Below are 124,822 nucleotides of genomic sequence, written 5' to 3'. Positions count from 1 at the left end.
ATCTACTGCACAGCAACAGAACGTTATTCTGACATTCTGTCTCCTGAAGAGACAGTCTTGGTTTTTTTTTTTTTATATCACTCTTTTTTTTTTATATCACTCTTGGTTTTTTTTTTTATACTTTAAGTTCTAAGGTACATGTGCACTCTTGGTTTTATAAATAACGTCATGGGCTGGATGCGGTGGCTCGCTCCTGTAATCCCAGCACTTTGGGAGGCTGAGGCCGGTGGATCATGAGGTCAGGAGTTTGAGACAGCCTGGCCAACATGGTGAAACCCCATCTCTACTAAAAATACAAAAATTAGCCGGGGGTGGTGGCAAGCGCCTGTAGTCCCAGCTGCTTGGAAGGCTGAAGCAGAGAATCGCTTGAACCCGAGAGGGGGAGGTTGCAGTGAGCCAAGATCGCGCCACTGCACTCCAGCCTGGGCGACAGAGCAAGACTCTGTCTCAGAAAAAAAAAAAAAAAAGGAAGCTACTACTGTCTTAAGATAAGATCTGGTCCTGTAAGATGCATAGAGTTATTTTCTATTGTCAGTTCTATTAGTTAAGAAGTTACAAAGCCCAGATACAAGGAGATAAGACATAGACTTCAGCTCTCCAGAAAAGAATGTCAGAAAGTGTGGGGACATGTTTTAATACCATCTCAGGCACCAAACACACTTAGCATAAGAGGTTTGTTAGAAACAAAGATGACAATATTATCTAAGGGCATAATTCCATTGGTGTCCAGTGAACTGGCAAGAAAGATCATACGTACGAGCCACTGAACATGACCTTTTAGGCATCAAGTCTGGGCTGCCATTCCCACAGAGCCCGGGTTCTAAGCTCTGATTCCTATATCCCATTCTTTCCAAGTGGACCACCTACGCCATATTTCCAGCCAATTCACATACTGAACACCACTATTTCAAGGCATGGCAAGTTTGCTGAGAAACAATTCCTCTTAAATGATTGGCAAAGGAGGAAGTGATATTTGTGTTTTGTGATTCAGTTCCACATGTTGGTCAAAGAATGGTGTTTTCTTCTTTTCTTGAAATAAGGGTTTCCTCTTCTATGACAGTTGATAAGAAAGCTAGAATAAGCAGAATCAGGACCAAAGTGTGTATTAATTGGTGACATGGGGAGAAACAGCTGCCCACTCAAATGAGTTAAATGAGGAGGGTTTAATGAAAGGACTGTTTATTTAGGTGAGGGTAGGGCTAAGGGAAATCAACAGAGGATGGTGGGGCACCCTGGGATTAGCAATGTGGGTAATCCAGTGGGATTGTGGGTGCCATTGCTAATGGCACCCTGGGATTAGCAATGTGGGAAGCCAACCACTCGCTGGCTTGAAGGCATGAAGGCAGGGAGCATTTATAAGAACCTGGAAAGGGCTTTAGCCTACAGCAGAAAAACCCAACCTCTGTCCAAATGTGCAATGCTTGCGGGGAAGAGGAAGCTAGAGAAGTAAACACCCCATCTCTAGCTGCATCAGCTGTCTTTTCTTCTTCCAGGGCTAACCCCGGTCAAATCCAGCTTCACAGCAGAGCACACAAGTGCCTCATGATCCAGAACGTACAGGGAAACCTCTCAATGCACAGGGCCAGTTGCAGAAGGATGGAGAACAGGTGTTTTTCACAATTGCCCAAAGTGAATTGTTAAATGCTTGTTAAAGTTTGGGAAATGACCAGACCATAGCAAACATTCCTAGACCGAACATTTGCTCCCTGGGTTTTGAAATGGGCTGGTTTCTGTGACGGTGACAGTGTACTGTACTGCTGTACCGAGGCAAGGTGAGATACCCAACGTAGAGATTGGAGAGGAAGGTCATCAACAGATTCTCCTATCCAACAGCTTTTGCTTTTGTTGTTTCTTAATTTGTTCATTGAGGCTCATGAGTCACGCTGCTGTCTGTATCCCTTTCTGGGACTTATTCAGATCCCTCAAGAGAGACACAGGCTGAATGGATTGGTCAGTCAATATTCAATATACAGAACTGTTTGAAGGTACACTTATCTTCTTGGCCATCTTATAAGTTGTTGTTTGCCATATGGACCAATCCATGTTCCAATCAGCTGTGGTTGGGAGGTAGAGTTAAATAATACCATGTCTGACAACAAGAGTGCAAATAACCTATTCCAGGACACCTTGGGAAGTGTCTCAGTTGGCCTTGGGTGTACAACAAACCATCCTCTCCCCATTGAATTTTTTTTTTCTTAAAATAACAACTATTTCATTTAATTCATGATTCTGTGGTCATTCTTCAGATCTGGGCTGGCTTGTTGGTTCCATTCATACGTGTTTATCAGTTGGTGGGTATGCTGGTTGAATAGATGATCTGACACGGCCTTACCCACACATGTGGTGATTGGCAGATTGGCAACCAAAGTGATGAATTATTGGCTATCAAGCCTTGGTTTCTTCAACGTGGCCTCATACACTCCAGCAGGCTAGCGGTTTTTTTTTTTTTTGCATCCTGTTAGCTGTTGTTTCATTGGCCAAAGCCAGTCACATGGCCAAGATTAGAGCCAGAGACTACACTTAAAGATAAGAGAATTCTTCCATCCCATGGTGCAATCTTTCGCGTGCAGAATTGGGCTATGAGCACACAGAATGCTCAGAATTTCAGGGACTTCCTTTGGGTTTAGGCATTTCAGTTTTACATGCAGACAATTTTGTCTTCAGTACAGCAGACAATTTTGTCTTCAGTACAGCTGACAATGGCAGGCTTAATCCGTCTTTCATTTGTCATTTAAAAGGTGATGCAGCAGGCTGGGCGCGGTGGCTCACGTCTGTAATCCCAACACTTTGGGAGGCCGATGCGGGCAGATCACCTAAGGTTAGGAGTTCGAGACCAGCTTGGCCAACATGGAGGAAATCCCGTCTCTACTAAAAACACAAAAATTAGCTGGGCGTGGTGGTGTGTGCCTGTAATCCCCGCTACTGGGGAGGCTAAGGCAGGAGAATCACTTGAACCCGGGAGGCAGAGGTTGCAGTGAGCCAAGATTGTGCTATTGCACTCCAGCCTGGGTGACAAGAGCAGAAGAAACTCCATCTCAAAAAAAAAAAAAAAAAAGATGATGCAGCAAACATTTTGAGTGGTACATGGAGGAGGTGATTACCAGCCCAGCTATCCATCCATATCTATGTTATTATTTGCATAATTTACTGCATTTACTCTTACGAATTTATAAAAATAAATGGAAAACAGAAAGATGAAGGTGTTAACATTAGGGATAATAAGACCACATTTCATGTATGTAATGAAATCAAGACAAGGAGTAAATTGCTTGATGTGTATTTGGACTTGCCAAATTAGGGCATATTTGCTATATTCATGCTGGATCTTACGAAGATTCTTCTTCTTTTTTTTTTTTTTTTGAGATAGAATCTCGCTCTGTCGCCCAGGCTAGAGTGCAGTGGTGCAATCTCCGCTCACTGCAAGCTCCGCTGCCTCCCGGGTTCACGCCATTCTCCTGCCTCAGCCTCCTGAGTAGCTGGGACTACAGGCGCCCGCCACCACGCCCGGCTAATTTTTTGTATTTTTAGTAGAGATGGGGTTTCACCGTGTTAGCCAGGATGGTCTCGATCTCCTGACCTCGTGATCTGCCCGCCTCGGCCTCCCAAAGTGCTGGGATTACAGGCGTGAGTCACCGCACCCGGCCACGAAGATTCTTCTAATACAAATGAGACAACAATTTCAGAATACCACCCTAATGAAACCATTGAAAATCTTATCAGCCAAGTCTATCAGTGTAATTCTCTTCAATGGTACCATCCCAAAAACCAAGAATATGGATGAGTCATTTTCCCAAGTTGGTCAACTGGAATAGGAAATGAAGCAATACAAAGATATGCTGACTCCTTTCCACACTCTGGCCTTCAACTCTGGTAGTGAAAATTAAATTAAAAGGACCTCTTTGAAGTTGAACCCATATCCTTGGAAGTTGGCTTCACTCTCCATTATCCCTCTCCATTTCCCACTGATCACCATCACCATTTCCCCGTTCATTTTCTGAGGCACTTTGATATGGTCCACCATGATAATGTACCACTTAAACTATGGCAATAGAAAGAGAACTAATAGACCCTGCATTATGCAAACTCCCCAAACAACAACGCAGCCTCCGTGTCCACCCACAAGACTCCTTGAGAAACCGGAGTTCAAGATAAAGAGCGACGTACTTCCTCTTCTGTCAGTTCTGAAAAGCTACCAGACTCAGTGAGAGCCAAGGACTTTTCATCTTTAGGGTAAGTAGTATCTTCCTATAGAAAATAGGAAATATTTTACTTGTGATCATGAATCTAGGAAAAATATTCTGGTTCTGGAAACATTTTCAAGGAGGCCTCATTACACGTCCGGTTACTTTATTTCTTGAAAGCTGCTATGTCGGCTTCTATCTCGCATTCATTTTTCCACTTCTGCTTGGGCAAGGAGTGTGTGTGTTGTTATGTGATAGTCTGAAACCTGCTGGGATGCCTTATCACGCACAAAGAAGGGGGCAATGGTGCATAAAGGGGCTTAAGGTGAACTAGAATGATCAAGATTCAAGAAGAGTCTAAGATGAACATAGCTTATAACGAACGTGTTATGATAAACAAGGAAAACAAGATCTAAAAAGATGAGCGAGTTTCCTAAGTCTGTACGGTGAATTAACAGCTTTTCCATACACCTGACACCCATAATATACACATCAGCACATGTGTTTAAATGCCAGCCTCACAGTCATCATCATTATCATGGTGGAAGGGTTTTGTCCTTTATTCCTGACCAAAGCAGAGAGATTTACATGTCAACTTTTTCAACCGGCTGTTTATGATCCACAGGAGGAGGCTGGTCCTCTTTAGTGGGTAACGACCACCATGGCACCACCTTGGTGGGTAACAACCACCAAGGCAACAAGCAGAAATGAAAACAACTATAATTATAAAATATCAGTTGCTGCAAATAGTGAGTTTCTTTGTGTGTGATCCTTGGCTCAGTTCTCTGTTTCTGCCTCTCTTTCTCTCTGATGTGAAATTCTTTTCTCACAATTGGTTATGGCCGAAAGTCCCCTACAAATCAGCATCCCTAGAGGCCTCGGCTGTTGTGAAAAATCTTACCACCTTTTTCCTTTCAAAATACTCACTTTAGTTAAACTTGTTTCAAATCAGGCCTCAGCAAAGAAATGCCCTTACCTGGACAGGGGTTCTTTTCATTGAGAATTTTCCAGTTATATTTTAGAGTGGACTTTTTGAAGGGTGGAGCAACATGACTCTAAAAAGAAGACAAATTTTGAAAGAGGAAAGGTATCCAGAAAGTAATCAAGCATAACTCCACCAATGGGACACAAGATTCCCACAACAGAAATAGATTTCAGTGAAGTAGTATTGTCTACTGCAGACATTGAAAGTGGTTGGTCTCCTGGTTCTGTACTTAAGGAAAAAGTGGCTGTGGGTGTCTCTAGATAGCCTTTGGTCTCCAGTTCCCCACAGTCCTTATTACATCCCACCAATGGCCTTATGTATTTATGTCGCATGTCTAGATCTTGGTAGACATTGGAGTTTATGACCTTGGTGAGGTGGTTGTGCATGGGCTTTGGACTCAAGCTGACATTGTCCAAATCTTAGCTTTGTATTTTCCTAGCAGCACAATCTTAAGCAAATGATATCATTGTTTTGAACCTCAATTTCCTCATCTGAAGACTTAGGAGATAATTATAAGACCTACATCATGGCCGGGAGCGGTGCCTCACACGTGTAATCCCAGCACTTTGGGAGACCAAGGTGGGTGGATCACCTGAGGTTAGGAGTTCCAGACCAGCCTGGCCAACATGGTGAAACCCTGTCTCTACTAAAAATACAAAAATTAGCCAGGCATGGTGGTACACACCTGTAGTCCCAGCTACTCGGGAGGCTGAGGCAGGAGAATTGCTTGAACCCGGGAGGCAGAGGTTGCAGTGAGCTGAGCTCGCACCACTGGGTGACAGAGAGAGACTCCGTTTCAAAAAAAAACCTACATCACAAGATGGTTGTAGCTTTCAATAAGATAATAGCCACAAAGTTCTTAAGGCACTTGGCCCATAGTAGAAGTTCCGTAAGTGATTTTAGGAGGCAGTAATGGAAGGGGTGAGAGAAGCATCTGCAGCAAAATTTGATTTGCAAGAGGATTCCAATGCATGATGTGCAGCTGCCTGCTTGGGAATAGGGGGTTCCATGGGATGGGTCTTCTTAGGTCACTACTGTGTTCCTGTGGGGACGTCACAGGACCCTTGTTAATTCTCATTACCACTGGATAAAAGGTCAGTCCTTAGCATACAAAGTTGTGATTACAATTGGCACCAGGGAAGGGACATGAGAGATCTCCATGACCGCTTTCATCACCATCATCACCATCAGCATTACTGTCACTTCCACCATCCTTGCCACCATCACCACAACCATGCAGTCCCTCTTCGCTATTACCATCACTGCCATCACCACCACTATCATCACTGTCACTATCAGCACCACCATCACTATCGTCATCATCACCACCATCACCATTACTACCACCGGCATCACCACCACCAAGACCATCATCATCACCACCATTACCATCACCACCATCATTACCACCATCACCACCACCAGTATCGCCATCACCACCATCACCACCACCACCATCACCACCACCACCATCACCACCACCACCATTACTATCACCACTATCATTACCACCATCATCACCACCACCATTACCGTCACCACCATCATTACCACCATCACCACCACCACTGTTACCACCACCACCATCGCCATCACCACCATCACCACCACCACCATTACCATCACCACCATCATTACCACCATCATCATCACCACCACCATCACCATTTCCACCATCCCCATCACTACCATCACCATCATTACCACCACCACCATCACCATCGCCACTATCACCATTACTACCACCATCACCATCACCATTGCCACCATTCCTATCACTACCATCACCATTATTACCACCATCACCATCACCATTGACACCATCACCACCATCACCCTGATTACCACCATCACCCTTGCCACCATCACTATCACCACCATCACCATCACCACCATCACTATCACCACCACCACCACTTTTGCCACCATTACTATCACCATTACTATCATGTCCACCATCATAACCACTGTCAGTACCATCACCACCATCACCATTATTACCACCTCCACCATCACCATCACCACCATCACCATTATTACCACCACCACCATCACCATCATCACCATCACCATCACCACCATCACCATCACCACCATCATTATCTCCACACCACTATTATTACCACCATCACCATCACCACCATCACTATCACCACCATCACTGTCACCACCATCACCATCACCACCATCACCATCACCACCATCACTGTCACCACCATCACCATCACCACCACTTTTGCCACCATCACTATCACCATTACTATCATGTCCACCATCATAACCACTGTCAGTACCATCACCACCACTGCCACCTTCATCACTACCTCCACCATCATTATGATCTCCACTCCCATCACCACCATCACCATCATGACCACTGCTATCACACCCACCACGACCACCACCACCACTACCACCATCATCATCCTTCCCACTTCTCTTCACAGGTAGCTTTATTCAGGACTTACCGTGTGCCAGCAGGTCTGAAGGGTCATCTCACTGAATCAGCATGAAACTGTAAAATATGTGCTCTTTCTTAGCTACGTTTTGCAGACGAGAGGCTTGGAGGTAAAGTCACAACCTCAGGGCCACTTAACTAGTAGTTGTAGATTTGGGATTCAAACCCAGGTTTGCCTGTGCACCAAATTCTAAAGCCATCTGACAGTGTATGGCCAGCAAGTAACTGTGCGTGAAGCATGGAGGGAGAACTGTCACATAAACACACAGGCAGCCCCAACAGATTCCAAACTCAGAGATCAAAGCAGCATGAATATATCAAAGCAGGAGTATAGACCTCCCAAGAAGAGTTTTTAAAGTAATTTTGTGGCCGGGCGCGGTGGCTCACGTCTGTAATCCCAACACTTTGGGATAACGAGGTGGGTGGATCACTTGAGGTCAGGAGTTCGAGACCTGCCTGGCCAACATGGTGAAACCCCTTCTCTACTAAAAATACAAAAATTAGCTGGGTGTGATGGTAAGTGCCTGTAATCCCAGCTGCTTGGGAGGCTGAGGCAGGAGAATCACTTGAACCTGGGAGGTGGAGGTTGCGGTGAGCCAAGATTGCACCACTGTACTCCAGCCTGGGCGACAGAGTGAGACCCTGGCTCAAATAATAATGATAATAATAATAATAATAATAATAATAATAATAATAATTTTGTTTCCTCTTTTATTAAAACGCTTCATTATATTATTTTTATTGCTAAGGCAATGTACATAATTTAGAATTACAGCTGAAAAAAGAGAAATTTAAAATCATTCATACTGACATTCTTCTATTAACATTTAAAATTCTCTTACATGTGATATACTTTCTTTATAACCTACATTTTGTATTGATGCATAATAGTGGCACATATTTATGAGTTACATATGATATATTTTAATACATGCATACAATGTGTAATGACAGAATCATATAACCTCCTTTTGCTCCTAATGCTACGTCATAATCACTTTCTATGGTTGTTTATTTATTTATTTATTTATTTTGAGACAGAGTCTCGCTCTGTCACCCAGGCTGGAATGCAGTGGTTTGATCTCAGCTCACTGCAGCCTCCACCTCCTAGGTTCAAGTGATTCTCATGTCTGAGCCCCCCAAGTAGCTGGGATTACAGGCACTCACCACATTGCCCGGATAATTTTGTGTTTTTAATAGAGACGGTGTTTCGCCATGTTGGTCAGGCTGGTCTCAAACTCCTGACCTCAAGTGATCTGCCCGCCTCTGCCCTCCAAAGTGCTGGGATTATAGGTGTGACCCACCGCGCCCGGCCCTATGTTGTTCTAATAGCCTCCTACAACATTATTTTTGCATGTGATATCAGATTGTTTGCATTGCACATAACTGTTGTTTTCCTTTCTGCTTACATTTTGTGAAACTTTTCTGCAAACTACTTAAAGCATCTTCTCCATCAGTGCCTCCCTCATCATTGGCAGAGCCTTTGAAAGGCTTCACAGATCTGCAGAGCACAATATCTTTGCTAATGTGCACTGGAGGTTTTATCTTAAACCCCAATTGGCCACCGACATTACCTTAGGAGAGTGCTTTCTGCATTTTAAATTGATATCCATAGGCCAACGCTTACTAAAATGATCCTTAAAGTCTTCTTTGAAAGACTCATTTAGGCCTGGCTTGGTGGCTCACGCCTATAATCCCAGCACTTTGGGAGGCCCAGGTGGGTGGATCACCTGAGGTCGGGAGTTCGAGACAAGCCTGACCAACACGGTGAAACCCTGTCTCTACTTAAAAAATACAAAAATTAGCCAGGCGTAGTGGCGGGAGCCTGTAATCCCAGCTACTCGAGAGGCTGAGACAGGAGAATTGCTTGAACACAGGAGGCGGAGGTTGCAGTGAGAAGAGATCACGCCATTGCACTCCAGCCTGGGCGACACGGTAAGAAAGGCTCATTTATAGTAATGTCTGGTACTTCCACTATTTTCTCTGTTAGAAATGATTTATGTTTTGAACAGAAAAGATCTTCACTTGGCTCAAAATTCAAAAGATAGAAGAGGGTAAACTGAAAAGTCTCCTTGCCTCGGCTTCCCAGCCACTTGCTTTCTTTCTCTCTTTTTAAAATATCGTATTTTATTTTCGGCTGAGCGCAGTGGCTCACGCCTGTAATCCCAGCATTTTGGGAGGCTGAGGAGGGCCAGCCTGGCCAACATGGCGAAACCCTGTCTCTACTAAAAACACAAAAAATTAGCCAGGCGTGGTGGCAGGTGCCTGTTATCCCAGCTACTGGGGAGGCTGAGGTAGGAGAACCGCTTGAACCCGGGAGGCGGAGGTTGCAGTGAGCCGAGATAGGGCCATTGCACTCCAGCCTGGGCGACAGAGTGAGACTCCGTCTCAAAATAAATAAATAAATAAATAAATAAATAAATAAATAAATAAATAAATAAATTTTACTTTATTTTAAGTTCCAAGATATATGTGCAGGACGTGCGAGTTTGTTACATAGGTAAACATGTGCCATGGTGGTTTGCTGCACCTATCAATCCATCACCTAGGTATTAAGCCTCGCATACATTTGTTTTCAAAAGCAACCGATGCTATGAGTTTCTTAGGTACCTTCCAGGAATATTTTATGCAAATACAAAATTATCATACATATATACATGCATTTGATGCATTTATATGTTTGTACATTTGTATGTATGATTTTGTATATACACATATAAATACACATACATGCGTATACAGATAATTGTATATAGAATGCTAACATTTTCCTAAAACAGATAGTAACCTTTTATATAATTATATTTAATATATATTTAATATTTATTAATATATTAATATATTAATGTATTATATTAATATATCAATGTATTATATTGATTTATTATATTAATATATTGATGTATTATATTAACATATTATATTAATATATTAATTTTATTATATATTATATTATATATTATAATATATAATATATTAAATATATATTTATATTTATATATATTTACGTTTATATAAATATATGTGTACATACTTCTTTCTTTTATTTTTTATTTTTTGAGATGGAGTCTTGCTCTGTCACCCAGGCTGGAGTGCGGTGGCACGGTCTCAGCTCACTGCAACTTCTACCTCCCAGGTTCAAGTGATTCTCCTGCCTCAGCCTCCCCAGTAGCTGAGATTACAGGCACTTGCCACCACACCCGGCTAATTTTTGTATTTTTAGTAGAGACAGGGTTTCACCATGTTGACCAAGCTGGTCTTTAACTCCTGACCTCAGGTGATCCGCCCACCTCGTTCTCCCAAAGTGCTGGGATTAAAGGTGTAAGCCACTGTTCCCGGCCTATATTGTGTATTTCAAAATGGCTAAAAGAGTAGATTTTAAAAGTTCTCATACCGAAAAATGATAGGTATGTGAGGTGATACATACGTTAATTGTCTTGATTTAATCATTCCACAATGTCAGCCGGGTGCGGTGGCTCACGCCTGTAATCCCAGCACTTTGGAAGGCCGAGGCGGGCGGATCACGAGGTCAGGAGATCGAGACCATCCTGGCTAACATGGTGAAACTCTGTCTCTACTAAAAATACAAAAAATTAGCCGCGCGTGGTGGCGGGTGCTTGTAGTCCCAGCTACTCGGGAGGCTGAGGCAGGAGAATGGCGTGAACCTGGTAGGCAGAGCTTGCAGTGAGCCGAGATCGCGCCACTGCCCTCCAGCGTGGGCGACAGAGCAAGACTCAATCTCAAAAAAAAAAAAAAAAAAAAAAAAAAAATTCATTCCACAATGTCAAAACATATTATAGCCCATAAGCATATATAATTATTTATGAATTTAAAAATTAAATATAAACAAATCAAAGACAGCAATGTAAAAAAAAAAAAAAGAAAGAAAGAAAGAAAAAGTGAGTAGTTTGTCCTGTGGAGTTTTCCAGTCTTGATCTTGCCGATTGCGATAGAACAGGATTTTAAATTCCAGCCTTATATTTCATCAGATGCATCCGTTTTTTAGCATTTGTTGGGTGATAAACTTGTTCCCTATAACCAAATACGCTAAGATCATCCTCGCAGGGTCTTTTCCTTGAGAGAGTTACCCAGAGGCAGAATTATTGGGTCAAACGAGAGGGAGAGATGAAAGGGTTTTTTTGTTTGTTGGTTGGTTTGTTGGTTTGTTGGTTTCGAGACGGAGTCTTGCTCTGTTGCCCAGGCTGGAGTGCAGTGATGCGATCTCGGCTCACTGCTACTTCTGCCTCCTGGTTTCAAGCAATTCTCCTGCCTCAGCCTTACATTTTGATAAGCACTGGCCACGGGGCTTCTGAAATTGGGACCATCAGAAATTGGATTTCATGAAGTTTATTCGTTCCAGGCATTCTGACCACGTCCTGCTTCAGAGAGATTGTTCCCGGCGTCTCAGTGCTATGGGGAGCAGGTGCCTCCTGGTCCTGCTCTCAGGTAAGTGGAACAAAGAACTCCCTTTCCTTCTCCTCATGCCCCTGGTGTCCTCGCTTGATTTGCTTCCTCAAATTTGGCATTTTCTCCAGCAATAACTGCCTGTGCCTGTCCTAGTAGAAACTCTCCTCTTGAGTCAGTTAGGCTGGGCTGCCCCAAAGCAGAACGGAAACAAGGACTCAGGTGTGTAAATAGTTTTTTTGGGAGGGGATCCCAGGAAAGGAGGGTGTGGGGAGGCCACACAAGAAAGGGTGAAGAGCACTTTAGGAGGCCAAGACGGGTGAATCACTTAAGGTCAGGAGTTTGAAACCAGCCTGGCCAACATGGTGAAACCCCGTCTCTACTAAAAATAAAAAAATTAGCCGGGCGTGGTGGCGGACGCCCATAATCCTAGCTACTCTGGAGGCTGAGGCAGGAGAATCACTTGAACCTGGAAGGCAGAGGTTGCAGTGCGCCGAGATTCCGCCACTGCACTCCAGCCCTGGATGACAGAGTGAGACTCTGTCACAAAAAAAAAAAAAAAAAAAAAAAAAAAAACGAAAAAGAAAGTCATCTGCATTCATAGGAACCCTCTCTGGGGTAGGCTAAAGGGTCACTTCGAGTATCTGCTACATGGATTGACACCAAGTGGGTCCGCGCTTGGAGCATCATAGCTCAGTAAGTTACAACCTAGACCTTCCCACCCCGTCCTCTGGGCTTTAGGGTCATAGAGATGAGAAAAAGAAATCTCCATAGGAGGCATCAGATGCAGTTTAAGGATGGAAGGTTTGTTAAGAGACCTTACAGGTAAGTGATGTTCCATACTCTATGTAAGGGGCAAGCATATTTTTTCTGTAAAGGGACAGGTAATTTGAATTTCAGCTGTGGGCCATATGGTCTCTGTCTTAACTACTCAACTCAGCTATTCCAGCCCTAAAGCATCCATAGACCTCATGTAAATGAATGGATGTGGCTGCGTGTCAGTAAAACTTTATTTACAGACATAGGCAGCTAAAATTCACATCATTTTCATGGCCATTAAGTATTATTCTTCTTTTGTTTTTTTTCCAACCATTTAAAATGTTTTATGTAAAAAATATAAAAGTCACCTCAACTCATAAGTCCAGTTTGCTGACCCCTACCCTATGGGAATCCAGTGATATTTCTCTCTGAAAAAAAATTATTCACAGGAAAATTGGTGTTGAGTGTTTTAGCTCATAAAAATGTCCATGTCAGCCAGGCGTGGTGGCTCACAGCTGTAATCCCAGCACTTTGGGAGGCCGAGGTGGGCGGATCACAAGGTCGGGAGTTTGAGACCAGCCTGGCCAACATGGTGAAACCCCATCTCTACTAAAAATACAAAAAGTAGCCGGTCATGGTGGTGGGTGCCTGTAATCCCAGCTACTTGGGAGGCTGAAGTGGGAGAATTGCTTGAACCCAGGAGGCGGAGGTTACAGTGAGCTGAGATCGTGCCACTGCACTGCAGCCTGGGCTACAGAGCAAAACTCTGTCTCAAAAGACAAAAAATTGTCGGTAATGGAAAATTTAAAAGGACCTATGGGGTTTCCATTATATTTTTCTTGGACAGTGTGTGGTTCAAGGTCTGGACTGATATTAAAATAAACTGTTGAATATAGAAAGGAGATTGCCAACTTGGTCTTTTGGTGCTAGGACATAGAGAAGAAGCTGAATTTGCTGCTGAATTTTCTGAAATTGGGAAACACAGCTGCAATCAGATGCACTTCTCATACTTCAGAAGGATATGATGTCCAAATCTGTGACTCTTGCATTTATAACCTGCCTGGAAGATGCTATGGTGAAGCTTGCACGTGTGACTGGGCAAAGAGTTAGGGTTAGTTGCCCCTAACTCACCTAGCCTTCAGCCAAGCAGAGTCCAGGGGATCCTCGTCTGAATGATCCCCTCCTCTCTCTGTTCCAGGTCTCACTGTCCTACTGGCTCTGCCAGGGTCAGAAGCCAAGAATTCTGGAGGTGAGTCTATTCATAGCCAAAGGCCAGGGGAAAGGAAATTGGGATCTGGAAGCTTCCTTCGGAGGAGGGAAGGAGCTTTTTTCAAGAGACAGAGTATGGAGTCTCTGGCACTTTCTTCTGACTCTTTGGAGGTCCCAAGAGCTGTTTTCCCATCTCCATCATCACCATCATCTGCATTTACATAGCAAAGCACATCACACGTGCCATCTCAGTTAATCCCCACAACAATCCTACAAACTCAGCATGGGCATGATCCCCACTTGATCAAGGGTCCTCCAGAGAAGTGGCTGGCTCAAGGTCACATGGCTGGTGGATGCTAGACTCTCCTCTTTCTTTCCCCAAACCTGTGTCTTGAGTCATTCCAGGAAATACTTTGCCTTCAGCACAAGTCATTGCTTGGGTTCCCCCAGAAGCAGACCCTGAGAGCAACTCGTTGTTCTGGGAGGGAATCCTAGGAGGCACCAGCTGGGAGTGGGCAGTGGCATAGGAAGGGGAGGAGCTCATATAGGATCTTTATCAAGCAAGTTACATGTGGGCAGCTGGAGTTTAATCCCTGGAGGCAGCTGTTGGGTATGGCATGGAGCAGGCACCTCAGATTTGTACCCCTCAATGGGTAAGGAAGCTATTGATTATGACTATGTTCTAAATTGTGGTAAAATGTACACAACGTAAAATGTAGCTTTTTAACCATTGTCAAGGGTACAGGTCAATGCCATTCAACATTTGCACTGTTATGCAACCATCACTACCATCCCCCCACAGTGTTCTTTCTAGTTGCAGAACTGAAACTCTGTCTCTATGAAACATGAACTCCCCATTCCTCCTCCCCAAGGCCCTGGCACCCACCATTCTACTTTCTGTCTCTATGAATCCAGCAACTCTGGGTATCTCATAGGACTGGAATCATACCTTATTTGACGCTTTGTCCTGGCTTATTTCATGGAGCATAATGTCCTCAAGGTTCGTTTATGGTGTAGCATGTGTCAGAGAATTTCATTCCTTTTTTTTTTTTTTTTTTTTTGAGACTGAGTTTCACTCTTGTTGCCCAGGCTGGAGTGCAATGGTGCAATCTCGGCTCACTGCAACCTCCACCTCCCGGGTTCAAGCGATTCTCCTGCCTCAGCCTTCCAAGTAGCTGGGATTATAGGCATGCACCACCATGCCAGGCTAATTTATTTATTTATTTATTTTGCATTTAATAGAGATGAGGTTTCACCATGTTGGTCAGGCTGGTCTCAAACTCCTGACCTCAGGTGATCCACCCACCTCGGCCTCCCAAAGTGCTGGGATTACAGGCATGTGAGCCAACATGCCCGGCCAGAATTTCCTTCTTTCTAAAGGCTGAATAACATACTACTGTGTGGATGGACCACATTTTGTTCATTCATTTATTCATTCATGGGCACCTGGGTTACATACAACATTTGGCTATTATGAATAATGCTGATATGAACGTGAGTGGACAAATATCTCTTCTATACACTGCTTTTGATTCCTTTGCATATATTCCCAGAAGTGTGATTGCTGGATCATCATATGGTAATTCTAATTTAGAATTTTTTGAGGAATTGCCTTACTGTGTCTCATAGACAGTGCATCATTTTACATTTCTACCAGCAGTGCACCAGGGTTCCATTTTCTCTACATTCTCACCAACACTTGTTATTTTCGGTTTTTTTAAAAAATAATAATGAAATTGGCTTTTTTTTTTTTAATGCACTATCTTCTATCAATCATTGATAAAGGGAGCTACTTAGGAAAGGCATTGTTAACCTGCCATGTGATGAACAAAGAGAATTCTGGTAGCCAGGGTTAGCCTGCAAGGAAAGAAACACAGGTGCCGGCATTTGGAGGTTCACCTATCTGGCAAAAGTGGTGTTGGTGGCAGAAGTGGGACATGGCTGGGCGCTGTGTGCCACTGTGTTCAGCAATGGGCTGGGTGCCAAAAGGATGCCAACAGAGGCATTCCTAAGATGACATTCTTCTGACCACAGCATCGGTGCGTGGTAGATGCATACTGAGTATTTCTTAGATGAATGAATGGATTCTGTTTCTCTGCAGCTTCCTGTCCTCCATGCCCTAAATATGGCAGCTGCCATAACAGCACCCACTGTACTTGTGAAGATGGCTTTCGGGCCAGGTCTGGCAGGACATACTTTCCTGATTCCTCTGAGAAGTGTGAAGGTAAAAATATTAACGGGGTTTTAATTTAATCTCTCATTAGTGATAACTATTCTGTTCCATGTGTCCTCTGCCCAAAACACATAAACCCATAGCCCAAATAAAACCCGTACCTCTTCAGCGGACTATTTGACAAAGTACAGCCATTGGCCAGGTGTGCTTGTCCCTGAGTCCTTCAGATGGAGAGCACAAGTATAAGTCTGTGGTCCAGAGCACCTTCTGCCTGTGGGTCCCTTGCTTGAACCTCACCTCTGGTCCATTCAGCACGGAAGGCTGATGTGGTTGGGAGAGGCAAGACACATAAACATTGCATAAGTCTCTGTTGCCCAGGCTGGAGCGCAGTGGTGCGATCTCTGCTCACTGCAAGCTCCGCCTCCTGAGTTCACGCCATTCTGCTATCTCAGCCCCCTGAGTAGCTGGGACTACAGGCACCTGCCACCATGCCTTGCTAATTTTTTGTGTTTTTAGTAGAGATGGGGTTTCACCATGTTCGCCAGGATGGTCTCAATCTCCTGGACTCGTGATCCGCCCGCCTCGGCCTCCCAAAGTGCTGGGATTACGGGCGTGAGCCACCGTGCCCCGCCTTTTTTTTTTTTTTTTTTTCAGTCAGAGTCTCACTCTGTTGCCCAGGCTGGAGTGCAATGGTGCAATCTCAGCTCACTGCAACCTCCGCCTCCTGGGTTCAAGCGATTCTCCTGCTTCAGCCTCCTGAGTAGCTGGGATTACAGGCACGTGCCACCACGCCCAGCAAAGTTTTGTATTTTTAGTAGAGACAGGGTTTCACCATGTTGGCCAGGCTGGTCTCGAACTCCTGACCTCAGGTGATCCACCCGCCTCAGCCTCCCAAAATGCTGGGATTACAGGCGTGAGCTACCGCGCCCGGCTGAGCCAGGATTTTAGTAGTGTGGTCCTTCCTCATCTCTCTCAAGCTTTTCTAATAGTGTGTTAACTTACCCTATATTTATTCCCCTGCTATGCACTATGTGTGTTAAATTGATTTAGCAAATGGCGTGACTTAAAAACAACATTAAAAACAGCAACATTCCATCCTTATTCTAGTGATTTGACATGTCACCTTTACCATGTTCTAAAGCTCCATAGGTACTTGCGTCTATGTCTGGACTTCTAGTCTATTCCATTAGTCTATTTTTATTTATGCATGCATCAGTACCTCTTTGTTTAGTTGCAGCTTTATACTTTGTTTTAATGTCTGGTTCCCACCTTGTAGTTTTTTCTGGCTACACCTGCATGATAGTAACAACTTGTCTCTCACCCCGTAAAATACATGTAGATGTTTTTAAAATTGGAATTGCATTGGATTTATAAATTAACTTAGGGAGAACATTGATGGACAATGGTTGGGCAATAAAGATTTCATGGGCAAGGGAAATGGTATAATTCTATGAAAATGAAAGCAACACTTTCTCTTGATTCACAGATATTAATGAATGTGAAACCGGGCTGGCAAAGTGCAAGTATAAAGCATATTGTAGAAATAAAGTTGGAGGTTACATCTGTAGCTGTTTGGTAAAATATACTTTATTCAACTTTCTGGCTGGTATTATAGATTATGATCATCCGGATTGTTATGGTAAGAACCTCCAAATCCTATTTCCACTATGAAAAATGATGGGGACTTGGGGGAGACTCTGAGAGATTCTCTAATTTCAGGCCAGGGTAAGAGTGCAAAGCTCCATCCTAACCCTCGTCCCTCATTCCTTTGTTGTCTTTGATGATATTTTCCAAGATGGTGTCATCCAAGCCTTGGCATCAATAACTATCTCTATACAGATGCTTCCAAATGTTTGTGTCGAATACAGGTCTGTTTCCTGAGCTTCCAAAAGGGCATCTCTAAGTTTCTTCTGAATTTCTCTATTTATTCATCTCTCACTCACCTTAAATTCAATTTTTATGTCTATCTACCTATCTACTAAATCTGACGAATTCACACTAATACCTCTGGTTCCAGTTCAACATCAAGGCTTGTCAGAAACCTCCCTCTTTCCTTATTTGTAGCTTCCTTCTCCAACAATGAGAAACCTGTCTCTCACTATCCACAATTTATTTATTTGTTTAATTCCAGTATTATTTCACTTTTTGGGTAAGAGAGATGGGATTTAAGTGCTAAATCTTCCTCTTACCATCTGGCTTTCAGTTAATGACTTAATTTCTATATACCTCATCTTTAAATGGGAGTAGTAATATTAATAGTATCTACTGTGTCAGTTCTGTGTTGCTGCATAACAAGTTATCCCCAAATTTAGTGGCCTAAAACAACACATATGTATTGTTTCATAGTTTGTTTGGGTTAAGGAACTAAGCATGGCTTAGCTGAGTCTTTTGCTTCTGGGTCTATCACAGTTGCAATTGAGGTTTTGTCCAGGCTGTGGTTTCATCTGGAGACTCGACTGGGGCAGGTTCTGCTTCCAAGCTACTCACAAGGTTGCTGGGAGAATTTAGTTCCTTCAGAGCTATTGGACTGAAACCCTCAGTTCATTTCTGGTGGCTGGTGGGAGGCAGCATTTAGTTCCTAGATATGTGGGTCTCTACAGCTTGCTTTGTTATAGCAAACACATTAGAATAGCCAGAAAGAGAGCATGAATAAGACAGGAGTCATAGTCTTTTATAACCCACTCTCAGAAGTGACATCCTATCACGTTTGCCATATTCTGTTCCTTAGAAATGAGTCACTTAGTCCAGTCCACAGTCAAGGGAAGATTACCCAATGATGTGAATTCCAAGAGGCAGGGATTATTTGGAGCCATTTCTGATTCCTTCTTACTGGGCTGAATAGTGTTCTCCCCAAACTGATTCCACCTGGAATCTGTGAATGTGATCTTATCTGGAAATAGGGTATTTGTAGATGTAATAAGTCAAGATGTGGTCATATTAGATCAGAGTGGACCCTGAATCCTACATGACTGGTGTCCTTATAAGATGAAGGATATTTGGACACAGAGACACACACACAGGGAAGATGGCCATGTGAAGACAGAGGTGAAGATTGGAATTATGCTGCCAAAGGGCAAGGAATGTCAGAGATTGATGGCAACCACCAGAGGCTGGAAGAGGCAGGGCAAGGTGTTTCCCTGGAGCCTTCAGAGGGAGCATGGTCTTGCTGGCACCTTGATTTGGACTTCTGCCCTCCAGAACTATGAGACAATATATTTCTATTGCTTTAAGCCACCCAATTTGTGTCACTATATTATGGCAACCCTAGCAAATTAATACACCTTACCTATTCATTATTATTATTTTTGAGATGGGGTCTCACTCTGTTACCCGGGCTGGAGTGCAGTAGTGTGATCTTGGCTGACTGCAACCTCTGCCTCCCAGGCTCAAGCGATCCTCCCACCTCAGCCTCCTGAGTAGCTGGGACCACAGGCATGTGCCACCACACCTGGCTAATTTTTGCATTTTTGGTAGAGACAGGGTTTCACCATGTTGCCCGCACTGGCCTTGAACTGCTGACCTCAAATGATCCGCCCGCCTCGGCCTCCCAAAGTACTAGGATTACAGGCGTGAGCCACTGCACCCGGCCCCTACTCATTATTAATGTATGTGAAATATTTAACAGTCCTAGGCACCTAGGAAGGGTCAGTTAATACTGGATATTATGCTGTATATGCCTTTTCTACAACCTTCAGTGTTCCTTGAAATGAGATAATATATATGAAGGCACGTTATATACTGTGATGTGTAGGCAACTGCTTCTATAATATTAACTCAATTAACACTGATTTCTTCCATGTCACCCTGATGTGTTGGGACCCTCTGCTATATACTCCCACACCATTGTGTCCTATTTGTTATTGATTGATTGATTTTGGGAAGTCCTGTTTTATTTTATTTTAGGTTTGGGGGTGGTACATGTGCAGGTTTGTTGCGTGGGTAAATTGGGTGTCTCTGGGGTTTGGTGTATGAATATTCCCATCACCTGGGTAGTGGGCATAGTACCTGATAGGTAGCTTTTCAGCCCTCATCAGCCTCCCACCCTCTCCCTCTAGTAGTCCCCACTGTCTATAGTTCCCATCTTTTTGTCCACATGTCATGTTCTATTTATTAAGAGCATCCCTTGCAATTGCTTAATTATTTATTGATAATAACTTGCTTAATGACTTTCCTGCCAGACTTCAGATTCCACAAGGGGATACCTTGGTTTCTTTTCCTAGCCTATATCCATATAGTTCAGCGTTGCGCCTGGTTTTGAGTAGGTGCTGAATAAACAGTGTTGACTAAAGCAATAGGTTGGTGCAAAAGTAATGGCGGTTTTTGCCATTTCTTTCAACGGCAAAGATGGCCATTACTTTTGCACCAACTCAATATGAAACTGGAAGACCCATTCTAATTCTCTTTTATAATTCTACTGTGCAATACCTTTTAGGCTTCTTAGAGGGGAATTAGGACGGGCTGCGGAATTATTAGGGAAAGACTCAACTTGAGGGTGACTGGAAGAAGGGATGTAAGCAGGGTGTATTTTCTCCCATATCTCTTTCAGTGACATCTTTTCTTTCACAGAGAACAATAGTCAAGGGACGACACAGTCAAACGTGGATATTTGGGTGAGTGGGGTGAAGCCTGGATTTGGGAAACAGCTGGTACGTATAACTATGCCATTTTCCTACCAAAACATTAACATGTCTTCCTGTGATTTTTAGGGTAGGGTAGTTCTCTCCCGGGGTAATTTTGTCCTCTGTCCCAAGGTCATCTGTCAATGTCTGGGGACACTTTTGGTTGTCATACCTTGGGGGTGATGTGTGTGACTGGCATCTGGTGGATGGAGACCAGGGATACAGCTCAACATCCTACAGTGCCCAGGACAGCCTCCCACAATCAAGAAGTGCCTAGTGCCACATGTCCATAGAGATAGAGAAATACAAGTGTAGGGGGAAAGTGCCTCAGCTGTCATTCAAAGACCCACATCAAGCACCTAGATTCTCAAGGCCACAGGCACCTTGTAGCACCTTAATAAATATTGTTGCCTTCTGGGCTCCCCACTCCAACACTTGTGCATATTCCCTATTTCTTACATTTCAGTAAGAGTCAATCTAATTAGCTTAATTTTTTTGGAAGGAAAATCTGAGAAGAAATGGAAGCAGAGAGGACTTTGCAAGAAGGGCTACTCAACTAATTCAAAGCGTGGAGTTGAGCATCTGGAATGCGAGTTTTGCTTCTCCAGGAAAGGGTCAAATTTCTGAATTTGATATAGGTAAGAGAGGCTGAGTAGAGTCTTTATGACCCTGCATAAAGACCATAAAGACGTCTGGGTCCTGGCTTTGTCAGGGTTTCTGAATGATGAAATCTGTGGGCTCTCAGGATCACAGACCCTCTACACCAACATTCTACATGAGAAGGACTCCGTTTTCAAAAATGCAAATTCAAGGGACAAGAGAATAAACCAGCTCTCTTCTTCTTTTCAACTTCCCTTGGTATGATGGAAAGTATTTAAGAGCATATTCGCTATGCCACCATGGCTAGGGGATAGAAAAAACCTCGGTTATTTTCCTACTCTACTCTCACATAGTAACAAGAACACAGAATACTTCATCTCTGGTCACCAAATTATTGTGGGCTCCTTTTCCACACTGACCACACAGTTCTCCAGTGGACCCCAGCTGGGTGTTCTATAATTCAATTATGACATTATCTGACATTATCAACCAAAGAGAGTGTCAGATCCCACAGGCTGCAAGCTTAGTCCCACAAAAGTATTCTTCACCTCAAATGCCAATCCCAAGTTCTAGGTTGTAACCCGTACGTCCAACTGACAGGCAATAAATTAGAGTCCCATGACCCCTTCCTTGGGTTTGAGTAATTTGCTAGAGTGACTCGCTTAACTCAGGAAAGCACTTTACTTACATTTATCCATTTATTAAAAATATATTACAAATGGGCTGGGTGTGGTGGGTCACGCCACTTTGGGAGGCTGAAGCAAGTGGATCACCTGAGGTCAGGAGTTCAAGACCAGCCTGGCCAACATGGCAAAACCCCATCTCTACTAAAAAAAAAAAAAATACAAAAATTAGCTGGACATGGTGGCACGTGCCTGTAATCCCAGCTCCCCAGGGGGCTGAGGCAGGAGAATCGCTCGAACCCTGGAGGCGGAGGTTGCAATGAGCTGAGATTGAACCACTGCACTCAAGCCTGAGCAACAGAGTGAGACTCCATCTCAAAAAATATATATTAAAATAAAAATATAAAACATAAATATATATTTATATATATTATATGTGTGTATGTGTGTGTGTATATATATACACACACATATATATACACATATATATACATATATATACACACACATATATACACACACACACACACACATATATATATATATAAACAAATGATACAGATGAACAGCCAGATGGAAGACATGCACAGGGCAAGGTATGGGAGAAGAGGTGCAGAGCTTCCAAGCCCTCTTTAGAGGTGCCACCCCGGGGACCCACACATGTTCAGCAATCTAAAATCTCCTAGACAGCTTAACAAATCTTTTGGATTTGTATGGAGGGTTCGTTAGGCACGATTGGGTACATTATTGGCCATTGATATCAACTCAACATTTAGCCCGCCTCCTCTTCCTGTATCTGGGATGGGGGTGAAAACTGAAAGTTCCAACCCTTTAATCTCACCATTGGTTTCCTTGGCAACCACCCCCATCCTGAGGCTATCCAGGAGCTGGCTAAGAGTCACTACATTAGAATAAAAGATATTTCTATAACCAAGAAAGTACAAAGGATTTCAGAGTTGAGTCACACACTCCTGTCACTCAGGAAATTACAACGGTCTTAGGGGCTATATGTCAGCAACTTGAGTCCAAGACCAAATATCAGAACAAAAGATTTTCCTAGTGTTTCTATTGCTCAGGAAACTCTAAGGGTTTTAGGAACTCTGTGTCAGGAACTCTGGTTTCTTTCTGACCTCTGTATCTCTTAATCATTTCAAAGAACCAATTTTTGGGTTTGTTGATTATTTATATTATTATTCCGTTTCCTTTCTCTTTGATTTTTGTTCTTTATTATTTCTTTCCTTTTACTTTCTTTGGGTGGAACTTGCTTTTCATTTTCTTTTTTTTTTTTTTTGAGATGGAGTCTCGCTCTGTCGCCCAGCTGGAGTGCAGTGGCGCGATCTCGGCTCACTGCAAGCTCTGCCTCTTGGGTTTACGCCATTCTCCTGGCTCAGCCTCCCAAGTAGCGGGGACTACAGGCGCCCACCACCATGCCCAGCTAATTTTTTGTATTTTTAGTAGAGACAGGGTTTCACCATGTTAGCCAGGATGGTCTCAATCTCCTGACCTCATGATCCACCCGCCTCGGCCTCCCAAAGTGCTGGGATTACAGGCATGAGCCATCGCACCGCGCCTGGCCTTGCTTTTCATTTTCTAACTTGTTGACTTGGTAATTTAGATTACTAATTTTAAACCATTCTCCTTTCCCAATATATGCATTTAAAACTTAAAACTTAGCTATAAATTAGAGCTATATATTTCCCTCTAAGCACTGCTTTAGCTGCATCCTGCAAGTTTTCATATACTGGGCTTTCATTATCATTTAGATCAAAATATAAAACATTTCCTATGTAATTTATCATTTAACTCATGGTTTATTTAGAAGTGTGTTGCTGAATTACCAAATATTTGTGGCTTTTTAAGGTTTCCTTGTGTTAATGGCCTCATTTAATTTATTGTGGGTTTTAATCAAGAAAGGATATTGAACTTTGTCAAATGCTTTTTCCTACCTCAATTGAGATGATCATTTTATCATCAATTGAGATGGTTTTTATCTTTCATTCTGTTAATGAGATGAACCCTATTGATTGATTTACATATGTTAAACCAGGCTTGCTTACCAGGAAAAAATAGTTGTGATATATACTCTTTTTGATGAGTTGTCTGAGCACACACTATGTAGGATTTCAATCCTTTTGAATTTGTTGAGACTTGATTGATGGTCTATTTTGGCAAATATTCCATGTGAACTTAGTGTCTGAATTAACATACCAAATCTGGTGGTATAACTGTGGTAAACAGCAGCTTAACCATTATTTCTTGAATAGTTTGAGCATAAGTGAGTCAGGGCTGATGTAGCAATACCATGCCAGCTCTGTGCTCTGCTGTCTTCAACATTCACCTTCACTTTGTGATACAAGAGAGTTGTTGTACTATCACACCCTTTTACCAGCCAATGAAAAGGGGAAAAGAGAAGTTGAAAGGATGCCTGTTTCCCTTAGCACATGCCATTCTGTTCTTTGATCCATTGGCCTGAAAATAGTTGCATGGCTCTGCCTAGCTGCAAGGGAAGCTGGAAAATGGCTTGTCTTCAGCTTAAATTTAGTAGTTCTAGACGCAAAGAAAGAATAGGTAAATGGTGATCACAAGTAATAAGCAGTCTACCATAGCCCCTAGGACAGTTTTCTCATTTGTTCTGAGACAAACTCTGTATACCCCAAAATGTTGAGGTTGACCTCACAAAATGATCAGCTCTTGTGTTTATAGGTTTACAGGGATTCTTCCCAAATGCAGAAGTTCTGTTCCTAGTGACTATTTTTTTTTTGGAAAACATTTAAATGCTTAGCTACTCTTGCTTATAAAGATTGCATTCTCTCCCAACCAGGGACTCCGGTACCATTAAGTGTCCTGTGGAAACTGCTTAGCTTGCCTATCAGAGTACCAGTTCTGGGAAGCATGCCCTTCTCCTCTCTTGGGCTGTGGCCAGTGTGTTGCTAAGGCCATTTTGGCCACTCCATTTCTACCAGCCAAAGATGGGAAGAAGGTGCCATGTGGCCAACCTTGCATAGGAGAGATGGAATCACCAGTAGGAGGTCTTCCAGAAAAGGGAGTTCTTTAGCAAATTATTTAGGTATGAGACTTGAGAACAGGACTGACTTTCTTAATGTTTTCAGTCTATGAAACCAAGAGGTGCAATGAGACAAGGGAGAATGCTTTTCTGGAAGCTGGAAATAACACCATGGATATCAACTGTGCTGATGCTTTAAAAGGAACCCTAAGAGGTACCATATCTCTGATGAATTATCTTGACTCCAAATTCTACACATCATTGTTTTATTTCTAGGCGATTAAACCCTGGGGTGAGAATTCACAAAGCTTTTAAGGTAGGGAGATTCTACATGGTGGAATAAAATGATCTTCCTTAACCACTAACTAGGCATTTTGCAGACAGAAGTCGGGCTGTCACATGGGGTGTGTACTTTGTGACATACACAAAGGTTTGCATAAGGATTCCTTGAAATGCCTCCTTAAAAGGGACTGGCTGGGCCGGGCACGGTGGCTCACGCCTGTAATCCCAGCACTTTGGGAGGGTGAGGCAGGCGGATCACAAGGTCAGGAGTTTGAGACCAGCCTGGCCAACATGGAGAAACCCCATCTCTACTAAAAACACAAAAATTAGCCAGGCATGGTGGTGCGTGACTGTAATCCCACCTATTCGGGAGGATGAAGCCGGAGAATTGCTTGAACCCAGAAGGCGGAGGTTGCAACGAGCCGAGATCGCACCATTGCACTCCAGCTTGGGTGACAAGAGTGAGCTTCTGTCTCAAAAAAAAAAAAAAAAAGGGACTGGCTGATGTATGCTCTGTTTCCATGTAATGGTCTGAAAAGGTAACACTCAATGGTGTCAGATTGCCTTGAACAACTTCCTTGAGAAGCGTTTATGTACACCCTTTTTAAAAGAGCCACCCAGTCTTGTTCTTTACCACAGATTGGAAAACAAATGTTCTCTACAAGGTCCAGAGAGTAAATATGCTAGGCCTTTTGTTCCAGATGACTTTTGTCATAACTACTCAGCTCTGCCATCAGAGTGTGAAAGCAGCCATTGATGATGTGTCAGTGAAGGAGTGTGGCTGTGTGTCTATAAAACTTTATTTACAAAAGCAGGTGGCAGGCTGGGTTTTACCTTCATGGCATAGTGTTTCACCCACACTTTATCTCATCACCTGAAGTCTCTGCAAAGCTCCTGCACTATGTATTTTTTCTAATTTATTTCTTTGTTGGTGGCCGATCTCTCTCACTACGACATCATCAGCTCTCTGATGGCAGGGGTTTTGTCTGTTTTGTTCACTGCTGTATAATAATTCCTAGAATGTCTGGCACACAGTAGAGGATACATAAATATTTCCATGAAACATAAATGAATGAATGCATATAAACTATTTCAAAGAGAAAAACCTGGTTACCTTAAAAATGAAATATCTGCTGCATTTCCTCCAAAAAATTCCTGGTTATTCATTAATCTCCACTCCTTACTGTGAGCTGTAGAGTAGGGAAATGGCGGAAAGGGATCTAAAAATGAGTTGATTTTGTTGTTGTTGTTGAGACTGACTCTCACTCTGTTGCCCAGGCTGGAGTGCAGTGGCACAATCACGGCTCACTGTAGCCTCTGCCTCCCGAGTTCAAGCAATTCTCCTGCCTCAGCCTCCCAAGTAGCTGGGATTATAAGCACATGCCACCAAGCCCTGCTAATTTTTGTATTTATAGTAGAGACGGGGTTTCACCGTGTTGGCCAAAGTGGTCTCGAACTCTTGACCTCAGATGATCTGCCCGCGTCGGCCTCCCAAAGTGCTGGGATTACAGGCGTGAGCCACCACGCCCAACCGAGTTGGATTTTTTTAATGGAGCAAATAGAAATACAGATGATAAATAGCTTTGGTCAAAAATGGGATGGTAGCACGTGGATAACTGCAATTTGGGAAACACTCCCATCATACGGGTGTCCTGTGTGCACTGAACCTCCATGATTTTTTTCTTATTTTTTGGAGTCAGATTCTCCATTCACCATCTCAGCTCACTGCAACCTCCGCCTCCTGGGTTCCAGCGATTCTCCTGCCTCAGCCTCCCGAGTAACTGGGATTACAAGCACCCGCCACCACGCCTGGCTAATTTTTGTATTTTTAGTAGAGATGGGATTTTGCCATGTTGGGCAGGCTGGTCTGGAAATCCTTACCTCAGATGACCCACCTGCCTCAGCCTCCCAAAGTGCTGGGATTATAGGTGTGAGCTACCGCGCCCGGCCTGAACCTCTATACATTAAACTGTGGCTTCATGAAAAGGGGAGGGGGAAAAGGAAGACAGGGAGAGGAAGGGCGATAAGATGAGAAAGAGAAAAAATGAGTGAATTAATTAAATACAGTGGGTCATTCTGCATACCTTTCCACTAAATTAGGTACCCCAGAGTGAGCTTGAGGTGAAGGCTGAGAGAGTGTGGTTTTCTTAGCCTGCATGAGTTCCATGTGCCCTTCTGAGGACAAGCATCTTGCCTCACAACTCTGGTTGTAATGCTCAAGGGCTCATATATATTTTTAGGACTCTGAAGAGCATAATTTGCACATAATTTGCACCGCTTATAATGTATGGGGCATTATAATACATATTACATAGACAAAAATGCTGCACCCCAAGCGACACACGGTGTATTGAACGGCATTTAAGGGATTTCCAAGGGCAGTTTTAGCCATTCATTGCCTGCCCTACGACCCTCACATTAGAGAGTACTGTACTTTCTCTCCAAACTATGGATGGCCACTAACAGTATTTCTTTTCCATTTTTTTTTTCAGAGAGCACTGCAGTTGCCCTTATCACTTATCAATCTCTTGGGGATATTCTGAATGCATCCTTTTTTAGTAAAAGAAAAGGGATGCAGGAAGTAAAACTGAACTCTTATGTTGTGAGCGGCACCATCGGTTTGAAGGAAAAAATTTCCCTGTCTGAACCTGTGTTCCTGACTTTTCGCCATAATCAGGTGAGAAACACCCAGGGCTGGGTCTCCATGCAGTACCTTAAAGGGTGAGCAGGTGCAGTCAGCTTCCCAAGTAGGAAACGGAATTCAGAAGTAAGAGAACACAGAAGACATGCTGAGGCATCTTCAATGAGATTTTGCTTCACCACAGTGAGGATGGCTATTACCAAAAACTTAAAATATCAGTATGTGGCAAAAAAAAAAAAAAAAAAGAGGAACCCTTATAGATCTGCTGATGAAAATGTAATGTGGTACAGCCGTTATGGAAAACAGTACAGAGGCTTCTCAAAAAGTTATAAACAGAATTATCGTCTGTTCCAGTGATTCCACTTTGGGGTATGTGGCCAAAAGAATTGAAATCAGGATCTCAAAGAGATAACTGCACTCTCGTGTTTATTGCAGTATTATTCACACTAGCTGAGATATGGAAACAGCCTAAGTATCTGTCAACAGATGAATGAAGATTTTTTTTTTTTTTTTTTTTTTTTGAGACAGAGTCTTGCTCTGTCGGCCAGGCTGCGGTGCAGTGGCGTCATCTCGGCTCATTGCAACCTCCATCTCCCCAGCTGAAGCAATTTTCCTGCCTCAGCCTCCCGAGTAGCTGGGATTACAGGAGTGTGCCACTACACCCAGCTAATTTTTGTATTTTCAGTAGAGACGGGGTTTCACCATGTTGGCCAGGCTGGTCACGAACTCTTGACCTCAGGTAATCCGTCCACCCCAGCCTCCCAAAGTGCTGGGATTACAGGTGTAAGACACCATGCCTGGCCAATAGTTTTTTTTTTTTTTTTTTTTTTTAAGGGACAGAGTCTCACTCTGTCACCCAGGCTGAAGTGCAATGGCACAATCTCGGCTCACTGCAACCTCTGCTTCCTGAGTTCAAATGATTCTCCCACCTCAGCCTCCCGAGTAGCTGGGATTACAGACACCTGCCATCATGCCTGGCTAATTTTTGTATTTTTAGTAGAGACAAGGTTTCACCATGTTGGCCAGGCTGGTCTCAAACTCCTGACCTCAGGCGATCTGCCTGCCTCAGCCTCCCAAAGTGCTGGGATTACAGGCGTGAGCCGCCGTGCCCAGCCTAATGTACAACACTCAATGTAACTACACTTAATAATGTATTGTACACTTGAGATCTGCTGAGAGAGTGCATCGCAAGTGTATTCACCACACACACACACACACACACACACACAAAAATATGTGAGGTGTTGGATGTGTTAGCTTCATTGTAGTAATCATTTAAAAATGTATACATCTATCGAAACGTATAAATATAAATTTTTCTTTGTTAATCACACTTCAATAAAGCTTGGGAAGAAATGAAGTGTTGAGGCATCCAGAGCTTGCCACAGTGAGATGCCATTCTCACGTTGAAGCCAAAAGGCAATGGAGGAGGAGCTTTATTGAGCTCAGTGGAAGCTGGAGGCAGGAATGAGGGATCGCTCTGCAGAAACTGGAGATGGCTCAAAGCAGAAAGGGCACAGGGAAGAAATACTTTATTTCTCTCTCCTCTCACCCAGTGAGTCTCACCAATGCCTCTCTTTGGTTCTATAAATAGCAAGGAAGCTGGCAAAGCCATTCAGAGGGTCAACCCCAGGGTGCTGAGCTGACCAAAGAAGGGCAGAATAGATGGAGAATAAACCCACTGCAGGCGTGGTGATGTGAAACTCTTCCCCTACAAGTGTATTTCCGATCCAGTTTCCAACACTGTGCCTTGTGATTAACCTGTAAAGTTGAAATAATATGCTGGGCATGTTGGCTCATGCCTGTAATCCCAGCACTTTGGGAGGCCGAGGCAGGCGGATCACTTGAGGCCAGGAGTTCAAGACCAGCCTGGCCAACATGGCAAAACCCCACTTCTACTAAAAATACAAAAATTAGCCAGGCATGGTAGTGTGCACCTGTAGTCCCAGCTACTTGGGAAGCTGAGGCAGGAGAATTGCTTGAACTTGGGAGGCGGAGGTTGCAGTGAGCTGAGATCGCACCACTGCACTCCAGCCTGGGTGACAGAGCAAGACTCCATCTCAAAATAAAATAAAATAAAATAAAAAATAAAACCAGGAAGAGACCCACTTTCATACTATTCTCTTTCCAGCCTGGTGACAAGAGAACAAAACATATCTGTGTCTACTGGGAGGGATCAGAGGGAGGCCGCTGGTCCACGGAGGGCTGCTCTCATGTGCACAGCAACGGTTCTTACACCAAATGCAAGTGCTTCCATCTGTCCAGCTTTGCCGTCCTCGTGGCTCTTGCCCCCAAGGTACCAAGATTAATTCCTGTGAACATGTGTATGTCCCAGAATTTGTGAGTTATCCTCTGCATTTCTTACAAAAAGATTCTAAAGGTCGGGCGCGGTGTCTCACGCCTGTCATCTCAGCACTTTGGGGGGCCGAGGCAGGTGGATCACTTGAGGTCAGGAGTTCAAGACCAGCCTGGCTAACATGATGAAATCCCGTCTCTACTAAAAATACAAAATTAGCTGGGCATGGTAGTGCACACCTGTAATCCCAGCTACTCAGGAGGCTGAGGGAGGAGAATTGGGTGAACCTAGGAAGTGGAGGTTGCAGTGAGTCGAGATCATGCCACTGTACTCCAGCCTCGGTGACAGAGGAAGACTCCATGTAAAAAAAAAAAAAAGAAAAGAAAAAGAAAAAAGATTCTAAGACAAGGAGTCAAATGGTAGTAGCTTGCTTGAAAGGGGATTACAGGAAACACTAATGGGGGACTGAGACAATGAGATGGAAGTAAGACAGGTGTCAGTGCAGACAGCATTATCAAGCCAGTTACCACCATAGGTAACTGGAATTTATTCCCTCTGGGGGACTCTGGGAGTCAGTGTAGAACTCACATCTCTGGGTCATTCTATCTGAGCAGCAAGGGAGCTGGGGTATTTATACACTAACTCCCATTAGTCATTTGTTAAGAGCTGTATCCAGCACTGGTCGAGTTGTTTTGGTTTTTAACATTCCTGTGTGATGAGTGTTACTACTGCCCTCATTCTGAAGATGAGAACACTAAGTCTCAGACAGGTAAGTCAATTGTTTCAGGGACTGAACTAGGAAGCCCATCTGACACTACCTCAGGAACATAACAACACCATTGGACACTATAATGGATTCCCCCTTTGGTGTTTTGCAGGAGGACCCTGTGCTGACTGTGATCACCCAGGTGGGGCTGACCATCTCTCTGCTGTGCCTCTTCCTGGCCATCCTCACCTTCCTCCTGTGCCGGCCCATCCAGAACACCAGCACCTCCCTCCATCTAGAGCTCTCCCTCTGCCTCTTCCTGGCCCACCTCCTGTTCCTGACGGGCATCAACAGAACTGAGCCTGAGGTAGGTAATTTACCCAAATTACCTCATTGCCATAACGAATCCAGCCATCTTGTCCCACAGGAAGATGGAGAGCAAGGCATTAGTCAGCAGTGATGATGTAGAGAGGAAAAGTATGAGCTCCATTTCAGTTGTCCTCCTATAGAAGTTGGAATAAGACCTTTACATTCTGAGGGGCCATTTAGCAAAGTGATGGAGTGTCAGGCTGATGGTATTAAATAGGGTAACATTAGCGGTTGTTAGGATCAACTCCAGAATGTCACAGGCTTGCCACAGTAGGAGTTATTTTTTCCTTATGTGTCAGTAGAGGGTGAGCAAACAGTTCTGAAGAGCGTCTATCCTGCACCCTCAGGTTGAGGGAGGCTCTGTCATTTTCCATACACAGCTCCCAAGGTCATCCTGGTGTTCACATTTCAGCCACCCGGGAGGGGGAAAAGAACATGGCTGAGTTCCCCTGGGGGAGGTTAATATGTGCCACATCATGAAGGGTACATATCACTTCCCCTCACACTATTGGCTAGGACTCAGTCACATGATAACACATAACCGCAAGGGCAGTTGGGAAATGTGGTCTCTGTCTGGGAAGCCACTTCCTAGTGACAAATCTATACTCTGGATTTGAGGGTGGGGAAGAGGCTTACATTTTTGGTGGGCAGTGGGTTTGCTGCACTGATCTGCGCTTGAATCGCAGCTCCTCACCCTACTTGCTGTAAGACCTGTTGAAGTGACTTCCCCTTTTAATTAATTTATTTAAATTTAATTTTTAAACTGAAAAATACAAACTATATGTATATTTTTTTCTGTACAGCATGTTTTGAAATATTATACGCCGTAGAATGGCTCAGTTGATCTAATTAACATTTGCATCACCTCACATACTCAGCTTTATTGTGTGTGTGTGTGTGTTTGTGATGAGAACACTAACGTAGTCTTTTAAAAGTTTTTAAGCATACATACATTGTTACCATGCAACTATGATCACCATGTTTTACAATAGATCTCTTGTGGCTTCCCCTTTTTAAACTTCCTCTGCAAAACAGGGGCCTAATCATAGGATTTAGTAAGAACTTAGCAAGACAAAACATAAAAGATTATGAACTAATCACTCAGAGAACAATGTTCACTTTTATCTTTATCATGATCCTGGCCATCATATTATCTAGGAAGATTTAAAGCTAGATGGTTCTCTGAGGAGGAAGAGGGGGCGTTGGGACAGGAGGAGTCTCCGAGTCTCCTGTTAACCCTAAAACACTATGATCACACAGCTAGAAAGTTACAAAAGCACTCTGTTTATATTTAAATTTTTTTTCCTGAGAAATAGTATAGTTTCACGGTTAAGAGTAAGTACATTTTCTGGAGATAGTTTAGGTTCAAATCCAATTTTATTTTTTACTCGCTGTGAGATTTGGGGGCCAGATTTTAACCTCTGTAACTCATAATGTCATACATGTCATTTAGCATTTAGTTGTTCAATGTGGGAGGGTAAATCCCGTCCTCATTATGTTATCACGATTAGAAATGGAAGCCTTATTCCGCACATTGAATGGAAAATTTTGTGTCTGTGAACACATCTGGAGAATTATGAGAAATCATGAAGCATGACTTCTATAAAAGTATATTCATTTGTTCTGGCTGCCATAACAAGGTACCACAAACGGAGTGATTTAAACAATGGAAATTAATTTTCTCACAATTCTGGAGGCTCATGGTCTGAGATCAAGATGTCAGCAGGGTTGGCTTTTTTTGAGACCCCTCTCCTCGGCTTGTTGATGGCCATCTTCTCCCTGTGTTCTCACTTGGTCATCCCTTTGTGTGTGCCTGCACTCTAACCTCCTATTTTTAAATTTTTATTTATTTATTATTATTTTTTAAGACGGAGTTTCGCTGTTGTTGCCCAGGCTGGAGTGCAATGGCACAATCTCAGCTCATCACAACTTACGCCTCCCGGGTTCAAGCGATTCTCCTGCCTCAGCCTCCAGAGTAGCTGGGATTACAGGCGTGAGCCACCACATCTGGCTAATTTTTGTATTTTTAGTAGAGAGGGGGTTTCTCCATGTTGGTCAGGCTGGTCTTGAACTCCCAACCTCAGGTGATCCACCCTCCTCGGCCTAATCTATTTTTAGATGTACATAACTTGTATTGGATGAGGGCCCACATATCTGAACTTATTTTAACTTAATGACCTCTTGAAGAGCCCTGTCTCCAAGTACACTCACCTTCTGTGATACTGGGGATTAGAACATCAGCACATGAAATTTTTTTTTTTTGAGATGAAGTCTCACTCTTCACCCAGGCTGGAGTGCAATGGCACAATCTCAGCTCACCGCAACCTCTGCCTCCCAGGCTCAAGCGATTCTCCTGCCTCAGCCTCCCAAGTAGCTGGGATTACAGGCGTGCACCACCACACCTGGCTAATTTTTGTATTTTTAGTAGAGATGAGATTTCACCATGTTGGCCACGCTGGTCTCAAACTCCTGACCTCAGGTGATCCACCCACCTCGGCCTCCCAAAATGCTGGGGATTACAGGCATGAGCCACCGCACCTAGCCAATAGATGTTTCCACTATGGACATTTGGAGCTCAATTCCACCGAGGATCTCCAGGGGGCAGTGTAGAGCACATGTCTTAGATTGGTAGATTCTACCAATTTTTGTTTATTATACATTTGGGGGCTGTTCCCACGACATGTATTCCTTGGGTTTCTACCCTGCTCTATGCATGATGTAAACAGACTTCAATGGCTAGCAGAAGTCCTCAGAAAATGTGTAGCCCCCAGGCAAAATGTTACAGATGCTCAAATTGAAATTCCAGGCCACATCCAGGAAATGCTAAGTGCTGAGCATATAATCAGGTACAGACCACATCTGCTGCACACCCCTAACTCTTCTGTTCCCTCCAGGTGCTGTGCTCCATCATTGCAGGGCTGCTGCACTTCCTTTACCTGGCTTGCTTCACCTGGATGCTCCTGGAAGGGTTGCACCTCTTCCTCACCGTCAGGAACCTCAAGGTGGCCAACTACACCAGCACGGGCAGATTCAAGAAGAGGTTCATGTACCCTGTAGGCTACGGGATCCCAGCTGTGATTATTGCTGTGTCAGCAATAGTTGGACCCCAGAATTATGGAACATTTACTCAGTAAGCATAATGTGTGTCTTTATGATGGTAGTAGCAATGGCTACTGTAAAGAATAACACCAATATTACAACTATCAAAGCCCTATGGTGCATCAGAAACGGTGCTTCCTCTATGCAGTAGCTCATGCCATTCTCACTATGACCCTATGACGTCAGCAGTTTATTTTCTTACGCACAGGACACCTGGGCCTGAGTGCATTTCATAAACTTCCCCAAAGTCAGAGCTGCAAGGTGAGTAAGTCAGAATTTTCAAGGAAATAGTCTGAATAGCCATGTTTTATTGCTTCACTAATGAAGCTTGCAAAACTCAACACACAACAGTTAGTTGAAGAAGTTGATATTTTGTTAATGGTGCTTGGGTTAGGAAGTAGGTTGTGCACACACTAAAACATCATGTATGTTACTGTTGTCCCCTTTTTTTTTTGTTTTTGCGACAGAGTCTTGCTCACTTGCCCAGGCTGGAGTGTGGTGGTGTGATCTCAGCTCACTGCAACCGTCTCCCGGGTTCAAACAATTCTCCCGTCTTGGCCTCCTGAGTAGCTGGGATTACAGGCACCCGCTATCATGCCCGGCTAATTTTTGTATTTTTTTAGTGGAGACGGGGTTTCACCATGTTGGCCAGGCTGGTCTTGAACTCCAGACCTCAGGTGATCTGCCTGCCTCGGCCTCCCAATGTTGTCCCTCTTAAAGTCGAAGAGGTGCTTTGTTTCCAGCTTGAACTCTATGTCCTACCAGAATGCTGGAGATAGAATGGAGATAGAACAGTAGAGGAGTTGACCAACATTTTCTTTTCTTTTTTTTTTTTTTTTTTTTTTTTACAATTTTAGGTACTCCGTTCTGATTTTTTTTCTATTATGGAAGATGGAAATTTGGTGTTTTTTTTATTATTATACTTTAAGTTCTAGGGTACATTTGCACAACATGCAGGTTTGTTACATATGTATACATGTGCCATGTTAGTGTGCTGCACCCATTAACTCGTCATTTACATTAGGTATATCTCCTAATGCTATCCCTCCCCCCTACCCCCACCCCACGACAGGCCCCAGTGTGTGATGTTCCCCACCCTGTGTCCAAGTGTTCTCATTGTTCAATTCCCACCTATGAGTGAGAACATGCAGTCTTTGGTTTTCTGTCCTTGCCATAGTTTGCTCAGAATGATGGTTTCCAGCTTCATCCATGTCCCTACAAAGGACATTGGCTCATCCTTTTTTATGGCTGCATAGTATTCCATGGTGTATATTTGCCACCTTTTCTTAATCCAGTCTATCACTGATGGACATTTGGGTTGCCATTGTGGAAGACAGTGTGGCGATTCCTCAAGGATCTAGAACTAGAAATACCATTTGACCCAGCCATTCCATTACTGGGTATATACCCAAAGGATTATAAATCATGCTGCTATAAAGACACATGCACACGTATGTTTATTGTGGCACTATTCACAATAGCAAAGATTTGGAACCAACATTTTCAATAAAAGGCCAGGTAGTAAATATGTTTGGCTTTGCTGGCCACAAGGTCTCTGAGGTGACTACTCAGTGTTGCCCATGTAGTGTGAAAGCAGCATTGACAACATGTAACCGAATGAGTTGATTGTCTTTCAGTAAAACTTATGAAAGCAAGTGGCGGGCTGGATCAGACCCGTGGGCCATAGTTGGCAACCCTTCGGATAGAACTTAAGTTTGGAAGCTTTTCTGCCTACTGAATGTTAGAGATTCAGGCTCTCAGCTTCCCTTTAAGAATAAGGTATGCTACCTTTGCCATCATAAGCCAAGAAAGAATACAAATTATTTGGACAACAGAGTACCTGGTGCATGCAATATGCTTAATTAGAGTTAGTTTTTATAGCTGTAGTTATTGCTTTTACTCTCTTTCTCATTATAGCAATCATTATCAACTTGCTAACTACATTTATTACCGTTAACTCATTGCTAGGAACTGTACTCAAAAACTTTAAGCAGATTATCTTATTTAATCTTTCCTACAAGTTCTATATGAAGGCAGTGACAAAATTCTGATGAAAAAAAATCAAAGGATATCCAAATAGATATTCTATGTTCATGGATAAGAAGACTCAACGTTGTCAAGATGGCAGTTCTTCCCAACTTGATCTATAGATCCAACACACTCCAAATCAAATTCCCAGAAAGTTATTTTGTGGATATTGACAAACTGATTCTGAAGTTTAGATAAAGGAGGCAAAAGACCTAGAATGACCAACACTATTTAGAAGGAGAACAAGGAAGCCAGAGAACTGACATTCCCTGACTTCAAGCCTCAGTAGAGAGCTACGGTCATCATTTAATCTTTGCAGTACTTTGATTAGCTCTATTATACACTTGAAAAAACTCAGCCTCAGAGCATGCACCTGCATCAAATGAGAACTCACATCTGACTCCATCTAAAATTTAGGATTCTGAGCAAAGTAACTCCTGGCCCTGTTCACATCTTGCCCCAGGAGCCTGTATTCAAGCTCTCTGCCTTCTCCCAAGGAAGAGGCAGCTAATGCTTCTCTCTCTCTCAACAGCTGTTGGCTCAAGCTTGATAAAGGATTCATCTGGAGCTTCATGGGGCCAGTAGCAGTCATTATCTTGGTAGGCGATAATTATTTATGGGTGTGCCCACCTTAGGTTGACCAAGCATACAAAATGTTTTTCTTATCTAAGGGGAAATGAGATGAAGATAAGAAATAACAGCTTAATGTGATCAGCCCCTCTTCCTGAAAGTACTGTCTCCACTTTTCTTTCCTTGGATTCCTCCTGGCTCACTTGTTGCTTTGATGTAATAATATCACCTCTCCTGGGACTTCTTTTCAAAATGCTGTTATTCATTCCATTCAACAAATATTTAATGGTTGGCTTCTCTACACAGGGTGACATGGTTTCCTGTTTGCCAGAAACTTTCTGATGACACCTGTTCCCTGGTAGAGACATTAATAGCACCTTTCCACTTTCAAAGTGTCCTGGTTTGAATGATAAAATCGATAGTTACCTAATCAAGCACCAAATGCTACAGGGTATATGCTGCGTGTTGTATGTAATAGACCAGAACATATGTGCATACCATCTTTATAAAACCTGTGTCTTTTGGGAAAAGATTCTTAGGCCCTCCTCAAATTAGATTGTATAAAATGGCTCCAAAAGAAAATTCCAAGTCACTTTTTTCATGCGGTTCCCACAGATAAACCTGGTGTTCTACTTCCAAGTTCTGTGGATTTTGAGAAGCAAACTTTCCTCCCTCAATAAAGAAGTTTCCACCATTCAGGACACCAGGTAAGAAGGCATCAGAATCAGTGGTACCCAAACATTATTCCTACATGGCTGCTCTTTTGGGAAAGAAAGAACCCAAGCAGAAATATGATATAAATTATCCTGGTACGCGATAAAGAGCATGTGAAGGACAATTTATAGAAGAAATAGAAACTCTGATTTTCAGGTAACTTCATTTCCTTATTCAATAAATATTCATGCTGGGTGTGGTGACTCACACTTGTAATCCCAGCACTTGAGGAGGCTGAGGTGACAGGATTGTTTGAGTCTAGCTGCTCAAGACCAGCCTGGCAACATATTGAGACCCCTGTTTCTACAACAAATTTACAAAATTGGCTGGGCATAGTGGCGTGCGCCTGCAGTCCCAGCTATGTGGGAGGCTGCAAAGGGAGAATCACCTGAGCTGGGGAGGTTGAGGCTGCAGTGAGCTATGGATCATGTCACTGTACTCCATCCTGGGCAACAGAGCGAGACTCGGTCTCAAAAAAAAAAAAAAAAAGAAAAGAAAAGAAAAATAAACATTCATCAAGTGCCTCCTTTTTATAACACACTCTTATTATGAAATTAATTCCAAGAGTATCAACATCCTCCTCTCACTCCACCAAGAGCCCATGTGCCCCCTGGACTCCGTTTTCTTTCCTTTTCTTTTTCTTTTCTTTTCTTTTCTTTTTTTTTTTTTTGAGACTGAGTCTCACTCTTTCGCCTAGGCTGGAGTCCAGCGGCACCATCTCGTCTCACTGCATCCTCCCACTCCCGAGTTCAAGCAATTCTCCTGGGTTCAAGCAATTCTCCTGTCTCAGCTTTCTGAGTAGCTGGGACTACAGGCACACGCCACCATGCCTGGCTAATTTTTGTATTTTTAGTAGAGACAGGCTTTTGCCATATTGGTCAGGCTGGTCTCGAACTCCTGACCTCAGATGATCCACCCGCTTCAGCCTCCCAAAGTGCTGGGATTACAGGCATGAACCACACCACGCCCTACCTGGACTCCATGTTCTTTGGTTGTAGAAACTCAATTCTCATGGGTACCAATCTACGCTATTAAAAATAATGATGACAAAAGCTAATATTCAATAGAATTTTGATAGATGCTGGATCCTTACCCCAAGAGTAGGTAAGGATCTTGCATTGGTGAGTCACATGCATGAAAATTAAAGGACTATCTGTCTAATTTCAGACCCTGTCTCAAGTCTCCTCTACTTATCAGACCAGTCTGACATTTCTTAAACTTGGTTTCCTCAATTCTTGAGGGTCAAAGTGCCACCCTTCTTGGTGTTTCCCCATCCCCCCATTTCTCAATTCCTTACCCTCTAAGGGCTCACTTCTTCCTTAGAACTGCAAACAGCAAGCTCCATGTCTGACCTCATCCCAGCAGCCGTGCCCTGCTGCCAACCTCTTCCTCTTGCTGGTGAATAGACAGTTACCCTGTTGGGCTACACTAGGTTAATGTCACACTTTGGGGTAGAGATTAACTATCTCGTCTATTTCCTAAGTAATAAATCCGAGGTTAACATTGACATGGTGGAAACATCGTGCTCTTTCAATAGGAAGGACTTGGATTCTAGAAATTTCAGACATCATGGCAGGAAGGGGAGGCTGGGAAAGAGTTGTTGAGAGACTTGTTCCAGATCTGTAAGAAGCCCCCATCCACTTGAGTCCCTTTGCCTCCTAAGCTCCAGAATTAACCATTGTGCTATCGAATCGCATATCTGGCTGGGCGCAGTGGTTCACGCCTGTAATCCCAGCACTTTGGGAGGCTGAGGCGGGTGCATCACAAGGTCAAGAGATCGAGACCATCCTGGCCAACGTGGTGAAACCCCGTCTCTACTAAAAATACAAAAATTAGCCACACCTGGTGGTGGTGCACGCCTGTAGTCCTAGCTACTTGGGAGGCTGAGGCAGGAGAATTGCTTGAACCCAGGAGGCAGAGGTTGCAGTGAGCCGAGAATGTGCCACTGCTCTCCAGCCTGGGCAACAGAGCAAGACTCCATCTCAAAAAAAAATCGCATATTTATGGCTCCCTTTCCTGCACCTTGGCTCTGTCCTCTTCTCCCTGCAGACTGACTTCCCACAGCTGATGAACAGGGCAGAGCCACCTCAAAGGGGTCTCCCAGGTCCATTCTCCAAGCCTCTTACTTCAAATGCTTAAGAGACAAAATCTGGTTGGCTGGGGGGAAAATGGATTGATTGACTCCTTATAGGTCAGGTGTCTAATCTGGGGCAACTGGCTGTGGTCAGTGGGGATGAAGCCATATGGCACCATTTAGGCCAAAGAGAAAGTTGTCATGGGAGAATCCTCATATACCAGTGATTATGCTGTCTCCTAAATGTAGGCATAGGTAGGTTTTCTGTCTTTTCTATAAGTATATATCTTTCTGTAAGTGCAAATGGAAGGAGGGCTGGATGTAAGAAAAATCACCAAGCTAGATAGCAGTTGTGGAAAACCTAGGAACCAAATCAGGAACAGGAAGGACTAATTAGCAAGTTTATCACAAACCATAATATTTATTGAGTATCTACTATGTGCTAGGCATTGTTCTAAGGACTGGAGATAAAGCAGTGAATAAAACAGACCAAAATCCCTGCCCTCATAGAGTTTATATTCCCAGGGGGTAACACAAAAAGTAAAAAGTGAAGTCACACACACACACACACACACATACACACACACACACTCATCAGCTCTCCCAGCCAGCTGCCATCAACAATCCCACTCCATTATATGAAACACAATATATTTTGTGTGAAGAAACCCAACATTATGTTATGTTCTAAAGTCAGGAATTCACCATTATTCAAATTTTTTAATACAAATTTCTAGAAGGCATTTTCCCATAAATCTTCCAAAAAATCTAGGCAGAAGACATGCAGAGAAATCAAATTATTTTCAACGGTGGGAAAAAAGCACTATTCTCAGTGATTTGCCATGACTGAAGTCATGGGTTCCACTTCATCCTCAAGCTGTGTGACCTTGTTGTATACGTCACTTAACTGCATGAAGCTGTTGTGAGATTTAAATAAGGGAATGCACACAGAGCATTTAGTTAGCACTTGCAATGAATACCTGGTAAACCGTAGTTATTATTACTTTTATTCCCTGCAGAGTCATGACATTTAAAGCCATTTCTCAGCTATTTATCCTGGGCTGTTCTTGGGGCCTTGGTTTTTTTATGGTTGAAGAAGTAGGGAAGACGATTGGATCAATCATTGCATACTCATTCACCATCATCAACACCCTTCAGGGAGTGTTGCTCTTTGTGGTACACTGTCTCCTTAATCGCCAGGTAAGGCTAATTACTTTGTCTGTGATCAGCCTAGTCCCAAAGTCTAATTGAATGGTTGTTCACGTTCTCACTCTTCCCTGACCTTTTATAATTGTATTTTGGGTTTGTCTTGATTTGGGGATGAGGGTTTAGGTGTTGCTGGGGTATGCTGTATGCTGTGGGTTTCATCTGTTTAGCATCCTAACATATCCTGAAGATCATGGGTCAGTCAGGATAAAGTGGATTATGCTGCAATAACAAATAGCCCCTTGCCTCCCACACTCAATCTTAGCAACTTAAAACAATAAATGTTTATTTCTTGCTTGTGCTACATAACTGTGACTTAACCCACATCATCTTTCCTCTGGAGTGCAGGCTGAAGGTGTGGCCCCCTTTTTAGAACATTGATGGTTTCATGGCACAGGAAAAGGAGATTGTGGGAAAGCACAGCTTAGCTCTCTTAAAGCTTCTACCTAGTAGTGATGCACTTCTGTTCTGCTCTCATTTAATTGGTCAAAGCAAGTCACATGGCCATACCTCAGTTCACCAAGAAGGGGATGAACAATCCTTCTGTAGTGAGGGGCACTACAAGAAGTGATGCTGAAATATGTGGCACAATCTACCACAAACTCAAAGAGACTTCAAGTCTAATCCCAGTTCTTCCATTGAGTAGGTGGTTGTGTGACTCTGGGTAAACCGCCTATCCTTTCTGAGCATCATCTGTAGTTTTCTCATCTGCAAATGTGGTGATGCCTTCATTACAGGGTTGAAGATTTAAATAAATCAGTGCAAACTCCTAACATAGTCCTTAGCACACATTAAGATCTCAGTTAGTGTTGTTATTAAGATTTCAGTGAGTGTTATTTCAATTTTACTCTCCATAGAAAATTAGGACAAATTTTCCTGGCGTTTTCCCTTTGCTGTTGAATAAAACTACCAGCAGTTAAGACGCCAGTGGCAAAAGGCTATCTTAACACGTCATTAATTTCTCTTCAATCTTTTAGTGCCTTCATGCTTGGTACTTCTCACTCACAGAAGAAGTAAAATATAATTTAACTGTCCTTGTGAAATGATGTCGAGCATTAAATCTTTAAATGTCATTTTCAGCATGTTAAGGAGGTTAGAGGAAGGCAATTCTTGGAATCACAGAGGATGGGTGATTGTAATGGTTAGTGTCAGGGCTCTGAGTAAGATGACAAGGTTTCGAGTCCTGGCTGTGTGACCTTGGGCATATCAATTTATCTGCAAGAGTCTCAACTTCGGATCTTTAATTGTGGGTAGGAGAAATGTCTTTCTTACTCCATTTATGTAAGAATTAAATGATATATTGCATATACAGTGTCTTGAATATAGCTAGTGTTCAATAAATGGTGACCTTCACCATCATATAATCACCAACACCCCCACCATTATCATCTAACCATCATCACCATAGTCACTTTTATCATTATCACCATTATCATCTTTATAATAATCACCTTCACCATCACCACCTTCATTATCTTTATCACACCTTCATCACCTTTATCACACCTTCATCATCTTTACTATCATCACCATCACCATCATCACCATTACCATAACCTTCATTATCACCTTTATCATCATCACTGTCATCACCACCACCTTTATAATCATCACCTTCACCATCATCACCTTCATCATCTTCATCATCACCATCACCATCATCACCATCACCATCATCACTATCACCATCATCACCATTACCATCACCTTCATCATCACCTTCACATTACTTTCATCATCACTATCACCACCATCACCATGACCTTCACCATCACCTTCACTACCATCACCTACATCAACATCACCATCATCACCCTCATCCTGATCATTTTAATCATCACTGCTACTTTTACCATCGTCTGTTCCATTATCATCAACTTCATCATCACCTTCACCATCATCATCACTATCATCACCTTCATTGTCATCATCTTCATCATCACCCTCACCATCATCACCATTACCATCACCTTCACCATCATCAATTTCATTACCTTTATCATCTTCATTATCACCTTCATCATCACCATCATCACCATTACCATCACCTTCATCATCACCATCATCATCTTAATTACTTTCATTACCACCACCACTATCATCAACAGTCACCTTCATCACCATCATCATCATCATCTATTGAGTCCTATAGTGTCTGATATTTAATACACATCTTTTTTACAACTGAGAAGTTTGAGTTTAAATAAAATGAATCAACATGGGCATGGCCAAGATTGTATGGAAAACTAGAGAGTAGGGCTTGGTGTCTTTATCTTTAGCCTCCCATTTTAGGATCCTTTCTCCCAAACCAAGCTCTGGATGTAACACGGACCTCTCTACTCAAATTTCCAGGTTCGAATGGAATATAAAAAGTGGTTTAGTGGGATGCGGAAAGGGGTAGAAACTGAAAGCACTGAGATGTCTCGCTCTACTACCCAAACCAAAACGGTAAGATCAGCTCCTTCTGAGTGCTTTATTGGAATCCGACATCTCATGCCTCTAGAAGCTTTCTGGTTCCTTGATCTGAAAGAAAAGAGAAATTGCATTAGGTTCCTGTATTATGCAGCTGAAGTTTCTGGGTTTTGAGACCAAAACCAGAACCCACCCACCCTTCCTTTCTTCCTTCCTTCCTTCCATCCTTCCTCCCTCCTTTCTTCCCTCCCTCCCTCCTTCCTTCCCTCTTTTCCTCCTTCCTTCCTTTTCTCCCTTTTTTCTTGCTCTCTCTCAGTCTCTTCCTCTCCCTCATTCCTGGTTTCCCTCTCCTTCCTTACGTTTTATTTCTTTCTCACTCTCTTTTACACCATCTATCTTTTTCTCTCCCTTCCTCCTCTCTCGTTTCTAACTCTCTGTTTCATTCTTCCTATCACTCCCTCCTCCTCTTCCTCTCTCTTTTCATTTCTTCCTTCAACAAACATCCAAGGGATATTTAACAAAAAAAGTTTAATTTATTAACAACACTCATTTAACACATATTTATTGTCCACTATGTGCCAGGCATTGTTTAGGTGCTGGAGAACCATCAGTGGACCCACTGACAGTAGTCCTTGACCTCACAGAGCTAACATTCTAGTTGGGTGAGGGAAGTGACAACAGACCCCAAAAAGTGAATTTTATGGTATTAGAAAGTGATAAATGCTTTAGAAAAAATAGAGCAATGGAGAGCAGCCAGGAATGACAGGGTGGGAGGATTCCAGTTTTAAATAAGGTGACTACAAGAAGCTGGCACTTGACCAAAAATCTGAAGGCTGTGTATGATAAAAACGACCTCCGGTTTGTGAAATTACCTAGATTTGGAGGGCTAGGAAGAGACTCTTTTTGTTCAGAAACCACAGATTCCTAAGTGCTGTGACTCGTGAAACTGGGTTTGCCCCTTGCGGCAGCCTGAATGCTAAGACCATGGAGCTATTACAAAGATATGAGCTTTATTTGGGACAGAGAGCTTCTTAGCTAGGGTAGCACTTCTCATTGTGAAGATTAAATGATGTCAAATAAGTTAAGCGCTTAGAAGGCTGCCTGGCACCACAGGAAGCCCCTGTAAATGTTTGTGAAAAGATCAAATAAAATAACCATTATTAGATGGTGGAGTTTTTTTTGGAGGAGGATGGGAAGTTGTAATGTCAGATATTGAGCTTTGGACCTAACAGAAATCCTAGCTTGTCATCTCTGGGCAAGTTAGAAGTTTTAGTTAATTTCTCTTTCACCTTTTCTCCTTATTATCTTCCCCGCAAGTAGGAAGAAGTGGGGAAGTCCTCAGAAATCTTTCATAAAGGAGGCACTGCATCATCTGCAGAGTCAACCAAGCAACCGCAGCCACAGGTTCATCTCGTCTCTGCTGCTTGGCTAAAGATGAACTGACCTGGCAAATGCCATGGCAATGACCCGGAAGTTACCGCTCCTTTCCGTTTGTCTACGGCGCCCCTGTGGTCACACATAGATTGGACAAATGCCACTATTTCTAGCTTTCCTGTGAAAAGTCCAGGCTCATTCACCTATTTTGGCTTTTTATGTTCATAGAAAGAACAAGACATTTGGGAGAATTCTTAGATCCAGAGTCCAGTAGTGTGGCACGTGCAATGAAGTGTTGGAAGGATGCATTTTAAAGATGGCGGGCGGGAGAAGCGGATTTTCTTCTTGCAGCTACTGCCACCTTGCCAGAAACTCACTAACTGGCATCTGGATTCAGCTCATAGTTCCCTTTCTGGCCTCTCTGCTGTATTTTATGCTCCCAAAGATCTTACATTAACACCCCACATTCACATAATTCAACAATTTTCATATGGATCAGTATTAAAGAGGGTGTTGCATTTTGCAATACAAAAATGCATTATCAGGTGCTGGAGAGGATGTGGAGAAATAGGAACACTTTTACACTGTTGGTGGGACTGTAAACTAGTTCAACCATTGTGGAAGTCAGTGTGGCGATTCCTCAGGGATCTAGAACTAGAAATACCATTTGACACAGCTATCCCATTACTGAGTATATACCCAAAGGACTATAAATCATGCTGCTATAAAGACACATGCACACATATGTTTATTGTGGCATTATTCACAATAGCAAAGACTTGGAACCAACCCAAATGTCCAACAATGATAGACTGGATTAAGAAAATGTGGCACATATACACCATGGAATACTATGCAGCCATAAAAAATGATGAGTTCATGTCCTTTGTAGGGACATGGATGAAATGGGAAATCATCATTCTCAGTAAACTATCGCAAGAACAAAAAACCAAACACCACATATTCTCACTCATAGGTGGGAATTGAACAATGAGAACACATGGACACGGGGAACATCACACTCTGGGGACTGTTGTGGGGTGGGGAGAGGGGGGAGGGATGGCACTGGGAGATACACCTAATGCTAGATGACAAGTTAGCGGGTGCAGCGCACCAGCATGGCACATGTATACATATGTAACTAACCTGCACATTGTGCACGTGTACCCTGAAACTTAAAGTATAATAATAATAAATAAATAAATAAATAAAAAACCAAAAACAAAAATGCATTATTATCCTAGCTTAGGGGTGTATTGTCACTGCGCAGGCTCTTTTGTCCAAGACACTGACATTTTCCCCATTTTCTTTGCCTGAGACTTTTTTATTTATTTATTTATTTATTTTTGAGACAGGGTTTTGCTCTGGTTGCCCAGGCTGGAATGCAGTGACATGATCTCTGCTCACCGCAATCTCTGCTTCCCAAGTTCAAGAGATTCTCCTGCCTTAGCCTCCCGAGTAGCTGGGATCACCGGCGCCTGCCACCACGCCCGGCTCATTTTTTGTATTTTTAGTAGAGACAGGGTTTCACCATGTTGGCCACGTTGGTCTTGAACTCCTTGTCTCAGGTAATCCACCCTCCTTGGCCTCCCAAAGTGCTAGGATGACAGGTGTGAGCGACCTAGCCCGGCCTGCCTGAGACTTTTGGAACCTACATGTACACATGGGTTAAAGATCATTTTGTTTTCTTAGTGTCCTCTTGAACGTGTCCCAGTACAAATGTCTGGAAACAAAAAACGTGAGTCATTCGGACTCGTTTTTTCGTTTTACCAAGTCTAATTACTTTTACAAAGTTACTGGTTTTTAGGTATGTTTTCAGCACATTAATAAATGTGTGGATGATTGTTATGACAGAACAGCTCCAAAAAGATTTTAAATGCTAATGACTGTCAATGTTAAAATAAGCAAGAGTCATCATCATTTATTTGAAGAAATTTCAAACCAGGCGCGGTGGCTCATGCCCGTAATCTCAGCACCTTGGGGGGCTGAGGTAGGAGGATTATTTGAGGCCAGGAGTTTGAGACGCCCTGGAAAACATAGTGAGACCCCATATCTACAAAAAATTTACAAAATTAGCTAAGCACAGTGGTGCATTGCTGTACTCCCCGCTACACAGGAGGCTGAGGCGGTAGGATTGCTTGAGCCCCAGGAATTCGAGGCTATAGTGAGCTATGATTGCACCACTGCACTCCAGCCTGGGAGGCCGTGGTACTCTGTCTCAAAAAAAAAAAAAAAAGAAAGAAAGAAAGAAAATCATGTGAGGTCTTCTTTTGGGGTTGCAGACAAAGGGTTGAGGACTTTTCTGCTTAATTAATGCAAATGTCTCCTCCATAGATATAAACATAGTAGTGTACATCCACTCCACCTGCTGGCTTTGAAGTTATGGGATTCGTTTGGAAAAGGGAAAATGAAGGGATATTCACATGGTTGCAAAATGTGTGCATGCAGCGCAACTTTTTGTTTTGCATAATTTCAAATGTACACGAATAAAGGCTTCGTAAAATGCAATATTCCTGGGCAGCTGAGAAACCCTTGTGCCGAATTCCTAGTCATGTTGCGATTGCTCTCTGGTCCATGGCAGTTGAAGAAAGACAGAATAAATAAGCCATGTATTCTAGGTGTTGCAGATTTGAATTCAGACTCCTCTATTGGCCATTTTTCCTCCCTTCCAACTTGAAGGCTGCTTTCTTCTTTTTTTCTTTTTCTTTTTTTTTTTTTCTTTCTCTCTCTCTCTCTCTTTTTTTTTTTTTTTTTTTTTTTTTGATGGAGTTTTGCTCTTGTTGTCCAGGCTGGAATGCAATGGCATGATCTCGGCTCACTGCAATCCCCGCCTCCCGGGTCCAAGTGATTCTCCTGCCTCAGCCTCCCGAGTAGCTGGGATTACAGGCATGCGCCACTACACCCGGCTAATTTTGTATTTTTAATAAAGATGAGGTTTCTCCCTGTTGACCAGGCTGGTCTCGAACTCCTGAGCTCAGGTGATCCGCCCGCCTCAGCCTCCCAAAGTGCTGTGATTACAGGCGTGAGCCACCACTCCCAGTCGGCTGCTTTCTTTCCTTCCTGCCTCTCTCATTCTTTTCCATTCTTTTTACGAGCCAATCTGGCTTCTGCTTCCTTCAAAACCGATTTCTTATTCAGGCTTTCAAATAAATCCATCTTTTAAACTCAATTTATTCAGGTCTGTACAACATGACTTACCCCTCTACATGGTGTGCTGTTTCACAGATGATGTCACGTGTGTTTGTAAATCCTGCCTCCCTGAATTAGAAAATTCGTGAAGGCAAGAATGGCAGAGATGATACATTAAATATTCTCGGCCTCCACCTAATTATTATGTCTCAAACTCTGCGCTATTGATATTTTGGGCTGGATAATTTATTTATTTATTTATTTTCTTGCGACGGAGTCTCGCTTTGTTGCCCAGGCTGGAGTACAGTGGCGCAATCTTGGCTCACTGCAACCTCCGCCTCGTGGGTTCAAGCGATTCTCCTGCCTCAGCCTACCGAATAGCTGGGACTACAGGCGCATGCCACCACGCCCAGCTAATTTTTGTGTTTTTAGTAGAGACGGGGTTTCACCATGTTGACCAGGATGGTCTCGATCTCTTGACCTCGTGATCCACCTGCCTCGGCTTCCCAAAGTGCTAGGATTACAGGTGTGAGCCACTGCGCCGGCTGATAATTTCTTATTTGTAAGGGGTTGTTCTTTGTATTGTAAGGTGTTTAGAAGCACCTTGGCCTTATTCAGTAGGTGCCAGTGACACTTCCCCACCAGTCATGACAATCAAAAATGCCTCCGGGGGTGGGGGGTGCGGTGCCTCACACCTGTGATGCTGTCACTTTGGGAGGCTGAGGTGGGCAGATCAATTGAGACCAGGAGTTCGAGTTCCAGCCTGGCCAACATGGTGAAACCCTGTATCTACTAAAAATACAAAACAAATTAGCTGGGTGCAGTGGCTCACGCCTATAATCCCAGCTATTCAGGAGGCTGAGGTGGGAAGATTGCTTGAACCCAGGAGGCAGAGGCTGCAGGGAGCCGAGATCATGCCACTGCACTCCAGCCTGGGCTACAGAGTGAGACCCTGTCTTAAAAATATATATTTTTTTATTTGAAAATATATATTTTTTATTTGAAAAAATATATATTTTATTTGAAAAAATATATTTTTTAATTTGAAATATATATATTTTTATTTCAAATATATATTTTTTATTTCAAATATATATAATGTATATATATAATGTGTATATATATAATATATATATAATATATATATATAATGTGTGTATATATATATAATATATATATAATATATATATATAATGTGTGTATATATATATATATAATGTATATATATATGCTTCCAGACATTGCCACCTGGAAACAAAAATGCTCCCAGTTGAAAACCATTGGTCTAAGGATTAGTTTATAGGTAAGGACAAAGTTGCAGTAATAAATACGGATGTCTGAGGTGATTTAGGGCAAGAAAAATGAGAAAAACAATAACTCTGAAACGTGCTATTGTGAATAGCACAAAACGTGAAAGTTTTCAGTTAGTGAGTCAGACCCAGTTCCAATATCCAGGGATTAAAATTGTATAATATTAACATAAGTTGGTAAAATGTTTCTATTCAATTACAAGGAACTAGGGGAATAACTGAATTCTATCTTATGTTAGCTTTGAACTTCCCTGGGATTGGGTGTCCTGCTGAGGCAGGAGAATTGTTTGAACCCAGAAAGCAGAGGTTGTGATGAGCCGAGATCACGCCACTGCACTCCAGCCTGGGCAACAGAGCAAGACTCCATCTAAAAAAAAAAAAAAGGGAACAAACAACAGATACCAGGTCCTTCTTGAGGGTGGAAGGTGAGAGGAGAGGATCAAAAAACTACCTATCAGGTAGTATGCTTATTACCTGGATGATTAAAAAAAGTCTGTGCATGAAATCCCCATGACATGCAACTTACCTATATAACTAACCTGCACATGTAACCCTGAACCTAAAATAAACGTTAAAAAAAGAAGTCTAAGTGAATGGCAGAAAAAAAATTTTTTTTTTTTTACTAAGTGAAATGCTTACTGGAATGTCTAAGAAGTTTGCAGTATCATTAGAAACAATACTGTTTTTTGAATGCAGTTCAAAATCTCATGACAATGAACTTCAATCAAGTATCTAAGGGACTCATAGCTTTCTTTTTCATATTTGATGGTCATGAGCAGAGTAGCTGGTACTGTTGCTGCCCGTTCCTAATTTCCTTTTCAGCCCCCATCCCCTTCTCCAGAAAACTGGTTTCAGCTGAACAGGAAGTGCTCCATCTGGGAGGTGACGCACTGCCCTACCATTGTCGGGGCAATGTAGCCAATAATTGACTGACACAGGCATAAACAAGGCTGGGGCCCTTGACTCAAAGTGAGACCAACTCTGAGGTATGACTCATGCTCCAGCGCTCCCCGGAGATCAGGCTGCAATCACTTCCAGCTGAGACCATAGCCTTACCCTCCAACTTCCCAACCCCATCCTGACTCCCTCACTTTTCTCCTCCAAGCACTCCCTCAGTAAATCATGGGCACCACAATCCTGGTCTCAGGCTCTGCTTTTAGGACACCTGACCTCAATCACTTATTGTCATTTTATAAATAGTAATATTAGTAATAGAATGAGCACAGGGTTATTGTTACTGGAAAATTAAACAAAAGAGATCTGTTTTGAAGATTCTGAAAATCAGAATCTGTTATTTATAAAACCAAGAGTGATCACTTCAGGACACAGAATATCAGAACAGTGTTCTGTTGCTGTGCAGTAGATAGACACACTCTCTTTCCTGGATATATGCATTTAACAAATATTATTAACCCAATCAGTGACCCCAATCTTCTGCTGGATAGTAAACTTACAGAGATAAATGAGACAATGAACTCATCTGATATTGATCCAACATACCAAGTATTACAAATAAAAAGTTAATAACTTTAGGCAAAATGGAACAGAAAGGTCACATCAGGAGGCAACCAGATGGCTTAGAACTGATGATGGAAAGATTTTCTGGGAGCAAAAATTAAATAAACTTCAAATTACTATATTGCTCTATTTATTTATTTTTTCTTATGAGATGGAGTCTCGCTCTGTCGCCCAGGCTGGAGTGCAGTGGCGCGGTCTTGGCTCACTGCAAGCTTCGCCTCCCAGGTTCACACCATTCTCCTGCCTCAGCCTCCTGAGTAGCTGGGACTACAGGCACCCACCACCATGCCTGGCTAATTTTTTTGTATTTTTAGTAGAGACGGGGTTTCACCGTGTTAGCCAGGATGGTCTCTATCTCCTGACCTTGTGATCCACCCGCCTTGGTCCCCCAAAGTGTTGGGATTACAGGTGTGAGCCACTGCACCCAGCCGAATTACTATGTTTCTAATGGCTACTTTTAAAATTATTTTATTTTAAATTTTTATCTATTTATTTATTTAGAGACCAGTTATGAGACTGGCTAATTTTTGTATTTTTGGTAGAGACAGGGTTTCGCCATGTTGCCCAGGCTAGTCTTGAACTCCTGGGCTCAGGTCATTCACCCACCTCAGCCTCCCAAAGTGCTAGGATTACAGGCATGAACCACCGTGCCCGGCCTCTTTTTTACAGTTTGGGAAAGTTTTGGCAGCCCTTGTATAGTGAAAAATGTTTGTCTTTAATCAAACACTAACGGGAACATATAAATTTCTTCCCACTTATAACCTACTACTAATTTTAAAGTCACTTATGCAGTAGAGTGCTAAAATTTTAGCTCAAAGATGTTCATTACAGTGTTGCTTATAGCACTGAAAATTTAGAAGTGATACAAACTTGGTTTAAATACTTTACGACACATAAACACCCTAGATTACCATGAAGACCTTCAAAAAAAAGTTTTAAAATATTTGGGGCTAGGTGCAGTAGCTCATGCATGTAATCCCAGCACTTTGAGAGGCTGAGGTGGGTGGATCACCTGAGGTCAGGAGTTTGAGACCAGCCTGGCTAACATGATGAAACCCCGTCTCTAGTAAAAATACAAAAAAAAAATTAGCTGGGTGTGGTGGTGCATGCTGGTAGTCCCAGCTACTCAGGAGGCTGAGACAGGAGAATTGTTTGAGCCCAGGAAGTGGAGGTTGCAGTGAGCAGAGATTGTACCACTGCACTCCAGCCTGGATGACAGAGTGAGACTCCATCTCAAAAAAAGAAAAAGAAAAAGAAAAAAAATATATTGAGTGGCTGAATGAAACTTTTAAAAGACCAAACTATATACTGCTTACAAGAGACTCACCTCACCATTAAAGACAAACAGAGTGAAAGTGAAGGGATGGATAAAGATATATCATGCAAAGAGAAACCAAAAGTGAGTGGTATAAGTCATACTTATACCAGATAAAATTGATGATAAGTCAAAAACTATAACAAAAAGAACCAAAGAAGATCATTAGCTAATGTTAAAGATATAGCAGTTCAGTGAACCCAGGAGATGGAGCTTGCAGTGAGCCCGGATAGCACCACTGCACTCCAGCCTGGGCGACAGAGCAAGACTCTGTCTCAAAAAAAAAAAAAAGATATAGCAGTTCAACAAGAGGCTATAACCATCATCGACATATATACACCCAACGCCAAAGCATCCAAATATATAAAGCAAATGTTATTATATCTAAGGGATAGATAGACTGCAATTCAGTACTTATAGGGGACTTTGACATCCCACTTTCAACAATAGACAGATTGTCTAGTCAAGAAATAAACAAATACACATGGATTTAAACTATTCCATAGACCAAATGGGCCTAGCACACATTTACAGGACATTCCAACCAACCACTGAAGCGTATACTTTCTTCTCAACTATACGTGGAACATTTTCTAGGATAGATCATGTTAGTGTCCATGTAACGTCTTTTTTTTTTTTTTTTTTTTGAGACTCTCGCTCTGTTGCCCAGGTTGGAGTGCAGTGGCGCAATCTCAGCTCACTGCAACCTCTGCCTCCCAGGTTCATGCCATTCTCCTGCCTCAGCCTCCCGAGTAGCTGGGACTATAGGTGTCTGCCACCATGCACAGCTAATTTTTTTTTTTGTATTTTTAGTAGAGATGGGGTTTCACCGTGTTAGCCAGGATGGTCTCAATCTCCTGACCTCATGATCCACCCGCCTGGGCCTCCCAAAGTGCTGGGATTACAGGCGTGAGCCACTGCGCCTGGTCAGAACAAGTCTTAACATATTTAAGAAGATGGAGATCATATCAAGTATCTTTTTGGACCACAGTGGAATAAAACTAAAAATCAACAACTATAAAAACCTTGGAAAACTTAGAGCTATGTGGAAATTAGACCTTATGCTCTTAAATAACTGATGGCTCATTGAAGAAATTAAAACGGAAATTAAAAAATTCCTTGACCAACGAAAATGGAAACACATCATACAGAAACCCCTAATACATAGCAAAAGGAAAGTTCATAGCAATAAACACCCTACCTCAAAAAGAAGAAAGGATTCTAATAAACAACCCAACTGTGCACCCCGAGGAATTAGAAGAATAAGAACACAGTAAGCCAAAAATTGGTAAAAGGAAGTAAATAATAAGACTGAGAGCATAAATAAAATACGGACGAAAAGCAAGTCAAAAAATTGATGAAAAGAAGAGTTGGTTTTTTTGAAAATATAAAATTGACAAACCTTTAGCTAGACTAAGAAAATAGAGAAAATACCCAAATAAATGAAATAAATACAATATAATATTATTAACTATAGTCTTTATGCTGTACATTAGATTTCTAAACTTATTTTTCCTACGTAACTGCAACTATGTGCCCTTTGACCTACTTCTCTCCATTTCTCCCTCACCCCATCCCTGTTCCTCATAACTGTTATTCTATTCTTTTAGTGTGTTTGATTTTCTCAGATTTCACATATGAGATCATGCAGTATTTGTCCTTCTGTGCCTGGCTTATTTCATTTAGCGTAATGTCCTCTAGGTTCATTCTTGTTGCTGCAAATGGCAGGAATCTCCTTTTGTATGGCCAAATAATTTTTTTAATGATTTTTCTTTTCAGAAGCCAATTTAAAAATTGTTATTGATGAGTTTACTTCCATTAAAACCAGTAAAGTATAATTTTAATAATTCTAGTTTGGGAACTATAAAATACTTAAATTTAAAATACTTTTTAGGTTCTAAAATAATACTTTTCAATGTTTCAATGTTTTTAACTACTTCAGTGTTTGAGGGGGAAGCACAATAGAGGTGGTCAATACATTTTTTTTTCTGAGACAGAGTCTCACTCTATCACCCAGGCTGGAGTGCAGTGGCAGGATCTCGGCTCACTGCAACCTCCGCCTCCCGGATTCAAGCGATTCTCCTGCCTCAGCCTCCCAAGTAGCTGGGACTACAGGCGCCCGCCACCACGCCCAGCTAATTTTTGTATTTTTAGTAGAGACGGGGTTTCACCGTGTTAGCCAGGATGGTCTCGATCTCCTGATCTCATGATCAGCCTGCTCCGACCTCCCAAAGTGCTGGGATTACAGGCGTGAGCCACAGCGCCCAGCCAATAAATATTTTTTGAGTGAATGGATCTGTAATTTTCTGTACACAATTATTTGGATTATAAGATAGCAAAGTTATTTCACATTATATTTATGGGATTTGCAGCCACTTAGGGTTTTCCATATATAATATCTGTACATATTTATGGGGTACATGTGATATTTTGTTGCATGCAGAGTTTGCAATGATAAAGACAGGGTATATGGGGTGTCCACCATCTTGATTATTGATCATTTCTAGCTTTTGGAATCATTTCAAGTTTTCTCTGCTAGATATTTTGAAATATGCAATACAGTGTTGCTAACAATAGTCACCCTACTCTGCCAGTGAACTTCAGAACGTATTTCTTCTACTCATGCATTTTTTTTTTTTTTTTTGAGATGGAGTCTCTCTCTGTCACCCAGGCTGGAGTGCAGTGGCACGATCTCGGCTCACTGCAAGCTCCACCTCCCGGGTTCACGCCATTCTCTGCCTCAGCCTCCCTAGTAGCTGGGACTACAGGCGCCCACCACCACGCCCGGCTAATTTTTTTGTATTTTTAGTAGAGTCGGGGTTTCACCGGGTTAGCCAGGATGGTCTCAATCTCCTGACCTCGTGATCCGCCCGCCTCAGCCTCCCAAAGTGCTGGGATTACAGGCGTGAGCCACCGCGCCGGGCCGCATTTTTTTTTTTTAATTGTCTCCTTTCTCCCTCTAGCGGAGACATATGAGACCACAAGGGTAAAAAAATGTACCAAGTGTAGCTTGACGTGTGTAGTACGAAAAAAATCCTGCATGGAGGTCACAGCTTTATCCACTTACCTTAGAAATATAGAGCTTCTTAAGGTGACTATATTTCAGACCAACATGTAACACCATTGTACAGACAGACAAAGCCTTAGGCAAATCTTCTATCAGGAAAAAACTTTATTCAAGTAGTACAGAATTTATTATCCTGATATCTCAGAAGAAATTGAGATCAAAATTCTTTCTTTTTACATTCCAAATTGTTGCAGTCCAATGCAGAATGCTGATCATACTTTGGTTGTTGTATCCATCAGCAATTGCTACAAATAAATGCTTCATAACAAATAACTCCTGATACTCAGTGTCTGAAAAATGATACTTTCTTGCTGCTCCTCAGTCTGTTTATGGGTTGGCTGAGCAGGTCTGCTGATGTTGGCTGGGCTCTCTCCTGTGATTAAAGCAGCAAGTTGGCATGGTGGCTGGCTGAGGACAACCTCCACCGGTGTAACTGCGGTGACTTACCCTTCATTCTGTGTTTCTCATGTCCCTCCAGCAGGCGGGCTTGGGCATGTTCACATGGTGGGGGTAAGGAAGCAAGGTGAGCAAATGTAATCGTGTAACTGGTAAGAAGGATTACACATACGATTTTGAAACTTACGTTCCAGTCACATTTCCTAACCTTCCACTGGCTGCAGCAAATCTCAAGTCCAACCCCAGAGTCAGACAAGGAGAGAGTTACAAAGTTACAGGAAAGGGATGTGGCTAGATGGAGACCATTATTGGGCCCATTGATGCCATTGACCTATGACAATTGGCTATGGATAGGAGCAGTGCCATCTCTTGCTTCCATCTCTCTAAGAACTAGCACCTCTGTATTGAGCACTCCGGATAAGCCAAGCGTTGAAGACTAATTTATCATAGATGAACTCTTGTTCACAAACATGTGTCCCACCTCCCAAGTTAGGCTGCCAAGAATAACAAAGACAGAGCCTCCCTCAAGTGAGTTTAATGTTGTTAACAAATTGTCCAGTGCACGATATGACTGAGCTAATTGAATCCTAACTGCTTAGGTGACTCAGAGTAAATATTATTCTAGTCTCTGTAATCCTAAACTAAGTATTCCTGGCATGAAAGGAAGAGAAAAAGGGGAACAAGGCATCTGGAGAAGGAGCTTTATGGTCAAGAGCTCAAAACCCAGCTCAACGACCTATGTGGCTGTGTGATCCTGGGATAGTCACTTAACCTCTCTGAGCTTCAGTTCCCCTGTCTCTAATCATTCATTAATTCATTCATTCAACATATTTATTGAGACGCTACTTAATGCAAATCTCTGTACTGACGAAGCTCACAGTCTATGTTGGAGACACCCAACAAAAAGAGAAATCATAATACAGGGTGAGAAAGCATGAAGCTTTTTGGCACACACAAAAATAATGCCAAATTCTACTGTAGGAGATTCAAAGAATGCTTCCTAGCGGAGGGGATGACTACACTGCAACTAAAAGAGACAGAAGACATCAATTGAGTTTTCAGGGAAGTTATTCTAAGAGAAGATGCAAAGGGTCCAAGTCAAGAGGAAGACATTTTTCTCTGGCTTTAAAGACAAGCTCTGCTGTCAGCATGGCAAACAGAAGAATGTTCTACAATAGTGCTTTTCAGACACCCATGGTTATACTCATCCCCTGGGGATTTTGTTAACATGCAAGTCCTGATCTAGGAGGTCTGGAGTGGGGTCTGAGATTCTTCTTTGCTTTTCTAACAAGCTCTCAGGTGATGCTGATGATCCAGGGACCACGCTTTGGATTGGGAGGTTTTAGAGTGTCCATAGAAGTGAAGATACCTGCATTTAAACCTTCATCTTCTTCTCTCCCAAGCTCAAGAATTTAAGGATGGTGGCTGGGCGCAGTGGCTCATGCCTGTAATCCCAGCACTTTGGGAGGGTGAGGCGGGTGGATCATCTGAGGTCAGGAGTGCAAGATCAGCCTGGCCAACATGCTGAAACTCCATCTCCACCAAAAACACAAAAATTAGCCAGGCGTGGTGGTGCATGCCTGCAGTCCAGCTACTTGGGAGGCTGAGGCAGGAGAATCACTTGCACCTGGGAGGCAGAGGTTGCAGTGAGCCGAGATCATGCCACTGCACTCTGGCCTGGGCAACACACCGAGACTCTGTCAAAAAAAAAAAAAAAATTAAGGGTAGGTAGCGATAACTGTGACAGAGAAAATCCTAAATCCTAGCCAAGTCACTAGAAAGTTTCTAGAAAACAGGGAGGTCTTGGTTACCTGAAGGACCCCAGGAAACCAAAGCACTTTCCAAAGACTGTTGTCACCAAGTGCTTCAACCCTCCAGGAAGTGCTAGAATTCTGCTACATCAAACCTCTCCCTACTTACCAACATAATTATTTTTAAGTCTTTGTGCCAAAGTAGCTTATCTGTCTATGTGCCATCTTGGTTCCCTGGTACTCTCATTACAGTTTTACTGACCATTTCTTTAAAATCACAAAGAGTCTTTATCCTAGGGTAAATCAGTCAGACAGGTGACAAATCATTTATTGAGAGGTTCTCTGTGTCAGGCGTATGATAGGCGCTGGAGGGGCACACTTAGAACCATGCGCCAACAAGGGCAGGAGAAAACAAAATGGTAGTCAGGTGTTCTTGGTCATGCCACTGAATTGGGGTCAGAAACTCTGGAATTGAAGGAGTCGCAGAGCACGAAGATAAAATGGTCGTTTGGAGCAGAAACACCTGATTTCTCATCAGTGCATACAACCACAGGAAGACGGCCCCCAACATTCTTCCCCAGAGGGTTCTGGGGCTGGTGGGATCCTCATTTCCATGTTAAGCTGAGAAGAGATTTCAGGGTAGGCTCCTGCAGGAAACTACTGTCCTCAACTGTGGCTCCATAGCATATTTGAAAGCAAGAAAGGACTTTAACCCTGTGAGAGAGAAAAGAATTTCCTCAGAGTCTGCAGCAGAATTAATACAAACGTGATTCCAAGGGTCACGTCTACAGGGACAGAAGTATTAAAAATACAGTAACAAAGACTAGAAGGATAAATATTAAAATGTTAAATGCGATTGTCCCTAGTGTGGCAGGCAGAGTTGGAAAACCCAAAAGCCATTCTCAACCTCCTCAGCATTGACAGCGCCCACTCTGGACTTTAGGAAGCCAAACAGCTGTTGGTTCAAAATTTTTTGCCCATATGAGCGGTCACATAATACACTTCTGACCAATTAGGTAAAGGGAAATCTGAGAGTTTTCTGGGCTTTCGTTTACTGTTAAAGACAGAGACATGAAAGAAGGGCTTTCTGGTCCTGTGCATCCCTCTTCTTCTTGACTTGAACATAGTCATGATGTCTGGAGCTGTGGCGGCCATATTGCAACCATGAAAATACAATAAAATGTCAAGATGTTGATGGTGGAATGGAAAACTGGGGAAAACCCAGATTCTTAGTTTAGAGCCTTTACAACACCACTAAGCATAGAACCAGCAACACCAGCAATATTAGCAACACCTAATTCTGGACTTCTTGCAAGGAAAATCATTTCCCTATTTAATTAAGCCACTGGATCTAAGGTGCTTGCATCCAAAAATATGACTCACTGGGATCTGTATGTGGTGGGATAACGGGAAATTTTATTTGTTTTCAATGCTTACAACTGTTTTCTAAAATGTTCTATACCTATACTGTCTTTTTCATTAAAACTATAGTAAACTGCATTATGTTTAAAAATGTATTGCCAAGAGAATATGTCATCCATGATATGGACAATTTTTCCAGTGGGGTGATTCCTGTGGCTCATTTTGAAATCACTGGACTTAACCTCTATGACATTCGGTTTCCTCATAATGAAAATAGACCGGCTGGGCGTGGTGGCTCACACCTGTAATCCCAGCACTTTGGGAGGCTGAGGCAGGTGTATCACCTGAGATCAGGAGTTCGAGACCAACCTGGCCAACATCATGAAACCCTGTCTCTACTAAAAATACAAAATTTATCTGGGTGTGCTGGCGGGCGCCTGTAATCCCAGCTACTTGGGAGGCTGAGGCAGGAAAATCGCTTGAACCCAGGAGGCAGAGGTTGCAATGAGCCAAGATCGCACCACTGCACTCCAGCCTGGGTTACAGAGCGAGACTCCATCTCAAAAAAAAAAAAAAAAGAAAAAGAAAAAAGAAAGAAAGAAAGAAAAAAGAAAATAGAGCAATGATACCTACCTCACTGGACTTCTGCAAGGCTTAACACTGAGATCCTGCTATGTCCGAGGCACTCTTCCAACCCCATTGCATACTAGTTCATCTAATATCTGGTATAACTTTCCAAGGTAAGGATTACCATTATCCCCATTTTATCAGTGAGGAAACTAAGCTATAGAATTATTATTTACTCAGAAAATATTCACTAAGAACTTACTGTGTGCTAGACAGCATTTTAGGGGCATGGAATACATTGTTGAAAAAAATAAGACATTCTAGTGGGAAAACCAGCTTTGCCTCCATTTGCATATTCATTCCAATATTTCAATATTCCTGAAAATCTACATATATAAATGTTATCCATAATACATAAAAATTTTCTCTATATAAATATACATGTGAAGCTATCTATATTTATTTAATTAATTTTTTTTTTGAGACGGAGTTTCACTCTTTTTGCCCCGGCTGGAGTGCAATGGCACAATCTCTGCTCGCTGCAACCTCTGCCTCTTGGGTTCAAGCAATTCTCCTGCCTCAGCCTCATGAGTAGCTGGGATTACAGACACCTGCCACCATGCCCGGCTAATTTTGTATTTTTAATAGAGACGGGGGTTTTGCCATGTTGGCCAGGTTGGTCTCGAACTCCTGGCCTCAGGTAATCTGCCCACCTTGGCCTCCCAAAGTGTTGGGATTACAGGTGTGAGCCACCACGCCCAGCCGGTATCTATATTTAAACTTACATCTTACATTTATATGTATATAATATTATACATTATATGTATATAGTAAGTGTATATAAATGTATTTTATAAACATAACATATAAATATGTATTATTTTTAATATGTTACACAATTCATATACAAATGTATCTATGTAAATCTGTTATAAATTATATATGTCTTATTCTTGAAATTTTATTTAAATAGAGAGATAGATAATGTGTGTGTGTCTGCTAATATATACATATAAATCCCCAGTCTTCAACTCCATACTTCATCCATGAGCTAACTAGGGTGGGCACCCTCAGCTCCCATTCAGTACCCAACACGTGGCAGAGCTGAGTGTCACCAAGAGGCCGGCACCTCCCTTGACCAGCACCCGCAGGGAGCATGCAGTCTCTCACCGTCTTGGAAGCGGATGGCATGGAGGACAGCAAGATCCTTGAGGTCTGGGACTGGGAGCTGGGCTTCGTCTTCCCAGTGATCCACCTCTTGTATTCTTCTCGTACCTGGAGAAGGAGACATATCATCCAGATGCAGGGAAATGGTCCAGTGACAGGGATGTTGGGTGGAGGGATGCGGTGGGGAAGGGGGGAGAGGGGGATGGGAGGAGGGGGATGGGGAGGGCAGCAGCTACACACCTGGCCGTTGAGCAGACAGTGGATGAGGAAGATGAAGGCCCCCTGCAGGCTGTTGATGATGGTGAACAGGTAAGCCATGACACCTGCCACAGGTCCAATCTGAAAAATGCCCAGCACCCAGGAGCAGCCCAGGATGAAGAGCTGGGCAAAGGCCTTGAAGGTCAGTAACCTGAGGAGAAGATGTACAGCATGTAAGGCTCTGGGAGGTGGCTATTGTCCTTGCAGGCCACGCTTCCAGGAATGGTCTGAGGCGGCCACTCTCCAATTTGCTACCTAGGTGTGGACAAATGTAGGGTGGGGTCTCCAAGCCTAGGTGTTGGAAAATCAAATCCTATAGACATTTAAATACAATCAGGCTGGGTGCGGTGGCTCAAGCCTGTAATCCCAGCACTTTGGGAGGCTGAGGTGGGTGGGTCACCTGAGGACAGAAGTTCGAGACCAGCCTGGCCAACATGGTGAAAACCCATCTCTACTAAAAATACAAAAATTAGCTGGGTGTGGTAGTGGGTGCTTGTAATCCCAGCACTTTGGGAGGCCAAGGCTGGTGGATCACCTGAGGACAGGAGTTCGAGCCCAGCCTGGATAACATGGTGAAAACCCATCTCTACTAAAAATAGAAAAATTAGCTGGGCATGGTGGCAGATGCCTGTAATCCCAGCTACTCAGGAGGCTGAGGCAGGAGAGTCGCTTGAACCTGGGAGGCGGAGGTTGCAGTGAGCCAAGAGCGTGCCACTGCCCTCTAGCCTGGGTGAGAGTGAGATTCTGTCTCAAAAAAAAAAAAAAAAAAAAAACAAGGATTTGCCACTAGATAGTGGCAGTCACTGCCCAACACTGTGAATGCACTAAAAGCCACCGAGTTACACGCTTTAAAATGGTTAAAATGGTGAATTCCATCTGATGTGAAACTTATTGCTTACATTTTCTGCTATGTGTATCTGTATGTATCAACTTTGTTTTACCTTTTTGTCTTTTTTTTTTTTGAGATGGAGTGTCGCTCTGTCACCCAGGCTGGAGTGCAGTGGGGCGATCTTGGCTCACTGCAACCTCCACCTCCTGGGTTCACGCCATTCTCCTGCCTCAGCCTCCCAAGTAGTGGGACTACAGGCACCCGCCACCACACCTGGCTAATTTTTTGTATTTTTAGTAGAGACGGGGTTTCACCATGTTAGCCTGGATGGTCTCGATCTCCTGACCTCGTGATCCACCTGCCTCAGCCTCCCAAAGTGCTGGGAATACAGGCATGAGCCACCATACCCAGCCTCCTTTTTGACTTTTGTACTAACTTTTCAAACATATTTAAAATGGATAAGGGATTGGATACCAAAGAAAAAAGAAGCAAAGAATGTTATTAGGTTACTGACAATAAAACCTAGATGATGGTTGCTGAAGTTTCTTAAAATGAACAGTAGTTGAGTGGGGAAGTTAGGAAACACAATTGATCTGTAAAAATATTTAAGAAGTCCCAAATCCCTAATAGAAAATATGTATAACAAAAATAATGAGATAGAATATTTCACGCATTAAATCAGCAGAAAATACATCAAAAACAATAAACTCCAATGTTGACAATGTTGCACGTAAATAGGTATTCTCATCGTCGGAAACAAATTTTCTGAAAATCAATTTACGATGCACATTCTAAAAGCATTACAGTCCAACCTCCTCTTCAGGCAGTTGGATTTGGGTAGTTTCATGTTTAGTGTTGTAATTAAATAACCACGGTGTGGAAGGATTTACCTACAAGGGTGCTCAAGGCAGTATTGTTTATACAGAGAACAAACCAAAACCAAAAACACATAGAAGCAAATTAAGTGTCCATGAATATGGTATGACTTAAATACAATGTGCTACAAATTTACACCATATTGTAGAATAATATCTAATTAAGGCAGAAATCATCAGGACATTCTTGAGAGAAAAAAAACCATAAAAAACCAAATAGTATGATTCAGTTTCTTGTAAATGTGCACACATAAGTATGCACAGAGAAAAATTAGAAAGTTTATTAAGAGTTGTAATATATGAAACACTCACTGTTCCTAGTAACCGTGCTAAATGCTTTGTAAGGCACCTAAAATAAGCAATGTTAATATCCCCATTCTGTAGGTGAGGTAAATGGGCTTCTGAGAGGTTATGTAACTTGCCTAAGGTCACACAGCTCGTAAATAGTTGAGCTGGACTTTAAGCGCCCAGATCTAGATGGTGTGATATGCTAAACAGACCTCATCACCTCTGTCTCAGGCATAGGACCCAGCACACAAAAAGTGCTCAAAGAACTTTTCTGGGAAGAAGAAAGAGGAAATTAAAAGAGGAGGGGAGGTGAAAGAGGGCTTTACCTGGTGTCTTTTAGCGTTGAGACTTCGGCATTAACACTGGAAAGCCTCTGCCTCAGGATCCACAGGGTCCAGGTCAGGAGAAGGGAGTTGATCTGCAAAGTCAAGCAGAAGGATGGAGAGACTGGATATACAAATAGACAAGGGCCAGAACACCTATACAAAGAGAACTCTGGGCTGAGTGTGGTGGCTCACGTCTGTAATCCCAGCACTTTGGGAGGCTGAGGCGGGCGGATCTCTTGAGGTCAAGAATTCGAGACCAGCCTGGCAAACATGGTGAAACCTGTCTATACTAAAATACAAAAAAAAAAAAAAATTAGCCATGCATGGTGGTGGATGCCTGTAATCCCAGCTACTCAGGAGGCTGAGGCAGGGGAATCACTTGAACCCGGGAGGCAGAGGTTGCAGACAGCTGAGATTGCGCTACTGCACTCCAGCCTGGCAACAGAGTGAGACTCCATCTCAAAAAAAAAAAAAAATACAAAAATTAAATTAGGCAGGTGTCCTGGTGCACACCTGTAATCCCAGCTACTTGGGAGGCTGAGGCATGAGAATCACTTGAACCTGGGAGGCAGAGGTTGCAGTGAGCTGAGATTGTGCCACTGCACTCCAGCCTGGCAACAGAGCAAGACTCTGTCTCAAAAAAAACAAAAAACAAAAAAACGGAGAATTCTGACCCACTATTTATAGCAACCAATCCAGAAAGCCAAAGAATGACCCCTGTAGCAATTGAACCAAGACAGCAGGACTTGGTTAGTAATTGACAGCTTCCTTAATTTTTGTCCCTACTTCCAACTTAGGACCAACAGGTAGAAGCCAATAGGTACCCCTAACCAATCACACAGGATACCCCACTCCTAGTTAGCCACCTACAGCTTGCCCATCCGTGCAACAGCCTCCAAGCAGGACTTACCTGTAGCCTTCTCTTTTTTTCCTCTATAAACCTTCCCCACTTCTCTGCCTGCCTTTGAGTCTGAGCCAACGCGAGTAATGATGGTAGCTGACTCTCGTACTACTGGACTACAGAAAACTCCGAATAAACAGCCTTTGCTTGTTCTCAATGGGGCAGTCTCTGTTTATTTTCCCAAAGTGCATCCAGTACGTTAGGACATAGACTGCAAACTTGAGTGGAGTTTATTATCTTGAGTTTATTATCTTCTAAAGCCCTCCCTCAAAAGCATCCCTGAGCAAGATATACATACACCTGGGGCAGGGTCTGTTCACCCAGGGCAATACTGACATTTGGGTCAGACCATTCTTGGTGTGTGGGGGCAGCGGGGAGAAGGGGGCTGCCTTGTGCACGGTAGGATGTTAACCAGCATCCCTGGCTTCTACGCACTAAATGGCAGTAGAACCCACCTCTCTAGTTGTAACAACCAAAAATGTCTTCTGGTCGGGAGCGGTGGCTCATGCCTGTAATCCCAGCACATTGGGAGGCCGAGGTGGGTGGATCACCTGAGGTCGGGAGTTCGAGACCAGCCTGACCAACATAGAGAAACCCCATCTCCACTAAAAATACAAAATTAGCTGGCCGTGGTGGTGCATGCCTGTAATCCCAGCTACTGGGGAGGCTGAGGCAGGAGAATCGCTTGAACCTGGGAGGCAGAGCTTTCAATGAGCAGAGATCACGCCATTGTACTCCAGCCTGGGCAACAAGAGCGAAACTCTGTCTCAAAAAAAAAAAAAAAAAAATCTTCACACTTTGCCAACTTCCCCTTAGAGGGAAAACCGCACCAGTGAAGAACCACGGCCCCAGGGGAATTATTTTTTCCAGATGAGTAGAACTTCCAAGAAAGCCCAATGTCCTTGAAGATTTGGGAATGGGTAAGATAAACATTGCATTACTATTATTATTGAGACGGAGTCTCGCTCTTGTCTCCCAGGCTGGAGTGCAGTGGCGCAACCTCGGCTCACAGTAACCTCTGTCTCCCAGGTTCAAGCAATTCTCCTGCCTCAGCCTCCTGAGTAGCTGGGATTACAGGCGCGGGCCACCACACCTGGCTAAATTTTGTATTTTTAGTAGAGACGGGGTTTCACCATGTTGGCCAGGCTGGTCTCGGACCCCTTACCCGAAGTGATCTGCCTGCCTTGGCCTCCCAAAGTGCTGGGATTACAGGCATGAGCCACCATGTCTGGCCAGCATCATCATTATTATTATTTCCATGATTGTTCATACCTAATATTTACTGCACTCTTGGCAATGCCTGGCATTGTACTAAGCATCTCAGACACATGGTTTGTTCATCATCACCACCACCTCAATGAGAGAGGTCTAAAGGGGAGAACTTGGCATTTCAAGGAAGTAGAATGTTGGCTGGTACAGCCAGAGGGCCGAGCAGGCAGGAAGAAGCCAGAAAGGGACCCTAGGGAAGTTGGGTAGGGCCAGGCAGTGAAGGATCTGAGGTGTCAGGCTCAGGGAGTGGACATCACCCTGAGTGCAATGCAGAAGCTATAGAACAGTTTCATGCAGAAGAGCATCAGGATCAACTTTGAGTTTTAGGAATCTCACTCTGAAAATCCCTCTCACTACAAAACACCAAAAATGCTGGAGGAACCCCAACAGACAGCCTTTTAAATTTATTTATTTATTTATTTATTTATTTATTTTTATTTTATTTTTTGAGACCAAGTCTTGCTCTGTCACCCAGGCTGGAGTGCAGTGGTGCCATCTCGTCTCACTGCAACCTCCGCCTCCTGGGTTCAAGCGATTCTCCTGCCTCAGTCTCCCCAGTAGCTGGGACTACAGGTGCGAGCCACCTTGTCTGGCTGATTTTTGTATTTTTTTTAGTAGAGACGGGGTTTCACCATGTTGGCCAGGCTGGTCTCGAACTCCTGGCCTCAAGTGATCTGCCCACCTCGGCCTCCCAAAGTGTTGGGATTACAGACATGAGCCACCGCGCCTGGCCCCAACAGACAGCCTCTTAAGCTCGTAAGAAAATAAAAACAAATCTTCAGAGGCCATAAATTAGACAGCAGTAATGAACCAGAATGCTGTAGCTGCCCTAAGGGTATTTCCTAAAATCAAGAATCTAAAACCTTGGAGATTGAATGGTCATTTGTGGAGTCGGAGGGGCAAGCCCTAGGGTCTGAAGAAGGTGTAGAGTCCACCAAATAAAATAAAGACCCCATTCTCATTGAAAGGGTGGACTAGAAAATAAAATTCTGGGCCGGGTGTGGTGGCTCACGCCTGTAATTCCAGCACTTTGGGAGGCTGAGGCAGGCGGATCACGAGGTCAGGAGATCGAGACCATCCTGGCTAACATGGTGAAACCCCGTCTCCACTAAAAATACAAAAAATCAGCCAGGCGTGGTGGTGCACGCCTGTAGTCCCAGCTACTCAGGAGGCTGAGGCAGGAGAATGGCGTGAACCTGGGCGGTGGTGTTTGCAGTGAGCCGAGATGGTGCCACTGCACTCCAGCCCGGGCAACAGAGTGAGACTCTGTCTAAAAGAAAAAAAAAAGAAAGAAAAGAAAAGAAAAGAAAATTCTGGCCAACAGAGGAAACAAGGTAACTGTTCTGTCTAGGCTTTGGATCTTAGTGAAGAACAAAGAGAAAACAAAAGAAGAGAGGAGAGAAACAGAGTGGGGGAAGCAGGGGAGAAGAGGGGTAAGAAAGAGGATGAGGGCCGGCTGCCAAGGCTCACACCTGTAATCCCAGCACTTTGGGAGGCTGAGGTGGGAGGATGGCTTGAGCCCAGGAGTTCCAGACCAGCCTGGGCCACATGGTGGCATGCACCTGTAGTTCCAGCTACTTGGGAGGCTGAGGCGGGAGGATCAACTGAGTTGGAAAGGTTGAGCCTGCCGTGAGCCATGATTGCACCACTGCACTCCAGCCTGGGCAACAGAGTAAGACCCTGCCTCAAAAAAACAAACAAAAAAAGGATGAGGATAAGGAGATGGAAGATGAGGAAGATGAGAGCAAAGAGGAGGAGAAGGAGGAGCGGAGAGATAAGAACCCCAGCTCTGGCCTTCCGTGGATTGGGAGTTCAGTTTTACACTACCTTTATAGTCTAGGAAGCCATGAGATGAGGCATTTATTTAAAATGGTTTCCGGTTGGTCATACCCAGTTTGAGTTGAATTGTGTCTCCAGAAAAAGGTATGTTGAATCCCTAACTCCCAAGATCTCAGAATATGGCCTTATTTGGAAATAGAATCTTTACAGAAATAATCAAGTTAAGATGAACTCATTAGGGCAGACCGTAATCTGAATGAAATATGACTAGTGTTCCTTTTTTTTTTTTTTTTTTTGAGACAGTCTCCCTCTGTCACCCAGGCTGGAGTGCAGTGATGTTATCTCGGCTCACTGCAACCTCCCCTTCCCGGGGTCAAGTTATTCTTGTGCCTCAGCCTCCCGAGGCTGGGACTATTGGTGCCTGCCACCACGCCTGGCTCATTTTTTGTATTTTTTAGTAGAGACAGTGTTTTGCCATGTTGGCCAGGCTGGTCTCGAACTCCTGACTTCAGGTGATCCACCCACCTCGGCCTCCCAAAATGCTGGGATTACAGGCATGAGCAACTGCACCTGGCCGGTGATCTTACAAATGGGAAAACTTGTTGGAGAGGGGTCTGGAACAGACCCTCCCTCGTGTTGTCATGGGGAGCGTGGCCCTGCCAATACCTTGATTTCAGGCTTCAAGCCTCCAGAACTGTGAAATAACAAGTCTCTGTTGTTCTAAGCCACCCAGCATGCAGTAGCTTATTACGGTGACCCCTGAAAATTAATACATGTCCCCCATTAAAAAAAAATCTGATAGACATCGCACAAAACCTCTGTGGAGGAATATAATTTCAAGCATTCCCAGGACTTAGATCAGTCAATTAAACATTACAAATGAAGCCAGGCACAGAAAGACACATTTCACATGTTCTCAGTTCTTTGTGGGAGCTAAACATTTAAAACAGGTGAACTCATGGAGCTAGAGAGTAGAACAGCAGTTACCAGAAGCTGGGAAGGATAGTGAAGGGGTGGGTGGGGAACAGGGAAGAGGGGATGGTTAATGGGTACAAAAAAATAGAAAGAATGAATAAGACCTAGTATTTGTTAGCAAAACAGGGTGACTATAGTTAATAATAATTGAATTGTAGATTTAAAAATAACCAGGAGAGGCTGGACACAGTGGCTCATGCCTGTAATCCCAGCACTTTGGGAGGTCGAGGCGGGTGGGTCACACGAGGTCATGAATTCGAGACTAGCCTGGAAAACATGGCGAAATCCCGTCTCTACTAAAAATACAAAAAATTAGCCGGGCGTGGTGGCGCACACCTGTAATCCCGGCTACTCGGGAGGCTGAGGCAGGAGAATCGCTTGAACCCGGGAGGCAGAGACTGCAGTGAGCTGAGATCATGCCATTGCACTGCAGCCTGGGTGACAGAGCAAGACTCTGTCTCAAAATAAAAATAAAAATAAACCAAACAGCAAAACAAAACAAAAACCAGAAGAACATAATTGGATTGTGTGTAACACAAAGGACAAATGCTTGAGGGGACGGATACCTCGTTGACTCTGATGTGATTATTATGCATTCTGTGCCTGTATGAAAATATTTCATATACCCCATAAATATATACACTTACTTTGTGCCCACAAAAATTAAAAATAAAAAAAAATTTAATCCTCGAAAAATATGACAAAAGACATAAGGGAATGAGCCACCATGAGTGAGAGTCAGAAGAATCATCATCTGGCAGGGCTGTCAAGTCTGGATGGAGGTTGGGAGGCAAAGAGATGGGTGTTTAACATTCCCTGGCCTCCCTTTGCCTCGATCCACCATTTCCCTCTGTCATCTCACTCCTTCCCCCACAATTCCTCCTAATTTCTTTTTACTTTTTCTTTCATTCAACATCTGTGCCTAGGAGATGACATAGGATTTAAAAAAGATTTATTTAGGCAGATAGTGAGGGTAAGGAAGTCCTCGGTAAGGTTTTCCTTTTAATGAAAAGCAGCTCCCAAATCATTTTCTTTTCTAATGGAGAGCAGCCGGTAGAATCGAGCTATAGACATAGAAAGGCAAGCCAGAAGCTTGCATGGGTGAATGCTGGCAGTTGTGCCAATAGGAAAGTGGTTACCTGGGGAATAGGCATGTTCAAAATGGCAGCTCTGGCTGGGCGCAGAGACTCACGCTTGAAATCCCAGCATTTTGGGAGGCTGAGGCAGGTGGATTAACTGAGGTTAGGAGCCTGGTCAACGTGGTGAAACCCCATCTCTACTAAAAGTACAAAAATTAGCTGGTCATAGTGGCATATGCCTGTAATCCCAGCACTTGGGGAGGCCGAGGCAGGCAAACTACCTGAGGTCAGGAGTTTGAGACCAGCTTGGCCAACGTGGTGAAAACCCATCTCTATTAAAAATACAAAATTGCCGGGTGTGGTGGTGCGTGCCTGTAATCCCAGCTATTCGGGAGGCTGAGGCAGAATAATTGCTTGAACCCAGGAGGCAGAGGTTGCAGTGAGCCGAGATTGCACCACTGCACTCCAGCGTGGGTGACAGAGTGAGACTCCGTCTAAAAAAAAAGAAAAAAAAATGGCAGCTCCTTCTTCCCTTTTCTTTGTAAACCACGTAGACAGTAAGGAGAAGACAACATGGTGCCAGCGAAGTAAAGACGCCATTTGCATAATAAAAGATCAGGGTGGGTGGCCAGCTTCCTCGCGCTCTACGTAAATGTCACACTGGGTCCAACCAATCTTTGGGCCCTATGTAAATCAGACACCGCCCCCTCAAGCCAGTCTAAAATCTGTTGCACTTTGCTGCGGGCCAGAAGTCCCACTCAGGAGGCCCTCTCTCTTGCAAGACACAGAGAGCTAGTCTCCTTTCTCTTTCTTTTGCCTATTAAACTTCTGCTCTTAAACTCACTCCTTGTGTGTGTCTGTGTCCTTGATTTCCTTAGCATGAGGCAACGAACCTTAGGCATTATTACCCCCAGACAATGACACTGCTTCAGAGAGACTCATGGACCTGTGCACAAGACGGATACAATTATGGTCCCTCCCAGGGGTATTTGCCTTTCAGAAGGAAAAACAAAATTCCCAAGTCAAAGAAATTACTCTCTAACTTCGAAATCTCAAGAATGAGGGATTGGAAAGGAGAACTTTTTTTTTTTTTTTTGAGATGGAGTTTTGCTCTTGTTGCCTAGGCTGGAGTGCAATGGCGCAATCTCAGCTCACCGCAACCTCTGCCTCCCCGGTTCAAGCAATTCTCCTCTCCTGCCTCAGCCTCCTGAGTAGCTGGGATTACAGGCATGTGCCAACACACCCAGCTAATTTTGTATTTTTAGTAGAGACAGGGTTTCTCCATGTTGGTCAGGCTGGTCTTGAACTCCTGACCTCAAGTGATCCTGGGCCTCTCAAAGTGCTGGGATAACAGGCATGAGCCACCGCAACCTGGCTGATAACTCATTTTTTTTTTTTTTTTGAGACGGAGTTTCACTCTGTCGCCCAGGCTGGAGTACAGTGGCACGAATTTGGCTCACTGCAACCTCCGTGTCTCCTGGGTTCAAGCGATTCTCCTGCCTCAGCCTCCTGAGTAGCTGGGATTACAAGTGCTCGCCACCACACCCAGCTAATTTTTTGTATTTTTAGCAGAGATGGGGTTTCGCCAAGTTGGCCAGACTGTTCTCGAACTCCTGACCTCAGGTGATCCACCCGCCTCAGCCTCCCAAAGTGCTGGGATTACAGGCGTGAGCCACCAAGCCCGGCCTGGAAAGGAGAACTTTTGATGGGAATAAGTGACCCTCTCAGCTGCACACGTCCCTGGAAATTCCAGATCTCGCAGGTCTCCTTGCTCCTCCTTCAGAACACACTTCGCCAGGCTGTTGTAGTATTTGCTTACCACTATGACTGTACAAACTGGCCCCAAGAAACTCCAGATGAACCCTGTCTCTGTATTCAGCCAGCAGCTATGGAGAGAAATAGGAGGAGTCAGCGCTTGTCTCAGAGTCCTGACCTTACAGTTAACCCTGTCCCAACAAATGCCCTAGTGGAGGAGAACACTGGGAGGTGAGACTCAGATGATGCTCAGGATGGTCCCGGTTGCAGTTCAGTTTCCTTTAGACGACCGTGCTTCCTCTTTTAGACCTTCTTCCTGGGCAAATGTACCTGAAATGTTTACCTAGTGCCCAAGGTTGAGCTCATTTCCCAATTCACAACTTTGTAATCCTGTTTCCCTCTAGGCAGAACTCTCCACTGGTACACCTTATCATTTAAATCTCAGCTCAGGCCAGGCGTGGGGGCTCACGCCTGTAATCCCAGCTACTTGGGAGACTGAGATAGGAGAATCACTTGAACCCGGGAGGTGGAGGTTGCAGTGAGCTGAGATCACGCCACTGCACTCCAGCCTGGGTGACAAGAGCAAAACTCTGTCTCAAAATAAATGAATAACAAATAAATAAATAAATAAATCTCAGCTCAAATGTCACCTCCTCTGAGAAGCCACTCCTGACTATCCTTAGATAGGGCAACCTGTCTCTACTCCTGGTATCCATCTAGCAGAGCTCACTGCATTTTTAAAACAGCAGCTATCACTGTCATAAGTTACCTTAATTGCTTGTGTAACTGCAAATTGTCTTCCACTACTAGACTATGAGTTTCATGAGAATTTGGGCCTTAGGTGTTTGTTCATCTCTGAATACTCAGCACTCAGAGCAAAGCCTAGCATAGACAAGATATTTCATAAAATTGTTTATTTGAAGAAAGGAAGGAAGGGAGGGAGGGAGGAAGGAAGGAGGGAGGGAAGAGGGGAGGGAGGAAGAAGGGAGGAGGGAGGGAGGGAGAGTGGGAGGGAGGAAGAAAGGACTGGCTCTTTTTAGTATGTCTCTAGTGTACATTAGCTGCTTTTACGACACAACAACCATTCCGTCATGTTCAATAACAGCACCCCAATATTCCCCCCTCTTTTTTTTTGAGATGAAGTCTCGCTCTTGTACCCCAGGCTGGAGTGCAATGATGCCATCTCATCTCACTGCAACCTCCGCCTCCCAGGTTCAAGTGATTCTTCTGCTTCGGCCTCCCGAGTAGCTGGGATTACAGGCGCACACCACCATGCAGAAGTATTCCTTTCCCACTTTCACCCCCACCACCCCCCGTGTCATACACGCAAGAAAAGGAAAATAATCAAGTTAGGTAAACCAGATGTTCTCTTCCTGGAACATAAACCTCAAACAGTAGTGATCCTGGATTTGTGCAGTGCACAACCCATGCTGCTGTACATGGTGGTCCTGAAACCAACAGTACATAATATAAGAGCTCGATAAACGGTAGCCACAACTACTGCTACTGTTGTTACTCTTCTTGTTGCTCATGTCATTATCACCATAAGCCCTGGCAGCAGGGTCTTCAGGAAGAGAGAGGATGTCACTCACCGATTATGCATTCCATAGCCCTGTGGCTGCACACTGGCAGAGATCACCACCACGAGTGTCGGCAGCCCATAACCAAAGGCACAGATGTGCAGCATCTTGATGTTGCGAGAGCTGAAGTAATTCACCACCTTCAGGTTTCTGACCATCAAGAACAGTATCACGGCCTCCACCAGCATCCAGAAGAAGCAGGCAAGGAAAAGGTAGTGCAGGAAGCCCGCGATGATGGCGCAGCCCGTCTGGAGGGGAGAAGCATGCGCGTCAGAATCGTCCACCCCAGAGAGAAATGGAGAGGAAGAAAGGAAGAGAGAGACTCCTCGGCTGGAAATTCCCCAAACCTAGCTCACTCATTCATCTCACAAACATTTATAGAGAGGTGCAGTGGTTCTTGACCACAGGGAGCAACACTTCTTGGTAAGGAGACCCATGGTCCTGGTTTGTCTGGAACTGAGATTTCCCAAGACGCATGACTTTCAGTTCTAAAACAGGAAGAGTTTTAGGAAAACTGATTGTCGATCACCCTACTTTAGGGAATGGTTGAAAATAGGTGGGTTCAGCAAACTAGACCCCATAGGCTGGCTGCCTGCCTTGTAAATAAAGTTTTATTGGCTGGGTGTGGTGGCTCATGCTTGTAATCCCAGCACTTTGGAAGGCTGAGGCAGGCAGATCGCTCAAGCCCAGGAGTTTGAGACCAGACTGGGCAACATGATGAAACCCCCCTCTCTATACAAAAATACAAAAATTAGCCAGACATGGTGGCACAGGCCTGTGGTCCCAGGTACTTGGGAGGCAAAGGTGGGAGGATCGCTTGAGCCTGGGAGGCTATAAGGAGCTGTGATTTGGCCACTGCACTCTAGCCTGGGTGACATAGCAAGACCCTGTCTCAAAAAAAATAAAAAAATAAAAAATTTAAAAAAAGAAAGAAAAAAAGAAAAATAAAGGGAAGTAGAGATTCTAAACTGTAGCATTATCGACATTTGTAACATTATTGCAGGAGCATTCTCTGCCGTGGAGGGCTGTCTTGGGCACGACAAGATACTTAGCAGCATCCCTAACCTTTACCCCCTAGATAGCAGTAGCACGCTGCTCCAGTTGTGACAAGCAAAAATGTCTCCAGACATTGCCAAGTCTCCCCTGGGGACAAAAAGCACCCAGGGAGAGAACCTCTGGTTTAGAAAGTAACAGGAGGAGCCGTGCGTGGTGGCTGAAGCCTATAATCCCAGCACTTTGGGAGACCAAGGCGGGTGGATTACCTGAGGTCAGGAGTTCAGGACTAGCCTGGCCAAAATGGTGAAACCCCGTCTCTACTAAAAATACAAAAAAATTAGCAGGGCATAGTGTCTCATGCCTGTATTCCCAGCTTCTCAGGAGGCTGAGGCAGGAGAATTGCTTGAACCAAGAGGCAGGGGTTGCAGTGAGCCAAGATCGTACCATTGCACCCCAGCCTGGGCAACAAGAGTGAAACTCAGTATCAAAAACAAACAAGCAAACAAAAACAAGTAATAGGAGGAACGACTACAATTCATAACATGATCAGGGACATAATTTTAAACTGAGAGCTGTCACAAGGAGTCAAGCAGGTAAGAAGCTGGGAAGTGAGTGTTATAGGCAGAGGGCACAGCATATGCAAAGGCCCTGAGGTAGGAACAGGGATAGAGGGAGTTGGCTAGGAATGAGCTGAGGCAGGTGGGGAGAAGATGGGGCTTGGTGGGGACACAGCCCGAGCGATGTAGACCTTGTTGTCAGTCTTGTGTATACCGGCGAGGAAGAGAGTCTTCGCCAAGAGGAGACACACGCAGAGGTGCAGGTGGAGGTAGGTGATGTGATTTCGGATGGAGCGACACAGCAGAAAGGTGGCGATCGCCAAGACGAGGCACACCAAGGAGATGATAATGCCCACATGGCTAATGATGTACAAGGAAAAGTCCATCTGTCAGGAAGGAATTCCATAGTTGGCCTGAGAATGGGATCAAAATCCCCCCAGGCGGGAAGAAGAGTTATCTAAAACCCTGGCTCAGGCAAAATTAGCTTGGGGGAATTTTCTCCCTCTAACACTCAGAGTGAACTAGATACTGTCCTTCATTATCCTTTGCAATCCACTGGCATCCACCAGCACTTATTCCCAGTCCTGTCCTATGCGTTACTCCATGTATTACTGGGGCTTGATGTCCACAAACTACATCTCCCAGAATCCTTTGGAACTAAGGTCCTGGATGTAATTTAAGTTCTCCAGTGAGATACATCTGTGAATGTTTTGGAATGCAGAAGGGAGGCAAATATCAGCTTTCGGCAGACAGGAGTGAGCTTAATTCCACATTTCAACTGTCCAGTCCCCAATTTCATGGTGGAGTGGGGTGGCAAAATGACAGCAGCAATTTCTGACCTCTGAGTTACAGCTGCATTGGGGGATGACCTTGAAGCCAAAATTGAAGTGACAGCCCCCTGACTTCAACTCCTCCATCTCCTCCCAGAGATTTTTGTGAGCACCCAATTCCCTGTGTTAAATGCCTTTCTGCTGGAAATACCTGGGGTGGTTTTTGCTTCCTGTACTGAATCCCAACTGATAATGCAGACATTCAGGAATGCTTCAACTTCAGGAGTGGAACGTGACAAGCTAAGTCCTTCTTCTATGCCATTTATTCATAATTAATTTTAAAATTAATTTTAAATGTCTCTGAGTGGTTTCTGTGGGTTAAAGATAAGCCAGGCACCATCTTATGAGCACCTCTCTATGATATTGTCACAAAGTGGTTAAGAAAACTGACCATTGGCTGGGTGCAGTGGCTCATGCCTGTAATCCCAGCACTTTGGGAGGCTGGGGCGGGTGGATCACCTGAGCTCAGAAGCTTGAAACCAGCCTGGCCAACATGGCGAAACCCCATCTCTACTAAACAAACAAACAAAAAATATTAGCCAGGCATGGTGGTGGGCACCTGTAATCCCAGCTACACGGGAGGCTGAGGCAGGAGAATTGGTTGAACCTGGGAGGCAGAGGTTGCAGTGAGCTGAGATCACACCTCTGCACTCCAGCCTGGGCAACAAGAGTGAAACTTAGTCTAGAAAAAAGAAAAAGAAAGAAAGAAAACTGGCCAATTTCTAGTTGTGTGATTTTGGACAAGACATTTAACTGCTCTGTGTCCTCAGTTTTCTCATCTGTTGAAAAGAGAATATTAACGGTAATTGCCTTATAGAGTTGTTTTAGGATTAAATGAAAACATTTCAAGTACAACTGTGCCAGAAGCATACTATATAAATACTAGTTATCAGTATTTTTTTGTTACTGTTGTTCTCATTTTTGAGATGAGAGAGCTGGGCTCAGTGCAGAGAAGTTAAGTGACTTTTCCAAGAAAACACAGCTAGAAAGTGGTAGAGACAGGACTTGAAACTAAGTCAGTTTTGTTCTGGATCCAGTTCTCTTAAATCCTAAGCCACAGGGTTCTGGAAATGGCACTTACTTATGGCCTCCTTGGTAGGGAATTAAACCTTGGATCTACCATGATAGGAAAAGGTACTTTCTTTCTTTCTTTTTGAGACGGAGTCTGGCTCTGTCACCCAGGCTGGAGTACAGTGGCATGATCTCGGCTCACTGCAAGCTCTGCCTCCCGGGTTCACGCCATTCTCCCGCCTCAGCCTCCCGAGTAGCTGGGACTGCAGGCGCCCGCCACCACGCCCGGCTAATTTTTTGTATTTTTAGTAGAGATGGGGTTTCACCGTGTTAGCCAGGATGGTCTCGATCTCTGGACCTCGTGATCTGCCCGCCTCAGCCTCCCGAAGTGCTGGGATCACAGGCGTGAGCCACCACGCCAGGTGAAAGGATACTTTCTACAACACTAATGAGGATGTCCTTCCTCTCTTCCAAATCTACGCATTTACCAAGGCTTATTTCATATCGTTTCCTCCTGATCTATCATCGGCTCTCTTGGAAACACCTCAGAATTCTTTGTGTGTGTGTGTGTGTGTGTGTGTGAGACAGAGTCTCGCTCTGTTGCCAGGCTGGAATGCAGTGGTGCCATCTCGGCTCACTGCAACCTCTGCCTCCCAGGTTCAAGCGATTCTCCTGCCTCAGCCTCCCAAGTAGCTGGGACAACAGGCATGCACCACCATGCCCAGCTAATTTTTATATTCTTAGTAGAGACGGGGTTTCACCATGTTGGCCAGGATGGCCTCGATCTCTTGACCTCATGATCCGCCCGCCTCAGCCTCCCAAAGTGCTCAGATGACAGGCATGAGGCACCACACCCGGCCAACACCTCTGAATTCTTACAGCATTTCTTCTTGACCCATTTGCATGTGTTAGTGGAAAGAGACTTCCCCAGATTTGAATTCCACCTGCTCCAATTTCTAGCTTCAGGACTAGACGGGCCACTTTACCCATGCTGTGAAATGGGTCTAAAACCACTTAACTTAAAGAGCCCAGCACACTGTATGTGCTCATTAAGTAAGATCTGTGATTGCTCCAGTGCCTGGCCCTACTTAGGGTCATTATTTCTCATTGTATATTTCAGTTTCATGGCCTCCCAACCAGACTGTAAATTCTGCAGGGGCAAAGGCATATCACCTACCCCTTCTGTCCCCATGACTCCATCCCACAACACCCAACCCCATGGGAGACACACAACAGATGTTTAATCAATATTTTCCCATTGGATTTGGAGGCAGATACTCTGCCTCAGGGAACAAATCATCAGTACTGACCGTGAGCTCCCCAGACGCCATGATAACGGCAAGATTTGCCATCTGATTACAGCTGCAGACAGTATATGTCTCAGAAGCTTCCAGGATCACACAGCCAAAGGATGTCCATCTTCCACCCTTCACATCAGTGCTCCAGGAAACACAGATGGGCCTCTCAAACTTCTGCTTTGGCTAAAAAATACCAAAAAAACAAAAAAACAAAGGTCTTCTGGGAATCCCCATCAAATGGATTAAATGTGACCATCCTCAAGAGTCACTGGGAACAAGAATACACAGGGTATGTTCTGAGGGAATGGGGAAAAATGCTGGTATTTCATTATGCAGTGAGGGCCAATCTGATAGGGCAGCTCACATTGCTGTTGCTAGAAGAAAACTCCTCCTTTCATCAAATCCATAATAAGGCCTTCTGCATAGTCACTCATTATTCACTTATTCATTGAATGTGTGGTTTGTGTGTGTGTGTGTGTGACAGAGTCTCACTCTGTTGCCCAGGCTGGAGTGCAGTGGTGCAGTCTTGGCTCGCTGCAACCTCTGCCTCCGGGGTTCAAGCGATTCTTCTGCCTCAGCCTCCCAAGTAGCTGGGATTACAGGTGCCCGCCACCATGCCCAGCTAATTTTTGTACTTTTAGTAGAGACGGGATTTTACCATGTTGGCCAGACCAGTATTGAACTCCTGATGTCAAGTGATTCACCTGCCTCGGGCCTCCCAAAGTTCTGGGATTACAGGTGTGTGTCACCATATCCAGCTAATTTTTGTATTTTTAGTAAAGATGGGGTTTCTCCATATTGGCCAGGCTGGTCTCGAACTCCTGACCTCAAGTGATCCTCCTGCATAGACCTCCCAAAGTGTTGGGATTACAGGCAAGAGCCACCACACCCAGCCTCATTCAACGTGTTTTTATTGAACACCTATTACATGCCTTGATCTGTGCTGTTTATGGGAGACATGAGTAAACAGTTCTTCCCCCAAAAGGAGATCATAGTGCAGTGGGAGAAAAAAACATATAAAAACCAAGTAAGCAGAGAAATATTTTTAATAACAGTTTAAGAACAACATGCTTTAAGAATGTATCCTAGAAGGGTGGGCAAGGTGGCTCATGCCTGTAATCCCAGCACTTTAGGAGGCTGAGGCAGGTGGATCACCTAAGGTCAGGAGTTCCAGACCAACCTGAGCAACACGGTGAAACCCCATCTCTACTTAATACAAAAAAGTTAGCTGGGCATGTGGTGGGCACCTGTAATCCCAGCTACTCGGGAGAATGGCTTCAACCGAGGAGGTGGGGGTTGCAGTGAGCCAAGGTTGCACCATTGAACTCCAGCCTGGGCAACAAGAGTGAAACTCCATCTCAAAAAAAAAAAAAAAAAGGCGGGCACGGTGGTTCATGCCTGTAATCCCAGCACTTTGGGAGGCCGAAGCGGGCGGATCACGAGGTCAGGAGATCGAGACCATCCTGGCTAACATGGTGAAGCCCCGTCTGCACTAAAAATACAAAAAATTAGCCGGTCTTGGTGGCGGGCGCCTGTAATCCCAGCTACTCGGGAGGCTGAGGCAGGAGACTGGCGTGAACCTGGGAGGTGGAGCTTGCAATGAGTTGAAATTGTGCCACTGCACTCCAGCCTGGGCGACAGAGTGAGACTCTGTCTAAAAAAAAAAAAAAAAAAAAAAAAAAAGAAGCAACCACCACATAGCAGGATCCAGGATCCAATCAGATCAAGACCTGGCAACACCCCACGGCCGGATCCAATCAGAGCACACCTCCCTGCATCACTTCATTGTAAGATGCAATCAGATCGCAGTTCATTACCCACCGACTATAAAACCTGCCCCAGCCTCCCAGCTTGGGAAGACGGATTTGAGCCAGACTCTTGTCTCCTTGCTTGGCAGCCTTGCAATAAACTTCTCTCTCTACAAAAACCCGGTGCTTCAGTGTTTGGCTTTCTGTTGCACATGGGCAAATGGACCTAGTTCTGTTTGGTGACAGTGGGAGACCTCATTCCTCTAGCGGTCGCTTCTGTTAATTGGCTTGAATTGCTAGAAATTGTGGAAGCTTACCGGCCTCAATAGCTTCCCGTAAAAAATGAGAGTTAAGGCAATCGAGAGACAAGGAGTTCCCAGCAGGTAGACAGGAATCTCAGTAGAGACCTCTTCACAAACCTGAATGTTCTCCAGAGTGTAGATGACTGGATCTGAGAAGCCGTCTTTCTTCTCTCCAGTCATTATGCCCCCAATGACTCGAGAATTCATCTTCAGCTTGATCTCAGAGGTGGTCAAGGGAGCCTGGTGATCTTGGAAGAAGTGCTCATTTAAAACCGACTCCATGCCCACAAAGGAGACAAAAGCCACACCAGTGGTCCCTGCAGGTTTCCCCAAATGAAAAAAAGGAGGGAATCGTTTGCTCAATTGTTATTATAGAAGACCCAACACACACACACAGAGGGAGGGAGGGAGAGAGAGAGAGAGTCATGCACCTCACCGTGCTGCTCTGAGATTAAAATAACCAGCGGGCTTCTAGAACCATTAAAAAAAACCTCTGGCCGGGCATGGTGGCTCACGCCTATAATCCCAGCACTTTGGGAGGCCAAGGCGGGTGGATCACGAGGTCAGGAGATCAAGACCATCCTGGCCAACATGGTGAAACACTGTCTTACTAAAATACAAAAAATTAGCCGGGCGTGGTGATGCGTGCCTGTAGCTCCAGCTACTTGGGAGGCTGAGGCAGGGGAATCGCTTGAACCCAGGAGGCGGAGATTGCAGTGAGCCGAGATCGCACCACTGCTATCCAGCCTAGTGACAGAGCAAGACTCCGTTTCAAAACAAAACAAAACAAAAACTTCCACAGCTGGGCAGAGTGGCTCACGCCTGTAATCCCAGCACTTTGGGAGGCCAAGGCAAGCAGATCACTTGAGGTCAGGAGTTCGAGGCCAGCCTGGCCAACATGGTGAAATCCTGTCTATACTAAAAATAAAAAAACTAGCCAGGCATGGTGGCAGGTGCCTGTAGTCCCAGCTACTCGGGAGGCCGAGGTACAAGAATCGCTTGAACCCGGGAGGCGGAGGTTGCAATGAGCCAAGATCCCGCCACTGCACTCCAGCCTGGGTGACAAAAAACGAAAACAAAACAAAACAGACCTCCCAGTGCTCTTACCTGGAGAAGTCTTGGCTACATTTAAAAATAAATTTGAACTTGTGTTTTTAAGGGACAATGCAACTCAGTGGGAAATAAGTTCTCCCACATCTATGGTTATTCTGTTTCAGTCTCTTTGGGGAGTGTCCCCTTTAAATATGGACGGTCTCCAGGGATACGTCCTATGCCGCTTCCTGTCCCAACCAGACAGTACCATCCCCCAGGCTTCATCTGCCCCTTGGATGTCCCCCCAGACATCATAAATTGAGCAATTCCTCTCCCATCTTCTTCTTTTTTTTTTTTTTTGAGACAGAGTCTTGCTCTGTTGCCCATGCTGGAGTGCAATGGCAGGTTCTCGGCTCACTGAAACGTCTGCCTTCTGGGTTCAAGCGATTCTCCTGCCTCAGCCTCCCGAGTAGCTGGGATTACAGGCACCCGAGACCACACCCAGCTAATTTTTTGTATTTTTAGTGGAGACGGGGTTTCACCATGTTGGCCAGGCTGGTCTTGAACTCTGGACCTCAGGTGATCTGCCCGCCTCGGCCTCCCAAAGTGCTGGGATTACAGGCGTGAGCCACCATGCCTGGCTCTCTCATCTTCTTTTATCTGCATCTCCTACTTCAATAACTGATATTACCTGACCTGGAACCTGGAGAGTCATCCTTGAATTCTTCTCCCCGCAAAACAGATTCCTCCTCCTTAATGTGCCTTGAACCTGTCTTCTCCCCACTTCTCCCTTCTAAATAGCCTCAGACCAAGCCTCACATCTCTCTCCCAGACCACTGGCTTCCTCACACATGTCCTTGCCTTCCCCTAGCCTCACCTCTCCAATGGATTGCCCATATCACAGCCAGAGGATTTATTTCTAAAAAGACATCTATCTGGAAGACATAATCAGATCATCCTGCTGCATACAGAACTTTCCAAGGCTTTCTGTGCCCAACAGAGAAAGTCCAAATGTAATAAACTGGGATGCAACACCCTCAATTCTTTTTTTTTTTTTTTTGAGATGGAGGCTCATTCTGTCACCCAGGCTGGAGTGCAGTGGCGTGATCTCAGCTCACTGCAGCCTCCGCCTCCCGGGTTCAAGCAATTCTCCTGCCTCAGCCTCCTGAGTAGCTGGGATTACAGGCACCCGCCACCACACCCGGCTCATTTTTTATATTTTTAGTAGAGATGAGATTTCACCATATTGGTCAGGCTGGTCTCGAACTCCCAACCTCAGGTGATCCACCCACCTCGACTTCCCAAAGTGTTGGGATTACAGGTGTGAGCCACCACGCCCAGCGACCCTCAATTCTTTTCCCTCTCTCCCCCACATTCCTGATGCTCCAGCCCACTCTACTTTTAGTTCCATGACCATACCAAGCTTTTTTTCAACACAGAGCCATAGCTTATACTTCCTGTAACACACTCTCTCCTGCTTTCTCTACCTATTCCTCAGGACTTGGCTTAAATAGCACTTCCATATTGCACACTGTGCTTTTACATTAAAGTATTAATCACAGCATTAATCATATGCATAGACCAGATCAGGGGCTGGAAAACTGTGGCCTATGGGCCAATCTGGTTGTCACCTACTTTTTTAAATAAAGTTTTATTGAAACATGCCCAGGCACATTCATATTCATATTGTCTATGGATGCTTTTGCACTATAATGGTAGTTAAATCATTGTGATAGAGGCTGTATTAATTGCAATGCTTAAAATAGTTACTAATGAGCCCTCTACAGAAAAAGTTTGCCATCCCTGACACAGATTAGCACTGTCCAACAGAAATATAGTATGAACCACATACATAATTTTAAATTTTCTAGTACACATTTTTTAAAAGTAAAAAAAAGATAAAATTAATTTTAATAATATATTAACTCAGTATAAGCCAAATATTATCATTTCAACATATAAATGTGATATTTTAAAATTTAAAGATATATTTTAAATATTGCATATTTTAAAATTTTAAATATTACATATTTTAAAAATTTAAATATTTTTTATTTTTAAATTATTTTAAATATAAAAAAAGATGAGTGAGACGTTTTAATCCTTCTTTTTGTGCAACAAAGCTTCAAAATACAGTGTTTATTTTAGGTTTACAGTACCTGTCAACCTGGCTTATACAAATTTCAACTGCTCAACAGCAGAATGTGACCAGTACATATCATATAGGCCAGTGAAGGTCTCAGTACTCCAGTATTATAAGGTTATTTAATGTTTGACTTCCCTAGCACATGGAAAACTCTCTGAGAGCATGGACCATTTCTGCCCTCATTGGTTCTCAACTATCTGGCACTGGTCTTGGCACCTAGAAAGGGATCGATAAATACTTATTGATGGAATACACTATAACCTGCACTCTCAGGAGAGGACCTGTACCTGTGGATTCAGATTCCTCAATTGTGGAACACCTGATCTTCATCTTATCCCCCTTGGCTACCAAGTTCAAGGTCACATTCTCTTCACTGCATTCTTTGTTGATAACTTTGCTCTCAATGTCTAAAAAGAGAAAGGGAGAGTTCGTATGAGGTCACCCAGAAAGTCAGTCCTGAATTTGGTTTCTGTCCAAAAAAAGGTACACCTCCATCATGACGAGCAAAGGAAAAGAATAGAAAGTTCAATTCATCATAGGAAAGATCTTGAGGCCCATGATGAATGATAGGGGGACCATAGCACCAAATAAATGAGTAACCCAGCTGGAGCCTTAGAAGTGAAGTCTCATCTCCTAGGGGGTGCATCAGGGAAAGATGGGGTCAAAGTCAACAGTAATGGAAGGCAACAGTCATGATCTTCTAAGTTTTGTTTTGTTTTGTTTTGTTTTGTTTTTGAGATGGAGTCTCGCTCTGTCACTTAGGCTGGAGCGCAGTGGCACGATCTCGGCTCACTGCAAGCTCTGCCTCCCGGGTTCACGCCATTCTCCTGCCTCAGCCTTCCAAGTAGCTGGGATTGCAGGTGCCTACCACCACACCCAGCTAATTTTTTGTATTTTTAGTAGAGATGGGGTTTCACTGTATTAGCCAGGATGGTCTCGATCTCCTGACCTCGTGATCCACCCGCCTCGGCCTCCCAAAGTGCTAGGATTACAGGCGTAAGCCACTGCCCCCGGCCTTATATAAGTTTTCTAAAACCAAAAGAAATAGTAAGGGACTGGGGCAAGCCTAGCATGGTACACAAGAGCTCAGGTTCTGTAGTCAGATGGTGGTAACTGGGAGGTCCAGCCCTGCCACGCACTAGCTGCCTAAATTTGCGCATTGACTTAACCTCTCTGTGCCTCCAGTTTCTCATCTCTATCATGACAAGCATTGCAGGACCTAATCCATTGGCCCTTCATGAAAATAAACTAGATAATGGAACCAGAAGTATCCTTGTAAAATATAAGCCAGATAATACCATACCTGTTCCCAAATTTTCCAATGTCCTTTCATCTTCAAATAAAATCTTGGCTGAGTACAGTGGTTCAGGCCTGTAATCCTAGTACTTTGGGAGGCCGAGCAGGAGGATCACTTGAGCTCAGAAGTTCAAGACCAGCGTGGGCAACATAGCAAGACCTCATTTCTAACAAAAATTTTAAAAACTAGACAAGCATGGTGGTGCACACCTATAGTTCCCAGCTACTCAGGAGGCTGAGGCAGGAGGATCGCTTGAGCCTGGGAGTGCAAAGCTGTAGTGAGCTATGATCACACCACTGCACTCCAGCCTAGGTGACAGAGTGAGACCCTGTCTCAGAAAAAAAAAAAAAACCTTAAGTCCCTACATTTATCTACATTTCCATCTCCCTTCCTTTCTCCTACTGCTCTCACCATCTTCAATGCCACTTCAGCCACACTGCGCACCTCATCGTTCCTTGAATTCTCCAGGTATTCCTGCACTTGCTCTTTCTGCAGATATTTACGTGGCTCTCTTCCCTGACATCCCTGCCCCAATGAGAGTTACCCTGATCTTGCTATATAAAATAGCAACTCTCCCTGTAATCCCAACCCTCTCTAACCTCCCTAGCCTGCTGTACTTTTTCTCAATAGTGCTACCTCTATTTGGTATACCAGATGTCTGTTTGTTTATTATCTGACTCAACTCACTAAAATATGAGATTCATGAGGGTAATTTTGTTCACTACTGGTTGGAGTCCACCAAATACTTTATTTCCACCTCTTGGCCGTCTGGGCATCCATTAGGTTGGAACTTCGTAGGTTTATGTGAATGATACTGGAACTACTACCAGGAGTGGGGTGCTAATGTAAAAGATCTACAGCACCCACTATTCCCAAGTAGTTATCTATCAAGTATGTATCAGTCAGGAAAGGATCAGTCTTGCAGCAGTAACAAACAACCCTAAGTCTTAGTGGATTAAAAAATAACAAGTGTTTACATCTCATTAATGCTTTGGGTCTATTGTAAATTGACTTGAGGCCATGTTCTATATTGTCTTTATTCTGGGACCCAGGCAGAAGGAGCAGCTGTGATCTGAAGCACTGCTATTCATATGGGCAGAGGGAAAGAAAGTTCTGGAAAGTCTCATACTGGCAACTACTCTATTCCCATTATTTATTGGCCTGAGCTAGTACCCAAATCCCACCTAACCACACAGTAGCCAGGAAGTACAATTCTACCATGGGCCCAGCAGGGCAAACAGGAAGTACGTGAGCACAGCCTATGACTGTCATACCTTAGCCCAGCACATAGCAGCTAATCAGCAAATATTTGTAGAATAAATTAATGATACGGTCTTAGCACAGTGCCTGGCCTTTGCCAAACACTCAGTGAATGGAAAATGTTGTTAATATGATTAGACTTGCTTTGCCGTGAATTCAAGGTTTTTAAACAGTTGGGGAAAGAATGGGTGGGAAACCCAGGGAATATCCCATTGCCAAAGTCAACTTTCCAAATCATCACCTAGGTGTAACCTTGCCACGAAGGGTGTCTCCTACCTAAGTATTCCGTCCGAACAGCCAGAGTGACATTTGCTGAGGGTTTCCGAAAAGATGCCAGTGTCATGCTTTCCACACTCTCCAGGAAGACTGTGGCCAGGGAGGACGTCTGTTCCTTGGTGAATTTAGTCCACGTGGATATTTGTTTAAGCACAGGGACAAAGCTCTCAGTTGTATTCTGCAAGGAAAGATGTGTTTGTTCATTCTCTCTCTCTCTCTCATTAATGAAATAACAGCTGTCCTTTTTCTGATTAAGAATAGGCTGGGAGTCCATCCAAAGGAGAATTAAAATGGGCATCCTCTCGGGCTCCTTTTTCTGATTCAAGAAGCCCCATTAGAAATACAAATTCAGACCGGGTGCAGTGGCTCACACTTGTAAGCCCAGCACTTTGGAAGGCTGAGGTGGGTGGATCATGAGGTCAGCAGTTTGAGACCATCCTGGCGAACATAGTGAAACCCTGTCTCTACTAAAAATACAAAAAAATTTAGCCGGGCATGGTGGCATGTGCCAGTAATCCTAGCTACTTGGGAGGCTGAGGCAGGAGAATCACTTGAACCCAGGAGGCAGAGCTTGCAGTGAGCTGAGATCGCACCACTGCACTCCAGCCTGGGCGACAGTGAGAGAGGCTGTCTCAAAAAAGAAAAAAAAAGAAATACAAATTGAAGTTCAGGAATTCAAGACCAGCCTGGACAACATAATGAGACCCCATCTGTACAAACAAATTAAAAAGGAGCAGGCACAGTGGTGCATGACGCTAGTCCCAGCGACTCAGGAGGCTGAAGTGGGAGGATCTCTTGAGCCCTGGAGTTCAAGGCTGCAGTGAGCTATGATCACTCCACTGCACTCCAGCTTGGGTGACAGAGTGAGATCTTGTCGAAAGAAAGCAAGAAAGCAAGCAAGAAAGACAAATTGATGTAACCTTTATGCAATGCAGTAAGTTTGTACCTATAGCCATGTAAATTGCATATACCCTTTTACTCAGCAATTCCCCTTCCTGGAATTAATCTTTCCAGAAATACTTAAAAGTTGTGCAAGGATCTTGTCCAGTGATGTTCATCTCAGGATAGTTTGTGGAAAGCCTAAATGCCCTACATACAGACTGGGTCAATAAATGAAGATGAAATCAAATAATGAGATAGCCATACAGCTGTTAAAATGAATATTGCAGTATACCTATAGGCATTAACAAGCAAAAGGGTCTCTGAGCCACTGTTCACTAAAGCAAATTACAGAGTATCATGTATATAGTATTGCATTTGGTTTAGAAACAATTGGTTTAATTTGAAATTTTATATTATGGTATTTATGTTCTGGCATATAGAAATAAAAATGGCACACACTTATTATGAGCCAGGTATTGCTCTAAATGTCTTTTATATATTAACTTGTTTAATTCGTAGAAGATATCTATGAAGTAGAGGCTATTTATGATTATTTTGATTTTTGAAAGGAGAAACAAGGACTCATATCTAGCAGGTGGAAGAACCACGATTTGAACCTTGGCAGTCTGGCAGCAGAGGCTGAATCATTAATCACTGTCCTAAACCTCTCATAGTAAGTGCTCAATAAAATGACTCCACTGTGTGTGCACGTGTGTGTGCTTATATATGTGGGTGTGTGTATATGTGTGTATGTGTTGGGTTGTGTACATGCGAGTGCATGTGTGTATATCTCTGTGTATGTCTATGTATGCCTATGTACGTATGTGTGTTTGTGTATATGTATGTATATGTGTGTGTATATATGTGTGTTTGTGTATGTGTGTACATTTGTATATGCCTGTATGTATATATGTGTGTATGTGTGTCAGGAGTGTGTATATGTGTGTGGATGTGTATGTGTGTATCTGTGTGTTGATGTCTGTGTATGTCTGTATGTGTGTATGGGTATATGCATAGATGTGTGTATACATGTGTGTATGTGTGTAAATTGTGGGGTGTGTGTATGTGTGTAAATATGTGTGGGGTGTGTGTATGTGTGTAAATGTGTGTGGGGTGTGTGTGTGTATGCATTTGTATGCGTATGTGTGCATGTGTGTATGTATGTGTTATATGTGTATATGCATATGTATACGTGCGTATGTGTGTAAATATGTGTATGCATGTGTGTGCATGTGGGGGAGGTGTATATGTGTGTGTACACGTGTGTATATGTGTATGTATTTGTATGTGTGTGTGCATGTGTGTATATGTGTGTTTATCTGTATGCGTATGTATGTATATGTGTGTATGTGTGTACATGCTTACAAGGTAAAAAGATAGGGGAAGATACTTATCTACCTCTTAACACTGGATGTGTTTGAGGAATAGGATTAAGGTAAGAAAAACAATAACAACAATAGTAATAGTAATATTCATATGATTCCCCTTATTATTGATTATTATCAATAAATGGACTATCACATGTGACTCTGACCCAAGCAAAAAAAAAAAAAAAAACTAAAAGGAATCCAGAACCTAATAAATGCAGGAAAATGCATTAAATGAATTAAATCCAGTCAGATGGTAGAGGAAATTAAACTGAAATTTGAGCAGCAATACAAGTTTCTATCTATCCAAATTAGACGATAAAAGGAAAAAAAGGATTTCAATAAACACGGGGTAAGCGGGACATTTGAGAGATATTTGTCCAAGAGAAACAGGAAGCCCTGAGCTCTGTAATCCCCAAAAGGCATGGGTGTGGGACTCCCCTCCCCACTGACATAGCAGAAACATCTCAACTACGACCATCTCCAGGAAACATAGTACTCAGTTCTACAACTGGTGAAATCTCTTCAAATCCCGCCCCTCTGATATGTTAAATTTATTCTTCTTAGCTAGGAAAGTTATTTTATATCCTCAGGAAAGTTAGAAAATTTTAGGCAAACTAAACATCCTTAGTAGGATTTGTGTTAAATTTAGAAGTTTTTGACATCTTTAGCATAATCTAGAAACATCTCCTATTTAAAGAGTTGGGGCTGGGTGTGGTGGCTTATGCCTGTAATCCCAGCACTTTGGGAGGCTGAGGTGGGTGGATCACCTGAGGTCAGGAGTTCGAGACCAGCCTGGCCAACATGCTGAAACCCCGTCTCTACTAAAAATACAAAATATTACCCAGGCTTGGTGGTGGGCACCTGTAGTCCCAGCTACTTGGGAGGCTGAGGCAGGAGAATGGCATGAACCCGGGAGGCGGAGCTTGCAGTGAGTCAATATCACGCCATTGCACTGCAGCCTGGGCAACAGAGCAAGACTCCATCTCAAAAAAAAAAAAAAAGAGTTGGAACAGTTTGACATATTAGAGAAGCTAACCAATAAACCACATAATTTTATTGCAAAAAGCAATTAGACTTGTTACTTTAATATGAACAATTTAAGAGAACGTGGCTATTTATAAACCATATTGAATGTCTAAAAGAATCTGAATTATTGTATTTATAGATTTGATCGATTGGATTTATGAGTCGCTCAGGACCCAAGTCACTTTGCCTATTAGATTTGTAAATCCTCTTCACCAGGTACTTGAAATTTGGGTGGAGCGGGAGGGGGGAATTGGAATATTTATAAACATAGTATAAAACATTTGAGGAAATTGAACTAAGTTTGTAAATAGGATTAACCATTTATCAAAATTTAATCTGAAAACCCTAGGGATGAATGTATACTTTATGAATAAAAATAAATGTATTAATTTAAAATTAATACAATTATAAGTAAAAGTGTTATTCTTATTTTCATACAAAAATAACCAGATTTATAAAGAAAATGACAATATCAATGAGTTCAACTTAAAGCTTGAGAAAAACTAGCTTTTGGCCGGACTTGGTGGCTCACACCTCTAATCCCAGCACTTTGGGAGGTCGAGGCAGGTGGATTTCCTGAGGTCGGGAGTTCGAGACCAGCCTGATCAACATGGAGAAACCCCGTCTCTACTAAAAATACAAAATTAGCCAGGCATGGTGGCGCATGCCTGTAATCCCAACTACTCGGGAGGCTGAGGCAGGAGAATCGCTTGAACCCGGGAGGTGGAGGTTGTGGTGAGCTGAGATCGCACCATTGCACTCTAGCCTGGGCAACAGAGCAAGACTTCATCTCAAAACAAACAAACAAACAAACAAACAAACAAAACAAAACAAACAAACAAACAAACAAAAACCACCAACCAATTCTGTCCCCCTGAAAAGATGAGAAAGATGAGAAAGTTCTCAAGATGGATAATGGTGATGGTTATATACAGCAATGAGAATGTGCTGAATCTCATTAACAGTAAAAAGGAAGGAAAAGAAAGAAGGAAGAAGGAGGAGGAGGAGGAAATGGCATTGTTTATATACACACTATCCAGGCATCTCAAATGCACTATGCTGAGTCAAAGAAGCCAGTCTCAAAAGACCACATACTATGTGGTTTCATTTATGTAACACTCTTCAAAAGACGAAACTCCGGTGACAGAGACCAGATCAGGGATTTATAGAGTTTAGTGGTGGAGGGAGTATCTGACTATAAAGGAGAAGCCCAAGGGAATGTTTGGAGATAATTAAACTGTTCTGCATCCTAATTATAGTGGTAGTTCCACAAGTCTATTCAGGTGAGAAAACTCATCAAACTATACAAGTAAAAAGATAATTTTACTGTATGCTAATTTTTCAAATCTTACAGCTATAAAAAATTAAATATTAATTCACAATCCATTCATTATAAAGAGATCTTTCTTTCTTTTTTTTTTTTTTTGAGATGGAGTCTGTTGCCAAGGCTGAAGTGCAGTGGTGCTATCTTGGCTCACCACAACCTCCACCTCCCGGGTTCAAGCAATCCTCCTGCTTCAGCCTCCTGAGTAGCTGGTACTATGGGCACCTGCCACCATGCCCGGCTAAGATTTGTATTTGTAGTAGAGACAGGGTTTCATCATGTTGGCTAGGCTGGTCTTGAACTCCTGACCTCAAGTGATTCATCTGACTCAATCTCCCAAAGTGCTGGGATTATGGGTGTGAGCCACCACGCCCAGCCATAAAGACATCTTTCTGCACCCAAAGTGTGCCCAGGATGTTTGAAACTCAAAACACAATTTAAAAGACCCAGTCGTTACCTTCGGAGAAACTATGGTCGTTTTATTTTCACACACTTTGTCCAGAACGCTGAAGATGTTATTTATTTGTGCACAAAAGGAGACCTGTTTCCCAGAAAAAAAAAAAAAAGAGCATTTGTGAGCATGAATTGATGTATTCCCCCAAGCATGTAATCTACAAATTAGCCGATAAAGCCCATCATATGAGATGGCTCTGAATTCCTGAGTCTCTAGAATTCTCAGGAAAATTAAAACTCATTACTTGATCAGAATTAGAATCACATCACCTTTTCCTTCCATGAATAAAAAAAGCAAACATAAACAAATAGCAAAACTACTTAGTGATTGCCGAAACCAGCTCAACTGGGGAGACCCTAAGCCAGCGGCGCTAGAGAAATTATAGACACACACACAGAAATATAGAGGTGTGGAGTGGGAAATCAGGGGTCTCACAGCCTTCAGAGCTGAGAGACTTGAACAGAGATTTACCCACGTATTTATTAACAGCAAGCCAGTGATAAGCATTGTTTCTATAGATATTAGATTAACTAAAAGTATCCCTTATGGGAAATGAAGGGATGGGCCGAAATAAAGGGATGGGTCTGGCTAGTTATCCGCAGCAGGAGCATGTCCTTAAGGCACAGATGGCTCATGCTATTGTTTGTGGTTTAAGAATGCCTTTAAGCGATCTTTCCGCCCTGGGCTGGGCAGGTGTTCCTTGCCCTCATTCCGGTAAACCCACAACCTTCCAGTGTGGGCGTTATGGCCATCATGAACATGTCACAGTGCTGCAGATATTTTGTTTATGGCCAGTTTTGGGGCCAGTTTATGGCCAGATTTTGGGGGGCCTGTTCCCAACCAGTGATATTAAAAGAAGAGGAAATGTATGAACTAACAGTGGTCCATGTGGAATATTATTCAGCCATAAAAAGGAATGGAGTTCTCTGATATGTACTACAGCATGAAAGAACCTTGAAAATATCATGCTAAGTGAAAGAAGCCAGACACAAAGGAGCAAACATTGCATGACTCCATTTCTGTGGATTTGTCTATTCTTGACATTTCACAGAGAGAATGGGGAGTGACTGCTTAGTGATAAAAATATTCCAGAACTTGGCTGAGCACAGTGCTCACACCTGTAATCCCAGAACATTGGGAGGCTGAGGCAGGTGGATCACTCAAGGTCAGGAGTTTGAGACCAGTCTGGCCAACATGGCAAAACCCCGTCTCTACTAAAAACACAAAAATTAGCCAGGCATGGTGGTGGGTGCCTGTAGTTCCAGCTATTTGGGAGGCTGAGGCAGGAAGAATTGCTTGAACCCAGGAGGCAGAGGTTGCAGTGAGCCAAGATCACCCCACTGCACTCCAGCCTGGGCAACAGAGCAAGACTCCATCTCAAAAAAAAAATTTCTAGAACTAGATTGAGGTGATGATTCTGTAATATTGTGAATGGTCTAAGTGCCACTGAATTGCACAGTTTAAAATAGTTAAAGTGGTGAATTTTATGTTATGTGTACCTCACCACAATTAAAAAAGAAAAACAGTGGACCAAGGCACATGGGAATTCCACAGCCAATTTACAAGCTCATATTTAGAATAGTGACATTGATTTCTAAAGAGGTCATGGAGTCTTTACTCATTGTAATGACATCATTAGACAGTCAGGATGTCCAAATTCCTTTTGGCCTGGCTGGCTGTGTAACACCTCCACACCAACATTACTCAGTTGCAGCATCAACACCTTCACTGGCAGGAAGACTCCGATATATTCTCCCGTTCTTTTATTAAGAGAATCCTCAAGTTTTAGATAGGCAAACATTCTCTCTTCCCAGCTTCCCTTGCAGCTAGGTGGGACCATGTGACTAATTTCTACCCAATCAGGTGCAAGCAGAAGTGGTGCTGGGTCATACACTTAAAGAGAAGGACCGTGCTTTTCACTTCCTCTTCTCCCCTTCCCACAAGCTGGAATGCAGATGTGAGGGCAGGAGCTGGAGCAGCCACCTTGGGCCACAAAGTGGGAGTCTTGTGTTGATGCTGGCAGAGCATAATGGAGCCATGGTGTGAGCTCTGCACAGCTTACACTCAGCAGGTTACAGAGGAGAAAAATAAACTGCTGTCTGGTTTTGGCCACTCTTACTTTTGCCTTTGTTAGAACTGCAAAAACAACGTTCTACCTAAATGGCTTCTAAGAAAACCTCAAAAACTAGGAACCTTAAAAAATACTTGCATATGCAGGTTTCACTGTGGTTCCCTCTTGGCATTGCTGGATCTGCTTATTATCGGGTATCACATCTTCCTTACATTTGAAGAGAACCCCTAGGAAGAAAACAACAGCAACCAAACCAAACTTCAACCTCAGCAAAATATGATGAAAATTCAAGTCTGATTTCATGTCCTCCTGTCCCCACCTTAAAATCCCTCTATTACCCTAATACACAAGAGGGAAAATGAACAAACCACAACTACACACTACAACATGAAGGACTTGTTTACTACAACACACAATTTTCTAATTTGCTCTGTTTCACTCAATATCAATAGAGGCAATCATGCATATGACTGTGGATGTATGTCTTTTATATGTGCGACTTCTCACTCAATATTATGTCCCTGCATAGCTTACACTCTAAGAGGCATGATATTGAGTGAAACAGAGCAAATTAGAGAAGTCATACATATAAAAGACATACATCTATAGTCATATGCAGTATGATATCATTTTTACAAAGCTCCAAACACAAGCAATACTAGGCAGATATTGTTTAGGGGTACATACCAGGGGAAAATATTTTTTTAAGTAGGGAAATAATAAACACAAAATTCCAAGTGGCTGTCTAAGGAGGATACAAGGAGTTAGAGTGGAGAAGAAACATATAGGAGAACCAGCGACATTGATGATATTATCTTTATTATATTTGGAAATACATCAGATATATTCATTTGCTTGTTATACTTCATTGCCTCCAATAAGTTACACATATTTTTAATGTAATAAATAATACATAATTTAACAGTTTTAAACCTTTCATGGTTCCCCATTATTCTTGGGGGGAGGGGAAAAGACTCTGAAATTCTTTTTTAAAAGAAAGGTTGGCCGGGCACGGTGGCTCACACCTGTAATCCCAGCACTTTGAGAGGCTGAGGTGGGAGGATCACGAGATCAGGAGTTCAAGAACAGCTTGGCCAACATGGTGAAAACCCCATCTCTACTAAAAATACAAAAATTAGCTGGGTGTGGTGATGGGCACCTGTAATCCTAGCTACTTGGCAGGCTGAGGCAGAAGAATCATTTGAACCTGGGAGGTGGAGGTTGCAGTGAGCTGAGATCGCGCCCCTGCACTCCAGTCTGGGCGACAGAGTGAGACTCCATAAAAAAAAAAAAAGGAAAAAAAACAAAAGACAGGGTCTCACTCTGTCACCCAGGCTTGAGCGCAGTGGCATGAGCACAGCTCACTGCAGCCTCAACCTCCCAGGCTCAAGCGATCCTCCCACCTCAGCCTCCTGAGTAGCTAGGACTACAAGCCCATGCTACTACACCTGGCTAATTTTTTATCATTATTTTTTGTGGAGACGGAGTCTTGCAATGTTGCCCAGGCTGGTCTTGAATTCCTGGTCTCAGGTGATCCTCTCACCTTGGCCTCCCAAAGTGCTGTTTATAGGTATGTCACTGCATCCAGCCCTTTCAAAATTCTTCACAAGCCACCAAGACCCTGCAGAATCTGACCTCTGTCCACTTCATCAGATATGTCTACTGCCACTTCCCCTTGTCCTCATTTGGTGTGAGCCTCAGGACCTTTGCATCTGCTATAACCCAGAACAGCATGATCTCCATTCTTCCTCTAGAGAAGTCCTTCTCCTCCTTCAGGTTTCTGCTTAAATGTTGTTTGCTTGGAGCATAATCAATATCCTATTAGCCACTTCAAAGCACACTATGTTTTGGCCGGGCGCAGTGGCTCACGCCTGTAATCCCAGCACTTTGGGAGGCCAAGGCGGGCTGATCACGAGGTCAGTAGATCGAGACCATCCTGGCTAACACGGTGAAACCCCGTTTCTATTAAAAATACAAAAAAATTAGCCAGGCGAGGTGGCGGGCGCCTGTAGTCCCAGCTACTCGGGAGGCTGAGGCAGAAGAATGGCATAAACCCAGGAGGTGGAGCTTGCAGTGAGCCAAGATCCTGCCACTGTACTCCAGCCTGGGTGAAAAAAAAAAAAAAAAAAGCACACTTTTTTTTTGTTGTTTCATTCATAGTTATAATTAAATAATTGTGTGTGTGTGTGTTCTGGCTCCTTCCCTAGACTATAAGCTACAAGAGGACAAGAATCATGCCTATGATATTCAGGACCAAATCTTCAGCGCCTACTGCAGGGGCCTGTTTAACTAATTAATTAATTAATTAATAGGTACTCCAAAAATCATTTGTTGAAAGAGTAAATGGATGAAGAAGAAAAAGAAACAGAATATGTGGATGAGGCAACACTAAGAGGAAGATCCCAAGGTTGGGTAGAATGAGAATTTTCCAACCAAAGCCAGAAACAGATTCCATTGCCAAGACATACAAAGAGATTATTACTTTGGCAGCTGAAGTTGCCATCTTTCTGGGAGCCTTCTGGATTGGGATGAAAGCCTACAACGCAGCCACAGCTGTAGGAGCCCAGGGCATTGGTGCAGATAGAATTAGGACCACAGGTTGATGGATCTTGGCGGCACTCATCAATATCTGCAAAGAACTGGAGAATATCAAGAAACCCAGAAGAGCAAAGAGAAATGTCTTCTCTGGATTGTCCATCAAACTCTCTGCTCACCTCTACATACCACTTCTTGGTCTGTGAAATTCAACTGTCCATTGCTTGGTGCAAAGCCAGGGTGGCAGGTGCAAAAGTAGCTCCCAGGAGTGTTGGTGCATGTTGAATTGATGGGGCACATTTCAGTGCATTCATCAATATCTGTGGGGTACAGAATGGGTGTGGAGCCAAGTTGGCCAATGAACCAACAAAATCATGCTTCCCTTTGCAAAATATGGAGTCATGTTTCACTAGAAAATGGTGTCCCAGCCAGGGACTACATTTCCCAGAACCCTCTGCATCTAGGTGAGGTCATGTGACTACTTTTCACTCATGGAATATGAGAGCCATGATATATGTCACTTCAGGGCCAAGGTGGTCAAGAAGTGGGTGTGACTTCTCTCCTCCCTCTTTCACCTCAACTGGCTAAACCAGGAACACCAAGGCTCTAAGGAATGCAAGAACCAAAAGATGGAGAGAAATTGAACTCCTTTATCACCATGTGGAGAAAAGCTGCCCACCAGCCAGGTATATCCATATTGAATTATTATGAGAGTGATGCATTTCTATTATGCTAAGCTAGTAATGAGGCAGGAAACAGGACTCAACTCCAGAGGAGGGACTCGGACATTGGACAAAATTGAGGACTAGCTAAAACAAGGACAGAGTGGAAGCAGCTTTCCATAAGACATGCCCACCAGTGTGCCAGGTCAGTTTACCATTGCCATGGCAACATTGGGGAGTTACTGCCCCTTTCTATGGCAATGACTCAATGACCCAAAGGTTACTACCCCTTCCCTAGAAATTTTTGCATAAACCACCTGTTAATCTGCATATTATTAAAAGTAGGTATAAGTATGACTGCAAAACTGCCCTGAGCTGCTGCTCTCTGCCTATGAAGTAGCCCTGCTCTGCAGGAGCTGTAACACTTACAGAACTGTAACACTGCCTCTTCAATAAAGCTGTTTTCTTCTACCTCTGGCTTGCCCTTGAATTCTCTCCTGGGCAAAGCCAAGAACCCTTGTGAGCTAAACCCCACTTTGGGGCTCACCTGTCCTGAATAAAAAATTAGCTGGGCATGGTGGCACACACCTGTAATCCCAGCTACTCAAGAGGCTGAGGCAGAAGAATTGCTTGAACCTGGGAGGCAGAGGTGGCAGTAAACTGACATCACACCACTGCACTCAAGCCTGGGCAACAAACCGAGACTCCGTCTCAAAAACAAAAAACAGGCTGGGCGCAGTGGCTCATGCCTGTAATCCAAACACTTTGAGAGGCCGAGGCAGGCAGATTACCTGGGGTCATGAGTTTGAGACCAGCCTGGCCAACACGGTGAAACCTTGTCTCTACTAAAAATACAAAAATTAGCTGGACGTGGTGCCACATGCCTGTAATCCCATCTACTTGGGAGGCTGAGGCAGGAGAATTGCTTGAACCCAGGAGGGGGAGGTTGCAGTGAGCTGAGATTGTACCACTGCACTCCAGCCTGGGCAACAGAGCAAGACTCCATCTCAAAACAAAACCAAAAAACAAAAAAACCCCAAAAAAACAAAAAACAAACAAACAAACAAACAAACAAAAAAGAGGCACACAGTGGAGGGGTTGAGAACATGGACATTCTGGGTTCATAGCCTGGCTCTGTCACTTACAGGCTGTTTGTTCATGGGTGCTATGGACTGAATGGTGCCCCTCCTCCAAATTCCTATATGGAAGCCCTAAGCCCCAATGGGATGTTATTTGGAGATGTTATTTACTGCTCTATCCCCAGTGCCTAGAATAGTGTCGCGTATACTGTAAGTGCTCAAGAGGTATTTCTTTAATGAGTGAATGAATGATTATTGGCTTCAGATTTGCAGATGAAAGTCTCAAACTCAACCAAGACCCACCCTAATCCCCTCACTGCTGTCTTTTCAAACAGACTTGGACCTGACTTCTCAGAAGACACCCCCACCTACCTTCACACGATGCTTCGAGACCCTGGAAACTCAAGTGGCCACTGCTGGATTCAAATCCTGGGTTGCAGAAACAAGAGTAGTTTCCAACAGTGTTATTACAAGTTGCATGCTCTGGGCAAGCTCTTGGATCTGCACATTCATCCACGTCTGAAGAGTGGAAGAGAAAACCCAGGTCAAGGTAAATGAGAAAGCAAGGAGTAGAGACTACAAATAGGAGATGCACTCTGAGTGTTGATTTTCAGCAGACAGGGCTGATGCTCCCCAATATCCATGTTCCCCCCTTCTTCCCAGGCACACAGTGGGACATATTTCCCAGTCCCTTCTTTCAGTAGGCATGGCCATGAGAGCAAATTCTAGCCAATAGCATGTAAGCAGAAGGGTGGCAAATAGTTTCAAAACATAATTATCAGAGATTGCAAAAGTAGCCATAGTCCTTTACTTCTCTCTGTATTTACACCCCAAGATGTAGATTGCAAGAGATGTGACTTTACCATACCTTGCACTAAGAGGTGGAGTCTGTTTCTCTACCCCTTAAATACAGCTGGCCCTATGACTTGCACTGACCAATAGAAGACAGTGAAGTAATGAGGTGCTAATTCCAAACCTGGGCCTCAAGAGACCTGTTGGCTTCTATTCATTCTATCGGGCCTCTGATCTCTGCCATATGAACAAGCCCCTGACTAGCCTAATGAAGAACAAAAGACCAAATGGGAGAGAAATGAATCATCCCAGATGAGCCCCAGACATGTGAGACCCATTTCCTCCTCCTTGTAATAATGTAACAATACAGTTGAGGACTGCATTCCCAGCTTCTCTTGCAGCTAGGTGTAGCTACATGGTGAAAATCTGGCTAAGGAGAATAAATAGAAGTGATGTGTGCACCATCTGGTCATGCCCTTGAAAAGAAAGAGCATACTCTACACTTCTTCTCCCTTTTCACCTGGGCTGGAAGATGGACAAAGTGGGGTGATACATTCCCAACCATGGGGATGAGGCTCACACCTAAGGTGGCAGAGGCAACAAGACAAAAGCCCAGCCAAGATCAGCTGACTGCAGACACAAGAACAAGACCAGTTGAGACCAAAAGATCTGGCTAGAATAGACCACTTAAAATGTCAACTCATGGAATCAAGCGCTAAATATATGGTGGTTGTTTTTAGACACTAATTTTTAAGACAATTTGTTACCCAGTGATAGCTCACCGCTACAAATGGAGTAGTAAAGGCAGAGATTATTTCAAACATCTCTTAAACTAAGCCAGGGGGATATAATGAGGGCTTGACCACTCCTTGCCTTTCTCAATGGAGTCACCATCCCATAAATGAATGTGGAGAATAACAATGCACTAGACACAGGAAGATGGAGCTCTTGTCTCTTGGTGAGGACATTCTGGCTGCAGTGTAGAGGATGGATTGGAGAGAATAAGACTGAAAAAGGCAAGACTAGAGAGGAGGCTGCTGCAGTGATGATCAAGCCTGAACCGAGGATGGAAAACAGTGGAGGAATTCAACACATATTTATTTATATATTTATTTTTGAGACAAGGTCTTGCTCTGTTATCCAGGCTGGAATGCAGTGATGCAAGCATAGTGCACTGCAGCCTCAACCTCCTGGTTTCAAGTGATCCTCCCACCTCAGCCTCCTGAGTAGCTGGGACCACAGGCACATGCCACCACACTCGGCTAATTTTCTAAATTTTTTTTTTTTTGTAGAGACAGGGTCTCACTATGTTGCCCAGGCTGGTCTCAAACTCTTGGTCTTAAGCGATTCTCCCATCTCAGCCTCCCTAAGTGCTGGTATTACAGGTGTGAGCCACCACACCCAGTCTCAAAACATATTTAGCAGGTAGATTCCCCAAGGTGTGATGACTGCTTTAATGCGAAGGGAGAGAAAAGATTAAAGATAACTTTCTTTTTTTTTTTTGAGATGGAGTCTCGCTCTGTCACCCAGGCTGGAGTGCAGTGGTGTGATCTCGGCTCACTGCAAGCTCTGCCTCCTGGGTTCACACCATTCTCCTGCCTCAGCCTCCCAAGTAGCTGGGATTACAGGCACGCGCCACCAGGCCCAGCTATTTTTTTTTTGTATTTTTAGTAGAGATGGGGTTTCACCTTGTTAGCCAGGATGGTCTCCATCTCCTGACCTCATGATCTGCCTGCCTTGGCCTCCCAAAGTGCTGAGATTACACGCAGGAGCCACTGCGCCCGGCTGATTAAAGATAACTTTCAAATGTTAATTCAAATACCTTTTAGGGGAACGTTCTGAAGTTTAGACTTTAGAATCTCCCCAGAATAGGTTTTGTGTGTTTTGTTCTTCTTGTTGTTGTTGGGTTTTTTTTTTTTTTGAAACAGAGTCTTGCTCTGTTGCCCAGGCTGGAGTGCAATGGCACAATCTCAGCTCACTGCAACCTCCGCCTCCCAGGTTCAAGCAATTCTCCTGCCTCAGCCTCCCGAGTAGCTGGGATTACAGGTGCCTGCCACCATGCCCGGCTAATTTTTTGTATTTTTAGTAGCGACAAGGTTTAACCATGTTCGCCAGGCTAGTCTTGAACTCCTGACCTCAAGTGATCCATCCGCCTTGGCCTCCCAAAGTGCTGGTATTACAGGCGTGAGCCACCGCGCCCAGCCCAGAATAAGGTTTTTCCACCTCAGCACTATTGGCATTTAGGGTCAGATTATTCTTGGTTGTGGGGGCCTTTCTGTGCATTATACGATGTTTAGCAGCATCTCTGATCTCTTCCCATCAGATGCCATACACAGCACCTCTCCCCACCATCACCAGTTGGGACAATCAAAAATATCTCCAGATGTTGCCAATGACCCCTGGGGGAAATATCGGTCTGGAGACAAGTGCACCCCATTATACTCTGATACCATTGTTTGACTTATAGTAGGTCTTCAGAAGGAGTTCAAATCCCAGCTCTTCCACTTAATATTTGCATATAGTTCACAGATCCTATAAAGCAATTACACAATTGAGATCACAAAGCAAGTAGCTAGCAACACTGTGACAGGAACAAAACCCTCAAATATCAATATTAACCTTGAACAGAAATGGCCTAATGCTCCACTTAAAAGATATAGATTGTTAAACCAGATAAAAATTTTTGTAAAAAAGACCAACCCATGTGCTGCCTACAAGAGACCTACCTAACATGTAAAGACACCCGCAGGCCCAAAGTAAAGGGATAGAAAAATATATAGGCAACTATATATTTTCACCTCTCTGAGCCCCAATTTTCTCCTCCCTACATGAGAAAATCCCTTTGTCATATGGTCTTCCAGTGAGATGACCTTAATTAATTAAGCAGGTAAATAATAAAGAGATAGAGTTTCTAGAGATGAATCCAACTTGACAGCTGCAATTGTAGCTTCCCATGGAGTTGACACAGTCAGAATGCTCAGGGCAGACCCTGCTGGTGAGGGACTCACTGATATTTGAGAAGCAGTGAAAGAGGGTGAGCAGATAAGAAATTGGGTGCCTCAGTTCAGAAATACATGAACTCACCCCACTGATAGATATCCACCCAAGACCCATCCCTGGGAGCCTGAGAGCATTACCAGTACAGGAGAAATTGCCTGGCTTTCCTGGGATCCAGTCATTTCCAGTGGGAGAAGAGAAACCATCCAAACAGCTGCACTTGTACCTCCCTGACAGGTTTTTGCAGGATGAATTAGGACCACAGGGCTGGGGGCTTTGAGAACATTCATCAATATCTAGACAGAGAGTTGGAGTTATAAATTTGCTTATACTAGATAGAAGACTGTATTTTGCCAAAAAAAAAAATGTTAAAACAATATCTCCCATCCCATATGCACTTCACTTTGGTACTTCTTCCATCAAGCAGTGGAAGGTATGTCCCCATCTTGAATCTGAGCATGCTTGTGACTATGGTGGAAGTGACACTAGGTCATAAAAATATCATGTACTTCCAGCTTGTTCTCTTGGGATGCTTATCCTTGGAATCCAGCCACCATATTGTGAGGAAACTCAACCATCCATGAAATTTTACAGTGACCAGGAATTATTTACATGATCAGAGAGAGGAAGGGTGGGGAAGTAGGAAGGAAGGAAGGAAGGAAATCATGTTTGCTAGCAATACTAGCTAGCAATGCTGTGACAGGAACAAAACCCTCAAATATCAATATTAACCTTGAATAGAAATGGCCTAATGCTCTACTTAAAAGATATAGATTGTTAAACCAGATAAAAAATTTTTTAAAAAGACCCAACCATGTGCTGCCTACAAGGGACCTACCTAACATGTAAAGACACCCACGGGCCCAAAGTAAAGGGATAGAAAAAGATATAAGCAACTATATATTTTTACCTCTCTGAGCCCCAATTTTCTCATCCCTACATGAGAAAATCCATTTCTCATATGGTCTTCCGGTGAGATGACCCTTAATTAATTAAGCAGGTAAATAATAAAGAGATGGTCATGGATACCTTCACAGGTGGAGTTTCTAGAGATGAATCCAACTTGACAGCTGCAACTGTAGCTTCCCATGGAGTTGACACAGTCAGAATGCTCAGGGCAGACCGTGCTGGTGAGGCACTCATTGATATCTGAGAAGCAGTGGAAGAGGGTGAGCAGGTAAGAAAGTGGGTGCCTTAGTTCAGAAATACACGAACTCACCCCACTGATAGATATCCACCCAAGACCCATCCCTGGGAGCCTGAGAGCATTACCAGTACAGGAGAAATTGCCCGGCTTTCCTGGGACCCAGTCATTTCCAGTGGGAGAAGAGAAACCATCTAAACAGCTGCACTTGTACCTCCCTGACAGGTTTTTGCAGGATGAGTTAGGACCACAGGGCTGAGGGCTTTGAGAACATTCATCAATATCTAGACAGAGAATTGGAGTTACAAATTTACTTATACTAGATAGAAGACTGTATTTTTCAAAAAAAAAAAAAAGTTAAAACAATATCTCCCATCCCATATGCACTTCACTTTGGTACTTCTTCCATCAAGCAGTGGAAGGTATGTCCCCATCTTGAATCTGAGCATGCTTGTGACTATGGTGGAAGTGACACTAGGTCATAAAAATATCATGTACTTCCAGCTTGTTCTCTTAGGATGCTTATCCTTGGAATCCAGCCACCATATTGTGAGGAAACTCAACCATCCATGAAATTTTACAGTGACCAGGAATTATTTACATGATCAGAGAGAGGAAGGGTGGGGAAGTAGGAAGGAAGGAAGGAAGGAAGGAAGAAAGGAAGGAAATCATGTTTGCTAGCAATACTAGCTAGCAATGCTGTGACAGGAACAAAACCCTCAAATATCAATATTAACCTTGAATAGAAATGGCCTAATGCTCTACTTAAAAGATATAGATTGTTAAACCAGATAAAAAATTTTTTAAAAAGACCCAACCATGTGCTGCCTACAAGAGACCTACCTAACATGTAAAGACACCCACGGGCCCAAAGTAAAGGGATAGAAAAAGATATAAGCAACTATATATTTTTACCTCTCTGAGCCCCAATTTTCTCATCCCTACATGAGAAAATCCATTTCTCATATGGTCTTCCGGTGAGATGACCCTTAATTAATTAAGCAGGTAAATAATAAAGAGATGGTCATGGATACCTTCACAGGTGGAGTTTCTAGAGATGAATCCAACTTGACAGCTGCAACTGTAGCTTCCCATGGAGTTGACACAGTCAGAATGCTCAGGGCAGACCGTGCTGGTGAGGCACTCATTGATATCTGAGAAGCAGTGGAAGAGGGTGAGCAGGTAAGAAAGTGGGTGCCTTAGTTCAGAAATACACGAACTCACCCCACTGATAGATATCCACCCAAGACCCATCCCTGGGAGCCTGAGAGCATTACCAGTACAGGAGAAATTGCCCGGCTTTCCTGGGACCCAGTCATTTCCAGTGGGAGAAGAGAAACCATCTAAACAGCTGCACTTGTACCTCCCTGACAGGTTTTTGCAGGATGAGTTAGGACCACAGGGCTGAGGGCTTTGAGAACATTCATCAATATCTAGACAGAGAATTGGAGTTACAAATTTACTTATACTAGATAGAAGACTGTATTTTTCAAAAAAAAAAAAAAGTTAAAACAATATCTCCCATCCCATATGCACTTCACTTTGGTACTTCTTCCATCAAGCAGTGGAAGGTATGTCCCCATCTTGAATCTGAGCATGCTTGTGACTATGGTGGAAGTGACACTAGGTCATAAAAATATCATGTACTTCCAGCTTGTTCTCTTAGGATGCTTATCCTTGGAATCCAGCCACCATATTGTGAGGAAACTCAACCATCCATGAAATTTTACAGTGACCAGGAATTATTTACATGATCAGAGAGAGGAAGGGTGGGGAAGTAGGAAGGAAGGAAGGAAGGAAGGAAGAAAGGAAGGAAATCATGTTTGCTAGCAATACTAGCTAGCAATGCTGTGACAGGAACAAAACCCTCAAATATCAATATTAACCTTGAATAGAAATGGCCTAATGCTCTACTTAAAAGATATAGATTGTTAAACCAGATAAAAAATTTTTTAAAAAGACCCAACCATGTGCTGCCTACAAGAGACCTACCTAACATGTAAAGACACCCACGGGCCCAAAGTAAAGGGATAGAAAAAGATATAAGCAACTATATATTTTTACCTCTCTGAGCCCCAATTTTCTCATCCCTACATGAGAAAATCCATTTCTCATATGGTCTTCCGGTGAGATGACCCTTAATTAATTAAGCAGGTAAATAATAAAGAGATGGTCATGGATACCTTCACAGGTGGAGTTTCTAGAGATGAATCCAACTTGACAGCTGCAACTGTAGCTTCCCATGGAGTTGACACAGTCAGAATGCTCAGGGCAGACCGTGCTGGTGAGGCACTCATTGATATCTGAGAAGCAGTGGAAGAGGGTGAGCAGGTAAGAAAGTGGGTGCCTTAGTTCAGAAATACACGAACTCACCCCACTGATAGATATCCACCCAAGACCCATCCCTGGGAGCCTGAGAGCATTACCAGTACAGGAGAAATTGCCCGGCTTTCCTGGGACCCAGTCATTTCCAGTGGGAGAAGAGAAACCATCTAAACAGCTGCACTTGTACCTCCCTGACAGGTTTTTGCAGGATGAGTTAGGACCACAGGGCTGAGGGCTTTGAGAACATTCATCAATATCTAGACAGAGAATTGGAGTTACAAATTTACTTATACTAGATAGAAGACTGTATTTTTCAAAAAAAAAAAAAGTTAAAACAATATCTCCCATCCCATATGCACTTCACTTTGGTACTTCTTCCATCAAGCAGTGGAAGGTATGTCCCCATCTTGAATCTGAGCATGCTTGTGACTATGGTGGAAGTGACACTAGGTCATAAAAATATCATGTACTTCCAGCTTGTTCTCTTAGGATGCTTATCCTTGGAATCCAGCCACCATATTGTGAGGAAACTCAACCATCCATGAAATTTTACAGTGACCAGGAATTATTTACATGATCAGAGAGAGGAAGGGTGGGGAAGTAGGAAGGAAGGAAGGAAGGAAGGAAGAAAGGAAGGAAATCATGTTTGCTAGCAATACTAGCTAGCAATGCTGTGACAGGAACAAAACCCTCAAATATCAATATTAACCTTGAATAGAAATGGCCTAATGCTCTACTTAAAAGATATAGATTGTTAAACCAGATAAAAAATTTTTTAAAAAGACCCAACCATGTGCTGCCTACAAGAGACCTACCTAACATGTAAAGACACCCACGGGCCCAAAGTAAAGGGATAGAAAAAGATATAAGCAACTATATATTTTTACCTCTCTGAGCCCCAATTTTCTCATCCCTACATGAGAAAATCCATTTCTCATATGGTCTTCCGGTGAGATGACCCTTAATTAATTAAGCAGGTAAATAATAAAGAGATGGTCATGGATACCTTCACAGGTGGAGTTTCTAGAGATGAATCCAACTTGACAGCTGCAACTGTAGCTTCCCATGGAGTTGACACAGTCAGAATGCTCAGGGCAGACCGTGCTGGTGAGGCACTCATTGATATCTGAGAAGCAGTGGAAGAGGGTGAGCAGGTAAGAAAGTGGGTGCCTTAGTTCAGAAATACACGAACTCACCCCACTGATAGATATCCACCCAAGACCCATCCCTGGGAGCCTGAGAGCATTACCAGTACAGGAGAAATTGCCCGGCTTTCCTGGGACCCAGTCATTTCCAGTGGGAGAAGAGAAACCATCTAAACAGCTGCACTTGTACCTCCCTGACAGGTTTTTGCAGGATGAGTTAGGACCACAGGGCTGAGGGCTTTGAGAACATTCATCAATATCTAGACAGAGAATTGGAGTTACAAATTTACTTATACTAGATAGAAGACTGTATTTTTCAAAAAAAAAAAAAAGTTAAAACAATATCTCCCATCCCATATGCACTTCACTTTGGTACTTCTTCCATCAAGCAGTGGAAGGTATGTCCCCATCTTGAATCTGAGCATGCTTGTGACTATGGTGGAAGTGACACTAGGTCATAAAAATATCATGTACTTCCAGCTTGTTCTCTTAGGATGCTTATCCTTGGAATCCAGCCACCATATTGTGAGGAAACTCAACCATCCATGAAATTTTACAGTGACCAGGAATTATTTACATGATCAGAGAGAGGAAGGGTGGGGAAGTAGGAAGGAAGGAAGGAAGGAAGGAAGAAAGGAAGGAAATCATGTTTGCTAGCAATACTAGCTAGCAATGCTGTGACAGGAACAAAACCCTCAAATATCAATATTAACCTTGAATAGAAATGGCCTAATGCTCTACTTAAAAGATATAGATTGTTAAACCAGATAAAAAATTTTTTAAAAAGACCCAACCATGTGCTGCCTACAAGAGACCTACCTAACATGTAAAGACACCCACGGGCCCAAAGTAAAGGGATAGAAAAAGATATAAGCAACTATATATTTTTACCTCTCTGAGCCCCAATTTTCTCATCCCTACATGAGAAAATCCATTTCTCATATGGTCTTCCGGTGAGATGACCCTTAATTAATTAAGCAGGTAAATAATAAAGAGATGGTCATGGATACCTTCACAGGTGGAGTTTCTAGAGATGAATCCAACTTGACAGCTGCAACTGTAGCTTCCCATGGAGTTGACACAGTCAGAATGCTCAGGGCAGACCGTGCTGGTGAGGCACTCATTGATATCTGAGAAGCAGTGGAAGAGGGTGAGCAGGTAAGAAAGTGGGTGCCTTAGTTCAGAAATACACGAACTCACCCCACTGATAGATATCCACCCAAGACCCATCCCTGGGAGCCTGAGAGCATTACCAGTACAGGAGAAATTGCCCGGCTTTCCTGGGACCCAGTCATTTCCAGTGGGAGAAGAGAAACCATCTAAACAGCTGCACTTGTACCTCCCTGACAGGTTTTTGCAGGATGAGTTAGGACCACAGGGCTGAGGGCTTTGAGAACATTCATCAATATCTAGACAGAGAATTGGAGTTACAAATTTACTTATACTAGATAGAAGACTGTATTTTTCAAAAAAAAAAAAAAAGTTAAAACAATATCTCCCATCCCATATGCACTTCACTTTGGTACTTCTTCCATCAAGCAGTGGAAGGTATGTCCCCATCTTGAATCTGAGCATGCTTGTGACTATGGTGGAAGTGACACTAGGTCATAAAAATATCATGTACTTCCAGCTTGTTCTCTTAGGATGCTTATCCTTGGAATCCAGCCACCATATTGTGAGGAAACTCAACCATCCATGAAATTTTACAGTGACCAGGAATTATTTACATGATCAGAGAGAGGAAGGGTGGGGAAGTAGGAAGGAAGGAAGGAAGGAAGGAAGAAAGGAAGGAAATCATGTTTGCTAGCAATACTAGCTAGCAATGCTGTGACAGGAACAAAACCCTCAAATATCAATATTAACCTTGAATAGAAATGGCCTAATGCTCTACTTAAAAGATATAGATTGTTAAACCAGATAAAAAATTTTTTAAAAAGACCCAACCATGTGCTGCCTACAAGAGACCTACCTAACATGTAAAGACACCCACAGGCTCAAAGTAAAGGGATAGAAAAAGATATAAGCAACTATATATTTTTACCTCTCTGAGCCCCAATTTTCTCATCTCTACATGAGAAAATCCTTTTCTCATATGGTCTTCCGGTGAGATGACCCTTAATTAATTAAGTAGGTAAATAATAAAGAGATGGTCATGGATACCTTCACAGGTGGAGTTTCTAGGGATGAATCCAACTTGACAGCTGCAACTGTAGCTTCCCATGGAGTTGACACAGTCAGAATGCTCAGGGCAGACCGTGCTGGTGAGGCACTCATTGATATCTGAGAAGCAGTAGAAGAGGGTGAGCAGATAAGAAATTGGGTGCCTCAGTTCAGAAATACATGAACTCACCCCACTGATAGATATCCACCCAAGACCCATCCCTGGGAGCCTGAGAACATTACCAGTACAGGAGAAATTGCCCGACTTTCCTGGGACCCAGTCATTTCCAGTGGGAGAAGAGAAACCATCTAAACAGCTGCACTTGTACCTCCCTGACAGGTTTTTGCAGGATGAGTTAGGACCACAGGGCTGGGGGCTTTGAGAACATTCATCAATATCTAGACAGAGAATTGGAGTTACAAATTTACTTATACTAGATAGAAGATTGTATTTTGCAAAAAAAAAAAAAAATGAAAAAGTTAAAACAATATCTCCCATCCCATATGCACTTCACTTTGGTACTTCTTGCATCAAGCAATGGAAGGTATGTCCCCATCTTGAATCTGAGCATGCTTGTGACTATGGTGGAAGTGACACTAGGTCATAAAAATATCATGTACTTCTACCTTGTTCTCTTGGGATGCTTATCCTTGGAATCCAGCCACCATATTGTGAGGAAACTCAACCATCCATGAAATTGTACAGTGACCAGGAATGATTTACATGATCAAAGAGAGGAAGGGTGAGGAAGTAGGAAGGAAGGAAGGAAGAAAATCATGTTTGCTAACAACACTAGCTAGCAATGCTGTGACAGTAACAAAACTCCCACATATCAATATTAACCTTGAACAGAAATGGCCTAATGCTCCACTTAAAATATATAGATTGTTACACCAGATTTTTAAAAAAAGTTGGGGGTGGGGGAGTACCTACATTCAATACCCAGCCAGCTTTGACTTGATTTTCCTACCAAATGCTGGAGGGTTTGAGGGGACATGAACTCACCTTTGCAGCGCACTCCTGGACCCTTGAAGTGATTTTGCCCATTGCTGGACAGGAAGCCTCGTTTGCAAGTGCAATAGTAACTGTCCACTGTGTTGGTGCAGGTGGCATAAGCTGGGCACAAGGTACTGTCTCTACAGTTATTACCTAAGCAGTGTATAAAGAAAAGTTCAGATAAGATTAGAGCATTAGAGTGAGGCTGCAAGGGAACCCAGCATACAAGGGTGGAGGTGACTGTTATGGGTTGGATTGTGTTCCTCCCAAAAGATACGTTACAGTCCTAAACCCTGGTACCTGCGAATTTCATCTTATTTGGAAACTGGGTCTTTGTAGATGCAATTAAGATAAAAGTTAAGATGAAGTAGTGCTGGAGTAGGGTGGGCCACAGGTGTCCTTATAAGAAGAGAAGAGACACACAGACATGCACAGGGACAGTGCCATGCAACAGTGGAAACCGGGATCAGAGTGATATGTCTAGAAGCCAAGGAACACCAAGGATTGCCAGCAATAACAAAAGCCTTAAAAAAAGGCATGGAACAGATTCTGCCCTATAGCCTTTGGAGAAAGACTGGCCCTGCCAGTACCTTGAATTCACACTTCTGGACTCCAGACCTTGAAGAGAATAAATTTCTGTCATTTTAAGCAGCCCTAGGAAACTGATACAGCAACCAATCATATTTAACCGTGTACCTCAAAGATCCTAGACCCTTTCTACTCAGAGTAGGGTCTGTGAGTCAGCCACATAAGCATCGCCTGGGAGTTAGATGGAAATGCTAAATCCATTGAATCAGAATCTGCATTTGAACAAGATCCCAGGTGATGTGTGTGCACAGGGAAGTTTGAGAAGCACTCATCTGGATCCTTGCTACCCAAAGTATCCACAGACCAGTATCACCTGCCTCCCCTTGGATTCCAAGAACATCTTGGAAAATCAGGTACTGATTCAGCAGGTCTGGGGAAGGGGGCCGGGGATTTTGCATTTCTAACAAGTGCCTGGAGGATGCCAATTCTGTTGCTCCATGGATCACACCATGAACATCCAAGCACTAGACAGAAAAGTGTGAGAGTGAAAACTGCAAATTTCGGGACAAGGCAGATCTGAGTTCAAGTTCCAGCAGCAAACGTCAAAGCCAAGAATGGTAGCTGTTCCCCCAAACCCATTCCACCCTCTTCCTTATAATAATAGAACCATCCAGTTTAGGACTGCATTCCCAGCTTCTCTTGCAGCTAGCTGTGGCCACCTGGTGAAAATCTGACCAAGGAGAATGAATAGAAGTGATGTGTGTACTGTCTGGTCATGCCCTTGAAAAGAAAGAGCATACTCTACACTTTTTCTCCCTTTTCACACAGGCTGGAAGATGGACAGACTGGGGTGATCCATTTCCAACCATGGGGATGAGGCTCACACCTAAGGTTGGAGAGGCAACAAGGCAAAAGGCACCTGGGAGACGGAATGACCTCCTAGGCAAGGTTGTTCCACGACCCTGTTCCATCTTCAAGTTGGAGATTTATGAGACAGATAAAAATAAACATCTGCATTGTTTCATTCATAGTTATTTTGTTTCTATGGAAACAATCAACACTCTATCCTAACCAATCCAATCTTGGGACAAGTGATTTCACGTCTCTGTACCTCAGGTTGCCTGTTTAGCCACCACATTTAATAAGCCTCCAAGCCCTGTTGATCCCCCTTCCCAAATATAATTTGACAATTACCCATTTAACCCCACCACCTTGGCTATGCCTGATCCAGATCTTCCTCTGAATTTAACATTTCTATATACCCCATTGTCCTCCACAATCTTCTACTCCACACCATGGTCATCTCTGAATGCACATTTGATCTCCCACCTCCACCCCTTGCCTATAATGCTCTTTGTTCTCCTTAGAAATAAAACTCAAATTACTCAACATGAACTGCAAAGCCCCCAGTGACCAGACCCAACCACATCGTTCAGCCTCATCATGTCACTTTCTCTTTGCACTCCATTTCTAGCCTTCCTACCGCAGGGCCTTTGCATGCGCTGTTCCCTCTGCCTCTGCTTTGCCTGGCCAGCTTCCACTCATTTTTCAGATCTTGCTTTAACATCACTTCCTCCAGGAAGCCTTCCCTGACTCCTCCACAGCTCCCTGAGCTCTTCTTTTATGGAATTCATCAAAACCGTGACTGCTTGATTGTTTCAGTGAGTTGCTCCTTCATGGCCACCTTCACCACCACACTGTGAGCTTCAAAAGGACAAGACCACAGGTGGGAGCAGGCTCCCAGGTGCTAGGAAAGAGGCTCACTTGCTGCTGTCATCCTTGTGGCAGGCAGAATAACAGACCCTTCCAAGAGGACCATGTCCTAATCCCTGAAACCTGTGAATATGTTATGCTCCATGGCGAAGGAGGAATTAAGGTTGCAGATGGAATTAAGGTTGCTAATCATGCTGATCTCAAGATGGGCATATTATCTTGGATCATCCAGGGGCAATGAATGTAACCACAAGAGTCTTTCTAAGTGAAAGCTGAAACCAAGAAAAGCATCATCAGAGTGATGTGATGTAAGAAAGAGCTGGCCAGCCATTGCTGGCTTTGAAGCTGGGGGAAGGGGACATGAGCCAAGAAACATGGTTGACCCTAGATACAGGAAAAAGTAAGAAAATAGTTCTTCCATACAGTGTCCAGAAGGAACGCAGCCCTGCCATTGCCTCTGTTTTAGCCCAGTGGGACCTATTTCAGACTTCTGACCTCCAGAATGATAGGTAAGTTTTTTTTTTGTTTTAAGGGACCAAGTTTGTGGCAATTTGTTACAGCAGCCACAGGAAACGAACACCATTCCCAATACCCATATGTGAAAATAAAACATGACTCAGAGAGGTTGAGTGACTTACCCAAAGACACACAGCTGGAGAGCAGCAGAGCCAGACCTTTCAAAATCCAAAGTACATGCAAGAGATGGAATCAACCTAAGTGTCTATCAGTGGATGAATGGGTGAGGAAGATGTCACATACCTACTCAATGGAATATCATTCAGCCATAAGAAATAATGAAATCGGGCGGGCGTGATGGCTCACGCCTGTAATCCCAGCACATTGGGAGGCCGAGGCGGGCAGATCACCTGAGATCGGGAGTTCGAGACCAGCCTGACCAACATGAAGAAGCCCCCCGTCTCTACTAAAAATACAAAAAAATTAGCCAGGCATGGTGGTTCATGCCTATAATCCCAACTACTCAGGAGGCTGAGGCAGGAGAATCACTTGAACTGGGGAGGCAGAGGTTGCGATGACCCAAGATTGCGCCATTGCACTCCAGCCTGGGCAACAAGAGCAAAACTCCGCCTCAAAAAAATAAAAAATAAAAAAAGAAAGAAAGAATGAAATCCCATCATTTGCAGAAACATGGATGGAACTGGAGGACTGGAGGACATTATGTTAAGTGAAATAAACCAGACACAGAAAGACAAATATTGAGTGTTCTCGTTCCTACGTGGGAGCTAAAAGTCATCATCATCATTATCTAATGGAGGTAGAGAGCAGAATGACAATTACCAGAGGCTGGAAAGGATAGTGGGGAAGGGGGATAAAGAGGGATTGACTGGTTGGTACAAAAACCACAGTTAAATGGAAGGAATAAGATCTAGTGCTCAGTAGCACAATAGGGCAACTACCTATGAGTCAGGACATGTGACATTTGTCTTTCTGTGCCTGGTTTGTTTCACTTAATGACCTCCAGTTTCATCCACGTTGCTGCAAATTGTGGAATGTCATTCTTTTTATGGCCGAATAGCAATCCGTTGTGTATGCAGACCACATTGTGTTCATCCATTCATCTGTTGACGGACACTGAGGTGGATTCCATATCTTGACTATTGTGAATAGTGGAGTTGGGTTTTTTATCAAAGAAAGATGGGAGTCATGGGAGGATTTCGAGCAGAGTAGGGACACAACACAAGGTTTTAACATGAGCCTTCTGGCCACTGGTTGGAAGACGAACTATAGAAGATCAGAAATAAACTGACCAAGGAGGGGGTGACTGCACTTGTCCAGGTGAAAGATGTCAGTAGATACAACCCAGAGGGGATCAATGAAGGGAATGCAATTCAGGATTTTTTTAAAGCAACACTAACAAAATTTGCCGATGGATTGGATGTGAGGAGTGAAAAGAGAGGAACCAACGATAATGCCAACATCAATTAGGAGTATGGAAAAACTAGAAAGTATCATAAAAACAGAAGGAATGGATCATCGTGATTGTGACATTATTCACCCTGTTTTTGTTACACATTTGGTTTTGAGATCTAAGTTCTTTGCTCCTATAATGTGCCTTGTTTATTTCCCTTCCCTGCATGAGGCCTCAGATGGTATCTCTCTTCTCATTTCCAGCTTCCTCTTTCATCTGTAGAGGCAACATTTCTCTATGCAGACTTCCGGCATTTTATCACTTGTGGTCTCTTAATGCTGTAAGTTTCCCATCATCCTCTTCCACTAGCCCTCTCCCTCACAACTGAAACCCACCAAGGTCAGAGTAACAACCCGGTCTTGTGGGACTGGGTACCTGTCCACCTCCCCATCTCATCTCCTGCCTTGTGTCATCAGTCACACTCACCTTCGCTCGGTCCTCCAAATTCTTTCCAACCTCAGGACCTTTGCACCCACCGTTCTGGCCACCAGGCACGCCCTATCCCACCCTGCCCCTTTGCCTGGGTAACATCAATTCATCCATCCTTTAAGTCCACTGGAACATCACTTCCTTGAGAAAATTTTCCCAACCATCTCAATAAAGCCCTTTTGAAAAAGTCCTACAAAGGGGCCAGGCGCAGTGGCTCATGCCTGTAATCCCAGCACTTCGGAAGGCTGGGGTGAGCAGATCACCCAAGGAGTTCAAGACCAGCCTGGTTTCTAGTGAAACCCCGTCTCTACTAAAAATACAAAAAAATTAGCCGGGCATGGTGGCGGGTGCCCGTAGTCCCAGCTACTCGGGAGGCTGAGGCAAGAGAATGGCGTGAACCTGGAAGGCGGAGCTTGCAGTGAACCGAGATAGCACCACTGCACTCCAGCCTGGGCAACAGAGCGAGACTCTATCTCAAAAAAAAAAAAAATGAAAGATGAGCTGTTAACACAATATAGACTAAGTTGCTAAGTTGCCCAAAGAAGAACCAGGAAACAGAGACACTGGGAACAGTTGTATTAGTCTGTTTTCATGCTGCTAATAAAGACATACCCGAGACTAGGTAATTTATAAGGGAAAGAGGTTTAATTTGACTCACTGTTCCACATGGCTGGGGAGGCTTCACAATCATGAGGAGCAAAATTATGTCTTACTTACATGGCAGGAGGCAAGAGAGCTTGTGCAGGGGATCTCCCATTTATAAAACCATTAGATCTCGTGAGACTTACTCACTACCACGAGAACAGTATGGGGGAAACCATCCCCCATGATTCAATTATCTCCAACTGGCCCCGCCCTTGACACGTGGGGATTCTTACAATTTAAGGTGAGATTTGGATGGGGACATAGCCAAACCATATCAACAACTACGAACTGACAATGTCTTTCTTCCTTTATCCAGCAAGAGTTTATGTAGAAGATGAGAGTATTTAACAAAACATAAAGAAGTCACTTTTTTTTTGCACATTGAGTTGTAGTTTGAGTAAATTCCATCCCTACTCTCGCTACACTACCATTTATAAAGCTCATACTACATACCAGGTGGTTTCCAAAGCTACCTCTTTGAATTAAAGTTTCACAACATCCCTATTGTTATCTGTATTTCACAGCTTGGGAAACTGAAGTTCAGAGAGGTTATGTGAATTATCTGAGATCACACAGCAATTCTAAGCACAAAGGAAAGAGCCTGAAGTGAGAATCAGGAGACTTGCATGTTAACCCTTGCTCTGCCGCTAACTAGCTCCCAGCAAGCATCTGGATGAGGCTCAGCTTCCTGGGATGTTTCCCGGGGAGAAAACTTTCTCTACCCCTTCAGGCATCTGCATTCTCTCTGGCCAACTTACCCTTTGTGTTTGGTTTCTGTGTGGGTCTTATGTGCCTTTCCCAGCTGTGCATAACACAACATCCTGTGAAGAAAGAAAAGAAAAACACCATGAACCACCAAAAAAAAAAAAAAAAAAAAAAAAAAAACCTTTTGGGCTCAACCTGCAAAATTACTCCTGGCTTGGCCCCACAGAAATAGGTTTGAAGAGGCTAGATGACAAACCTAGTTAAGGAACAAACATACGCTATTTTGCATAAGCTTAACAATGACCATTCCTGGTTTTCTGCACTTTGCTTTTGCTTTTCATTTTGTCTGTCTTTATCTTCTTTTTCTTTTTGATTAAATAGTTCCAGGCTAAGCACTGTGGTGCACACCTGTAATCCCAGCCCTTCGGGAGGCCAAGGTGGGTAGATTGCTTGAGCCCAGGAGTTCAAGACCAGGCTGGGCAATATGGCAAAACCCCATCTCTACAAAAAATAGAAAAACTCTCTGGTCATAGTGGCACATGCCTGTAGCCCCAGCTATTCAGGAGGCCAAGTTGGGAGGATCACTTGAGACCAGCAGTTTGACACCGGCCTGGACAACACAGTGAGACTTTGTCTCTACAAAAAAAAAAAAAAAAAAAAAAAATTTAAATTAGCTGGGTGGTGGTGACAACTTGTAGCCCCAGCTACTCAGGAGGCTGAGGTGGAAGGATTGCTTGAGCCCAGGAGATCGAGACTGCAGTGAGCCAAGATCATGCCACTGCACTCCAGCCTAGGTGACCCTGTCTAAAAAAAAAAGTTCTAGTTGATTTTCGAAAACATACATTAAAGCATGCATTCTCAAAAGGGGTGATATCTCCTCAAAGGACCCAAACTTGGTTCTCAGGAAGAGATCTTTTTAAGCTTACTCTTTTATGTATAAGATACATATGTATATACAGAAAATACATATATAGGTATACAGTATATCTGTAGTATTAACATTTCATGAGAGGGTAGGGCAATTCGTTTTTCTTTCCTTTTTTTTTTTTTTTTTTTTGAGATGGAGTCTCACTCTGTTACCAGGCTGGAGTGCAGTAGCACAATCTAGGCTCACTGCAACCGCCAACTCCCTGGTTCAAGCTATTCTCCTGCCTCAGCCTCCCGAGTAGCTGGGATTACAAGCACGCACCACCACGCCCAGCTAATTTTTGCATTTTTAGTAGAAACGGGGTTTCACCATGTTGGCCAGGATGGTCTCAATCTCCTGACCTCGTGATCTGCCTGCCTCAGCCTCCTAAAGTGCTGGGATTACAAGCGTGAGCCACCGCGCCCTGCCCATTTTTTAATGTTTAAAGGCAATGCAGCCCTGCTGCATTTAGGTCTCCTGCACCATCATCATTATCGCCATCATTATCACTATCATCATCACCATCATCATCTTCATCATCACCATCATCATCATCATTATTATCGCCATCATCACCATTATCATCATCACCATCACCATTATCACCATCATCACCACCATCATCATCACCACCATAATCACCACCATCACCATCTTCATCATCATTATCACACCATCATCACCACCATCATCATCATTATCCCTATCATCACCATTATCATCATCACCATCATCACCAACTTCATGGTCATTATCACACCATCATCATCACCATCATCTTCATTATCCCTATCATCACCATTATCATCATCATCATCACCACCATCACCATCATCATCACCATTTTCATCATCACTATTATAACCACCACCATCATGATCATCACCATCATTATCATCACTATCATTATCACAACTCTTTGCTGATTATCTTCAGGGCAGAATAGGGAGTGTTAATGGTTAATACCATTGCCAACACCCCAAAATAACAACTCTGCATTCCTACATTTGATGTCCACAGGCCACCTATTTCTTCTAATGTAGCCTGCCAGTCAACAAGTCCCACAGATCTAAACTCCCAAATTCTATCTATTATTACTAACAAAAATTCTTCTGCTCATTCATTAATTATTTTAGAGGTAATTCAGCATACTGTTTAGGCATACAAAGTCTGAAGTCAAAATCCTTAGGTTTAAAAATCTGGCTTCACCAATTAATGATTGTGTGGCCTTGAGGAAGTTATTTAATCTCTTTGTGCCTCAGTTTCCTCCTTGGTAAAATAGGGTATTCAGATCCACTCTTCAACAGCAGAGGAAACCCATACTTGCTACTTAGAATATGTCCCCGATATCCTCCATTCTTAAATTTGATCCAATGACCAAAACACACAAGACATAGAAGAAAAACCAGAAACACAGAAGATAAACAAGGCTGAGACAAACTGACACCTGAAGAAAGAGAAATAAGAGCACAGGAAGGCTCTACCTCATCGTTCAGGACTCAGCTCAAACTGCCCCTCCTCAACCCCAGACTTCTCCCGTCAACATAACTCCCGACCACATTCTATAACAACTTCTTTCGCAGCACTTATCACTACCTGAAATTCCTATGTTTACTTATTATTTGGGGCAACATAGTATAGTGGAAAAGCTTACAGACTCTGAAGTCAGACTGCCTGGCTTGAAATCCTGCCTCTACCCCTTATTGACTAAGTGGCCTTGGGAAAATTATTTTATCTCTTTTGCCTCAGTTTTCTCACTTGCAAAATAGGACTAATAATGACCCAATGTCATAGAAATGTTGTGACAATTGGATACACTCTATGTTTAAAGAAGTTACAGCAGTGCTAAGTGGGCTATGATCGTCTGTGCCTTCTTTCCTGTCTGCTCCTACCCACTAGAATACCAGCCTCAAGAGTGCAGGAACTTAGTCTTTTTTTCTCACTGCTATATCCTCTAGTGCCTAGAACAGCACCTGACACACAGGACTTGCTCAGGTCAAATGAATGACTATAGAGAAAAATCTATCCTAACAGATGGACTTCCCTGAGCTATGGAATTTTGTCAAAGGTTCCCCGAATGAAGGTGTTTGCAGCATCCAGCCTGGACTTATGATCTCTTGGCTGGACCATCCATGGCCCTCCCATTTCTCCTGAAGTCTATTTCCAACCCAGGCCTCCCCTAGCCCTCCCCATTCAGCCTCACACTCACCCCAGAAGAGGAGCAGGTTGAAGCCACGCATTATGCTGTGGTTCTGTCATTCAAAGAGAAGAAACTTTTCTACTAACGCTGGGTTTTCAGTAACCAGAAGGTGTGCGAAGAGGGGAAGGCAGAGTCAGAGTTGCTCAATGCTGCCTGGTCATCATAGCCCTTTTTGCTGAGTTGCTGCAACTAAAAGACAGCCTAGAAAATCCTAATTTCCCCCTTTTTTCACAATAAAGAGAAGTTAATCTGCCTAATGTGTGTCATTCTCTCTCTCTCTCTCCTTCCCACCGTCTCTCCCTTTTTCTTTCCCATCAACATCTATCTCCCATCTCTCAACACCTTCTTTCATTGCACCCAATAAAGGAGCTTCCGCTTCCTGCCTCCAGTGAAGCAAATCTCAGCCTTCAGGGTCTCTTCCCAGTCTCCCATATAAAGACAGCCATCACAACCATCATGTACCAGGCACTGTGCTAGGCACATTGACAACAAAGTGTAATTTCATTATCATGTTAACCTCATAAAGTAGGAATTCCCCTCCCTCCCTCTATTCACCAACAAAATGGAAACTGAGACTTGCAGAGGAGTTATAACTTGTCCAAGATCTCTCAGACTTGAGATTTGAACCCAGGACCCTCTGACTCCAGAGTCAAGAGCTTTAACCATCTTATTTTCCTTCAGATCTCAACTCTGTCTGACGACTATACAGCAACACTTCTACCCCATTCCCAGCTTCCTAACTCTCTCTGGTAACATCTTAGGGTCTCACAAGGGCAGACCCTCAGACAAGGATTCCAGCAAAAGTAGTTTATCAAGAAGGTGGCCCCAGAAAACACCAGCTGGGGGAGGAGAAAGTGAATCAGGAAGGGCAAAGAGCCAATACTGGGTGTGTCTTCAAACAAGTTACATGGTGAGAAAGTGGAACTTAACCTCCCCAGGGATGACTGGGGAGCAGCATGGAACATACTCTTCAGTTATTCCAACCGAGGGGTGAGGGAGCTGAGGTATTTATATCCCACCTACTGTCAGTCATGGGTTGACTTGAGGCTTGCTCCTAGAGGGTGTCAACCCCTTGAATCTTCAGGCCTGGCCTCCAAGCAGATAGAATGGGCTCCAGTTGATGTAATCCCACTGATAACAAAGTGTAGTGACTGGCAGATATTGAAGCAGTGTCATCCATCTGGGGTAATACCCGAGGTTCATTGCCTCACACCAAGGAAATAAAAAATACAGACATGGCCGGGCACCGTGGCTCACACCTGTAATCTCAGCACTTTGGGAGACTGAGGAGGGTGGATTACGAGGTCAGGAGTTCAAGACCAGCCTGGCCAAGATGGGGAAACCCCGTCTCTACTAAAAATACAAAAAATTAGCCAGTGTGGTATGGTGTTAGGCACCTGTAATCCCAGCTACTCCAGAGGCTGAGGCAGAGAATTGCTTGAACCCAGGAGGCGGAGGCTGCAGTGAGCCGAGATCTTGCCACTGCACTCCAGCCTGGGCAACAGAGTGGGACTCTGTCTTAAAATAAAATAAAATAAAATAAAATGCAGACACACAAAAAAATAGTTTTATAGCAGAGGTTTAGGCCGAGCACAGTGGCTCATGCCTGTAATCCCAGCACTTTGGGAGGCTGAGACGGGTGGATCACCTAAGATCAGGAGTTTGAGACCAGCCTGGGCAACATGGTGAAACCCCATCTCTACTAAAAATACAAAAATTAGCCAGGTGTGGTGGTGCATGCCTGTAATTCCAGCTACTCAGGAGGCTGAGGCAAGAGAATCGCTTGAACCCAGGAAGCAGAGGTTGCAGTGAGCCGAGATCGCGCCATTGAACTCCAGCCTGGGTGACAGAGCAAGACTCTATCTCAAAAAAAAAAAAAAAAAAAAAAAGAAGAGAAATTTAATAGGCATGAGAAAGAGAAAAGCTCTCTCTCCTGCAGAGAGAGGGGGCTCCCAAGTGGGTCTTCCAGTTTCATGGTGAAATGCACGGGGTTTTATAGATGAGCTTTAGGTGGTGATATCTGATTTACATAAGGGCCCAAAGATTGGTTGGACCAGGTGTGCCGTTTACATAGAGTACAAAGAAGCTGGCTGCCCACCCTAATATTTTATTATGCAGATGGGGTCTCTACCTGGCCAGGACCATGTTGCCTGTTCCTTTACCGTACACATGGTTGATAAAGAAAAGGGAACATGGAGCAAGCCTGCATGTTGAACACGCCTGGCACCCAGGTAGCCTTTTCCCATTGGCACAGCTGCCGGCATTCACCCGAGCAAGCTTCCAGCTTGCTTTTCCATGTCTGCCGGCTGATTTTTCAGACTGCTCTTTGTTAGAAAAGAAATTATTTGGCCGGGCGCGGTGGCTCACGCCTGTAATCCCAGCACTTTGGGAGGCCGAGGCGGGTGGATCACAAGGTCAGGAGTTTGAGACCAGCCTGACCAACACGGTGAAACCCCGTCTCTACTAAAAATACAAAAATTAGCCGGGCATGGTGGCACGCGCCTGTAATCCCAGCTACTCGGGAGGCTGAGGCAGGAGAATTGCTTGAATCCGGGAGGCGGAGCTTGCAGTGAGCCGAGATTGTGCCACTGTACTCCAGCCTGAGCGACAGAGCAAGACTCTGTCTCAAAAAAAAAAAAAAAAAAAAAAAAAAAATGATTTGGGGGCTGCTTTTTATTAAAAGGCAAACCTTACCGAGGACTCTCTTGCCCTCACTCTCTGCCTAAGTAACTTCTTTCTAGCTCCCGTATCAGCGTTAAGCTAGGGCATATTAATGTGTTGTTAGGTTATGGGTGTGAGCAGCCACTGATAGCATCTGCTACAAGGTACAAAGGAGGTCCATAGAACATCCCCAAATTCTTAGAAAGAAAAGCCCCACGTGTTTTTGCCTTCCCCTTTTGCTCTTTGCAAAGCAAACTACCAACTTTGGAGTTATTGTCACTGAAACAAAGATTCACCAATGGCTTTCTTTTTTTATTTTATTTTATTTTATTTTTTTCTGAGATGGACTCTCGCTCTGTCACCCAGGCTGGAGTGCAGTGGCGTGATCTTGGCTTACTGCAACCTCCACCTCCCGAGTAGTTTCTGGGATTGATTACAGGCGTGCATTACCATGCCCAGCTAACTTTTGTATTTTTAGTAGAGATGAGGTTTCACCATGTTGGCCAGGCTGGTCTGGAACTCCCGACCTCAGGTGATCCTCCCACCTTGGCCTCCCAAAGTGTTGGGATTACAGGCTTGAGACACCGCGTCTAGCCAGATTCGTCAGTGGCTTTCTGTTTGTGCCTTCATTCTTTCCCCGTTGGCCCCAAGAATACTAGCTGGTGGCGCTTGTGGCTGCAGCATTTACCCAGAGATAACTTTGCCGTGAAATATCTCACCTTTATTATTATTTTTGCATTGCTGTAGTGTATCAACTTTGAAAACAAAAGACATGATTCTATTTATAGCAGTCTGTTTTTAGTAGGGATATTTCCAGATTACTATATTTTACAAAATATGGTATTTTTTACTATATACTATAGTATATTTTAAAAAATACAGTAATTCTTGATTGCTGAAAATGTCAGATCCTAGAAAAGTGTAGCATTCTTACGCATGATGTTAATATCATTCTCAAACAGTTGTTGGCTGAAAATTTATTTGATGAATGCAATTTTTCCAAAATTGACGATTCTGATGTTAGTTCTGGTTAGAAATAACTCCAAGAACTGTTTTTATATTTTATTTTCACATTGAAAATCAGTCAGATTTGGCTGGGCACGGTGGCTCACACCTGTAATCCCAGCACTTTGGAAGGCCGAGGTGGGTGGATCACCTGAGGCTAGGAGTTCAAGACCAGCCTGGCCAACATGATGAAACTCTGTCTCTACTAAAAATACAAAAATTAGCCCGGCATGGTGGTACGTGCCTGTAGTCCCAGCTACTTGGGAGGCTGAGGCAGGAGAATAGCTTGAGCCTGGGAGGCCGAGGTTGCAGTGAGCCGAGATCGCACCACTGTACTCCAGCCTGGGTGACACAGCAAGACGTCGTCTCAAAAAACAAACAAAAACAACAACAACAACAAAACAAAACCCCAAAGAAATATGAATAAAGTGTGGAGTTTTTCTAAAAGAAAAAAAAAAGAAAATAAGTCAGATTTGCTTCAGCCCCAAAAAGGGTGTTTATGTAAAATTAAGTAAGTGCTGACAGCCAGTTGCACTTTTTTTTTTTTCTTAAGGGGAAAATAAGGGACACTGCCTGGAGAGGCTGAACTTAAGAGTCAGCATGAAAACACAGTAAATTCCACCAGGAAGGGGTATAAACAGAGCTGCATTGTGGTTTCCGGAATCACTGGAGATGAACTCTGGAAACATATTGCCGGAGGTTCAAATCCCACCTCCACTGCTTGCCTCAAATATTCTCATCTGTAAAATGGGCACATTAAGAATAGGATCTCACCCAGGAGCAGTGGCTCACGCCTGTAATCCCAACACTTTGGGAGGCGGGTGGATCACTTGAGGTCAGAAGTTCGAGACTAGCCTGGCCAACATGGTGAAATCCCGTCTCTACTAAAAATACAAAAAATTAGCTGGGCGTGGTGACACGCGCCTGTAATCCCAGCTACTTGGAAGTCCAAGGCAGGAGAATCGCTTGAACCTGGGAGGCAGAGGTTGCAGTGAGCTGAGATTGTGCCACTGCACTCCAGCCTGGGTGACAGAGCAAGACTCTGTCTCAAAAAAAAAAAAAAAAAAAAGAGTAGGATTTGCCTCATGGACCTGGTGTGGGCATCAGAGGAGTGGGTATATATGGCATACCAAGAACAGAGCCTGGCACCCAACGTTCCAAGTGTTGGTTATTGCAGTGACAGGAACTGAACTCAGACAGCCATGGGTTCAAATCCTGACTCTGTAAGGTATTTCCAAAGTGACAACAGGAGGTGATTCACCTCTCTGAGCCTCGGTCTCTTATCAGGAGAATAGGGATAATGATCAGCCCTGTCCTGCAGGATCCTTGAGCATGTAGGGATGCTGGAAACTGCTCAGCATATGCGGCAGGTGAGTGCCTGCCATGAGCTCCATAAACAGAAACACCAGCTCTAACTTGTTGGCTTCTGACTCTTGGTGTCTTTTGACTTCATATTTCCCTTGGTTGAGATGGTTGGTATTGTTATCAGGCATAGATGATGTCCACACTCCCAACACCCCAGGGTTGCTGGGGAAAAGACAGAATTGTCCTCCCCATTGTAAGATACAGAAGGCCAGAGGTGAGGAAGCTATTACTTAGCCAGGGGAGGCCTGACCCAGGTTGGGGGTTGAGAGAATGGCCTCCCAAAGGAGCTAACATCTAGGCTTAGCCCTGGAGAATGAGCAGGAGATAATCACACTTAGCAGAAAAGGTAATAAAAAAGAAAAATAAAATAAAGCATGTGCAAAGCCTCATTAAGTTTGAAAGAAGCTGCTGTCTGAAGAGGGCACCTATCCAGACTTCCACAGCTCTAGGATTCCCTCTGCAATTTTTTCGTTTGTTTTTTGAGACCAAATCTTGCTCTGTTGCCAGGCTGGAGTTCAGTGGCGCGATCTCGGCTCACTGCAACCTCTGCCTCCTGGGTTCAAGCAATTCTCCCACCTCAGCCTCCCAAGTAGCTGGGACTAAAGACACATGCCACCACACCTAGCTAATTTTTGTACTTTTAGTAGAGAAGGGTTTCACCATGTTGGCCAGGATGGTCTCTATCTCTTGACCTTGTCATCCACCCACCTCAGCCTCCCAAAGTGCTAGGATTACAGGCATGAGCCACTGGGCCCAGCCCCCTCTGTAATTTTTAAATTTTTTAAAAATTTTTATTTCTTTTAGAGAGTCTCGCTCTGTTGCCCAGGCTGGAGTGCAGTGGTGCAATCACAGCTTACTGCAGCCTCCATCTCCTGGGCTTCAGCAGTCCTCCCACCTCAGCCCCCTGAGTAGCAGGACTACAGGCACCCGCCACCATGCCTGGCTAATTTTTTTTTTTAACACTTTTTGGTAGAGATGGAGTCTGGTAATGTTGCCCAGGTTGGTCTCTGGTCCTGAACTCCTGGGCTCAATCAATCCTCCCACGATACCCTCCCAAAGTGCTGGGATTGCTGGTGTGAGCCACCGCACCCAGCTTCCTTCTACATTTTTCTGTTCCATGCTGTATCCAGAGTCCAGGATTATAGGAAGAAGTGCAAGCCTCTGGCAGTCCATTCCAGTAGATAACATTACCTGAAAGGGAATTATGGGGATAGAAGGAGAGCGAGGACTAATGTTACCAGAGGATGGGAGGTGAGCAGGGAGAGCTACATCTGTGGTCTTTGCAGAGCGGACACTTGTCCAGGGAAATCCTTTTCTTTACAGTCTTTGTTAGCCGGGCATGGTGGTGCACACCTGTAGTCTCAGCTACTTGGGAGGCTGAAGCAGGAGAATCGCTTAAACCCGGGAGGAGGAGAAGGTTGCAGTGAGCTGAGATTGTACCACTGCACTCCAGCCTGGGTGACAGAGTGAGACCCTGTCTCAAAAAAAAGAAAAAAAAAAGTCTGCAGGTGGATATTTGGGTGTCTGAGACCTATGAGAAACACCAGCTCTAATTCGTTGGCTTCTGAGCCTTGGTTTATTTTGACTTCTTATTTCCCCTAGTTAATATGTGAGGTCTATGTGCTCTCTTTTTTTGTTTTCCTTTTTTGGGCCAGGCACAGTGGCTCACACCTGTAATCCCAGCACTTTCAGAGGCCGAGGTGGGTGGATCACGAAGTCAGGGGTTTGAGATCAGCTTGGTCAACATGGTGAAACCCCGTCTCTACTAAAAATACAAAAATTAGCTGGGTGTGCTGGTGGGTGCCTGTAATCACAGCTACATGGAGGCTGAGGCAGGAGAATTGCTTGAACCTGGGAGGCAGAGGTTGCAGTGAGCCTAGACTGCACCATTGCACTCCAGCCTGGGCTACAGAGCAAGACTCTGTCAAAAAAAAAAAAAAAATTCTTTTTTGAATTGACAAATTAAATTGTATATATTTATGTTGTACAACATGGTGTTCTGAGATACACATATGTGGTGGAATGGCTAAATCGAGGCAATAAACCTATCTGTTCCTTTGCATGCACGTCATTTTTTTGTGGTAAGAATAGTTACATCTACCCTCTTAGCAATTTTCAAGGACATGCTACATTGTTCATTGTTATTAACTACAGTCACCGTGTTGTACAATAGATCTCTTGAACATATTCCTCTTGTTCAACTGAAACTTTGTATTCTTTGACCAATGTCTCCCCACCCACATCTTCTCCATATGCTCCTGATCATAGAATGCTGAATGTGGGGTCTCAGCGTCCTAGGAGGTCTCATAGGACGAGTATCTCATAGGTCTCAGATACACAAATATCCACCGGGGGACTCACAAAGATTAGAAAGAAAAGGGTTTCCCTGGAAAAGTGTCTGCTCTGCAGAGACCACAGATGTAGCTCTCCCCTCCCACCTCCCATCCCCTGGTGATATTCATCCTCGCTCTCCTCCTCCCCCCATAATTCCCTTTCAGGTAATGTTATCTACTAGAAGTGACTGCCAGAGGCTTGCACTTTCTCCTATAATCCTTGTTCAGTGTATCCAGGAGTGTGGACTCTGGAGGCAGGCAGACCAATGTGGTGGTTTTAACATATCCATCAGTTCTTTCATACTCTTCAGGTGGTAGAGACTAATCCCTCTCTCCTTGAACATAGACTTAGTGACTTGTTTCTCTCTCTCTCTCTCTTTTTTTTTTTTTAAGACAGAATCTTGCT

General features: G+C 43.6%; 2 protein-coding genes and 1 long non-coding RNA gene across 4 annotated transcripts; 1 reads left to right on the top strand and 2 right to left on the bottom strand.

The window, feature by feature from the left end:
• The first annotated feature begins 4,177 nt into the window (after positions 1 to 4,177).
• LOC101142995 (putative adhesion G protein-coupled receptor E4P) lies at positions 4,178 to 47,294 on the top strand. The gene is made up of 17 exons (XM_031004207.2): positions 4,178 to 4,230; positions 11,985 to 12,070; positions 13,986 to 14,036; positions 16,098 to 16,220; positions 17,656 to 17,808; positions 20,736 to 20,779; positions 21,291 to 21,426; positions 25,122 to 25,229; positions 27,790 to 27,974; positions 30,070 to 30,234; positions 31,113 to 31,307; positions 34,204 to 34,439; positions 36,969 to 37,035; positions 37,622 to 37,713; positions 40,814 to 40,994; positions 43,353 to 43,448; positions 44,733 to 47,294. Exons 2-17 carry the CDS (start codon positions 12,037 to 12,039, stop codon positions 44,853 to 44,855), a joined length of 1,989 nt encoding a protein of 662 aa, XP_030860067.2. The 5' UTR covers positions 4,178 to 4,230; positions 11,985 to 12,036; the 3' UTR covers positions 44,856 to 47,294.
• Positions 43,460 to 44,829, bottom strand: LOC129528867 (uncharacterized). The gene is made up of 2 exons (XR_008674131.1): positions 44,702 to 44,829; positions 43,460 to 43,523 (listed from the first exon to the last, which is right to left on the bottom strand). It is a non-coding gene; the product is annotated as an uncharacterized lncRNA (long non-coding RNA).
• A 10,277-nt stretch (positions 47,295 to 57,571) lies between the features above and the next one.
• ADGRE1 (adhesion G protein-coupled receptor E1) lies at positions 57,572 to 117,229 on the bottom strand. Of its 2 annotated transcripts, XM_063701831.1 has the most exons (26): positions 117,062 to 117,229; positions 113,999 to 114,061; positions 108,008 to 108,151; positions 107,245 to 107,400; positions 107,002 to 107,121; positions 106,095 to 106,250; positions 105,852 to 105,971; positions 104,946 to 105,101; positions 104,703 to 104,822; positions 100,368 to 100,523; positions 96,811 to 96,957; positions 94,877 to 95,017; positions 94,645 to 94,791; positions 92,301 to 92,389; positions 90,095 to 90,178; positions 85,036 to 85,213; positions 82,490 to 82,609; positions 79,142 to 79,341; positions 76,987 to 77,157; positions 74,027 to 74,221; positions 72,295 to 72,530; positions 70,767 to 70,833; positions 62,945 to 63,036; positions 60,609 to 60,777; positions 60,372 to 60,476; positions 57,572 to 57,986 (listed from the first exon to the last, which is right to left on the bottom strand). In XM_063701831.1, exons 1-26 carry the CDS (start codon positions 117,090 to 117,092, stop codon positions 57,981 to 57,983), a joined length of 3,369 nt encoding a protein of 1,122 aa, XP_063557901.1. In that variant the 5' UTR covers positions 117,093 to 117,229; the 3' UTR covers positions 57,572 to 57,980. The 2 variants fall into 2 exon arrangements, with proteins under 2 accessions (XP_063557901.1, XP_063557902.1); XM_063701832.1 differs by lacking the exons at positions 104,703 to 104,822; positions 104,946 to 105,101.
• Positions 117,230 to 124,822: the final 7,593 nt, after the last annotated feature.

The sequence above is a fragment of the Gorilla gorilla genome, chromosome 20 (assembly GCF_029281585.2).
Source record: "Gorilla gorilla gorilla isolate KB3781 chromosome 20, NHGRI_mGorGor1-v2.1_pri, whole genome shotgun sequence".
NCBI lineage: Eukaryota > Metazoa > Chordata > Mammalia > Primates > Hominidae > Gorilla > Gorilla gorilla.
The sequence above is the reverse complement of the archived record's forward strand: the minus strand, read 5'-3'. Positions and strand labels throughout refer to the sequence as shown.

What these genes read in the sequence shown, in the direction of transcription:
- ADGRE1 (XM_063701831.1), bottom strand. Translation starts at nt 117,092, where the DNA reads ATGCGTGGCTTCAACCTGCTCCTCTTCTGGG. An exon ending in ACAGAAACCAAACACAAAGG is followed by an intron (nt 108,152 to 113,998) that starts GTAAGTTGGCCA and finishes TACACTGCTTAG; the next exon opens with GTAATAACTGTAGAGACAGT. An exon ending in ACTGTCTGCTCAACGGCCAG is followed by an intron (nt 60,477 to 60,608) that starts GTGTGTAGCTGC and finishes CTCCTTCTCCAG; the next exon opens with GTACGAGAAGAATACAAGAG.
- LOC101142995 (XM_031004207.2), top strand. Translation starts at nt 12,037, where the DNA reads ATGGGGAGCAGGTGCCTCCTGGTCCTGCTCTCAG. An exon ending in TGATCATCCGGATTGTTATG is followed by an intron (nt 17,809 to 20,735) that starts GTAAGAACCTCC and finishes TTTCTTTCACAG; the next exon opens with AGAACAATAGTCAAGGGACG. An exon ending in TCCACCATTCAGGACACCAG is followed by an intron (nt 37,714 to 40,813) that starts GTAAGAAGGCAT and finishes TATTCCCTGCAG; the next exon opens with AGTCATGACATTTAAAGCCA.